The sequence below is a fragment of the Ciconia boyciana genome, chromosome 10, assembly GCF_034638445.1.
Source record: "Ciconia boyciana chromosome 10, ASM3463844v1, whole genome shotgun sequence".
NCBI lineage: Eukaryota > Metazoa > Chordata > Aves > Ciconiiformes > Ciconiidae > Ciconia > Ciconia boyciana.
This window is the reverse complement of record NC_132943.1, coordinates 24,840,564-24,984,742: the sequence shown is the minus strand read 5'-3', so window position 1 is coordinate 24,984,742 and position 144,179 is coordinate 24,840,564. Positions and strand designations below refer to the sequence as shown.

The 144,179-nt window shown below is 37.8% G+C and overlaps 1 protein-coding gene across 2 annotated transcripts; it reads left to right on the top strand.

Moving 5' to 3' along the window:
• Positions 1-29,689: 29,689 nt before the first annotated feature.
• OLA1 (Obg like ATPase 1) lies at positions 29,690-132,823 on the top strand. 2 transcript variants are annotated; one of them, XM_072874583.1, is made up of 11 exons: positions 29,690-29,762; positions 30,067-30,167; positions 32,047-32,190; positions 42,174-42,301; positions 79,992-80,167; positions 92,591-92,671; positions 92,937-93,034; positions 125,176-125,316; positions 125,998-126,094; positions 128,166-128,288; positions 132,326-132,820. In XM_072874583.1, exons 2-11 carry the CDS (start codon positions 30,067-30,069, stop codon positions 132,425-132,427), a joined length of 1,191 nt encoding a protein of 396 aa, XP_072730684.1. In that variant the 5' UTR covers positions 29,690-29,762; the 3' UTR covers positions 132,428-132,820. The 2 variants fall into 2 exon arrangements, with proteins under 2 accessions (XP_072730684.1, XP_072730685.1); XM_072874584.1 differs by lacking the exons at positions 29,690-29,762; positions 42,174-42,301 and having other exon boundaries at positions 132,326-132,823.
• The last annotated feature ends 11,356 nt before the right edge of the window (positions 132,824-144,179 follow it).

The window sequence follows — 144,179 nt, the reverse complement described above, 5'->3', positions numbered from 1 at the left end:
CTCCTTCCTTCCCTCCTTCCTTCCCTCCTTCCTTCCCTCCTTCCCTCCTTCCTTCCTCCGGGGGGAACCCGCTCCTTCCCAGGAGCCTGCCGAGGTGGTCGTCAAGTGGCAGCGAGGCGCCTCTGGCCAACCCCGGGGCGGCGCGGGGAGAGGGTCTTTCCCCTCTCCTCGGGGAAAGTCATAAATAAAATAAGGCTGGAAGGCAGATCGAGAGCGTGACGTTTAAAAATGTTGCCTCTACATCAGCGAGTAAAGGCATCCGCTGCCCGCTTGCGCTCCCACAGCAAAGTAGGGTTTCTGTTGTGCCTGCAGGCAGGCGGATGGCTCTGCCTGCCTTACATCTATCTCCTCGCCCCCTTTGTAATCGGAAAAGTAACTAAAATCCGCAGGAACGAGGCAGGCGGTGGAAAGGCTGAGCGAATGGCGGCGAAAGGGGGAACGCTGCTCAAATCTTTAGGGGGTCGAGCATTTTCTGGCAGATTTTTTCATACTCCAAAAATCGAGTTTTTAAACAAAGATCAATGTGTTATGCTAAAGTGTTGAGCTGACTGTTAAAACATTTGGGGGGATAGTGACAATGTAACAAAGGCCTGGGTTGGAGTGAAGCATCACCCTTTTAAAAGTTAAAGCAATTTTCAGGAGAATAGCTTTCAGCAAATGCTTTACATTATTCAAAACGGCCAAATAATGCTCTATTATAGCGCCTGAATGCTGCCAGTCAGCCCATAAGTGCAATTTGTGCAAAGGCTCGGTGCCTTATCTCCACTTCTTTATAAAGAGGTGAATATAAAACAATTTCTTCCAAACCCAGACAGAGAGCACGAAAATTGCTTCCCTTTCTGCAATCAGGGCAATTTAACTGGAGTGCAATTAGCACTATTAAATGTCGATTCTGCATAAACAAATCTGACTAAGAAGCGAAAGTGGGGTGAGAACCTCATATAAACTGAAACTGATTTTTTAAAATTATGTATCCGGGTCCTTTACAATTGATCCATGACGTTTTCATCTCGGAATATATTTACATCATAAATACATTACAGTTAAATCAACATAAATCTTTAAAAAAAAATCTCAATATGAATACTAATAAAGAAGAATAGCCTAATTAAATGCAACAGTTCACTTCCTTTGAACAATATTGTTTCCCATCTTCCCTTTACGCGTGTCTTTTGATCTGTGCAACTACGAAAGTTGCTGTCTTTGGGAGGTAAAGCTGGGAAACAATTCGTTCATTAAAGCTGATTGGGAGGCTCCTGGGTTCATATTCAAGAGCGTCAGATGGAATGGCTCTTCTGTTCAAACAGAGCTCTGGGAAAGAGCTGCCAAATATTTTCCAAATAAATCGATTTAACAGCAGTTAAATGTAAGGTTGCTGTACAATTTCCCCTGAATCCTAGGAGGGGCACGGAGTTTCACACATGGATGTTACGGGTGGGAAAGGGGCAAACCCTTCCAAGTTCAAGAGAAGCAGCCTCATTTTCTGCCAAACAGAAGGGACGTGGGCAGGAAACAGGCAAACTGCTCATCGCCGAGATAAATAATTGCGTCCTGCCAGATTTTTTTATTTTTTTTTTTTAGCAACAGGACTTCCGTGCGAACCCCCTCTCTCTCTCAATTACACTTTTCATTTACGTGATCTAGAAACCACCACTGATTATCAGAGCAACGCAGAGGGGGACCTGGTGATAAATTAATAACTTCAGTTAAGAAAAGGCTTCCCCACTATTCTGCCCAAGAGCAGATATTAAAAGGGGGAAGGATATATAGAGATGGTGTTAAAATACAGCCCTTGGCGCCTGTTGAGTCCACTGAATTCTTTCTGCTGTAGAGTTTTTCATTTGTGGGTAAAGATGAAGTGCGGCTTTTGATTAGAAGGAAATCTTTTACAGTTAATAAAAAGGGAATGAGGACTGGGATCAAATAGATCATGGAAATTAAATGAAAATTACGGCACTCTCCCACAATTTCTGCCTGAGCTTTCAGCCGGTGTTTGTTCCCCCACGCTCTCCCCTCTCCTCCTGCCCCCGCGCACACAGCCCCGAGGTGGAGCGTCAGACCGGGCTTTCATCCGGTCCTCCGTCTTTAAGGTGACACTGTTTAGGGGTAACAGGGCGACCCACGTTACCCTGCGCTTACAAAATCTGCACGACACTTTTAGAAATCCTCTCGCCTACTGAGCGCAGTCAAAAACGTGCCTGTGGAACTAATTCTCTTCCGCTACATTTATTTGGACCATGTATTTTAAACCTCCCTTGTTCTGTTTATCTCAGCCGAAGACACGTTAACAATTCAAGGGAAGACTGGTGTCAGAGGAAGGAAGGTGACTGCAGACTGTATGATGGTTTTAATTACTACAATTATTGGAAGATTATTCAACAGCATCACAGATTTGTTTTCTGCCTTGGTAGGAAAGTCTGAGGAACATTGTATGGGGAACGTTGTACGAGGATTTTATCTCTTGGTTCACATGCTTTCCAGTGCTGTTACGGTATATAGGTTAGACATGACAAGCTCAGACTGCAGTAGGTTTGAAATTCAGCCAGTGCTAGCATTCATGAGGCTCTCCTAAAATGAAGGTGTTTCTAAATAGAAGGAGTTTAATTAGTAAACGGTTGGACCCACGTTTATAGAGCGTAAAACCACCTTTTCACACAAGTCTATTAAAGAAGCTCTGATGACTCGGTAATTAGGTCTGTATGTTACGCGGAGGAGCAGTGGCCACGACCGTTAGCTTGGCAGCCTTCGGCAGCAGTCCCACCCCGGCGGGTCCCTGCCTGCCCGGCTCCCCGGGGGCCACGGCTTCTCCCAGCGGGATGGCCAGAGGCGAAGGCAGGCAGCAGCACCGTGGGGGGGACAGGAGAGCAGGCGTGTGCCTCACCAGGGCATCCTCGCAACGGAAGAGTCCTGTCCCCACATTTCTCCTAGTATCCCACTTCTGCTACCGTCCCAGCTTTTTGTATCTCATTTTTAGCCAGGCATGACTCAGAATGTTGGTTGTGATGAAGCAAGCTGTCTATCTGCAGATAGAGATATGTGGGAGCGTAATAGGCAGGGTGATTGACATTACAAAGTTCTCTTTGGTCCACAATGACCAATAAATCCTCCTGCAGGTTTCGCCCGTTAATGAATTGCTGGTTTGGAGGAGGAAAATACGCTGGACCCCCCATTCGTATATTCCCCGCTCCCCCCTCCCCCTGTCCTGGGATTAGGGTGAGGAAAGACCGGGAACCGTTCATTGTGCTCCTTCTGTGTTCTGTAATTACTGGAGCTCAGGCTTAAGGTGAATTTCAGCTCAGATCATGAACCATTTCACGTTCAAATGCAAGCTTGCAGTACTTTCCTAGTGGCAATTAGGAGCCTATTACAAGCCATTAGATTGATCAATGTACCTTAAACAATGTGAATGATTTATATGGCAAAGAAAAAAACCTTCTTACATCCATTGTACTGTTCCAGGGACCAACCTGGTCCTGTGTCTCCATTCATCACAGCTTTAAACGACAAAAGCGATTTATTTAGAAAACTTACATGCAAAGAAACAGGCTCACTTCCTCCGTCTGGAGGGGTATCCGAGCTTTATCTGTCTTTATTGTCAAGAGACGCAGGCTGGAAGAATTCAGGCATGTGGGGGAGGAGGGGAGGGGTGCATTTGCTGGTTTCCAAACGGATTAATTCACCTTGTACCTGAAAGAAGGAAACAAAGAGATTCCTGACTGCTTCCTAAACAAGCCCCTGATCTGCTGTGCATATGCAACGCAAGGAGGAAAGCAGTGGCTTACACGTGTGGTTAACAAAGTGTTTGGGTAGCTTTTTGTAGCCTTTTGATGACATCGGGGACACAGAACCACCAGCCCTGGAAGTTCCAAGGCAGCTATGAAGCGGAGAGTGGGCTGGGACGTGCTAGATGATGCAGGAAGGGGGTACGTGCAGCCTTCCTCACCATGGATAATTATTCTAACCATTCTACAACGAAGAAATTGCAAAATAGCAGCTGCTGTCAAAGCCAGAGCAGCTACCCTGTAGGCCTTGGGTCTGTCTGTATTTGTTTCCTTTCAGAAGACCCAGGGAACCTCTCATGCCTGGGAAATTCCTCCCAGCTCCTGGCAGCCCCAAAGTGAGGGGCTGGGAGAGGCTGGTGGCTTTGCGCTTGCCAACGATTTGTTAGGAGTACAGAGATTCAGGTCGGAAGGAATAGGACCATGCTTTGCCATTCATTCAATGTACGGCTTCTGTTTCTCGCATTTTCCTTACCTTTTTGCTAACCTTGTTCACCTTGCTACTTAGCACTGCAAAATTACTGTCTTCTCAATAGCTACAAAGTGACTGAATGACTCTTTGGCTTGGTGTTAAACAGTTCTGACATGTTCCGAATTAAAACTACTGAGAAAAAAGCCCACGCATGTGAACTAACTAAGCCATTCTTTAAAATGGGACTTTGATGGGACCAGTGTAACTGGTGACAGTGTTTGTTAGAAAAAAAACCCAAAACATTTGTAAGTCTTAGTTCAGCTGGAAATTTATTTTGAGATATTGCACGAGGGAGAATGTTATTAATTTAAGATCCCAATTATAATTTGTGTTTCAGTAACAATCTGGTCTACTATTTTCTACATTCTGGTCTGGAAATCACTGCAATGCTTGTCAAAAGTCACCATTTTATCACGTCATTTTCTGCGAGGAGGTAAGCACACAGCGCATCAATATTGGTACAAAGAAAAGAAACAAGGGATGGGTGTCAAGTCCTATCAAGAGATACGACCCTTTTGTTACAAAGCGTGGATACAGCCACTTCAGAATCTGATTTTCCAAGTTGTCCCTATGGGATTGAGACTATTCACTTACTTCTCTAGTTATCAGCTGCTTGCTTTCTTGATAAAAAGGGATTAGTAAAACTCAATGTCTACCATGTAAACTGAATGATAGATGCAATAGGAATAAGAGCTGTCCTCCCCCTTCCCTATAGGAGATCCCATAACGAGAGGAGGAGTGTTTCTATTGAGTCTGTCACATACTAAACCCAGTTCTTCCCTTTCTTATAGACCCTACACCATCAAAGGCTTAACCCATAGAATCATCAGTGTGTCCTGCTTACCTTAAAATTGTTCTTTCTCATAGAAGAGATGTGAAAGAAGAATAAAAGATGTGGAGGCCTCTTTCAAAGGTTTTGTAGAGATTGTCCATTTAGTCACATTGTGCTTTACAGTCTTTTTCCTTTTCCAGAGCTTTGTATTTGTCACTTTGCCCAGCCTTCTCAGGACAGGTTCTGGCCTTCCTCTCCTTCAAGTATCTCTACAAAAACTGTCTACTTGAAGGGCTTCCTGCAAGTCTTAACCTACACATGTATACCCTCTTGTACAAAAGCAGCCTATGCTTCCTAACATGCTGCTTCAGGCACTTACATTCCATCTGGGTTGCATTGCCCTTTAATTATCAGTCTTCTTATTCCGATCAACTGAACTTTTCCTAATCTCCACATTTATTGCTAAGGTAAATAGACGCTGCTTTTAATCAATATGGAGGGCCACACCAATGCAGTGCGAAGTAACTTAAGTCAACTGTAAAGAGTTCAGTGTGTGCATAATTACAGAGAACATCAACTATTTACTCCAGTCTAATTCAGTGTCTCTTTAGAGACAGAACTCTTCCTTTTCCCTGGGCCCGCTCTCACCTCCTTTGCTTCCTCCAGGCCTGCAAAGCAGGCAAGAGGAATACAGCAGAAGATAAGCAAGCAGCAGCTGTGCTGAACTTCAGGCTGCTTAGCAGATTGAAACTGCTAAGTGAATATAAGTATGCGAGTACCATATAACAACTTCTTCCAACAAAAAAGATTAATTGTATCTTGGCCTTGGTATTAAATGCACTATTATCAGAAGAAGCTGAAATAATGCATCCAGTCACTTTAAAAGAAAGCAGGTTTACTTTGCGAACATACCTATTATTTCAATAGTATTTAAGAACTATTTCAGTAGTTGTTGCTTACTAAAGTACATTTGAATTGAATACATATATATCAAGTTTTTTCTTAACTTTAGTTTGAATTATTCCTGAAGCTCTCATTAAATTTACCATTTGTAAAGGACAGATTAAATTAAAATGGCTTTTAGAAAAACAGAGCTGGAAATTCCTTTCTGCTGGAAATTAGAGCTGGAAAAATAGAGCTGGAAATTCCTGGAGGCCTTTCTGACCTGGAAGAGGTGATAATTTGCAGCAGCACTAGATACTGGACATGTCTGACATTTTAGATATTTCCTCACCGTTTCAGACCTTTGTACAGATGAACTCCGTCTGGGACAACGCAGCAGTCAACTTTTTGTTACTTTAATGTAAATGAGAAGACTACAGCTGTCTTAAGCAATCTAGGCAGACAACACCAATGGAAAATGAAACTCGGGGAAGGGCAATGCTAAGAAAAGAATGTCCATTATCCACAATAGTGCTCCTAATACATTCTAAACAGCTATTACCTGTGTCTGTCCATAATTGTCCTTGTTACAGCAACGGTGCAATCTTTCTTTCAGAACACTTACAGAAATCTCTCTCCACTGACTTTTCCAAATGTAAACAACCTATACAGCATTTTCTAATGTAAAACAAATGTGGTAAGTAGGTCCCACATTAAAGAATCACTTTGACTGGAATGTCTGAAATGCTCAAGGCATTTTTGGGTGGGTTAGAAAATACCACCATTTGCATTCAGTTTCCAAGCGCAGTCCCATATATAGGTCCTACTGACATTCATATATATATAGCACATTGTTGCTGAATTTGGATGGTCGCAGAGAACAGATAGCTCACTTTCTCTTTCGCAAAGTGATGCAAAATAAGCTGTTGTGGATTTTTGCTATCTAATATTTCTCGTGGCTTTTATTGCACACAAACATGACTAATTTTCAATGTTGACACTAACAAACATTTGTCTATTTAGAAAACAACATGACTACAAAACTCCCAGTTATAGCAAAACAACTAGAAGCCAACATCTATATCGCCCCACCCTCCCGTTTGTAATCCTGTTAGATAAACCATGTTAGTTACTCTCATTAAAATGGGACTCTCTGTAAACACAGACCATTGAAGACCTCAGAGGGATTGAAAGCAGTGAAACAAAATCCAAGTTTCACATTTCTAAAATCTCATCTCTGTTTTAACAAATAGGATGTTCACAATTTCTATGCAGTACTTACAGAGTATAACTTGAATCCTCCATCATGCAGTTTGGAGGAAATTTAGCAAAGCTCCTAGGTTTGTTCAGCCTGAAACAAGTACCACAAAAATGTGTGCTGTATGTCTGGTTTTTTGTAAACCTGATGGCGGAAAGCACAGGTCTAAGAGGAAGAGGTGGCAGTGTCCTTCTGCTCTTTCATATTATCACTGTACATACATCAGTATGTAAAATCAAGTAGCCATTCAGTCATTCAAGCCTTTCAGTCATTACCCAAGTCATTATGCACTAACTTCAACAGCAGCTTTATCTGAGTGAGGACTACATGCTCCTATTCAAAGTAAGATGTTGAAGTTAGTGCATGTAGAAACTTGTGCTCATTCAGAGAAAATTTTCTGAAAAATTGTAAAGTGCACAATACAATTGCAGGCTTTGGAAAGGTATGTTGCTGCATTCTGCTTTAACTCCCAAGACTGTTTTGGAACGCTATTTTCCCAGCAGTTGGGAAGGTGCTGATTCCCAGACTGCAGAGACACGATACCATGCTTTTCCAGGGAGTAGCTGTGGTACCCACAAAGAGACTAGCCATATCCCAGGAAGCACCAGGAGTGCAGGAACACCTCTTTGTGCCGAAAGTGCAGACCAGAAATGCTACAAAATGTGGTTTTATTGCCATGTGAGGGAGGGACTCAGCCCATATAACACTGGATGTTCTAGTGATGTATAAAATTCTATGGTTATCTGGAGTTTCACAGCTCCAACACTGAAATTCTACAAACACAAACTATTCGCAGATGGTATCTTACCTGAGCATGCACACTCACCCTTGCGACTGCATAAGGAAGAGGGAGGGGATCTCTGTAAATAAACTGCTTAAAAAGAAAACCAAATAGTCAAACTAGCAGCTTGGCAGTTTGATATTCGATTGCCTTTTGTTACAGTATTTTTCAAATAGCTGTTACCATAACAACATAACATATTTTTCTTTTAATTTTTTTTTTAGCTATTTGGGAAAAAAACCCCCAACTTCTTGCCAGAATTCTTCCACAATAGCTTCCATTAACCGCAGTGACTTCTACTGGGGAGGCCAGTGCTGATGTCTCCTGCTGTCACAAGTCACTCACCAATCTAGCAGATGTTTTGTTTGATGAGGCCAATTTGAGCTTTATAAAACATGTTGTGTTTTTTTTCCATCCCCAAAGAGCAGATATCAGTTAGGATGGGATTCAGAACTGATCATTTGCCAGGAGACAAGGTGCTTGATACCTGTCAGCAGAATGTGTCCCACACTTGAAAAACTAGATCAAACCAAACTGTAAAGATTCTCCTTTAACACAGTGATAGTGTACCGAATACCAGGAGATAGACCTTAGAGACATATATATAACAACAAACAAAAAAAAAAGGAGGAGGAGGAAGAAAGGAGGTATAAATCCTTTAGGAGGCTAGTATTTTTTTCCCTATTCTATAGTACGTATTTTGCTAAGGTAAATGCTGTAGAGGACAGTGGTTTATCACAATCAAACAAAAGTTACTATAAAAACAATTGGAAAAAGCGAAAGGAAAGGAATCCACTTTAAACATTGATGCTGCCTCAGAAACACTGGCAATTTTATTTTGGATTGAAGTAATTTGCATGACTAAGAAATAATCACTTTTCCAGGCCCTCCGCACACTTGGCAGTGGCAAACATGTCCAGATTATTATATTTAATAATTTGTCTGCTAATGCCATCTTGTTTCTGGAAACAGGGACAAAACTATTTATTTTTGCAATGCTTATTTTATAATCAGCTTTTTATAATTTTATAATCAGATAGAACCATGTTTTAGTGTAAGTTGTTTGATTTTTTAAGCAGTTAACACAGAATAAGAAAAGGTTCCATGAATTACTTCAATGTTGTTATCTAAAATTTCTCAGAGGAGAAGAAAATTGAACTATATGTTATTTCTGTGTTGATTAGCTGGATCACAATTACTAGGAGCTAGCCAACCAATACTGGCATGCTACTTTTCTAGGGGAGGTGTGCAAGTGTGTACATCCATATGGGTATGTGTGTGCCCATGTTTTCTTTGTACTAGCTAAAAAGACTATTTTTAAATCTTTAAAAGTAAAAAGTATTGCTAAACAATGTGCTTTAGTTTCCATACTCTTTTCTGTAAATCTGCATTCACAAGACTAGTTTAAATTAATACCAGAGAGGATATTCCAGATTTGCACAAGTGTAAATGACATTGTAAAATGAAGTGGTTATCTGGTCACAAGGCTTCAGTGAGACTATTGCATAAGATTGAATCTTCTGTTTAGTTTGTGAAGGTATCAAACTTTTCAGTGAACCTGAAAACAGCGGTGTTGAAAATAGCATCACAAATCCTGTCGCTCTATTTAAAATTCAGAATAGATCGCAATCTTTTCCTGTATAGTTCAGATTTTTTTTTAATGTGTAACTGCAAATATTTCTGTAAATTAATTTCCCCCACATTTCAGTGTATTTAAAAGCATACACGCATTGATGTATTTCACTTTTAAGAATGCTAATTCCACTTTTAAGAATGCAGCAGGTCCAGCATTAGACTGTCTGCTGGAGCATCTCTTTCTGGTTAAGCAACAGAGTTATGTCGGGGTTGATCTAACACTCCTTGATCACACATCACTTGATATAAAAAGGTGAAAGTGGTGCTACAGATGCCTGCAATTGTTAAGAATGTTCATCGACGCAACTGTCCACTAGATTTTATTTGCTGCAGTGAGGTTACTCAGTCTGAGATAATTTCATACAGGCAACATCCACAGTTTTGAAATCAAGTGACAAGTACTACATGCTCCTTTTTTATGCTCCATATTGGTTGTATGTGCATGTAAAAAATGTTAATGAGATGTATTAAATTTATTAACAACTAAAATCTCTTGCATTCACACCATTCTGCTGTAACTAGGATTGAGAAGACAAGCTTTAAACAAGAAGAGCTTTCATACCCTGCTCTGCTGTGACCAGTCATTGTAGGTTGCTCTAGGATTCATAACTACTGAGGGGACTTTTGAAATGGGCACTATTTGAACTTCTGAGCATGGTCTATAATCTTGCTTAATAATTACATCAACTGTGACAGTTTAATTCAGTGTAGGTATCCAAAACTATTTCTGAAACGAATAATAGGCATGCTTTATAGCTTATGCATGTCAAAAGTTATAAGACAAGTCTCATCATGGAACTTAACTATTTTAACATTACTTTTAAAATACTCCAACAATTTAAAACAATTACATAATATTCTTTCTAACTTGTAAACCAAAAAATGTTTCATTGCATTTATAGGGCTGAATACAGTTAAGTGACCTCTACAAAACACTTCCTCATTAAAGTGTTCTCTGAAGAGAGCTTCAAGGCAGCTGAGTGTCTCAGATTGTGATTTTATAAGGTTTTGATGCTAGAAAATTGTTTAACAAACAGCTTCAAAATATTTAGATTTTGATTAATAACACATAGTGCCATGGTATTTAAATAATATAAAGTATGAAATCTAACGTGGTAGAAGCGTATGTGTTCTACATGGTTAGGAGAATAGGAATGGGGGCTTACCAATATCTGAGCAGGAGAGAAATAGTTATACAAAGCCAATTAAACTATTCTTTCAGAATATATTAAACTGTTGTCTCTACTTGCACAAAAACTTTTCCTCTAACTTTGTGGTTGGAAAGGATGCTCCTTCAGCAGTGTAGGGAGTTCTGGTTACCATTGCTTTGTTCTTGAAATGTCCACATTTTGTATGAGTCTGCAGAACCCTGGATTTGGTTAACATTGACTTCCCCGCAGAGAACAGTTTGGGGATATTAGCCAAATTTCTTAATACAGTAATATATGAATATACTAAGTAAACTCAGGGAAGCTAGTTGTGTATAACCATCTTGAAGAGCAATGTTCACACTACAATCAGTCACAGGGTCTCAGAACCTTTGACGGTAGTTAAATTCCTACATAGTTTCACAATCTTCTCGAATGTTGAAACTTTACTGATAAAAGAAGCTTTACTCTGCCAAAAGAAGTTTTACTCTGTCTAAGGAAGTAAAATACTACTGTATTTGGAGTCTTTCCAATGAAAGGACTTGAAGTGACATTAAGAGATACTGAACTGGCCTACACTGAAGGGGTCATTTAAAAATCCCACGTAATTTATACCCTATTTACTACTAGATTAGGATCATCTCTAATCTCGTAATAATTATATATTAGCTGTATATATTAGCTCTAGGATGAGATCTGATGTTTGCATACAAGTTATTTATTTTATTAAATGAAAAGGAGAAAAAACCTACCCAACTCTAGCATCATATGTCTATACCTCATTTGCATATATACATTTTAAATTCCAAAACAGAAAAAACTTGTAACTTTAATTTCTATTTTGGGACAAGCCAAAGGGAAAAAAAAAGCCAAAAGCATTGATTTTTTAAAAATCAGTTTTTCTATGACAGAAGCAGAATGCAAACTAATTAGCTATTTGCTGTGACTATATTGACATTGTGAATATGCAAGTTGCCATTTAACATGCCAATGCAATGCTGCAACTGTCCAGACGTAACACTGTCAGAAGATGAGGTGTAACTGTAATTCTTAATGATTTCAACATTTTTTTTCATTTATAATGGCTGGAGGTAGTATGTACAACGGAAAAGACTCATAACCTGCATTTGTGAGTGTGAGCAGTTTCACATTTGATCTATCAGTTTGAAGAAGACCCTCCCTTCCAAACACAGTTCTCTATTAGTGATGGGTAGTGGTTACAATATGAATATGCTTTCAGCAGTGCACTACTATTTAAAATGGACATTGACACTAAAGTGATTCTGTCTTCAGATCAACATAGCCATGACTGTTAGAAATGTGAAGAAAAGAGCTCATTCAGCAAGCTGTACTAATTCTATCTAGCCCACATTTGCGAATTGTTTAATTGTAAGCATTCCTGGATTGGCGTTACTAAATCTCAAGGATTATTTTGCAGTTGTTGGTATCAAAATTAAAGATAGTCTCCATTTAATCTCTTTCAGAAGAGTTGAAGCTAGATGTTGTGAAAACAAAATGTAAATAATAAATAAAAGCCTTATAATCAAATGTCTTGATACCTCACAAAATTATTATCTAATGACTGGAATCTAACTTCAGAATCAATTACAGAACTTCTTTTTAAGCGTTCATTCACCCCATCACAGAGATAACATAGTAAAGATTTTAATAGAACGTTTTTATAAGCAGGAATGTGACAAATTTTTGTGATTCAGGGTTTTGAGACTTTAGATTACCATCTTTAATCTCAGCTAAACAAAAGAGAGTCTCTCAAGCTTCTTAAGCCCAAACACATTTTACTGAGTATCCACAAGAAACAGTATTTAGGGCCTTTTAAATCAGGAGACTTTTTTTTTAGCAGGTGCTTTCCCTGGCTGAATTCCTAGTCTGTAGATGCACATACCTACCGCACCTCACAATCTATCACAATTTCACATCTCAGAATTAAGTAGGCCAGTATTTCTCCAGTCAATAATGCTGAAAGGTACATACTGAAAAAGGGAGAAAGACCTTAAAGCCTTAAGATATCAAGTATTTTCAAAATTCTTAACTCTTGCAGTCTCCAGGAATTACAGGAATATAAAACTGCAGTACTGAAGTTGCTGACAAAATGGTTTTTACTAGTGGGCTCTTTGTCAGGTACGGGAAGACTAATCAAAGCCTGAGGTGGCCTCCTTGTTGTTATGAATTCTTCTTTCCAAGAAGGCTGGTCTCTCAGATACTGGAACATCAGTTTTTCACCTGACAGATTGTTGACTTAACAAGGCTTGACGAGGCTTCACAACCAAATCCTTCTTATGGTGTGTGATTTACAGAGCTGGCTCTAGGCAAGTTCAAGTTAAGCTATTTGTATCCATGTCACTTCGGACGTGTCTTGTTTTGTGAGCAATTAAAAAATAGGTCATGTTTTGTACTCTGGAGATATTGCTGTTTGTGGTTCTCCCAAAATTTAAACATTTTGCATGCCTCAGACCACTTCAGGAAGCTTGCAGGGTAAATAGAGTCCCCTGCTGAGCAGCTAACAGGGGAACTTACACTTTCAGGAAAACTGTATCTAATAGCAGGGGATTACTGTAAATCTCCTGGTTTGATGTACACCCTCGCTTAAGTGTTATGGGAGTGGCTTCAGTATCCTGCAGCTTCTGCATCCCACTTGTAGCTGCAGCCAGGCATATAAATTCACTGAAGGCTGAAATTTTTAAAGAGGAGTTATCAGCTCTCCTTGGAGACGCAAAAATAAAAAATTAAGTCATTGGTTTACCTTTCTTCCCTCCTTCAAAATTCTACATGTTCTTACTATTTTCAAGTCAAAGACACAATTTTGGGGGATTTTTGAATTCTGTGATGGTTGAACATTGAGTGCAGACATATTTATTTGACCTTAAGTAGATAAAATAAAAGAAGCAAAACTACTTTTGAACTATTTTATAAACAATCTCAGTGCATAGAGAATCTATCTCAGTGCATATTAACACGATATTGTGTACTAGATAATATTGATATGAAGCCGACATCTGAAGTAATAAAAAAACCCCCACCAAACCAGAAAATATTTATTTTGTAAATGTAATGATTACATTTGTTCACAGCACACTCTCGGACATAGCATCTCCCAGACAGTGCTTGTGATTCACAGACTGCTGGGACCTTTGGATTATTTCTAAAGGCATCTGTGAAAAATGGCTGAGAAACGAAGTTCATCCACAGAGCCTCACCTGTAATTGTGCAATTAATGGTTTTAACTCATCTTGCAGTTTCCTGAAACACTACAGAAGCTTTCTAGGCCCTGAGGGTGCCAAAAAGTCCTTAAGCTTTGGCTGTTTTCCAAAAGCCCTTGCTTGGGTGTTTCTAAAACAGCTTGAAGTTTCTCAGCTGGGCAGAAGGCATTCAAGCAAGTGCTAAGTGTAACAAGGCTAGATAAGAGGCCAATTCAGGTTTCTAATTGCCTTGTTCCTCTCCTGGCTTTGAGAAGCGGACACTGCATCATGACTGCTCTGTCAATCATACTTCCAGGTACAGACTGGGGAAGTGGCCGGGATTTGTATATGATCTATACAAACGGTGTGGTTTTTTTACCAAGTGCTTTACCAAATCTGGCTATTAAAGATATTTTTGTGGCTAGCACTGCTGATGATCTGACAGCAGACACAACTTCAGCTTCAATGCTGTGGAGGTCATCTAGCTCCTCGTGTTATCACAGCAGTGAGATGAATACTGGCACTAGTGACCATCATCTCTTTCCTGACTGAACGCTGTTCTTAGGCATTTTGTGCTTGACAGTACACCTCTCTAGAGAAGTGGGAGTCTTAAGCTCAAAAGAACCCTGAGGCAAATGGTATTTCAGTCTCATCTAATTCCAGTGATACACCAAGTGGTGAACAAAAAAACCCAGAAATGACAGAAGAAATAATGGGAGAAACTCGAGATCACTTTTGGCCTGAACCACGAGGAGTTCTTACTCTGCCTTGCAGATAGATGAGTTTGCAAATGTTGCTGCTACTGTTGCTAATTCCCTTGAATATATGACCCATGAAAGTGAGCTGATAGGAGATCTCCTGTGTTGCCACATGCTAACAGCTCAAAAATATGCAGAAGATATAGGCATAATATCATCACTGGTGTCCTACAAGAAAACGTTGTGAGTTGGTAAGTGCACTGAGATTTGCATTGGGGTGGACTTTCAATGACTCAAAATCTTTCTTGATTGTTGAATGCCTTTAAAAGTAGCCTGTGTTTCTGCTGGGATCATGCACAAAGCATTAGCCAACATGAAAAGTGTCACAGATAATTGCTGTGAAAATGGTTAACTTTTAATCTAAGATTCACCTGTACAGTCATCTGGATTTCCAGTTTTATCCAGTGAAATAAGCAATGAATATGTGAGCTCCTGTTTTTGTTCTAAAGTATAGTGGCTATTGAGGCAAAATTCTGAATCACTTATTTTCTTCATTTTTAACTGCTGTTTTTCATACTGTAAGCCTTTTTCTCTTCTGCGTGTTTTAATTATTGTTTTGCTTTGAAAAAAAGACATGGCTTTGCTTGGCTCTTTGCGTAACAAAATCAAGACCTTCATTATGAAGTTTCATCCCTGAGTCTGCTGAGGTAGAGAAAACAACTTAGGTACATTTGAAACCTTTTATAACTTTTTGGCTGAAATATGTATTGAGATTGATAGGGATGGTGGTCAAATACTAGTTTTGCCAGTACTTCTCTGAAACAAAGAATTATTAGGACTGAAACTTGCAGATTCAGACTGTGCAAGTATGTTTTCAATCTAAGGGTTAAGAAAAGAGGGGTTATTATTCAATGATGGACTGAAACTTGCATTTGAGAAGCGACTTCACAACTTATCCCAGCTAAAATGAAAAGAGAAATACTATTCCTTACCTGGAAGATAAAAAATGGTAATATTGCTCTCAACCATCTACTTAAGAAAATTTGGTACAAATTGACATAAATTGGGTATTGAAGCAGAGATACCACTAGAACTGTGACTGATTCTATTAAGTCTTCTCCCATTTTGTGCTGCACAACAATCTCTATCTTCTCGTTAGAATGGTCGGACACAGCCCTGTAAGTGACTGCACAGATTTATTTTCCAGAGGCTGTAAATGTTTCAGCTGTGTCTGTCAGGCCATACACCAGTTACGCTTTAGCATTAGCCAAAAATCATGACACTTCATCGTTACTGAAGTAACATAACACAGCTATTCAAACTTGGCCACCTACCTAGGCATTCCAACCTACAAAACACTGTGAGGGAAGAAAGTTGGAGTGGGATCATCATTTGGCAGATACATATCATAAATTAGCGATCTTCCTAAGGCTTTTCACTGAACCAGCAGCGCAGCTAAATAGCTGTCATTGTGGCACCAAGCTTGCATTGTAAGGGAATGTAGTAAGAAGAAATCATTAATACAAACATTATTAAACAGTTACTGATTCTTTGGAAGATAAACTGAATGGGATATATAAACATTCTCAGCTGTATGTTTCAGGCTAAATCAAGGCACCAAGGTAAGGAGCATCGATTACTGGAAGCTGCTCGAGTCCGGGCCCCGAGTGAAGCGTAAAGGCACTGCAATCTCTTCCCACCTGGCCAGGGGCTTGGCTGCCTGTGCTCGGGGCAGCCTGATGTTGAGGTGCAGGGGTGTGACCTGGGATCGGGGTGCTGTGAATAGAGCTGTGAGAGAGAGTCTCACTTGGGGGTTGTTGTCTGTGCTCGAGAGCTACGTTCACACTCAGGTGTGAGGTTGTAGGTGTGCCTGCCCCTAGTTCTGTGACCTTTTGTGAAGGTCTCGTCATCCAATCTCCAACCTATTTTTACTTGGCTTGACCACAGACCTGCTTTGTCACTATGGGCTTTTCTGGCAATTACTGGATTTTCGGCTGATGCTGGTTACTGCTACCAAGCCCGCTTTGCTCTTCTTGCGCAGGTATTGTGGGGATGCTGCTCCCGCTGTCCTTGCTGTCACGCTGAGTGCCTGGCTGGAGTTCTGCGGGTGGCTCGCCTGCTCCAGGCCACCAGCTGCCCTGGTGGGAAGGGGACAGCGTCTCCAGCCCCTGGGCGGTGAGCCGGAGCCACCAACTGGCGCATTCACTCCCTTAGATAACTTCAAGGAATTTGGACACTTGTCATTCAAACGGAAGAGAACACGGCACATATGAGCCAGGTTTTCTTTAACTAAAACCAAAAGACCCATTTATTTTGGTGGGAAAGACTGTAGCCAATTGTAAATACCATTACAAATGTTTTTGGAAACAATGGTTTACTTCTGCAAGCCACTCCATATCTTTGAGACCTTTGAGCTTTCCATCTGTCATCCAAAATGAAACACTAATGGATATCATTTAACAGAGGATGTTAAAAAAAAAAAAAAAAGTAATGCTAAATGCTACTGTCATTGACATACTTGGTTAGTGTTTTGTAATTAACTTTTTTCCCCCTTTACAATCACTAAAGGACTTTGTGGACTAAGTTACTGTGCCACTACTATCCAATAAGGTAGGAAATATTTTATCATATTTTGATCCCTATTTTTACCCCAATTTACATTATGGCATATTAAAGATTTCCATTGTTCAAATCAGTGAACTGACATTATTCATTGAGATTTTAACTCTAAATATTTTCACACTTTTGGCTTCCATCATGTATTTGACATAACTCAAATGTAACTAATTAGTACTGAAGTACAACTTTTCATTTATCACATTTTTGCAGATAGATTTTTAAAGTATTTATTCCGATTACTTGTTTATTATGACACACTGCTTCAGATTAGAACCTTGACTTATTTTAATAAGGATTCTGAAATCTATTAATACATCCTGCATGTAAAAGGCCTAACGAGAATCCTGTTATTTCCATAACATAGTGGTATTGCTGTAAACATCACAAAGTGATTATGTTTTCACCATTTTATTCAAAGATGCACAGTGCTAATACTTATTCCTCAACTTCAATATCATTTTGGAGCCACTATCCTGAGAAGTAGATAATGTTAGAAAGAAGACGAATTATTAATGCAGAGTGGCATAGTCATCAATAGGCTACAAAATACACTTTTAAAATCACGCTTTTACAAACATGGCACAGACTCTGCTGTAGCACTGTATGCTCTAAAAGCTGCAGATATATTTTAGAAAACACTGATGAAGCCATTACTGCTCCATCCATTTGTTCATAGTATATATCATTATTCAAGAAATTTAAGAACTGTAATGATGGAAAATCACACAGAAAGAAAAGAAAAGGAACATGGACTTTGTCAGAAACAAGGGCTACATTTTTATTCAAGAGGCCCATAATGACGGAAAATCACAGTGAAAGGCAGAGACGAAACAGGGATCCCATAAAGGACTGACACACCACAGTGGCACAAGTAGTAGAACGGTCATAGCAAGTGGATAAAAATAAAGAAAACAAAATTAACTAGAGAAGAGCTGGACTTGGGGATGAAGCACAAAACAGAAACAAATCACAGCAAATGCTGAAGATTAATTTCAAAGAATCTGCTGAGAATGAGTGGAGAGACAAGTTGCATCAATATTAATGAAGCTGAAATAGAACTCCCAACGACCACGAGTACAAAATGGCACACAAAGCATTTTCTTTTAAATAGGTTGGAGATTGGATCACGAGACCTTCACAAAAATGAACAGAATTCACAAAAGACATTATTATGGGAAATGCGATAAACAATCACAACATAAATCTTAAAAAAGAACTACAGAAATATTAATTACCAGCACATACATTTATTTTAAAACAATGGTTTATAGATGAGATATTCAGGGAAGTAAGAGGAGAAAAGTATTTTCTGATATCCAATGATCTGTAAATGTCTTAAAGGGATCTTGTATATCTTCAGGTACCAGTCTTTTATTTTTTTCAAGCAGTCTAAGAGAGCGAGGCACCTCAAATCCTTGGTAATACATTCTACTTTAAGTTCATATAGTGTGCAAGGAAATATTATTGCCCACCTTGAAATGAAAAAAGAATGAATATATATTATATATAGGTTGGCAGTCAGAGCTCTGTGCGGGCAGGAAATAAACTTTTCTTCCCAAATTACTTCAGCTACCCACTCATACTAGACAGCCATGACGACAAGCTTTGGAGCTTTCAGAGATGCTCAGATTCTTGACATTAAAAACTTCTGCCCCACCAGCTGACAACTGTATTCACTTCTCGTCAGATAGCCTATGGTTAGAAACAAGGGGTCACACTTTAAGAACCTGATTTCTAAAAAAGACCAACACAAATGTGTAATTTCTCAGATGATGTTGTCAGGAGTCCTGTAAATTGTAACTGGCATGTCAAACGTCGTAAGATCTCCCTTAGCGAGAAAGCAGAGCAAGTGAGTACCTTTCCTGATAAAGATCGCTCTTCCCTAGGAAAATTCCTCATGACAGGCAAAATTTCAGTGTCACAGAGATACAATCAATTGATCTGCTTCACTTATGTAACAAATTAAACTATTAAAGGTTTTGCATCTGACACAAGAGTGGCTGCATGTTCTTCCTTCCTCTCGTAGCAGGTCACTGATGTTATTTCAGTGCCTTCCCACAGCTTATCAGCAGTAGTATTCTCCACTTCAGGAGCTGGCTGTAAATGCACTAACCTTTCTTTTACATTGTAGTAAAGATGTAATGATCTAAGTAAAACTATAGAGAGGAACAAAAATACTTTTTAAGCTAAAGTTTTGGTTTAAAAGGGAGATTGGGATATAAAACATTGGCATAAATGTATATAAAGATGTAGATGAGATTTGGCAGAAGAATAGTTATTTGCGGTAGGCCACGCTCTCATGTTTCTTCAGGGGAGCAGGAATTACGTAGTGGCAGCCCATAGTTAAACTCTGGCTGAAAATCCCTGTGCAGAATTTATTTGGGTTCTGAAATCCGTATTAGCAAAACCTGTATCCAAGCATCCATGCTGTTAAGTCATACTTTGGTTGTACCCACAAAAATATGAGGAGTGTGAGGCAATAGGATTTCTGTGATCATGTTTTATTTCTTAACATGGTGATAGTAAACTTCACCATTTGAAAAGTAATTTCTCAGGGTTTGTTAATAGGATTTCATTGTCTTTCCCGAACTCCTCCACAGAGGTGTTCTCAGGCTGTCGGCTGATCAGCAAGCACTTCTGGCATGCCCCGTTCTGTCCTGCTGTGTGCATCCTCCATCCCAGCAACTAGCAGAGCAGGACAGTGATCTCTTCCTATTACTGACGTGAATGTAATTCTCATTTTGGGAAAACAGGGCATGGGATGCAATGGGAAGGTGACTGCTAAACATGGGTTTGTATTCAGCTGCATTGGCACCTTAATGGTTGTTGCTGGATGATGGTGCTTGCAAGGCAATTCTGATTGTTGCTGACCTGTAGACATGAGGACTGTTAGGATCTCTGCAATTGCTGCAGACTCTTGGTTTATGCTGGCACCACCAATATTGTGCACACACAAGTTGTTTCCTAAGTTACAACATGGCAAATCCCACGTTTACAGATCAGAGTACTGCACAGTTTGGAATAGAAGGTTAGGAACAACTTCGTAAGTAAATTATGGGGAAAACGGTGTTGAGTGAAGCTTTGCTGAGCTGCTAAGCTTTTCCAAGTAGAGAATTACGAAGTTACGAAGCAGCTAAGGGGTCCTCTCCTGAATGCTTCAATAAGGTGTAATTGTATTGTGACTTTTTCTTATAATAAGAACACTGCCACGAAATTAAAGAAAAATAATATATATATGATCCAAGGTTTAAATTGGGTTTTTATTGGATTTTTATAATACAGTAGCTGAATTACTAGGGAGTAATAACTGGATTCTTATCATAACCACACGAATACAATACCAGCAGTTTGCTGTTAGTATTTACATGTAAACTGAAGCATTCTACAAAATAAATCTCCATTGTATTTACAGAGGTCACTGTAATCCTTGTGTAGAACAAAACCTGTCATCCCACCTTCTCTAGGGGTGTGGTGCTACCACAGTATTTCTGAATCGGGCTGAGCTATACACCCATCTAATCATCCTAACAATGTACCTTCATGAGGCTAAACTTCTAGATGATTGCTGTTGTAAACTCTTGAAATTTTATACATTTTCATATGCAATCTCATCTTGAAGGTGTAGACTATATCCCTGTTATCATCTTTCTACGTGCATAGGTATGAGGCACTTTGGTGCTTTAATGAATAAGCCCAGAGGAACATGTCACAGCCCCTTTCAGTGCACTGCGCTGGGCTCAGCATCCAGCCACTTACTCGCCATCATTACTGTAGCAAGAGCTGCAGCTGTTGCAATTTTTGTGAGAACTCTGGCTGACCTGGTAAAGGTTGCAGATTTCCCAGAGCTTAAAGAATTATTTGCTATTTTGCAAATGGTGTCCTAACTATTGCCCATGAGTAATTCTTTTTCCCAGCCTCTAGAAATGTAGATGAATAGTATTAATCAGTTTTATCTGAACTCTTCAGGTTATAAAATATGAATAGTATTAATCGGTTTTATCTGAACTCTTCAGGTTACAAAAAACTTTATAACCTGACGTTATAAAGTAAAATAAATAAAATTTAAATAAAATTTAAAACACTCCAAGAATTGCTGCATGTTGTCCTTCAAAGTTTTGTTTGGTTTTCATTCTACAGTCATTTTGCAAATTATATGTAGTGTATAAAAAGTATAGTTTTCATTTTACTTTATGTAGTTTATTAGGTAACTCATCTTGTTCTTCCGTCAAAATAGACTGTATCTTATCAGGCTAGAAAATAACTAGCTTAATGTGCATTAGGCTAGGCCCAGAATGAGGTTTGTAGCTTTTTCTCTGAGAACACGTTTTTGAGTTCAATTATCCAGACCTCTCAATACATTTTTGTACTGTGTTCAATATATGAAACAAAACGAAGTCATTGAATCTATCATAAAAATATTACTTCACCAACATTTTTGCGTAGAAGAGAAACATGAAATGTCTTTGAAAGCTAGCAAGAGTCTACTATTCTTGCATGGACATTTAATGCACACAGTTAAACAATCTAGACTAAATGCCAAGTATTATATTATTTTAGCTTTTGGTGTTGTAACTTCAAACTCACACCTCACACAAAATCTAGAGGTAGAGACAAGTTATAGGAAAAAAAAAAAAATTCCTAAAGTTTCTTCCTTGCAGGTATCCCCCAGCCTGCTGAACATGACCAAAAATTTGTAGAAAACAAATTCCAGAATAAGTCCTTCTGTGGGCTTATTCCTAGTCAGCATTCTTGCAGTTGTTTTTTTTTTTAAAATAGGTATAGAGGTATAGCCCAAATTCAGAGACAGAAGTCCCCCTACTTGTCGGTTAGAGCATCTCCTTCCATGTTCAATAATACCCTTCAAGGCACAAGAAGTATTTTACACTCACGTTCCTTTCTCATACTTAGTTGTTCAACTATCAAGCATCTTGATTAATCCACTCTTCAGTGCTACCATCCCCAGCACTAAATAAAATGAAATCTAAACCTTTTTCTTAGACCACTACCATTTCTTTTCCTCTAACAGTCCTTTCATGTCTTAGGGTTTCATTTGTAGAAAAAAAATAATGTGGTCATGCTAGAATGGTCCTAGCATCTTTGAAGCCTAGAAAAAGCCTAGTATTGCCCACTCCATGATCCGTCCCAATTCAAGATATTTTTCTCTGTTTTTATTAGTAGTAATCATAGAAGTATTTTTATTTGAGATTGGTACTTGCTTTTACACTGTCATTTTGCTAGGCTACTTAAAAGTTCAAAGTAGACCTGTCATTTTTGAACTACAATTTCATTAATTCCCAGGTAATTTCTCCTACTATAGTACCTCTCTCTTCGTGGCTTTCTCTCTTTCTGTGAGCGAATCTGTCTTTCACTATTCTCAATATGAGAGAGAACACTTCCTGTTAGTGACATAATTCATGTTAAAGATATGAAATTCAGCTGACATTTCCAGACCCATGATCTAGAAATATTATTAATATGTGGCAGATGAGACTGTTCTGCATTATATGCTTCTAGACTGCCAAAGTCTGGGATACGGCAGAAAGGGGTGAGACATGCTTTATGCCACCACAGCAATCCTGCTCGACTTTGGAGCAGCACTAACATCATCAACAACCTGTTACCATTCTTAAGGATAGTTAGCACAATACGAAAACATTAAAATGAGTAAATATAAAACACAAAGTATAGTATCAACTTAAGCGTATAAAGAATGGTACAAGGTTAGATTCTCTATGAAACTGGATGAATCCATAGTTAGAAGAACAAACCCTATTGAACCCTACCAAACATAACGTTTAAAAAATATCGTATTAAAGCGCAGTTCAGCTGGGTGATGACTACCTTTAAACTTCACAGAACTCAATGAACACCATTTAGTTTAGACCGTGCCCTTGAGTAGTATTTCTTTTCAGCACTGAGTGTATTTATTACTGGGAGCCATCCGGTTCCCTCCAAGTGGCACAGACCCAGGCAATTTGGAGCGGTGGTGTGCAAAAGCAGCTGTGTTCTTCTCACCCCCTGGGTTGCACTGAACATTGCCTGGTCACAGCAAGGATCAGGGGCTCTGTCTTTATTCTTTCAGTTCTACAAAACCACTTATTTTTGCAGTTAACAGTGACTTTGCAGTAAATATATGTTCTGGGCAGCAAAGCAAAGAGTATGTTGGTGGCACAAACCACAAGGTGTTTGTTTTATTACTCTCCCTTTAACATTGTTTTTCATCAGGTAGAGTTGCTCCAGAGCTGTTTGACTTCTGCACGTGTTCCAGCTGTACAATAAGCTGTATTTGTGCAGTAGTTCTGTGTTGGAGAGTTGAGACTGAGATGACTGCTCTCTAGATTTTTTTTTCCATTAAACTTATAAAACACATTTTGAATGTAATACAGTTAAGATTATTATGGCCTAAACTATGTATGCCAGTTTAAAATGAGGTTTTCACCATTATGACAGATTTGGATAGAAACATTCAACCAAGTAAGGCAAACCATGACTCTAAAGGCAACTTGAAATCAAGAGCGCGTAAAACGAAATGTTACGTTGTCAAGAGACAATTTCTATCTGAAGGAATCAAATGCTTTAAAGTCCTTTATCTGTATTTAGTGAAGTGGCCATGCTAACAGTCAATTAAATATGGAGATTAATGCGGGGGAGGCATTATTACAGTATGTTGTACAAAAAGCATAAATTAAAAAATTATATTCAAACTTGCAAATTTTTGCACACACAGCACTGACTTTTGTACCATATGTAGACACACTGAAGTGCAGCAACAAAAGTAGTCAGGATCTTAACAATTTATTTTTCTCTTCCAGAGTTCAGCTATTTTCCCAGATAGCTAAAATCAGAATTATACCTATTGCAGGCTGTATTTATACACAGACACAGACACACACACTCCCTCCCTCCCTCCCTCACTCCTTTACTTCATGTAGCAAACTGCTTATGCCTGTATTGTGCTTATGAACTGGTGAGAATAAAAAAAGTTAAACTTAACTGGCTGCTAGATAAATACCAACTTTCTGGTCACAAACAAATATTCAGCAGAGTTAGATATTTTTATTTTAAGAAGACAGTAAAAAAGTTTATCTTCTGAGAGCTATCATGCCTGCACTAAAAAGATGGGCAACCAAATTGTCTGACAAAATGTTAGGATGGTGAGAAAATTTAATAAATGGAAAAGCTCCCCCAAAGTAGCCTTTCAGAAAGTTTGTGGTCTTATTAATAGAGCTAGGCAAATCCATCCCTTACTGTTGCTGTGAAATAGTCTTGCATAACCCTACTTTCAGGACAAGTATGGATATAACTGGGCTGCCTTGAACTTCAGAAGGGTGGAAAACTAAGAGGTGTTTATTCCATTCCTGAAAAGGAAACTAATTTTGGTTACTGAAGTTTGTAATTTAAGGATATGAAGGATGCAGGGGCTGCTCTGCAGTTACTTATAAATATTTTTGGTTAATTTCAACATTTCTGAATGTTTGTTGTAGTAATCCATTAGCTTCATTCAACAGCTAAGTAACATTCAACATGTAATTCAACAATTCAACAAGTAATCCATTAGCTTCATTCAACAGCTATATTTTGATCTGAATTAGTTGGTTGATATTCTTTTTTTTCCTCTTAAATGTATAGTGTTAGATTTTAAGACAGTAGAAAGACCATATAAGCATGTTACCAGCAAGAACTATTATCACTATACTAATAGAAAAGCTCTGAACTGATGCAGCATTCTTTTCCTCAACCATACTGATGCAAAAATCTCACATCACTGAAAAAGAAAAAGTTGTAACAGCCATTTTTTATGTGTAATTCCAAATTAGGCTTCGTAAAAGTGTCCTTTCTTAGAAAAAAGAAAGAAAAGGGGTTTTTTTAACATTCAAGATTATATTCCTTTTATTGTGACAGAGATGATATATAATCTGATTATACTCTCACCTTGACTCCTTCACTCTGGTGTTTTTCAAGTTTTGAGAATTTTATCTTATGGACTTAAAACAGAACATGCTATAAGAACACTTTTTACTGCCTTCTCTCCTTCAATTTTCTTAGCAGGCAAACACTTGATGGTGCCTGTCTTTAATGGTTCAGAGAAGCAGAGCCTCAGTTAAAGAAAATGTCTTTAATTGTTTTAAGAGTCCTGGTCTGACTTCTATAACATTCCACAATTAATTTTGCATAGATTCTAAATGTTTCATCTTTTCTTCTTGAAATCTCTATTTCATTCCCAGATCATCCTCTCAAGAGGATGATTACTTTATTATTTATTAAATTGCCATGTGAATTATTATAAATAAATGCCACTGTGTTTACAACAGGCTCCTCTTGACCATATGCCATCTTTATAAATATCTAGATAAGCATGAACAAAAATCTAGTAGTATGCCCAACCACCAGCGCTCCTTTGAATCCAAAAAGCATACCGATGCTCAGGGCGCTTCTCTGGGTGCTGGGTACTTCACCTTTCCAGTGCTTCCCGCTCTGGTGCAGGATTGTTGGGTCGGGAAACAGAAGACCAGGAAATTTGAGCCCACGTCTCTACTTGCGGTGAACAGCGGTACTCTTTGTGCCTTGATGTTTCCCTTTCATTTATGTTATTATTTCCACAAGGGTCTAGGTTCTTGTTCACAGTTTCCTTGCAATCCGTAATCATCTCAGAAAGCTTTTGGAGCTCACGTTCACTAAAAAGCCTATAGAGAAGGACAACCTAAATAATAGGATAACATATTTTGACAGGGCCAATTTAGGTTGAGAGAATTGTTGTTTTCTTGCTGAAGACTTATTTATTTATTTTTGGCAAATTCTTTTAACAGAACTTAGATGAAGTTAAATGAAAAAGGAATTATTTTTCAGTTAAAATATTTTAAAAGACTCACAAAAGGAAAATGCACATACAACTAAGGTAAGTATTTACATTCTTGGTAGTTTCTGAACATAACATTAGCACAGATTTGTGACAGAAGAAAAAATTGATCTAGACACAGAATGCAGACAAGGTGTAATCGTTATTGACTCATTAATTTAAAATCTTTTTTTTTCTGTACAAATTATGTAATCAGAATAATGCTATGCAGGGAATTGGTGATCTTAATGACTCTTACAGCTGGTTAACTATCTTCATTTTGTTTACAGATTAAAATTATATACTTGTTTGTTTGAAGGAGCAAATGGAAAAAAAATCTTTATTCTGAGAACTGTCAGTGTAGCCCTAAATTTACATGCTGTGTCACCTAATACCTCCTAGAAATACTGACTTCTGAAACTGGCCACTTCTTCCCAGAACTGACCCGAGGGTCAAATCGAGCCCTGCATCTGAAGACTGAATAAACAGGCCTTGCATTCTTGTGTTGTTCTTCTTAGGGACAGCAAAATTGATTTTGTAGAGCCATTGCTGAAGGAGCAAAAATGCAGGTTATTATAATAATGATCGCTCATTACGCTAAATTCCTATTTACGGGTTAAATGGAACCCCTTGTGTGGAGATAATTTTTCTAGCACAATTGTAAACTCTTGCAGGCCCTTTTTACTTCCTCCTGCCCATTTTGGCGGATTCTTCTAGACAGAAGAACCACAGCAGGGTTTAGTGCTCTTCTTCTGGAGGTGGGGATTGGACTCCTCATCTACAGCAACTGTCCCCCGCAGTTCTGCTCTTGCCTCCAGCTCTGAGTCATTGGGCTTGGGAAATTAAATTACTTTTCCTCACATTCCAGTTTTCTGCAGAAAAAGGATGCAAATATTCACTTTTGTAAAGTAGCTGGGAGTCCTGACAGGAGGTAACGAGGTAACTCTTACGAGCTGTTATGGGAAAAAACCCTGGTGGCTCATTGCGCCAGGCGCTCAGGGCTGCAGAGTACCTCTGCCTATCCTGTTTGTGCCTTATTCCCGCACTGTGTGCCTGCTGGGGAACTGCGAGGGAACCGTCCCTCAGAGAAAGGGTTACACACAATGGCTAGAAGAGTAAACCTAAGTGAGTTTTGTTACCTCTAGTCTGGAGATAACCCAGCCAGTGAAGACCGTGCCCTACTCCTAGGGCAGGAGAGAGTGAGGAACCCTGGGAGGATGCTTCTTTTCCATGTGGATTCCTCAGACTGGTTTTGCACCTCACGCAGCCCCAATTTGGTGGGGGTTTTTTGCCCCATCACCTTTCTTTGACCAATTGCACCACTTGGAACTTCCTCCCAGAGGCATGGCTCTGTGCCTCACTGATTTTTGGGATGGGGGATGGGGAGGGGGGACAACTGCTCCTTCCAGGAATGAAGCTCTTGGTGGCCGGTGTTCTCCTCAGGGCTCACTGCTGTGGCCACCAGCCCTCCCACCAGCCCCAGGCATTGGGAGCCCAACAGTCGCCACCACCAGCCTTGCCCTGAGCCCTGGAGCTGCATGGCACTGAACTGGAAGCCCAGGAAGGAACCGGCGTGGCTCAGGCTTTAAGTCTCTGCAATCATAGATCATAGATCATAGAATGCTTTGGGTTGGAAGGGACCTTTACAGGTCATCTAGTCCACCCCCCCCTGCAAGAGGAGGGACATCTTTAACTAGATCAGGTTGCTCAGAGCCCCATCCAACCTGACCTTGAATGTTTCCAGGGATGGGGTCTCCACTACCTCTCTGGGCAACCTGTTCCAGTGCCTCACCACCCTCATCATAAAAAAATTATTTCTTAAATCCAGTCTAAATCTGCCCTCCCTTAGTTTAAAACCATTGCTCCTTGTCCTGTCACAACAGGCCTTGCTAAAAAGTCTGTCCCTGTCTTTCCTATAGGCCCCCTTTAAGTACTGGAAGGCTGCTATAAGGTCTCCCCGCATCCTTCTCTTCTCCAGGCTGAATAACCCCAACTCTCTCAGCCTGTCCTCGTAGGAGAGGTGCTCCAGCCCTCAGATCATTTTCGTGGCCCTCCTCTGGACCCGCTCCAACAGCTCCATGTCCTTCTTGTGCTGAGGGCTCCAGAGCTGGACACAGTACTCCAGGTGGGGTCTCACCAGAGCAGAGCAGAGCAGAGGGGCAGAATCACCTCCCTCGACCTGCTGGCCACACTTCTTTTGATGCAGCCCAGGATATGGTTGGCCTTCTGGGCTGTGAGCGCACATTGTGGGCTCATGTCCAGCTTTTCATCCATCAGTACCCTCAAGTCCTTTTCCACAGGGCTTCTCTCGATCACATCATCCCCTAGCCTGTATTGGAACTGAGGATTGTCCCGATCCAGGTGTAGGACCCTGCACTTGGCCTTGTTGAACCTCATGAGGTTCACACAGGCCCACTTCTCCAGCTTGTCCAGGTCCCTCTGGATGACATCTTGTCATTCTGGCCTGTCAACTGCACCACTCAGTTTGGTGTCATCTGCAAACTCACTGAGGGTGCACTTGATCTCGCTGTCAATGTCATTGATGAAAATCTTGAACAGCACTAGTCCCAGTACGGACCCCTGAGGGATACCACTTGTCACTGATCTCCATCTGGACATCGAGCCGTTGACCGCTACTCTCTGGATGCAACCATCCAACCAATTCCTTATCCACTGAACAGTCCACCCATCAAATCCCTATCTCTCCAATTTAGAGAGAAGGATGTTGTGGGGGACCATGTCAAAGGCTTTACAGAAGTCCAGTTAGATGACATCCATTGCTTTTCCCTTGTCCACTGATGTGGTAACTCCATCGTAGAAAGCCACTAGGTTGGTCAGGCAGGACTAGCCCTTGGTGAAGCCATGCTGGCTGTCTCGAATCACCTCCCTGTCCTCCATGTGCTCTAGCATAGCTTCTAGGAGGATCTGTTCCATGATCTTCCCAGGCACAGAGGTGAGGCTGACAGGTTGGTAGTTCCCAGGGTCATCCTGTCTACCCTTTTTAAAGATGAGCACAATGTTCCCCTTCTTCCAGTCACCAGGCTGCCACAATCTGACTTCACCTGACTGCCACAATCTCAGCACACAAACATCAACATCAGTTCCTACCGCTCCTCTTTTGTATGTTCGTATTGAGGCTTTTGGTTTTCAGCCAAGAAGGTAAAATAATAATTTATTATTGATGAAGGAAACATTGAATTATATTAAATTATAGGGTTTGTGCGTAACTTGTGGCACACAGTCGTCTTTCCCCTATCTGCGTATGCTCTTTTTAAAACTAGTATAAGCACTTCCGCAGGTCGCTTTATAGCCAATGAGCTGCTGTTCCCTACGCATTGTTATGGATAAAGTGAATGCAGTTACATTCGATTGCAATGTACGTGAATAACGCTTATTCACTTTCTGTAACGACGACCTGCGAGGCCGCCAGCGCTAGACCTCGCGTTAGGAGTACGGATGGAGCAGGAACGGCTCTGGAGGAGCTGAGGGGAGGAGGGAGGGAAGGAGGAAGGGAGGGCGCCTGGCCAGCGCCGCCCTCCCGCGGCGCCCTTTCCCCTCGCGCCGCTCCCGACCAATGGGCGGCCTCGGCCCCGCCTGTTCCGCCGGCGTGTCCGCGTGCGCGGCCGCTCACGCTTCTTCCTCTCAGGCGGGGGCCGCGCAGCTCGGCTCCGCCAGCTGAGCTGAGCTGAGGTGAGCCGAGCCGAGCCGAGCCGAGCTGAGCCCAGCCCAGCCCGCCCGCTCTCTCCCCACCCCGGGCCTCACGTCGCTCCGCCGGGCCGGGCTGAGGGGGGAGTGCGGCGGGGGAGCCGCCGGGGCCGGACTGAGGGGCTGCCGGGGCCTGGGAGCTGCCGCGCCTCCGGCTGGCAGCGCGGGGCGGGGGCGGGTGTTTCTCCTCGGCCTTTTCGAGGCGGAGGCCTCGGCTCGGCCGCCGCGCTCTGCCCGGTGCGTCTCTCGCGGGGCCTTCAGCGTGCCGTGCTCTGTGCTTTCAGATGCCCCCGAAAAAGGGAGGCGACGGGGTTAAATCGCACCCGATCATCGGAAGGTTTGGGACGTCCCTGAAGATCGGGATCGTCGGGCTGCCAAACGTTGGGTAGGTGGTCAGGGGAGCGCGGGGCTGGGGGCCGGCGGCGGGGCGGAGGAGCAGGGTTAGACCGCCCGGTAGGCTGGGGCTCCCCGCTCTCCTGAGTTTGCTTCTGTTCCAGGTAGAGTCACCTGACACAGCTTCTGGGTGAAGATAGATGTCTATAGGTGCGTGTACGAGCCGAGGGGTACAATATAAGTCTTTTTGCTCAGTGATAGACTTACATCTTAAGCTTGAACTACTTACAGGTGGAGCGATGTAAAATGCTCAGGTAGCATGAGGCTGGTGTATACAAGTCTGGACAAGATAATAGTGAAGAATTAAAAGAAAAAAAAAGTCTTAGAAATTGCTGAGTTTTAAAAAATACTACGTCTTTTGCATTTTCTTACTTCCACTGTTGTGTATGTGTAACGCATGTTTTTATGCAAATGCACATGCATACAAATTCCTTTTATATTTTATTTTTTTGGAGAGGATGATGTGCACAGGCAGGGGTTAGTGATACCGTAAGTATCATTAGCAATGAAGAGGGCTTCCATTCTTGAAACTTCTTCAGAGTTTGTAATGAAAAAAGTTGTGTAAGTTACAGTTTGGGAGAGACGATGGAAGATGAATTGTTGTTCCCTGTCATGTTTCTCATCTGTAGTTGTTATGGCTCAAAGGAACTACAATTCCTCAAAGGAAGTACACTTAAGTCACTTACTTAACAAGGATGATGAATTACCTGGAGAATATCTGTATGAAACTATTGGTGTTAATTCGTGTATCTTATTTACTGAAAGAAGTTCTCAGCATTCTCAAATGTTAAATCTTTAAAAAATTAGAGGAAAAGTCTTTGAGTGTGTCTCAGAGCCATAAGTACTGCTTTCTTGTCTTTTGGTTATCATTTATTTTATTTTTCAGGCTGTAGGTAAGTTGCACACCAGAAAGGATATAATTAGCTGTAACATTGTATAACATGTCAGTGGGGAATAATAGCATTTGCAGTTATGTTATGATGTAACTTTAAAAGAAAATTGTGACTGACTTTTGGGCATCTTGGCTGTATGCAGGGCAGCTTTCAGATTTTTTTTTTTTCCAGTGGATGAGAAGTTATTTGAAAATAAAAAAAACCCAACCAACCAAACCCAGAATATTTATGGTAGAAGATTCAGGAGTTGATTAAGAATTTTATCTTGAGCAATTCTTGAGTTATTGCTTCTTTAATAAATGCCAAATAACAAAATAATCTGCTACTTGGTTTAAGCGAAAATGTTCTTTTTTTCCCTGATACCACTTGCAGGTTTTTTTCCATTAATATTTAACAAGGATGAAAAATGTTTGGTAAGGTAGAACTGTATCTTTGTATGCACAAAAGATTACTTGTAATTGATTAACAGATGTGGTTTGCTTTCTATGCCCCTTTTTTTCTCTTTTGATTGTTGACTTTTATTGCTTAGATACTGAAATTGTGTTAATACGTAAATAAATCTGAAGAAACAATACAGTTGTGGAAAGAGCTGGTGAGTCTTGGCACTAGTTCACTCAGAGTAAGTTTCAAGCATCCTCATTGGTTTCTCACTTTGTGCTTGAGGAAAATGTGTAGTGGCCAGTAGAGCTGTGCTTTGCTTTTCACTTAAAATTTCTTTGCTAACTCCTATGTGCAATACAGTCACCTAGGGGAATTTTCAAGGGCAGGGACGAGAGGTAAATATCATCGGGTTTCAATGGGACACTCCGTATGCATATTTGAAAGTGTCTTGTACTAGAATCAGGGCAATGGTCACTCTTGTTGAAATAAAGGGAAAGTTCAGTATTGCTTTTGGGTTGGACTAAGATGTGTTTCTCTCCAGCCCTTTTAAATGGTTCTAATTTGAATTTCTTAAGAACATGTGTATTTTGTTTGTAGGAAATCAACATTTTTCAATGTGTTAACAAAGAGTCAAGCAGCGGCAGAAAATTTTCCTTTCTGTACTATTGATCCAAATGAGAGTCGAGTACCTGTGCCAGATGACAGATTTGACTTCCTATGCCAGTATCACAAACCTCCAAGGTAACTCAAATTCTTAATATTGTTCTTCAGTTGAGCAACTGAAATAGTATTACTGAACCCAAAGTTTTCATAGAAGTTTAATGCAACTATAATGTCTTTAAGTTTTTACTGACATCTGTTTTAGAATGTGAAATTATATATGTACCTGGATTATACTCCTCCCCCGCCAGTATGACCTTTGTGGTATGAGAATATGAGAATGAGAAATCTAGGAGCTGCTAGTCATTGCTCAGCACCATTTGGTGCTTGGTGTTCCTGTCTTTGAAAGTAGTGACTCCCAGGTGACTTGGAGGATCTTCTGAAGAGATTTGGAAAATGAACAGTAGTGAACATACCTAATGTGTCATGAGGTTGCTCATTTGTAAAATTTCCACCCTGTATTTTGTATCATTCAGAATATTGTATATGGTGTAGGTAGCCAAACAAGTATCTATGAACATACCTGTGTCCTTAGTCTTTTGACAGTAAGCTTTATGGGCAGCCTTTTTTCCCCTGACTCTTCCTCTCCTTTTTATAGGCTCTGCTACTTGTTACCTGGTATATTCAGGGATATTTCTACAATATGTCTCTTCTAATTGCTTCCTTATTCTAGGAGTGTATTAATTTTGTCACATCAATGGTTTTTGCTATTGACTGTTTCCATAATCCGTTCTATATGTTCAGTGTGGGAACTAGATTTTTTGCTTGAACAGCAAAACTTAAGGTGCTTTCAGAAAACAGAAACTTAAGAAGACACTTGTGACTTGTTAATTTCAGTTTGCAATTACTGGCAGAGATATCTTGAATAAAGTGAGTGTACGTAAATCATAGAGCGAATTAGCATGCATGTCTGTTCTTTTGTTGAACACTTGGGCCTCAGTTTTAGAGCCAGATCACACCCACTATTAAAAAAGATTGATTAGTCACCGATCAAAGATCCATTTGTTAACTTAATTTTCAGGTCCAAACAAGTTGCTTCCGGCTGCAATTCCTGTACACTTTTTAAATACTGAAAAATGCATTAATATGGAGCTGTTTGTTTAGGCACATTGTTGTAATATGTTATCTTGTTTTTCCTGCTCAAGTGAGTATTAAGTGTACTTGTTACTGTATGGATCATAAAACAAAACTCTGCTGAATTTGAGACAAAACTTTCTGACTGTTGATTGTGCAGAGATAATGGTGTGGCTTGTAAGTTTTATTGACAAATTTGTTCTAAATTGTAGTGTTATTGCTACTTTGGCCACATCAATAATCTCTTTGTCTTCTGACTTAGCTATGACTGGCTACTTCTAAATTAATAGATGAAGTGACAAAGAGGTTATTATCTCTCCCCTCATGCTGCCTTTGGCAATCTAGCCTTACAAGGAGTGCTAAGATTGTAAATACCTGTATGCGTGTTCTCCAACTCGCAAACTCTCTCTCTGGAAAAAAACCACCCTTAAATATTAATGAAAATAGTATATTTACTGAATACAGATTCTGTATTCAGATTACTGAATCTGTATTCAGTAAATATACTGAATTGGATAATAAGCTGGATATAAATAGTAAGTCAGCTTTCATTTGAATGGTCTTTTGACTTTAAGAGAGTATCTGTTACTTAAAATCAATGGATGTGGGGATTAGTGGGTATTTATAGCTCCTGAGTTCACTTATGCTGCTTGTACAATTTTAATATTTCACTATAACGGTAATAAAGCAGTGATAATTAGTGATAATTCAGTAGCACAGTAGACCAAAGTAATTCTCTTTGAGCTGTTTGTGCTCGTCTGAGACTAAGTCAGGAAAAGGCTGCTATGGTCATGAAGATATACAACTGAATTGTAATTTAAATTCCTTAATTTCTCTTGTATAGTCTTGATTTTGTTCTTCATCTTTATGTAGTAAGTTCTTTGTTAATTTTCTACTTGTTTGGATTAGTAGGCGTAATCAATCTGTGCACGCAGAATGTTTTATAAACAGTGAGTTCTCTTTAAATTAGACTCTTGTCTAGCCTCAAGATTTTGTCTTTTAAAATCTAAAGCATTCAGGTTTTTATTTCCCTCATGCTACACTTAGTCATCACATAAGTGCAGTCATTGTTTGGAGGTGGGGAAAAAAAAAAAAGGACTTTGTCTTAACTAAAATAATGTATGACAGGCCAAAGTGATCTTGCCTTGATGCCTGCTCTGAGCAAGGGAAGGGAAGAACAGGACTGGGCTGGGCTGGCAGTTGCTGTCTGTCACACTGAGCTGAGATTGCTGCTGCTACAGAGAGATGGACTCTATTGCCAAGAATATTGCTAGTATGGGTTTATGGCTGTTCTGCCATTGGAGGAAGAGTTCAGCTCTTCAGGTACCGTTTGTTCCTTGAAGATCTGGTCCTGTCTCCAAAAGAAGAAAGCATCAGCCGGGATGGGACTGGTGTGCAGTTACTTGCTAGCCCATGCTGAAAGCTAACTGGTATCACTTAATTGGAAATGTAATGTTTGTAAATGTAGGCAACAATTTAGAGACTATTATGTGAAGGTAAATCTGTACTTAATAGATTAAGGTACACCTCCAGAACTTATAACCTGTGCTTTTTTTCTTTCTGCAGCGGTGGATGATGTATATGACTGTTTACAATAAATAAGTTCAGTGATATAGACTGTACACAGAAGGTGGGCTCCAAGAATTTCCAGTAAAAACTGCTGTGTCGCTACCGAATTAATTAGATGAGCAAATTTCCTTGAGCTTTAATGTTACCTATTACTTGCTTTCTGGTGTGAATGAAATTGTGGATATTGAAAAAAAGAGACCTTAATATATTAAAAATAATTCTGAATGCTTGTTACTTTAAGGTCTTAGTTTATATTGTTACTAACAATTTATGTATTTAAACTACTTATATGTTTGCTTCAAATTTTATACAGCATTCAGTGAAAACTCATATTTGTTACATTGTGCAGCATGTAGCTTTTTCAGAAAGGAAAGACTGTTGGCTTTTTATTTTGTTGTCCTCCTACCCCGTTCCCCCAGCACGGGTACTTTCAGGCAAGGTTTGACAGACTAATGATTGAATTAGTTCCAGTTTAGTAATTGGAAAGAGAATACTTTCTTTGGACTGATTCACTTCAGCAGGAACTAAAGAAGAAAGGTGTATTTTCCCCCCCAATCTATGAATCTGAAGCAGGTAGCAGAGGATGAGATCTGCTAATTCTAAAATGGAAAAAGAGATGTTCTTCATCTCAGCAGGTAGCTCCTGCCTTGAAAATTGAGACTTGGAAGCCAGAAACAGTTGATCTGTTAACTGTGGTTAATATTTTAATGGGACATTTTGTGTTTAGAAGTGATGGGTTTCCTACACAAAAGAACTGTGTGTGTAGCGCATCTAAAGAAATTTTAGTAACTTAATAAAAGCTTTAATAAAGCTATTCTTGTGCATTTTTTTGTTCTAAATTTTATTAAGGTGCTGCTTAATCACATTAAGCCTAAAAATATTTTTTAATGTATGTCAAACTGATGTCATTTGGACAGGTGATTTGTGTCATAACTCACAAATATCTTGAAAGTCTCTGAGTATATATACCCACCAGGCTTAGCCTGTACGGTCCTGCCTACTACCACAGCTGTAGTGTACTGTGCTTGACCAGGAGTTGTGTCTCAGTGGTGACATTTGATTCAAGCCTCAAAATGATTTTGAGTGAGGGGGTGGAAGAAACTGCTATTTGCTATTTCCTCTTTTTTTTTTATTTTGTGCCCCAAATAATCTCCTCACTGCAATTATTTGCATTCTTTCTTCTTTACTTTAAACTATATGATTAACTAAAAGAAATACTCAGGTAGAAGCAATGTAAGCCTAAGCTATGTTTTAAGTGTAGATAATTAAAACTGAAGGACTGTATTGGCTGATAGTAATCAACCTGTGTGAAAATATTAATTAAAAAAGTGATTTTTAAAGTCTATGTTTCTGCTTCCTCCTCTGGTTAAAATCAAATGAGATTATAAGCAGGAATGAGTAAAATGTAAGTAGTTCGGTTCATCCTTTCTCAAGTTACCGGTGTTCATTTAATTCCTTGTTTGTTTGTACCTGTAAGCAGGTGCATTGTCTTCCACATATGTGTTCACAAAACACACAGCTTATTGCAACCACAAACATTTCTATTTAACATAGACTGTTTTTAATCTATCTTGGATGTCCTTTTCAAACTTAAATTTTAAAGCAATCCTGGTTATCTCGCAGGAGGATGATATGTAAAGTGCAACTACCCCTCTTCAGCTCTAGCACTGTCCAATGTATTTCAGGATCTATGTCCTTTTTGTCAGCAAATTGCTTTGGTTTGTTCTGTTGCATGGTAGATTGTTAAAATTCATGCATTCAGATCTTTAGTGCTCAAGTGATGGTTACTGAACTAAATCTGAGTAACTTCCATTGTTGTCTAGGTTGTGAAAGTCCTGTGTAATATGAAATAAAAGTTCTCTTGAACTTATTATAGGGTAGCATACTCAGATACTTAATAAAGTTTTGAAGTCAAAATTTTGTAATCAGTTGGTGGAAGGTACTACTTAGAAACCAGATCAGCAGTGGGACTTTTTGAATGACATCATGTGGGACTTACTCTAGGTTTAAAAAGAGCATTTATATAAATGAAAACCACCTGTAATTCCAGAGTGAAACATGAATAACTTATCTGGATGTAACTCTGGCATATCAGCATCTATAAGAGAATCCCATTTTTTACAGAAAACAACTGAAAGTTGGCAAGTATATCCTGTTGTTAATGTGCTTCTTCCTTTGGTGTTACTGAGTTTGCCTGCTCTTCAGTTAGTTCTGAGCCTGTGTAAATCAACTTGGCTGTGATGTTTGTTCTAGCATTGCAAATGAACAAATTGCATTTGCCAGCAGTGAATGAAAGACCTTAAGTAGTGGTGACTTGAGCCATCTTTTCTGCCTGGTGGGAGAAGGCAAAGTTTAATTAGTTGTATTTTGTTGGTGTAATAACTCACTGAACAGTTTGAGCATGCAGGCATTTGATATACACAGGACACTGAGTATGTGTCTTAATCCACACTGAATCTTTTACCTTTTTATAATTCATGTAAATGAAATTTAATTACCAGATTTTTCACTTCTGGTTCATGTGCTATTAGGTTCAAGTCTTGTTTGTCAGTACCATGGATAAAAAGCTATTAATGAAATTGTTCTTGCATAGAAATGACCAGAGTTCATCTGCAGTACCTAGTTCTTCAGAAGCAGATTCCTTTAATTACCCTGTGAGGTATTTTGCTTACATTGGTCAAAACTGCTTGCAAGGTTGACTGCAGAAACTGTAATAGGGAGTACAGTCTCCTGGAAGAGGGGGGGACTGAACTGTTATTTTCTGTTTGGAAATGAGCCAAAAATACGAGTGAGGACAGACTGAGAGTTGAATGGGTTTCTAAGAAGTTGTCAAAATATACATGTTCTTCTATGTTGCTACTTCTACTTCAGGTCATTTGTGAACTCTTAACGGATGACTCCTACTTAAGTTATATGAATTTTTGGGAAGGGAGAAGAGTTTCCCTTTTCTAACAGACATCAAATAACAGCTTTTAAAGGCAGAAGAGCCTGTGCTGGAACCAGGAGATGAGTAGCACATTTGGCTTTACCAAAGAGAAAAGGGGAGCTGGACATTTTACCCTAATACTGAAGAATCTGGCCTTTTTGGTATGTGGGACCTAGGATTAGGTAGAGTTTGAGTTTAGAGAAATTTCTTGAACTATTCAAGAAATGAATAAAAAGTGAGTGTTATGAGAATTATCAGTGAGGCTTACTGGAAAATTGCTGCATTTTGAACTTAGTTGAAGCTGTCATGTGGCTTTCTGGGGTCCCCTGGTGGATGTGAGGTTTCAGTAAACAGTAGTAAATGCTGCAGAGAAATTATTGGGGTATTGTTTTCATTGGAGAAGAGAGATTGTGGAAACCTAGAAGAATGAAAACCCAGGGAGAGAAACAGTATTTTGGTTATGATGTTTCAATCTAAGTCAAAGCTTCAGGTATATGCCACCGGTAAGGTTTCTCAACTAAACAATTACTTGTGGAAACTCGAGAAATAAATGTATGCCTCTTCCTGTCAAATTTTGGAATAAAAATATATGCACAACAAATTGCAGATACCGTATGTATGTGCATTTTAAAAGAAAAAAGGTAACTGGTTACATTGTACTGTTCAGTACTACTGTAGTGAACAAACAGGTCAGGTAAAGAAACTCCTCTTGCCTGTTTAAATAACTGTTTTGCACAGAAGTTTGAAACAAAGTTGGTGAGAAATAGGCCTCCTCCCCTGCAAAATGCATAACCCTATGGATGCGTAAGTCTCTTATTCCTGAATAAATATCCTAACCACTGGACCACAAAACTGTACGTACTTTGGCCCAGCGAGTCTTGTGCTTTGTTGCACAGTACCTCATACAGTGTAGTATGCTAACACAAAACCCCTGTTGCTGTATCTCTAAGTGAGGTAAAAGATCCTTGCTCAAGGATTATACCTGTGCTTAAAATATAAAGGTACTTCTGGATTTAGTAATCTGTTTCATATTATAAATTCCTGTGACATGCTTTATGGTAGATTGGTGTTGCACTGATTTGTACAAATGATCAGTTGATGCCACCTGTTCCTGATGATCATTTGAGACTCAGTGACATTATGCTAATGTTGACTAACGAATCTTAAGAAATGGAAATTAATCTGTTTAGGGGAGGGGGAAAAAAAGAGAACAATCCAGTTAAGTCTTCTACATTTAAAAGAACTAAAACACACTTGAGATATATGGTACTTTTCCCCCATTCTTTGCAGTGTTTTCTGTTTATTTAGTTTCATAATGTTTACTCTTTGTCCTTCAGAGCATAGGCAAGTGTGACTAGTTTGTGCCTTTTTCTGCTTTTCTCTGTATTCATCTTTCTATGGTGAAACAGAGATTTAGGCTTAGGAAAAGGGCTGCCAAGAATGGGGATGGTTTTATTTTGCTTGGAATGTTCGCTTTGTGGTACCCAAGGTGAAGGTGAGAAAACATCCTGGAAACCCGGATACTGGTCTTCAAAGGTCTCTTGCTTGTATTAGTCAACTGTGAAATGTGCTGGGGTTTTCTTTCCATTGTCTAGCAAATGAGGTTGATTCTGGTGATAGAGTGGTCCATCTGCATATGAAGGTATCTGTCTTGCTCTAATGTGGCATCTTTGTAGTGAAAGTGTGAATTCTTCTGATGGCTGGCCAGGAAGTTAATCCTACCAGAATGATAGGGGGAGCATAGAAGGAGAACATTTCTAACACCACCTTTGTTTTTCTTAAAACACAGTTCAAAATGACAATGGAGAAGTGCTTTAAAGAGTGGCATTTTTCTACCTTGCTGTTGACTTAAGTTACGTGTCAAAAAGCAAGGAATTATAATTGCTGTTTCTTCTGAAGTATGTATTAGCTCTGTGGTTCTGTCAGGCAAAAGGAGTTATTGGGTTAATGCATTAATAGTTACTGGTTTCTGTCTTCAGAATGTGCATTACTCTTGGTAGTGTGTTAAACTTAAGGATTTGCTGTTTCTGTTTGAGTTTGTGTACTGGTAGTTAAAAAAAAAAAGCTAGTTTGCTAAGAAAACCACAGTGAGACAAAAATGTGACATTTTTAAAGTTTGTTTATTTCAGAATGTACTTATTTATGTTCGTTCTACTGCATTCAACAGCATTAACTTGCAGTACACGACATCTGTCTTCCCAAGGATGGGCCCTTCTTTTCATGGGCCTAGTGAAGTTTAAAGCTAAAAGTCAACACATTGTGTACCTGAATTTAAGTAACTCATGCTATGTTGTAAGTATTTTCTAGTGGTTTTTTTTTAAGTTTACCCTTCTGGGTATTGTGTTCTATTCATGCTTGTTTCTAAGCACATCACAAAGGTATAATGACATGAAATGTCATTAAGTTCCTAATTTATTACACCTGACAGGTTTTGTGATACTTTGAACTTCACCTTGGTAAAGAAAAAGATTTTGTCCAGATCTTGTATTATGAAATTGGTTTACTTGAAATAAGTCTTTTTTCTTGGGAAGTGTTAGAGGAAGATCGAAACCAAAACCAGGATAAGATCTTTTGCTTTTAGGTCACCACATTTCCAGAAATATTGATGTTGCATGCTAGGGTGGACTCTGATGGATCATCTCTTCCCAAATTAGGAAGTTCATTTCAAGTGAGGCAGCGCATCTGCTAATATTAAACTATGTGTTGTGTTATTTGCAGTCAAATGGAAGTGGATAGCACTAAAAAAAAAAAACCAGTTGGAAACTTGAGGTGTTCTACCTAAGCTTGTTGCTCTGAGCAGAGACAACGATTTCCATAACTACAGCTTTTTCTGTATGGGCCACAGCTGCCATACCAGGCATCAGGATAAGAAGAGAAGGGTGGTTTTCTGATGCTAATGGAGTTTTCTGCTGTTACAGATTTGACAGCAGTCATGCTGTCAAATATTTCAATATTTGAAAAACCAAATATATTTATCAGCAAGCTGTCACAGTAATTAAAGCCCAGTTTGAGCTGTGGACAATAAAGACTTCAAAAGTATAACACTGTTCAGAGAAGGTTTCTGTATAGGGTTGACTAGGAGGTCACTGGCTAGGTCATCCCTAGCACTTATTCACACCTACGTGGTTGCTTCTGTCTGTGAGCAGCATGGCAATGGTCAGTCTTTGGACTTCTTAAGCTAGACCACAGAATTTATATCTTTAGATTTGAATCTGTATTGAAGAACTCTCACCATAAAAGTTTTTCACTGCTTTACAAATTGGCACTGTACGCTCATGCAGACTTCATAGCATAAGTCACACCCTTCTCATAGTTGTTATTAAAGCTATGGATACGGGTGTTTTCCATTATACTCACTGTCAGTAAAATAGTGAACTGTTGTATTAATCTTAGCATAGTGCTAATGAAATATAATGGTGATAATTTAAAGTGTTTAATGGAAATTAAGTAGTGTTCCACTTATTTATTTTGAAGCCATCAAGTTTGAGATCTTGATGACTATGGTGTGCGGTTTCTTGTCTTTTGCAAGTGAGGAATTTGCAGAATTTCAGTGTGGTCCTGTCTCTGCCGCTGTTTATGATGGTGTTGTCATTTGCATAGACCATATGAAGGTGCTTTTAGTCAACACCTTATCACAAAGTTTTAGGGTTTTTTCCTGATTCAGCTGGATTTTGAGAAGTAATTTGGTTTAGAATATACCTCAAAAAGATTAATGCCCATTAAGTTATTTGCTCATTTTAAAACAACTTGAGAATCTGCACAGGATAAAAGGCTTGCAGTTTATAAATTGCCATATGAATTTCCCATAGCTCTAAAGCTTTTTTTTCCATTTTTTGTAAACTAATTTGAACTTCATGACCACTTTGTTGTTGCTCTATAAAATCTCATGTAGACAAGTCTGCTAACCCATTGCTGTTAACTATGGTGGAAAACATCACAGCTGTTTACATTATAATGCCAGCTTCGTCTTAACTTGTTTTCTGCTTTCTTTCAAATTGTTTGCATAACTCTGATCACTGCTAGTTTTAATCACCACTGTATTAAAAAAATGCCCTTGTCTTCTGAGAAAGTTGCTTAACTTACTGAACTAAATGGTAATCTTAGAGTTGTGTGATAGCAGAGTGCAATGGCCATTTATGTGTCTTATCCCTTTGGTACTATCAAAACTGCTCATTACAGATGACTGACTTCATGCCTCAGTGTTCCAGGCCTGGTTGATTATTCGTACAGTTGTCAGTATGATTCCACACTTAGAAACTAGTTTACTTCATTTTACATGAATAATGACAGAGAAATTAAAGAATGGTTGATGTTTCACGTGGAAGGGGGGAATCTTGTCTTTTATATATTGCACATTAAATAAGGAAGAAAGCTACTTCATGTATAACTTGTTCTAGAAAAAAGAAATGTCAGATTTTCATGTTCTGAATTTATTTCTGTGCTGAAAGTTTTGGCTAATATGCTTCAGTAATGAAACTTAACTTTTATATTTCAGCAAAATTCCAGCCTTTCTGAATGTGGTGGATATTGCTGGCCTTGTGAAAGGAGCCCACACTGGCCAAGGCTTAGGAAATTCCTTCTTGTCTCATATTAACGCCTGTGATGGGATCTTTCATCTGATGCGTATGTAAACTTATTTAAATGTTCTCTCTGTAGCTTAAGGACAGCATTGTTGTACTCTAAGAACTGTGGAGCAAATATCCATTACAATTTTAACTTTTGCCATTCAATTCGAAGTCATCGGGTTTTGGGTTTTTCCAACCAAGAAAATCCCCATCCTCTGCTATATAAAGGGTATGTCTTTCTTCATTAGCATCGTGTTGAAGACTTAAAAAGGAAGTGGGTTTTTGGAAGTCTGCAGTAATGGCTTGTTGTTTTCTTTTGCCAGCAGTGCATGGCAGTTGATTTGTTCAGTTTTCTAAAGGAGGAGGAATGGAATGTGATGATAAAAGGCTGAAATGGAAGTAGAAAATGAAAATATGGAGTTAGTAGCAGACTCTGGGATTCTGTTCCTCACAGGGCAAGCCTCACTTCTTTCCTTTTCCTGATTTCTGTGCGACTTATATTGAGTCTTGACATCCCCCACTCACCCCCCCCAATCTCTGTGAATTCTGAACATTTATCAGTTAGACCAAGGTCTTTAATTCTCTTTCATCACCTATTGCCACAATACAGAACTGGCCTATTAACAGCACTTACTAACTGGATACTTAAAAGCTTGTTGAAGGTGTATGTTGGTTTGCAATACACTTTGAGTGTTGAAAAAGGCTTCTGGTCTGAAAAGATTGAGCTTAATAATGCTTGTGCAGATTTGAGGAAACTGGACGCCTTTGTTGCTGTCTTTTGGCCATTATTATACAGTGATTGATGAAACAATAGAACAAAATAAAATAAAAATACTTTTTATTTGGTGATTGGAGCAAAAATTTTTTAGTGGGCAGGGTGTTTCTAAAACAAAGCCCAAAGGCATGGAATGTTACTATCATATAGTACTCATTTACAGGCTTAGAACCCCTGTTCCCATGAGCATGTTTTTTGAAGCATATTTATAAAGAGCATTGAACTGATGTGCCTCTACAGTCTGCATGCTTGGTGAATAGGTAAGTATGCTACCTCAGTCAAATGCAATTTATTATGCATCGAGAATACCTAGACACTGATTTGGTGCAGAGTGCTGGTATTATGTTTTCAATCAAGTGAGACAAACTTTGTGGGGAAAGGTATTACGTTCTTAGGCTTATACTGTTGAAAAACAGGACATGCTTTTGGCAACGTTGGCCTTTTCTAAGGTCTTTTAGTGCGTAGAAACCATCTATAACTGTGCATGTGTGGAGCATTACTTGTCCTTTGAAAACTTGGCCCCGTTTATATTTTATATCTAGTACTACTATTTTCTGTTAAAGTTGATTGACGCATACTTTCAGTAGAATAGAAAACTATGGGCTATTGATTGTAGCTAAGCAGTTGATAAGTATTTAAAACTAAGACATTTTGAAAAGGTGATGCCAGATCCTTACTGGGTAGAGTGAAGTAAGTCTTTTGAACTTGTGCATCATTTTAGGAACTAGTTTGATATATGAGGGTTGTACTAATACATCGTATATTAAATATTTGTAACTCTGCAAGAACCATTGCTACGGTATCCCTAGAGAAAAGTGGGGATCAGTTTCCCCAAATCCATTGCTATCTTGGGATTATAATTACTGTTTTGCCTGGTGTCAACTGAGAACAAGTGATAAACTCTTTATACTTGCTCTGTTTTGATACTTGTATCATAAATGCTTGTTAAGGAACAGGTTGATATAATAGCCAGTGGAAGAAGATGCTTTTTAATCTATATGTTGAATAATCCTAAGCATTTGTTTCAGGTAGCTATTATAAGCGTTAACATCATTTGTATTTTTCTTTGGGGATTGAAAGAGGAATGAAACTATTGTTGTGGGTTTTTAAACCATTTGGATACTTACTTTGTATTAACATCTATTTCTTCTAATCTAGTCTTGCATTTACTTGTTATATGTTTCAGTTTCTTTCAAGGATTCTGAAATGTTTGTGAAGTGATTGTTGCTGTTTTTCTTCTTTGGGAGCAAAAAAGATAATGGAATTACTTTTTAAATAGCACTTTTTCCTTTTTCTTTTTAAAATCTTAACCCTGCCTCTTATGCTACTCTTGCTAGATGTTTTAGCTAGAATGCAAGCTAGCGATGAACTGAAGTAGAAATTCTGTGTGTTGATTGCCCAATAAATACAAAGATCTTTCAAAGTATTACTTGGGGATAATAGTAATAATAAAAAGCTAATGCAAAATTTTGTACTTGAGAGATGTAAAACTACTTTTTTTTCCCCCTGCAAATTGCATACTAGTTCTACTTTCCTTTCCCCACACTACTATAAAAATGAAGATTTGGCACTAAAAGCTAGTAATAGCCCTCTAAAACTTAAAAATCTATTGGTTACACAGCACAAACTCTAGTTAAAACCTGTAACCCACTGAAGTTTTCAACATACCATGCCAACTTATAATATAAGAATGTATAAACCTTTTTTATATGCTGTAATGTTTTTATACCCACCCACCTGTCAAAATTATTTCCAATCTAAAAATCCCTTTTTATGAGTCTGTGGCATACCTGGAGTTTGCATGGTTTCTATCAGATTATAGAAGCTACCTAAACTGTTTTTGTAAATCCTTAAACTTTCCAGATCCTGAGAGGATGAAGCTTCTTTGTTGCCCTTTACCAGGGTTTGGTCCACGTTCTTAATGGACTGTGTCTCTTTAAGAACCAGTGCCCTGAGACTGGCCATCAGTTTTCAGCCTGGCAGGTAGGCACTGAATCTCTGCAGTCCCGTAGAAGCTGACTTAAAAGGAACTCAGACAGGTTGCTCCTATTAAAGGGGAATAGGCAGTGAACTGGAAGGTGAGGCTTTGCATGCCAGTAAGCTGGAAAGGAGGTGTTGCTGAAGATGAAAAGAAGATGAGAATGATAAAATCTTCTTAAGAAGAGATGCGCTAGGAAGTGATCTGGGGACCATGCTTTTTCAAACATGAAAAATTTAGTGTTTGCTTTTACTAAGTTTTGAGTTGTTCTGGAACAAATTTTCACCTTTCAGCACTGAAACAGTTGCTCCCTGTCTTTATGCTGTTGTAGTATGTACTACTGCTGCCCTTGTTAATGGCTAGCATGTGAAGCAGAGCCCTTTGGAGAATTGGTCTTTTCTTATTTCTGGATGCCAGGCAGAAAATCAGAAGCAGGTCATTGTGGGGTTTGTGCTGTAGACTTAAAGGTCTGTGTGCCTGAGTATATTGAAGAAAGGCTTGTTAGGCTTTGACTTAGCTTGGTTCAGTTGATATTTTTGCAAAAAGCAGTTTGAGAATTAACTCACTCAAGTTCTATTACTTAAGGTAATGATAGGCAAGGAAGTGGCTAGCTAGGAATGTAGAGCTCTTATTGAGTACAATGAGCCAAACTTTGGGAATCTCACTGAAGGTATTTTATCCTAGGCTAAAGGTTTTGATCCTGTTTTCTTTCTTCATTGAGAATCTGTTGAACTGTTTTCTTTAGGACAAAAGGTTTGTCTTTTTTTTAGCTGCCATGATAGAATTCACTGTTGTTACCTCTTTGTGTTATGAGATGGTTCTTTTAAGAAGGTTGTTGCCTGTCAGTTTATCCACCACAGGGCGCATAGGTGAGCTGCAGCTGTAGTACTCTCAAAGTAATTATGATTACATTTCTGTTGGAACTGTGGAAGTTCTGTGTGGTGTTTACCTAGATTGTTTCTTGCATGGCATAAAGCTGAGGAGAGATGAGATTTATTTCTGTCTAGCTAATTCTCTACTTTCCTTACTTCCTTTAAAAAAGGAAAGTACCCTCACCTTGAAATGGTTATGGATTTTCAGCCTTCAAGTTTCCATATCCTAGATAGACTATTACTTTCCCTGGGAGACACAGTGTTCATTAAGTCAATGAAAACATTGTTTTTATGTCTACGGTATATTTTAATATATCTAAAGAAACAGCAACCTGTGTGAGAACAGCGCGTGGTAGGGTAATAGGTCAAGTAAAAGGAGAGGTAAGTTTGTGTTGAGCACCACTGTAGTTTTGTACATGATTAGTAACAGTATGAAGCAGATTCTCTTAGCTCAGCAAACAAAGTTTTCCTATACAGAATAGAGCAATACATTCTTGGGTTTTGATACTTCCTATAGATTTTTTCTGTTAAAGTGCACAAATTGAAAATTAATTACTGATATTTAAAATAAACCATTTGATCTCAATACACTTTAAAAAATATTTCAGAGGTTATCCCAGTTTCTTAGGGGTAGGAGCATATTTTATTTTTGGCTGAATCCAATTATGAAAGCCTCAAACAGATATACTTGCTTACTTATTGGCTGAGTGAATGGGGAATTTAATTTTAAAACTGTTTTCTGTCCTGGATAGTGGCGTCTACAGCATTGGTACCATAGTAACCTGACACATGCTTTAAAGTAGTTACAGTTTTGTTAATCTTCCAAGTTTCACTGTTTAATTTGAAATATTTCTGACAGTTCTATTTTCCATGTTTCAGGTATATTACGGTTTTAACTGAGGCAGCAATGTTTTTGTGGTGGCAGAAGGCAGGCTGTTTGAAGATTGCAATAGTGTTTCTTCCCAAGTTGCATGGCTTTAACCACCTTTCAACTTTTATGGCAGATCAATCACAAGTACTTGTAGAAAATTACTTTCTTTGTATGGTGGACTAAAAATGGCAACCTTGTTACAAGTGTAAATTTACACATTACTCTTAAATAATGCTTCGGTGAAGAAAATGGTAGATGTCAGTATTTAGTCCCTGCTACAGCTCTGAGTTTTTGAATGTGCTGGATGTTAAACATCCAGAGCTCGTGTTTTTGAGTTTCTCTTCCCAGTGATATCCTGCAGTCCTAGTTTTCTAGAAAATATGTTCCACATTTTTCTCTTATTTTTAGTTTCTTTAATGAAATCCAGTCTTTCTCTTCAAAGTTACAGAAATTGGAAGGAAATTTGTCTGTAAAAGTACTTTGCTGTCAAATGCACCTTTTTAATAAATAAAAAAACTTAGGGTTCGATGCCCAATCTTTGAAGTAGGGCAGGCAACATTGGCTTTTGTGGAAGAACTTGAGAGCTCGCCTGCATGCCATCGCCTGGTCTTCCAGTCCTGCAGAGGAACGTGCGAGCCGCCTGTGGTGACACGATGCTGAGGGATTGCAGACAGGTAGGGGTGGGGAGCTCCTGTTTTGCTCCTCTGTCTGGAAGTGCTCTGACTACACAGCAGAGGACCTGTAGCTGCCTTTTAGGGGCAGGAGGGGAGAATTTGGTAACTGATAATCTGTGAAATGTTGTTCTTTGTGACAAGAGTGAAAGAACCATGAAGGTAGACATCTCCCGCAGTCTTACAGAAATGACTGGTGTGACCAATGTGAATTGGTTCCTAAAAAGCTTTAATTGCTTTTAGTCCAGTTTTATGTCTGCTATAACTTGAAATGTTTAGTACACCCCCTGGTTCTGCCTCCTTCAGGGTTTTAGGTAACTTCTAAACCAATTTGCCATTATTTAAAACTTGGATAGATATGAATCACATGAGCTGAGTGATGTTTGAGATCAACACTAATCAAAACTGAGTTTGACAGTATTTGTACTGATTTTTGCTCAGCATTTAAAATCAAGTTGACTTGGCTTTATTTTTTATCATCATGAGGGTTATTGTGAACTCAGTAATACTGCCAGTGCTTTGATTTGCCTGTAAAAATCAAAGTGGTGATAACAAAGTTATTGAACTGAATAAGATGCATCCTCTGTTCTGACTTCATTTTTTGACTTTCTATAAAAATGTGTGTATTTTCTGTATAAAGATGCTAATCATTCTATAGCTTTTATATACTTGAGGTGCGATGCATTTTTTTTTTTTCCCCATGTTCTCTAAGAAGAAATCATACCTGCTGATTGCTGCTCCTGGAAGCTGACTGCTAGAGAGAGGAGGCATCTGATGATATCACTTAGCCACACTCCACTGCACTAGCATTTCAGTGAACAAAGTACGAGTCGCATCTCATCCCTTCAGCATGTGTATTCTGTGCATTGGGAATCGTAGTGGCTCTGTTTATGCAGCTGTAGCTCTTCTGTGTCACTTCTAATATCTGAAGCTGTTTTTTCATCTTTATAATGTGTCAAAATTCACCTTGAAATGATGTAAATGTAGCTGTCTTACAAAACTTTGTCTTCAACGTATTTTGGTTCAATTTTTTGTAGATGCTTTGCTTTTGTTTTATATTACTAAACATAATTGCCACCTGTTAAGAAAGAAAAAAGTTAGGGTTCCTCGTTTACAAATACAAACCTTTCATTGCTAAGCTACCAAAGTTTAAAAGTAGTTTGCACATATTAAACTTGTTAGTGTTACACAATCAAGATGTAGTTCTGTATGCCATTGAGTAGATAATAGTTCTTATTGAGATTTTATCTTCCTTCTTGTTTGTTGTTAGAGTAACTAAATTAATGATTAATAAAATATTTGGAGTAGCTCACAGTTCAGCTAAACTTTGAATTAGCTTTCAGTGACTTCTCCATATTAAAACTAAAAATTGTGGAAGCTTTCAAATTAAAGTGGCTGTTGCAGCTGTGTGAAACATTTTATTGTATTAACTAATACTTGGTGGGGGGGGTGTTGTTTGTTTTTTTTCTCTAGAATATTGTGAAGTGTTTTGATTCTGGGTAGGGCTTTGCATAGGAGATTTTTTTGATCACAAAGTTGTGAAAATGGCATTTCTCTACCCCTTTCAGCAAAATCGTCACCAAAACTGAAATATTTTTTATTAGCAAGACTATTTTGCATTGTATGTTGCAATTTCAGAGTATCAGGTCACAAAAAAACCCCACCACCCCAGGAGTGGGCCATGTGTTACCTGTCTTTGAATTTTACCTCTCAGCATTCAGATACTAAGCCCACCACCTTGAAAGGGAAGGGAGGCTAATAAAGGTATCCCCAGAGATGTATACAAGTTTACTTTTTATTAGTTTTTCCTCATATAAAAATAAAATGCTTTCGTTGCAGGAGGGGAGGATTTTTCAGAGGTTGCTTAGCTTTATTTCAGACCTTTTGTTCATGTAGATGGTACAAGCAGAAGAGATTTCTCCTCTCCTCCTTACAGCAGTTTTGTACCTGCAAGCAGAAACAGAATGCACGTGTAATGACCACTAGCTGAATCTAATCAGGCCTTTGCAACCCTGTTGATATTACGACACAGAATGTGGTACACTGAACAAGGCTGAGGAATGTGTTCTGAAAACAGATGAATTCTATATGTATAGAAGTCTTCATTCTTGTTTTAAATAATGTGAAGCCGCCAAAAGGACGCACATTTGAGTAAAGCATTTTGTTTCTTCTGGGCACAGAAGTCAGTTTGAGGCAGAAAAATCTCTCACAAAATGCCCAGCAAAAAACAATTGGAAGAGGCAAGACCATTTTTTAAGAAGTACTGCCTTGACAAAAGATTTGTTGCAGGGAAACACATGCAGTCATCATCAGTGTCACGTACTAGCCTTAAGTCATCTTGGAGAGCTAGTGTTGTCTAGTGCTGTTGGATTTTTCCCTCTGGATCCAAGGGTGGAAGCACAGCAGTATTTTTGCTCAGAAAAATGTGTTGGTAGAGAGAAGAAATGTTCATACAGACGTTTGCTCAAAGAAGCTTCCTGAGAAATAACCACATAGGATTAGAGTAAGCGTTCGTGCAGCATCCAGCAGCAGAGACAGTGGATGTGAGTGAAATTGGGAGTAGATTAGGGGTGAGTCCAGGCATCCCATTGTGTGGTACAATGGCTGTTATCTTTCTCATGTGCCTACTCTTCAATACAGTGATATGGGAAGAGGCCCTAGGATGAAGGCAGCTGCTGCAAAGCAGTTGTCTGTTGATGTAGTCTGCTTTGTAGAAGCATCTGAAGAGCAGAAAAGAACCTCATGTGTGTTTTGAATAGTAGTATGTTATTGACCAAAATGTTGGTAGTGGAATTAAAGGACCAGGATGGGATTCTTATTAATCTTCTGACATGCAGCTTCAACTAGTGTTACCACTAAACCTAAACCTGCAAGAGGGAGACATTTTGTATACCCACATCCTGTTCAATAGATCAGTGCCAGTGCAGGATCAACTTGCTTAATTTTGAGAACTTCTAACTGATCAGATTTTTCACTTAGGCAAATAAGATTAATACAGGAAGGGCAATAACCTCCTAAGCCAAACTACTGCAGAAGAATTTTGCAACACCTGTCGTTCTTACTTGAGCATGATGTTAGTGTCTCTGAGATCTACGAAGTCACATTGTAAAATCACCCTCATCTCCTGTTTTATTGCTGGTGTTTCTTTCCTTTTGGTGTGCATATATGAACAAAACTTACGGGTTTGTACCTCAAAACTCTTTGCAGTATGCTGTTTGCAGCTTTGTCTCCCACAGAGGAGTGAATTTGTTTTCGTGGGCATAGATTGTGGAAAGGTGCTGGAAAATTGTCAGCACTCTCGTGAGTTAGCCTTTGTCTTTATTGAACAGTAAATTACATGGCCAGGCTGAGTGAAAGTGATACCTGAGCTTTAATCCATATTCCTCCAAGGCCAGGTAACTACAGTTTAAAGCACAAATAAACTCAGATAAGGGTTTAAATAGGCTTTATTCTTAAATTTGTCACAAGTAATTGATTTTCTGAGTGCTGAATAAGGCTCCCCAAATATATGGGTATGAGGAGCAAAAATTTATACATTGCAGAGTGGTATCATTTTAATCCTTGGTAATTAAATAAGTGTCTCTCAAGGATATACTTTACTTCTTCAGAAAGAATAAGATGAGAGCTGTGAATGTTCAAATGTTTTTGTTACTAATCAAAAACTCCGAAGTTTGTTTTACATTGAGGTTGCCTCTTGATGTCACAAGTCAACTTTTGATTGTACAGTACCTAGGAGATTTCTTTTCAGTCTCAAATATTGTAAAGTCTGTAATTTTAGTTAACTACTTATGCTCATTGAGAAGGAAAATTATTGTTCTTGCATTCTTCTTTAGCCTTTATTGTAGTTTGATAATGGTGGAATTGTAAGTCTCATGCTAATTGAAGTTACAATGGATTTTGGAGCCCACTTTGCCATTCATCTTTAGCTTAATATCCTGTGCCTCTCTCTGTCCAATTTCTTCTTCTTATCAGAACAGATGAAAACATAAAAATTTCTTGTCTAAAGGCCACCACCCTGGCTAGAGAGGCAGCATCTAATACCATTCTATTTATAGACGGGACTTGTTAAGTTTCCTCAGCAGGGACTTAAAGCTATGACCTCGTAGGCCTGAAACAGGAGAGCTGCCTACTGAGCTACGAGGGCAATCTCTCGATTCTAAAGAATACATAGAAAATTTCTAATATACTGTAGTGTGAGTCATAAAGTACTTGACCAGTAAACCCCCCCTCCCCTGAGAATAAAGACTAGGCAGGTTATCTTTACTAAGTCATTGCTATTATTTGACCTACAACTATTTTTATTATAGTTCTGTGTGTCATGTGGCAGTATATAATTGCTGTTAAGGCAACACAGATGAGACTTAAATTTTTCTCTGTAATACTTTAAAGAAATTATCATTATGTGATAGAGGATGTTCAGGTGACTATTTCTGAAACATGTTTACCTGTTTGAGTGGGTGTCTTTACTGATGGTGTAGGGTATCCTGGCTTTAAGACAGTGATAGTTTAATACTTTATAAGTAATTTATTCTTTGCTGTGCCATGGACTTTCTTGAAAGCTTGAAGGGAAAAATTCTGCAGGGTTTTTTTTTTTTCTGGTTGTAATATGAAATGTGACAGCCTGTTTTCCTTTGGTTGGAGGAAGGCCACCTCAGAAAAGGTAAAATCAACAATTCCTTGCAAGAATTTGGGAGCAGAAAAAGATAAGTGGTTGACTGTTTGTCAGCATCAGTTTTATTAGCTGCAGTGACTGCATCAGAAAGGTGAATGTTCTGTAGACTGAGAATACTATAGCTTCCCTTTCAGAAAGTTGCTTTCTCAAAAGTGCATACCTCAAAAAAGACAGGGAGTTAGTTGTTTTTTTTTGTTGTTGGGTTTTTGTTGTTTCTTTTTTTTAATGCAGAGTTTTGATGAAAACTTAGAAATAAGCTCTTAGAAGCACTTCTCTGTTTCCTAATTTATACATAGATGGCCAGGCTTCCTAACACAGCTGAGGGCATAGACCTGTGTTGGGTTTGGAAACAGCAGTAGGAGTTAACTGTTGGCGCTCAGGGGTCTTCATCATTGTCCCTCATTGCTGTCCCTCATTGCGTTGAGTATGGCAAGTGTGTATGCGAGAGTGTCAATATCAAATGAGCTGATTTAATTATTGCTGCTGATGTGACGCTGATGTGAAATTAGGTGACTTCATATTAAAATAAACAAGGAGCACTCGCAAAAGTGATTGTGGTGCATCATGTGTGGGAGTGGTGGCCTCCAGGTGAGGGGAACCAACGCTTTGGCTCCTGCTAGAGGTATAAGTAGTATAGCTTTTAGTGCCTTGAGGCAAGAGACCAAATTACTCTGAAGGTTTTTCTCTTCCTCTCTTTAAATAGGAACTAACGTCTAAGAATTTTAAGTAAAAAATCTGGACAGTAATCTAGTTGAAGAAGGGATAAAATATACTTGAAGCCCTTGTGAAGAGCAGTGGTGAGCACTGTGAGTGCTCTTTTGTGCTGGCTTATTTTATTTTATTAAAAAGAACTTTGCCATGTCATGGGCTTGTGCTCAATTCATATTCCTAAAACAAATGTGCACACATCATTGCACGTATGTTCATTGTACTTACATTTATAGTAAGCTTTATGCTTGCAAGTTATTTTGAATACACTTTAGGCTCTGCTAGGTCTTATGTCCCTCAAAATGTATGAATTAAATTCTCCCTAATCATCTGGGTTTCTTGTATTGGTATTTCCGTGATGTATGTATGTGATACTGCTGTCTGCTGAACAGTGGAGCAAATACTGCAAATGAATACCAGGAGGAAGCTGGCTCTGGGTTTCTTATTCTGGCTATAAGTTACTTATCCTAGACAAACTAAACAAGGCTCCTAGCTTAGTTAATATATGTAATTCTGAGACTTAATTAAAATGTAATTCCTTTTTTGTGTGCTTCAAGCAAATCTGTCTGAGATCCTTGGGGTGTTAGTTTACAGTGCATCCTTTTTCTTTGCCCATAGTCCCACAACTGCTTAAAAGTCGCTGGCGGCAGTTACTGCATGTTAGAAAGCCAAAGAGTGTATCTGCCTGTACCAAAGGAACTGCTTTAGGAGTCACACCCAAGCAAAAGCTCTGTTCAGTAATCCAATTCAGATGCAACCTTTTTCAGTCTACAAGACTGTTTAATAAACTGACAGAAAAACCTTTGGTTCAGTTTTCTTTCACAATTGCTATTTATTGGAGCAGTCTTGGTTTCCACAATGACCAAAATGCCAGTTCTAGAAAAACAGGTGTCTGCCCCTTCCCAAGTCATACTTTGTGCCTAACTTGTACGCTGGATGTCTTCTCATAGCTGAAGCAGCTCCGTACTCCCAACACCTTTTCTCATCTATATGCTGCCACTTTCTCCTGTGCTGTTGGAACTGATTGTAGAACCATGTAGTAAAAGGGCTTTTGGTTTTTAGAAATAAGTATATTCTTCTTGCTGAGTTATTTTAAAAATAGGTCATTTCTCTAATCAGATTTAACATGTAATCCAGCAAACAGTTGTGCTCTTCTAGCTGAGGGAGCATTAAGCTGATACGGTAAGTTAAAAAATGTTTGTAAAAAGGCAGCCATAGGAAATATGTGATGCAAATTGCATCCTTTTTTTAATTTGATTTTTTTTTTCTTCCAAGTCTGCAAGGCTTAGAGATGTTTTCTTTCAAACCTTGCATGTTGTCCACTGGAGTCTGAGGAAAACTGACTTTTTGATGACTGTTACGTATGCTGGAGATGTTAGTGAGATGCAGGGTTTGGTTGCAGATGTGCCTTTGTACTGCTGTTGTAATGATAAAGTATTGATGTGGAAATCTGCTGAGTTCTTTTGGTGATCCTTCAACAAAGATAGTTGGTATTTTTCTAGTATGCTTTCCAAAACTTCTCTTCCATCCTGATGAAGCCCAGCTTCACATTGGCCAAGGATGAAGTTTTACTTTTCTGCTTGGGTTTACAGGAGATCATTTATTAATTGGTTATCAATGGCATCTCAGTAGAAATTCTGATGGTCTGCGTTTTTTTTCTGTTTGGAAGTTGTCACTTGCATTTGCTACTCTCAGGTTTCTCCCAGCTGTTTTGTAGTTTATTTCAGGATGTATTTTTATCCTGAAATCTTACCTGGAAGAACAAAATTAGCATTGGGCTGGATTTAAATGCTGTATGTTTATGTCCACAGTAGTTGCTAGAGATGCTTTGAAAGCTGTTGTTTTAATTCTGATGCCAAGGGGTCTCTAGCCTCAAATGACATCTTGAAGCCTCAGTGCTTGGAGTCAATTAACAAAATGCATTAGTTATCAACCCAGCCGTTTGTTCTTGTGGACTACATCAGAAATGCTACTTTCAGTTCTTATTTTGAGTTTTGCAGTTAAAGTGGGGCTTCATCTGTTGTTGGATACAACAGCAATGAGATTCTTCAGAACCTCAGTGTTTATCCTTAGATATGGAATTAATTTTTTGAGTATTCAAGCATTACATGATTAATTTCTTTTCTGGTAAAGTTAGTTTAAAAGGCTTTCTTTATAAAATCAAACAACACCCCTTCTTCCTTCCTCCTCTCTACCTTCTTCCTGTTCTCCCTCCCCTCTGCCCCTTCGTACAGGTTTTTCTCCCAATAATGATGATGGCAGATAAGCTTCCGTACCTCAAGCTCACTTTACTAGTTAAACTTTTAAAATATGTTTGAGCATAGGTTTGCATTTCAGTACTTACTGAGATAGCTGTTACTGAGATAACAGTTCCTTGAGGCTTATTGAATATTTTTATGCACCAAGCTTTGGTAATTTGATGTGAAAATTGATGTCTCAAAACTAAATAGCAGTAGGAATGGGAAGTCAAGTGTGTGAGAGTTGCAAAAAGGGGAAAATGTATGGCTACAAGAATGTAGGCTACCTGAGAGGGATTGCATGCTTTCAGAGAAAATATGGAAAGAAGCAGAGGGAATCTGAAAGATAGGCAGTCTAAGACTCAGGTTGAGCTGCTCTGCACTGCTCTGAAGTGTCATAAAGCAGAAAGATTAATCCAGTGAACATCACCATAGAAATTGTGTGTGTGTATATATATACGTAGTGTACAAGATAAAAATATTGATGTGTCATATTTTTTAATTGTTAGGGATGGTATGGTAAAATTGCCATGCAGAGGAAAAAGTCTTATTAGACTTGGTATGTGCATTTAATCTATCCAAAATAGTAAACACTAAAATGTTCTAATCATAAGCAGATGGTTATTTCATAGTTTAATTACAAGGCAGAATATAAAGATTGTTTTGGTATGCTTATTGCATTTTTGCCTTCTCAACTTATCTTCCAATTTTTTAAAATGTAACTAAATCAGTCAATACCATTCTAAGTTCCTTTTTTTTTTTAAAAAAAAAAAAAAATCTGAATTATCTGTGTCTTTTATTTTGCCTGGAAGCCTTTTGCACTTAAATGCAAGTGTGAAGTATTATCCTGCATTCTATGTAGTGTAGACGTTTTAATTATTTTTTTATGAATCTGTGTGCTTAAAGAAAACAAAACTGTTCATTGGACTGTGCAGTATTTAGAAAAAAAAAAAAAGTGTTTCTGTAATGCCGCTCTTGGCTCAAAACTACATCAAGCAACAACTGAAACACATCACTCGGTTTAAAGACCTGGAAGTAAAAATTTCTTTCCAGCTGTGCTACAATATTCAGCTATTGTTTGAGATGGACATAGAAAAGACAGTCAGCAAGAAAACATAAAACTTCTTGTCTTAAATTGATTTAATTTATATATCACAAGGTACTGTTTAAATACTGAGTGCTTTGTGCAATTACAAAACATTGTGAGTGTAGGCAGAGCTCAAGTCAATGGGATCCAGAACCTTACCTCAGTTTCTGCTTTTATAAAAATAATGGATAATTTTCCCTGAGCCATAGTTCATCTTTGTAGTTAGTGTGTTGAGCTTTTATTTGTAGAGATTGTTTAGTCATTATGATAAAACCTATTATAAAAATTTTGATAAGGAAGAGTTAAAAAGCTCTCAGTGTTTTCTTTTTATAAGCCACCTGTTGCCTTAGATGCATAAGTATATAAATTTGAACAAAGTGCTCATCACTTGTCAGCCATCAGTGGCAGCATAAAAATTACTTGTGGTGCTTGCTTTGCAAGAAGTTCTTTTGTGTTTGTGACATCAGCTTTGTTTTATACAATTAAAGTATTACACGCTAGAATAATCTAAATTGCAACCACTAAATGGTGATGTAGTTCTTTTTTCATAGAGCTGAATTTGTTTACTGGTTGTATACAGCTATTGACTACTGTTTAACATGACATGTCCCTTTTGCCTTGAACAATCTTTAGAAAAGGTGTTTTTTTGTGTTCTGTTCTTGTCTCCCACCCCCTCCATTCCTCCTCCCTTCTCCATTATGGAAGGCTTTTCTCGTACTTTTTTTAACAAGTAGATATAAATACATGTTAGGCTTCAGTTTTGGGTTTTTTTTTTTTTTTTTTTTCAGCTAGCAAATTAATGGCACACGATGATATTGCAACAGAGAAAAAAAGCCTTGCATTGAAGTGGTCTGGACTGCAGGAGATGTTTTGTTCCATATGAACGCATTTTGACATGATTGGAATAGTTTTAGTTTGTACAGTTTAAAATAAAACCCAAAAGCAAACCCTGGTTTTGATAACACACACAGGGTTTTCTGATTCTGACCCTACTGTACTAATGACTGTACAGATACCTACTGAATGGCTTTCTCTGTTGGAAATACCTAATCTGTGATGTTCTGTTCCTCTGTTATTGCTGTATTTTTCTTTTATTTACATGCCTTTTCACTTCAAAGTGAATGGGAAGAATTTGCATGTGACTGGGTTATGATTTCTTAATAAGTTGTTTTCCTTGTGTTAAAACAGATATTCAATGCTGTAGAAATTTGTGGAAAATACTGCTATGTCCTCCTCAAATTCTGTAGTTTTGAGTAAAGGATGATTTTTGTGGAAAGTTCAATAATGCAGGTAGAATTAGTATAGTTTTTTGTATTTTGGTTGTGTTAAGTATGCAATAGGCCTGTCTTGTTCCACATAACCTTAGTAAAGCAATAACATCTCTTCAAAATTTCCATATACTTAAAATTACCTAAGGCATAGTTCCCATTTCAAGAAATCAGGCTATAACAAAGCTACATCATTACTGATTTTTATATTAAATTGCTTTATTTTTGTAGGGAATACATGACAACTGATTAATTCTATAGTAATTTGCATGCAGGAGTTACTGGCTCTACTGAATCTGTGATAAAATCTCTGTGGCTACATATTAGTTCTGGAGCATTAAAGGCTGCCTTTAGCAGTCACCCCTCCTCCTTGGCCCAGAAGAACTGAGACAGGAGCGTATAAGCTCGACTTTCCTATTCTTTCACACAACGTTGATCTAGTAACTTACCCTTCTAAGGAATACTGCAAATTAGGGACCACTTGCTCTAGCAACTCCATTTTTTCTCAAACCTCCTCCCCCCTGTGCTGATGGTGAAGTGAAATAAATCCAACTCTGTTTGCTCATGTGTTCCAGCCACTTTGTATGGCCCTGGTAGAGCAAGGAGTCTGTTCATACTGGTTACAACTGGGACAAAAATTACTGAAGGTTGATACTGAATTTCTTAAAACCAGATATCACGATGTTGGCAGGTTTCTTGTTTCAGTAGTTAAAGCTTTTACAAGGGAAGGGGGAAAATATGCAATGGTATTTCAAGGTAATCCCCCAATCCACAAATAAAAACAAAGTTAAAAGTAGCTTACAGTCAAATAATGATTACAGCACTGTTTTAACAATAATCCTGTAGTGATGGGATACAAAAAAGATATAAACGCAAGCTGAAGACCATGCAGAACAGTATTAAAAAATGCATCTGTACTCACATAGTCTCTTTTCCCATGCAGTGTCTTTGATAAGAATATGATTATTTTAATGCTCACATTTCACAGTTATGTTTAAACTGATAAACCATTAACAACAATCACTTTACCAAGATGATATTTTTTATTTTATTATTCCAACATCATTCTAAGCTGCTAACTGGTAAATTACAGATTCTCGCTCTCATCCTTTCACGTGTTTTCTTGTTGTTTTTCTTGGCATGTGTATGTAAGCAAGTAGGAAGAGAGAACAAAAGTGACTTTTTAAAGTACTTCTATATCCTTTCCAAGGGCACAGTTCTTTTATTTAGTCATACTGTTTTTGTGATTTAAATTCCATGAATTGCAGTTAAGTTCTGCTCAGTGTAAATAAAGATGGTTTGGTCTGAACCTAAACTAATCAGTATGTATTTATAAAAAACAAAAATAAACACTCTCCCCTCTCCTGTATTGATTACATTTGCAGACTGACATTAATGTGTCTGTGCCGCATAGAATGAACAATTTAGTATATGAGTTAATTGATCATTTACAAATACACATTCTTCTTGTGTGGAAAGAGAGAGAATGTTTCCTTGTAGTTGATTTGTCCCATACTGAAATAAAATAACAACATTGGTATGCTTATTTAAATTACAATTTTTTTCCCTCTCTGTATGTTTTCACTGTGAGTGGGTTTAAGTATTAATGGATACAGTTGCACTCTTTGAGTAAATAATTGGGGAGTTTTGTTACGTGCATATATTTTCTTTTATGCAGTGTTACTGCTGGACTTGCCTTAGCCATTGTTAGAACTGGAGAGTGCAGCATGAGTATGCCTAGCAGAGCAAAGGTACCTGCCAGCCGAATCGGCTACTGAGCTTTTCAGGTGTCTTGCTCACTAAACCTCAGCAGGGTTTCAGTTATTAACAGAAGAAAAAAAAATTCAGAATTATTTAATAATTTGTTTTTAATGAAGACCTATACTTTTTTGAAAAGTGTTAGATATTATTTAGTTTTCATTTTCCTCCCATGCTGTCAGTGTAATGTTGTCATGCTAAGGTATTTTGACTACCTTATTTGAGCATTGTTGTTGAATAATATGATGGACTAGACACTTTAAAAGATAAATACATCATAATTCTGATCTTCCTAATCAGCCGCTGTTTCAGACAAATATTTCACAGCTTTTCCTAATCTTGCTGTAGATGGGAATGTACAGCTTGCTGTTTAATGAACTACGGGAACTAATTAAGTCCAGGAGCACAGTGTATACTGGTGGGGTCTGGATATGTAAACTGTGGTTCTCATACTCGTGCCGTGCAGATGTCTTTGTATCCCCTATAGTAAGGGTGATTAGCTTATGGCGTACAAGCCTGTTCTTGTCTGCCCTGTGCTTAGTCCTCGCTATTGCAGGCTTGACGGCTTACTCTATTTCTGCTCTGTTGTCGTGTGTCAGGAGCATGTCAGGCCATATTTGGGAGCAGGGAGCGTGGGATACCCAGGAAGGGTGATGCCAGGAGCCCGCGGGGTTGGCAGGCGCTACCTGCCTGGAAAGTGCCTTCAGGCTGCCCTAGTGGCCTGCATACTGACAGGTTATTGCAGACCGCCATCGTTTCCAGCCTGTGTGTCGCAGTCACACAAGGAGTCCTTACTTCTTCGTGTCCTTTCATCTGGTTCTCATAAGCACCATGCAAATTCCCTCCCTGCTGGAGAGAAACATTGCCTTTGTCAGCTAAAAACTTCAAGTTAACGCTTTTCTCTCATTTCTTTCTCTTTATGGAATGTTTTTTTCAGAATTCCTCTGCACGTGGTAGTAGTTGCTGGTTTGGGGTTTTTTGCCTTCCTACTTTTTGTTTTCTTGCTATGTAACAGCAGGGTGACGTTGGTTAACAGGATTTTGTACGTCAGCAGTGCTATTTACTAGAATGTTGTTAATTTATTGTACTAGAGCAGGGAAAATACAGGAGACAATAATTTGTTTGCAGTCTCAGAGAGCTAAAAGCTTCTTGACTAGAAAGATATCTTTGGGACCACTGCAGCTATAGGAAAATGGTTTTAAATTGAAATGTTAAATTTGGTGGAATTTGATAGGTTAAGCCCCAGTTTAACACAAAGAAACTTCAAATCTCACCCATAAAACCAGTGTGAAGTTACATTTTTTTCCTGTGTTTTAAACTTTGCCTTGGAGAACAAATAGCTGTTCTTTGTTTCAGAACAAGCATGATTATGTGGAAGTGCGTTATTTTTGTATTATACAAGCACTGCATAGACATATTTCCACATAACTAGAATAAAATATTCAGCATGTTTAAGAAGAAATAGCCTTTTGGAAATCTTTGGTAAGGGAAAAGATTACTTGTATGATGCAGTTTGAATGCATAAATCAGTCTCATATGTATGGTATGCCACCAGTTTTAATATCTTGATGGAGTGACTAGACGGGTAAGCTGGGCTTGTGGATGGCAGTGTGGGGGAGGAAGGCAGATGGAGCCGCATCTGAGAGCAAGGCAGCGTCTTCCCATGGAATGCAAACAGGCTCTAAAGGCCTCTCTTAGGAGGAGGGGATATTGTAATATTATCAGCAATGTTGTGTTGAAAATTGAAAACCAGTAACTGAAAGCACATTGTAAAGAAACAGATGATTTTAATGACTTGGGGAACATTTTTAAGGTTAGTAATCAGCAAACCACAAAGAAAATTATCTTATGATCAGAGTTCTGATTTTTCACCAAGATCGAGAGCCTAGTCAAAGGTAATCCATCTTCTGTTCACTTAACATATTTTTTCTTAGCTACACTGCTTACCAATTTATTGAAAGGAAAAGCTTTTATATATGTATGTACTATTAAGTAAATGACAGAACAGAAACTTAACAACTTTATAGCTTTTTGGAAGTTCCTCTTTTCTGCAATAACATCTCATAAAACTTCAGAAAATTATTTCATAGAAACAAATTGTTTGAAAAATGAGCATTAAGTAAACACTGGTTTGCTGATAGTAAAATGTGGCTTGTTTTCATACCACTGCAGCAGCTATGCTTTCTTCAAAAATTTTTTTTTGTAGCAGAAAAGTCTCTTGTTGATTTGCGGTGTGTTTCTAACCTTTTTGAAGTTTCTGCATGATATTTTCATGAGCTCTGAACATCAGGGTTTTCTTGCCAAATGAAAGGGAAAGAATCTTAGATGGGTAACATTTTCTTTCTGTGTTACGTGATATGGAAATTTTTATCCCTGATCCAATTTAGGTTAGAACATTTCATTATGTAAAAAGGTATGTATGGTATTCTTTGTGTGGGTTGTTACAAAAAGGGAAAAATTGAACAGTAAACTGTGTCTTCATAACAAAGGTAAATTAGGGGTTTGAAATCCCAAGGTTACTGAAAAATAGGATGTCACTCTTAAGAGATCTTTTCTGTTGGATTCTCCTCTTTCAACTAGCAGGTGATGTGAAGTCTGCTAGGACAGTTCTTCTGGCCTCTGGCTTGCTCCTGTCAGCCCTCTTTCCCGTGGACAAATGGTGAGCAGGCTGCAAGTTGAGTGAAACTTCATGAAGTGATGGTGGTGCTTGACTAGCTGTTCTGGGGAGCCATCTATAGCAGTAGTGTTAGAGGTGTCTATGTAAATGCTTAAATACTGTATATGCCTTTTTCATGTCCTTTGAAATTTGGGGTTTTTTTTGTCATCTATCTTTCATCTAATGTGAAAAAGTATAAGTATTGTGGTTCAGCATCTACTGAGAGTCTGCTAGTTTTAGAAACCCTAAAATAATTCCATATATTTTTATAAAATTGATAGCCTCTTCAGGATAGACAAGGTCCAAGACAAATGCTACATGATAGCTTTTGGGGAAAAAATTGCAAGGAACCTTGCTACAGTAATTGGATGAAGATTTTTTTTTTTTTAATAGATTTAAGTGCTGATGAACAGGGACTTTCTTCAGGGACTTCAAAAATTGCCAGAAGCATGATGGCCAGCATGGTCCTTTTCTGCTGGAGAGCTGCTTTGGATCAGAGTGTTTTGAGATGGCGAGGATCTTCATTCTGTCTAAGAATGATTTTTAGGCTTATTTTATCAGGAAAATAAGACCAATGTCAAACCAGACTTTGAACAAAAGATGTTGCATGCTGGAATTAGCAACTGAGATAGTCTTTTTCAGAGTGCTTTGTGACTGCCCGTGAGTTTGACAGTTTGTATCCCAACCTGTTAAAAAATTTGTGGTAGTGGTGATGTTTAAAAAGTGTTTAAAAAGGCAGTGGTCGAGTGAAGGGTGACAACATTAGTATTGATTATTTTTCATTCTGCAATGTTTGGATTTCAAATACTTTTTTTTTTTTTTTTAATTGGAGAGGGAATGTTTTAAAATACATGTTTCCTTCTGCAAAAAGGCAATTTCTGGTGGCCTGCTTGACTTTTTTGCTGCATGATACAAATGTTCATACTGACATTCATATGTAGAGAACTGTGTACATTTACTTTGAGAATATGAGCATACCTTTATATAAGCACTTCTTTTGGATTTCAAAATAAAAAAATCTCTGCAAAGTTGTAAATACTATTGCCAGCTTATAGTGACTAGGAAACTAAGGCAATACCACTGAGACAGGCAGTCTGCTGTCTATTCGGTGGTGGCCACATGTTTTTGCTTGTGCGCTGTCCTGTGCCTATATGTGAGCACAAAATTAATCGTGGTTGTGTGCCAAACTTTATGGAAGGCCTTATCTTGTTTGTTACTAACCGACAACTGATTTGCAGCTGTAATACTTGTGTTTGCCCATCCAGTAATTGTGAAACTGTGGGGAAAGCTAATACAGCTGATACATAGAAGCTGGTGAATAATGGTAGGATACAAATAGTAGGGAAAAAAACATCAGAAGATATTTTCATATGAAAGTGTTGGTCTCCAAAGAGACTACTTACTAGGGCTGTATGTATGCACGCAGTTTTACCTAGCAAGCATTTTTAGGTGTTACTGTTAATACAGATAAATATGAAATATAAAATACGATGTAATAAATAGAAGGTAGGATTTAAAATAGCATGTAAAGGTAAAATATTGCCACTGTTTTAAAGTGGTAATTTAATTGCAAACCATAAAACAATTATCTAACGAAGAACGCTGTTGAACTGATGTTGCAAACCAGTGCATTTAAAGAACACAGTGGCTGTCTTGGCAGCCGTCCCCTGACTCCAGCCCAGGGTGCCATCATCAGAGCTCGAGTTGTTCTTCACTGCTTGTCCCTAGCTGCAGTTCAGGTGCTGTGGTGATGGCAAAATACATCTTACTGCCATGAAAATAGTGAAACTGTATTAGTTCTTTAACTCTGCATGAATAAGGATAATATAGAGGTTGGGTATGTTTGCAAATGCTGAGCCATCCTGAGGGATGCAACAATTTCTATTAACAGTGCTTGCCCTACGTGAACCACATGGTGAAAGGGTAGTCCCTAAACCACTTACCTAACCGTGCATAACTTGTATTGACATTTTTAATTCATAAAGTACTGTAATTTCACATTCCTAAGTTGAAGTTTTTAATGTTTTAAACAAAAAGGTTTATTACAAACTGTTCCTTATGCTACGGCACTTTATAACAACTTTGTCTTTTTCTATCATTAAGAAAAGTGTTTCTGTAATGTTAATTAGCTAGTAACTGCTGTTTTCAGTGTGCTTTAATTACCGTATGTTGCTTGATTATATGTTATGAAATAAACTTAAGGTTATTCTAGATTGTTAAACGGTGAGCTAATATATAACTACTGTGCTTAAGATGTGGTTTTTCAGATATGGTGGTGGGGATATTGGGAGGAGGAAAAGATAAAAATGCAGTCTTATCCTTAGTATATGAAGACAATTTTAAGAATTGCCTCCTAGATTTTAAAATTACTATTTACGAGAACTATCTGGTAAAATACCATGAAAATACTTTGCATAATCATAGAATAATAATAATCATAGAATCATAGAATAATCATAACTGTGCATAATCATAGAATAGATTGTAAAGATATAACTCTCAGATGATTTGCGTATGTATTACTAATAGGCATCCTTTGCTGACAGTCTAATTGTACAATGCAAGACACTTATCATTTACTATCACTTAAGAATTTTTTAAAAATGCCCCTGTTGAAATAACATTTAGTAATATCTACGTTACTAGTAGATAAATTACATGTATGTAGTTCTGTCTCCGTATGTAAGTATTGCTGCAGTGACAGCTGTACTTTTTAATTAGCAAAATGTTTAAATAACTTGGTGCTTATGGGCAGTTTTATATTCAATTTCAGATAGAACAATGCTAAATAAAAGGTTATACTTAATGGTTATATTTGGTCAACAGACAAAAAATAAGATAAGCTTTATAGATGAGTTAAAACTTCTGATAACAAATACAGTTGATTACCTTCCATATTAAAATTAGAAAGTTGAAAAAATTTTTGAGCAAAATTTTTGAGTATTGTAAAATGTATCCTGTAACTTCTTTGTCTCCTTTAGGAAGATACTTGCAGTAGTTTTTATATTAGCTATTGACATAACTGATCTAACACTGGAAACCACTAAGAATTTTAATATTGTTCACGTATAATTGCCTTAATCTCTGGTCTTTGCAGGAGATGGTGCTTTAAATACTCAAGAGGTTTTTTCCATGGTGTTTCTTTCTCAGATGGCTAGAATAAAATCTATATTTGTTTCAGTCGATTGTACATAGAAGTAAACAGTTTACATTTTCAGTTGATGCGTAACTTTTTCATCTGCTTTACGGTATCTTAAATTTTATCTTCATCCCTAGTTAAATTTTGTGGTTATGTTCACATACCTCTCCTCAGATCTTCAAGAAGTTCAGTGTAAGCAGCTGTATAGCTCTGATCATGAGCTAACTTTGCAAATAGTGCGAAATATATGAACATAAATCCTGTATTGTGCCAGTTTATTCCCCCAAAGATTTTCGTCATAATTTCTTTTACAGAAATGTTTTCAAAATGACTTTGCCAAAAATACTAACTCTCAGTAAACCACCAGCCAATAAATCATTGTATTCAAGATCTTTTAGTTTTGTGGGTTTTTTTAATAAGTTTCTCTTTTTAAAGAGTTTTTCTTTGAAGCATAGTAAGAGTATGGCTCAACAATGTCAATACCTAGGAGGATATGGTCAGCTGGGGAGTTGGTTGGTGGGTTTTTCCCTCTAGCCTAATAAAATGTGGCATTTTAAGTGCTGTAGAGAGGGTCTCAATTGTGGCCACTCTCGTAGTTAAGTAACTGCTTAGGGACACTAAAGACACATTTTTTCATTCAAAGAAAATAAAACAATTAAGTGTTCCTGTCTCTACAAACATTATAAAATGTAACAAACCTGTTAATTTCCCTTATTTCACTATTCATAGTGGACACTGGGGCTTTGGTAGAGGTAGGTCCTTCTGTTGTTTCTTTTAAGTTTGTTATATTTTACAGCAGTTATTGTTGTTTTAAGTCTCAAAGTCTCACTGTCAAGTCACCAAATAATAATTTTTTTTTATTATTTATTTTTTTACTAAACTTACTGCTGATCCTGCTAAATACTATTGGTGGCATTTCTGTATGGAAAGTTGCAAGTCTTCTGGATTCTTTAGTCACCAGATAACTTGTGTTTATGTAGTTAGTATTTTTTCATTACTGCATTTTGATGCTTTGTACTTTGATGAAAATGTAGTAACAAGAATAAAGTATTTGTAGAGTTAACCTTACAGAGTTGTTTGAGGTGGGGTGGGGAAGAGTATTGTTTCTTTTTTTTTTTTTTTTTTTGAGGGGTGGGAATTTGATGAACCACCATTATTAATATAGTAGATAGTGTATAACTGAAATGTTAAAACATTTCAATTTAACTTGTATTTAAGGTTGATAAAAAATATGAATGAATCAACCTGGGCTTTAGGTGAAAACGTTTTCAAATATAAAGCTTTTGTGCCCCTGATGGGATTAGTTCAGTGGTTGACTGAACACTTAAGAGAAGGAAAATGTTTCTTTAACTCTAAACAGAGGGAATTGAGTTGGCAATTGGGAACAGAGGGGAAAAAAAACTTGAAACCCCTCTCTGATTATGATTGTCGTGAAACTGAGGTTTGCTTCCAGATTTTGACCAATGCTATGTTTTCATAATTTAATTGGGATTTATTTTCTCAGACATAACTGATTTGGATTTCTTAGAAGATGCCTATAACAAACTGGATCCATCAATAAGTAACTAATTTACAGCATTATTGTACTCAATCGTGAGAAGTTTAATTGCAGTTTGCTTCCATCTTTTTTCTTGACAGCTGTTGAAAATAATGTGGTAGAATTGGATTTATACAGACTTTTAGGAAGCAGATATTTGTTCAAAAGCAGTCGGGGAGTGCAAAGATCCATGCCAATATTCAGAATTCATATTTCCCTTGAATGGAAGGTTGTGATAAAATGGTACATGGTGTGTTTTCATTGCCTGTTGAAAGACTTTCATGCAGTTAAAATAAGCATTTTGATGGTGGTTGAATTAAGAGTTTTTGTCAGTCTCTTCTCATCATGGATGATTAGACTAAAACGTCTGCTTGTCTTGACTTGAGATCACCACAGCTTCAGATAACATGCTTTGTGATTGAAGGTCGAAATATTTTGAATTCTAATAGGCTGCCAGATGAATTGCTTGAAATAGACTGTAAAATTTCAAGGCTTCCTTTTCCATCTGCTGTGAAAAGAACCATTGGGAATGGTTGAGCTTGATGATCATAGAATTACGGGATGGTGATTCTAAAACCCTCAAAGGGAAGTTGCTATGGAGATCTAGTTCCAAACTGTGAAATGATTCACCTCTGAAAGGCTTCAGGGTCTGAGAAGCTGAACACATCATTGTTCAGGTGGTCATTGGTTAGGAAATTGCTGGTGCCTGTGTAATCAGCACTCCTGTGGTAGTTAACGATCTAAAAAGGTTTGTTCTGAATGATGTGGGACAACAGCAATGTGCATAAGATGGCTTCTCTCAATCATAGTTTGCTCAGCCTGGTGCTTGTAAAAATACAGTGAGCTAAATGGCAGAGAAATGAACTGCTTCATTGAGGAAGTATTTTAAAAACAAAATTCTTTTCTGTGATGGATTTGACATCTAAAGTAAAAGGAGAACTGTTTCAGCTTAAAAAGCTGTGGTTAGATGTTGCAAAAGTATCACATTTATATATTTATTTTGCGAGAAGCAGAATGGTGGGGCTGTGTATTTCTGTTTGCTCTCAGGCTAAAGGAGTAGAACTGTTGGAAATGAAGATTTCTACCCAGTCACACCTCGGTAACGTAATGAAGTAGCTTTGATATGCTCATATTGCTGCCGCCCACCCCCCTCCCAATTTTAGGGCCTGCCAGACACTGTGCGTTGACAATCATGGAAAAAAACCCACGCTGTATATCCAGGAGTCAAGTTAATCAAAGCATATGTTTCCTTTCTTAGATTCTAACTTACTTGTGTGTTTTCAGGATAGTGAAAGGGAATAAATGGAAACTGTTTGTGTACATGCATAAAGCAATGCATTTTGTCAACTATTGCTAAAATTTGCCAGCAGATTCTTAAATTACTTGGAAACTTGAACACACACAGAAGTATTTAAAGTGCTTTTTCAAGGAAGGCAGAAGATACTTGCTTGGTGTACTAGTAGCTACTGACTATAGGTGTCCATACCTAATTCAAGGTAAAACATTTATTTCATCATATGAGATTTGGATAAAGAAATTCGTGTTGTTATTTCTGGCATATGTGTTCAGTATCAGCCTTGACACAGGTTCTGTTAAAGGGATTTAGTAAAGAAGATGCCACTGGCTACTAGATGGTGCCAAATAGTTACAGAACACACCTGACATGTTCCACGATGTAGTTGTCATTGAAGTAAAATGTTACTAGAAAGAAAAGCAAATCCCTGAGTGTTAGGGAATTCTTCACTGAAATAATGTACAAAATAGTGAGTTCTTTACTTCCCGTGTAACTGTTCAGCCAATCTATAGCAAGTAATAAGCTTAGTTTTCTGTTGGGATGCTGTTTTGAGTTTTATAAGGGAGAGGAAGGGACTAACATCCAAAGTAAAATATTAGTATTGAGTTTTGTCTGGTTAACTGTTACATTAAGATTTGAACATTGAACAGGAAATACTGCAAACTCTCTTTATCACGTCTAGCATCTCAAACGATGCAAATTATATATTACCTTTTGTTTTCAGTATTTAAGGTGCTGTTCTAAAAAGATAATTTGATATTTCTTGTGATTCCAAGCCTGTACCATTATGTGAGGTCCTAAGAACTGTGACATCATCTTTAATTTGTTGAAAAGTAATCATGGCATGTGAAAAATCATGTATGAAGAACAAACTGTCTCTTAACCAACTAATGATTCAATTTTTATTATTATTAACAGGATTTCTATTAATAGAAACCAGATAGGCAGCACTCTTATAAAATTTGAATTGATTTGCAAAGGATAAACTTTGTACAGGATGAACTTTATTGCTACTTTTGTATTAAGTTTATATGTTATGTTATGAATGTGGGCCAGAATGTCCAGAGGGAAGGTTGTATGATGAGGCACGGTTTTTATAGGGTAAATTTACTGAGAGGCTTTTTGCTTTTGTTTTTAAAGATATTCACTTAGCAACACAGCACTTAATTGCAAACTTATGCAGGCCATATACATACATAACGGCACTTATCAAACAATTTTTGCTTGTTTAAGTCTTCATCAACTCTCATTTTTGCTATATGTTGGCTGGTCTTTCCTCAAGCATGTTTACTCCTCCTCACCGCCATTGTGCAACGAAATAGATCCTCAAAAGAGAAATATTCAGATGTGGAGAATAAGGTTCTTTGTTAACATGTGATGAGCTGAGTTTACAACTCCTTATAAATACCCTTCTTGTAAAAAACTTGGTTAATCTTTTTGTAAACAATGACTGATCTGTAAACATAACTTTTTTTTTTTCCACTCTGCCAAATTCCATGATTCACTTTTATAGCATTTTTGTAAGGCACTGCAAGAAGTTTGACAGTTTTGTAGTGCTCTTGTTTTATCATAACAATGATATAATTTTAAGTTTCAGAATGTTTGGGAACTGCTTAGATAACTAACCTCTTGAAGCTGAAAACGTGTCATTACTGAGTTTTGTCTAGGTATATAGCTTAAGACATTGCTTTAAATGTTTTTGAAGAGAAGTTGCCTCACTGAAACAATTTTACACCCTTTGTAGGTTCCAGGAGGGCTGTAATTTTGCATTCTGTGCTGAACTGAATTCTTCATTCCATTCTCTGTTCATTATTTTACAAAGACTAATAACCCTCGAAGGTGTTGAAGAATGCGGAACAGAGTTGAGCTGGCTCTGCACAGGAGCCAAGGTAGGCTCAGCAGGGTTTAGTGGCTTGGATTTTGTTGCAGCATTAAGTATCCAAAGTGGTTCAGTAGGAATACAGTCATGGTAACTGCTATGCAGTGCTATGCCAGACCCAATAAAAACTTCAGGGCTCAAGTGGGTTTTTTGATATTTCGGCATCTTTGGTGTAGTCAATCTGTGACCCAGATAAATTGTCCATGAATAATTAAAATGTTTCCTGTATATCTGGTCATTCAAGGCCAGATAGAACTGCCCTGTGGGTTTCTGCTGATGGCTGCTAGTTGCTATTCATGATCTGTGTAAATACATTGTCTTAAAAACACAGTTATTGTTAGTAATTATAGTTTGTTATGGTGACTCTCAGAGATTCCAGTTAAGACTGACACTGTAGAGCTTGGCACTGAGTATTCCTAAAGAGAAGACCTTGATGACTAACCTTCAGAAAGAAGGGGTAAAATGCACCACGAAGATGGTGATGGTGGAAGTAATATGAATACACAGTTATACATATAGGCATATTTCTACTTTCCAAACAGTTTCTGCTTAGGAACCATGTTTTTGTACAGAGTAGACACCATCAGATTGCAAATACATGAGTTCCAGTCTACTTTTGAGTAGGAACATTGTCTTCCATGAACAGTCTGAATATCTGATACACGGAGGCATGTTAAAAGTTATCCACTGATGTTTGTGGCCAGACCTTCCTGCATGCCAGCAGTGCTGCCATGGGAGCACTCACCAGGGAGGGTGATACTGTGGAGAATCTCCCTTGTTCTTGTTTGCTTCTCTTTTCACAACTTAAACTCACAAAGGAAGGTTTTCAGTCATTAGAACAGAAGGTAACATAAAATGGAACATGGCGGAGCTCAGGTTGACAAGAGCACTTGTCTCTGAAGCAAACGTTCGCATTCTTCAGCCCTTTTGACTTTTGGACATTTTGCAGTGGTCCAGGCTAGGTTCTAAATGCCCCTTCTTCTTCCAGTTAACACAGTCGTATTTTGGAAAAATATGAACAGAGAGGCTAGTTTTTCCTAGGGAATTCTTATTTTAAACAATTTATGTAGTATGTCAGCCATCTCAAAGTTTTACATTGGGTGCTGCCCTTCCTTGTGTCTTCTGATAGTGAGTCCATGTGAATTACCATGTACTGTGGTCCTGGGTAAAGCGTGTTGTAAGAAGAGTAACCAAGGAGTTTGTCCCAAGCGCTATTTGGTGGGCAGTGCAGTGATAGTATTTCAAATATGATCAAGGGCAGTCAGAGTGAGCCCTCTGCAAACGGAGGCATGAAGGGCTCAAAGATTTATTCCTTCAGCTGTCAAATAATGTCCTTTACCCATTGTGACCAACTTGATAGCAAATCTCAGCAGGTAGAAGGTTTTGCCTGCAGTGTGTTGACTACATCCCAGTGGTACTAGGATGAAAGAGCAATTGCAAGTAAACACATTTTACATCTGAAATAAATCACTAATATTTGTCAGACAGTCTCAAGGGTTAAGGGCTCTGGAACAGGATTTAACAGATAAGGTAATTGGAGTGACTGTCTTGGTAACAACTTTTTGCTGTTAAAACTGCTTCCACCAGGAACAGAATCGTGGTTTCTTCTGCCGACTTACGTGTCCTGAAGTGAATTGCTTTGCCTCAGTGTTTCCCGGGGAGGTTATAATTCTCATCTCTGACCTTGTGCAGTACTTGCTTGACAAGTACTTTTATGCAAATGTAAATTCTTTGTATGCTCAGGAAGTTGATACTACAGTCATTTAAAATCCTGTATTGCTGCTACATGCTCTCATTGTATGTCTGCTGGTGCAGAAATAGACTTGCCCTTTTTTTTGTCAAATAGTCTCAATGGATTTGATATTGAAAAGACTGCCATTCAGCTGCTATTTCAGACTTTTGGGGAGGGGTGCTTGATTTGCACTCTCTTGACTGGTGCGGTATTAGGGCTCAGCAGGGTAAATGTAGCTGCTTATCTTTTGTATAGGTAAGTAATGAATTTGAGTCCTAATACCGCACCAGTCAAGAGAGCCCAAAGCAGCTGCTTTTACCATCCTGTGTCTGTATAGCCATATGGTATGCATCAACTGTAACGTTGTGTTCAAAGTAATTAATGCTGCAACTAATATTCTGAACTGTTTTTCTGTTGCTAAATATCAGCTAAACTTGAGAATGAAAACAAGTGTTTTTGATGGGGATTAAAACCTTTTCTTATATTTCTACGATGCAGGTAAAACAAAATAATTATTGCCACAGTGACTGCTTGCATTTTAAATAAATGTATACATATTATTTAAAAAAAATCTAGTTAACTTTAAAATATGTAAGTTTTCTTGTCATTTAGGGTTCTGTGAAGCTGATCATCAAGAGGGTTGCAAATCATTGGCAGTTTCTATTTTCAGAGTTCCACATCCCAGAGTAATTTGCTTTAATTTCACCCAATTTAACCTATACTTCACACCATCACCATTCAGCTTTAATAGCTATGTTCTATGCATAAGAAAAGCAGATAAATGTCCACAATTAGACTGCGAGTGATTACAACTAGTTAGGGCTTTATGAGGACAAAACTTAAAGGGCTGTAGCACAAAACAAAGCCACAAAAGATGTCTGAAAAAATTCTTTCTTCAGAAGTCAAGGTTTACTACAGCGTTTTATTTAATGTTTTTTGTACTTGATTTTGCTTATGTTGAAGATGTAGGCAGGTGCACCTTCTTCAACTGAAAATTACTGTGCTTAAAGAATATTAGGTTTGTGTTACAGGTGATTAATTTCACTTGAAATTAGCTTGCAAGGGAAAACATGCTAAACCTACTTTATTTGTTGGTTCTTTGTTAACACATACTATGTTTAAGAAGCTGTAAAATGTTGACTCTGACAGTATTCTTTTGCCCTTCTAATCATGAGTATGCATAGTAAAATGTACCATCATCGAAGTTTAATACTTTCTATAATGTTAAATGTACTTGTACTTCAGTCAGAAATAGCAGTATCTTTTACCGTTTAAATCTTTATAATACTGATGATAGCATGTCAAGCCAGTCTAAGTACAGATATTATTTATAATTTAATGTTTTTTGACACTTGTAGTCTTGTTTCTTTTGATAGCTCAAAGAAATACCCTGCTTCTAACCCCCCACCCAAGTTACCCTATTTTATTTCTTTTTGTTCTCTCGCCCATTCCCACCCCGGTAAGTGGCCAGATAGATATTAATGCTCATTTATTTCAGGGCTTATAACAGGGTATATATGTGTATTGTAATGTGCCATGTCAGTCTGTGACGAGCTGCTCTTTTTGATAATAGTCATTGAATGTATGCTGGAGAGGAAGTGCAAGTATCAATTATTCTCTAGGTCTGGTTTTTGGTGGTGTTATTAAACATTCTCTTATAGCTTATTGACAAAAAAGGCTGGTCATTACCCTAAATACCGATGGGAGTTTCAGCTTGTGATGCAGTTCAGATTCTGATCAAATTGTAAATATCCCTCTTAATTACAACATAACATATACCTATGCAGCTGCTTACCTTTTGTAAATGAATACAAGACGCCAAAATGCTGTTATGTGGAGCTTAATATTAGCCAAATATTTTGTTCCGTTTTACTTTAAGGATAAGGATCATTAAAGAAATGAAGCGACTGATATATCAAATATAAATTAATCTTGAAGATATTCATTAATTTCCATAATTGCAATTAGGAGCAGAATAAGATGTTTAGTAGTAGTATTTTGATTTGGTTTTTAGCATCTCGGTGGCAGCTTGGAGCAGCTAGAAACAATAAAGTTTAGGCTATAGGCAGCTTCATTTTTGTGTCAAACTAGTTTTATATGCTATACCATAAAACTTGCAGTCCAATCAGCAACTACATTTAAATACTGCAAACTGTGGCAGCAAAACAATAATTCTGCTGATTAGCCCCTTTCCATTTCTTGTAAGTGAACTGTTTATGCTGTTGAGTACCTTTTGAAAAAAGAAAAAGCCAAAACAGCCTTGATTAGTCAAGGAGTAATTGGATGACTTGATTTTAGCAAGAGAATGAATTGGTTGATGATAGCCTGTAACTAAGTGTAGTGGTTCTGTTCAGATGAATACATAACATACAGTCATCAGATCTTGACAGGTATAACATAAGCAATGCAAAAATCTCTGGAGGCTGAGAGGTAAATTTTGTCAAAGAATTTTGAAGCTGATTCTTGAAAGAAATGGAAAGAAACGTGCATACCATTAGATGATACCATTTAAAATGTGGCATTTGTTACTGCTGTGCTGTATACCTATTTATCTCCTGTTACTTTTCACATGTGAAGAAAATATGTAGTCTGTGTGTCCTGGCTGCCATCAAGACTGGACAGATAGACAGTTCCTGCTCTTCCTCAGGGAAAAAACAGAGTTGGGTTTCACATCTTCTCCAGCCAGTCATTCTGTTTTCTGGATCTTTTTTATCTAGTATCACTTGAAAGCAAAGTGCATAACCAGCTATCACCATGTTACTTCTTTAATGCCGCTTTTAAAATAGTTTTGGGCCTACCATACTTGGACCCAAACAGCCCAGATAAAGTGCTCAGCCGAAGATAAATCCTTCCCTGAAACTGAAGAATCCTTTAGGTTTGGGCCCACTGGCAACAGAAGAGGGATCTGGATGTGGAAGTGATCATTTCCAAGCTCCTCATTTCTAGTAACCTCAGGTGAAGTCATTACTTTTGGTGCTGTTAGATGGCAAAATGAATTCTGCTGCTGTGTTATGCTTAACTATTTTCCTATCTAAATACTTGCCTTGTTTTAGTAGCAGTATCTGCATGCCACTAAAACATTGTGGGAATTTACCGCAGCAGATTCATTTACTTACAGCAAGCTTGATGTTTCTAGCTCTGTAGTCTTTGTTCTTTTACACTAAAGGAAATGGCAGGGGTGTATCTTTCAAGCTAGAGTGCAAATCCATCAGCATTTTCTGGGAGATTATTTGAAAAAAGGCTTATAGCTAGGATACTTAAAATATAAAAGAAAGAGGTGGATTCCATTCAACTTCCTTTTGACTGACTTCTGATAAAAATATACTTTACCTCTGGTGGGATATGTGAGACACCAGAGAAGTCATAATCAATTTTTTAAATAATGAAATTACTGATTAGGATTTCCCAGGTCACCTTCCTGTATTGCTGTATGCTTAGCTTACTCGTTGACAAACAGATGCTGCTTTGGGGAGATTCTTAAGTCTATTTTATGTATATGTTTTTTCCTCCCCCTATGGTAAACTGATTCCTTTTTTCTCTTACAGTAGTATGCTATAGTTTCCTGTAGTAGAAGGAGGGCAGTTTTGGAGCACAGACAGTATAACTTTAGAAAGTAAGCAAAAGGAAGGTGCCGTGGTTTGGGGTAATGTTTGAGAAATGCCAAGTCCTTCTGTTCTAAAAGCAAATGCAGTTGATGAAGACATGGGAAGAACAATAGATTTTCATTATATTCATTGGTGAAGTTCATTGTCCATAGGTCATACTGTCTTGAGAATGCAGTGATATGGCTAGTTTTGGAGAAGCTCATATTAAATACCTTTTTTAATTAGTTTTTTTTTTCTGGAAATAATAAGTAAATAAATAAAGTGCCATAGTTAGATCAGTTTATTGTTTGATGAAATTCCAGAATATCACACAATCTTCTTTTTAAGACAAATTTTTTAGCACAAGTTTGAAAAAATTGATTTTTTAATGAAAACTTTGGAAGCTAGGCTACAGAGCTAAGCAGCCAGTAGCCTGGCAGGTGTGAGTATGCTGCAGAGGATAGTGTGTAGATAAGTTTCTAAGCTTGGAAAGGTCCCTCATATTTACAGAAGTTGAACCCTCATTATGTCGATAAGACAGACACATTATGCTTGAGGTTCACCGTATTTAAACACAGCTCATAATCAGCATGGGTTTTACCTCTGACACGTGACCGTGTTTGTGCTCTCTGTTCTTCTGCAACTGTCTCATTCTAGTCCTTTTCTTTCTCACCTGGATGCCCTGTTAGTATGATTTCAGGGAACATTTCTTCCCTCATTTTTCTACCAAGCTCTCTCAAGCTAGTAATCATCTTGAGATCAAAATAAGACTACCAAATCTCCTTTTCGCCCTCTCCCCATTATTTTTACTTACTGATTCTGTTGTAATCAGTGATCAGTATCAACCAATATTGGCATTTCTTTGTCAATTTTTATTTTTCATTTGCCTTCTTCAGAGAGCTACATGTCCATAAACTAACTGGTATTCTTTTTCTGCATGATACCCAACATAGTCTTACTTGTTCCTTCAGAAGACTGAAATTCTCATCTGTTTGCTGTCATCTTGCATCTCAAGACCTACCTTCCGTCCTTCCTGCTTCTTGCAATTCAGCATATTTTAGTGGGTCCTTTTTATTTTCAACAGGCTGCTTTTCTACATAGTGCTTGATATCAACTACTTATACTACTGCTTACCCAAGGTTCATGGCCTGTGTCCACCTTGTGCATCTTGTTCATCATACAGGTGTTGCACTATCTTTAATTGGACAGTGATGTCATTCTTAGTCCCCTATTCGTTATATTTTAAAATAGAGCCTTTGAGCTTTCTGTTTTGCTGCTGTGTATGCTGGAGGGAAGGAGGGGTTATCATATCATCTTCCCTAACAAAAGAGAGTTAAAGGCCTTGCTTGACAGAGGAATTGCACTCACTAATAAAGCAAAGGCAGAGAGACATATTAATACTATTAACAATGTATATCAGGTAAGATTTGTAGATTAATATTATAGTTCTTATTTTCATCTTTGTAAGTTGCAAATAATATACACATTTTCTGGTATGTCCTATTTCTTGAATCAGTTTTACAACTCCATTTTTTCCTACTACTTTACAGTTTTATGTAGACTGTTTTTTAAACCAGGGACTGGGTAAAACGTTATTCTAATAGTTTAACATTGTTAATTTCTCACAGTTGTACTTTTTCCAAGAGATCTCATCTTTCTCACAGAGCCTAATTCCTAAGGTTATCACCAGTTCTTGCTTGCTAAGTCTGCATTCCGCTCTGCAGACCAGAATTGAATTCCCTACAATGCTCAATGTGATTGTGCTAGACCATCATTACACAGCAGGCTTGAGGCTGGCATAACGGATTGCCCAAGATACATCCAACATGGATATTGAGACGAAGTTATAACTAAGGCTATTCCATCATAGCAGTGTCTCTCTCCCTTTTCCTTTCCTTCTTCCTTGAGTATCCCATCGTCTCGCTTCTGGCTAGGCTGTCAGTTAGGTTGATGACTGAAGTCAGCATTGACAACCCCTGAACAAGAGATTCACAAATAAAGCTGTTGCTTATCAAGAAGAGTCTCTCAGTTTATGCCAAGATCTGGACATTAATGCCAGTTTGGCCTTTTGTGTATACAAAATCTTATACCTACCACTTCCTTATGGACTGTGGCTGTCTCAGTGGGAAGAGGGTTAAATTTCTCTCCTCTAAGTGTTCGTGATAACTTAAGAAAAAATCTACCATGATTAATTTAATGGATTTCCTACTTGATTAGAAGGGAATTGTATGACCTTTGTCAGCACACCTGTTGATAGGTTTTCTCCTTTCCAAGTTAGGAAAATGCACTTTTCCTCTAAATGTAGAATTGAAAATTTAAGCTCAAAATCCAGCGTTTTAATGGAATATGCAACTAGTGTTCATTTCTTCCATGAGAAGAGTCGAGCAACCCAGTGAGGAGGAGAGAAGGCTAAATTGTTGCCTTGAATAGGAAATCATCAGCTCAGTAGAGGGGCTCCTTACATGACGAAGCAACTACCTGTTGCCAGACATGGGTCTCTTGTCATCAGTGTTGCCTAAATGAGCTGCAGGATAGCTGCTGACACAGGCATGAGGACAGCTGATGGGAGGAGGAGACTTGAAGAAAACTCTGGCAGAACGTTTAAGTGTCCATGGGTTAAAGCATTTAGTGGACTGAGAAGAGACCGAAGGTGAAATGTATAGATTCAATTTTGTAGGGGTGGAATTACACTGAATTAGTTGGTTTTGGATGAATAAAGAACTGGATTTTTTTGTGAAAAGGAATGGGAAGATGTGAAGAAATGAAGATAATTGCTGGAGAATTATTTTACTGTTGCTGAAGAAAATGGAAAAATATAACTAATATATAAGCTGTGTTTTGTTATTACTGACTAATTCACCTTACACTTGCTTTTTCAGAAAAACTTCATTCTTCCTTAAGACCAGAACAAGCTGTTTACTTTACTTTTTGTTTTTATGTTCTAAATGTGAGATCTTCATAGTCATGGAACTTTTCTCCTGGCTTTAACAGCATGGGGGGTTTTTTGTTGTTTTTTAAACCCATGGACACCAAATGCAGAAGGAAGATGTAAACAATTTGAGAATGTATTATTGAGATGGTAATGGACACTTTTTTCTTGATACAAGGAAGAAAGATAAACTTCTTACTTTTTTAGCTGCATAAATACTACTCATCTGCTGAGAAGGCTGGACAGGTAGACTTTTCTTTGATCTGTATGGTGACATCTTCCTACTTTTTTTCCCACCTTTTTATTAGTATTTTCCTTGTAAATCAGAACAGAGCTGTTAAATTGTGTTTTCTAGTATTTGTTCATCCAAACAGTTCATGTCCCATTGAGTCAGGCATGCAGATAGGGATTTGTAGAAGGCAAAGGCTACAGTATCTCTTCCTTAATTGCCTGGCATGGGTATGGGTTAGTGTAGTGAGTTTCCATTTGACAGAGGAGCCTGTTCTCCCGCCACGGCCAGCATCAGAGTTGGATCTATTGCTGAGGTGATTTTCTTTGTACCAAGGGAGCTCATTGATGATCTTTGGAGACAGACAGCTGAGGGGAGAGGAGGGAACTTCTGGTAACCACTGTTTAAAGACTTTTCATAAGTTTATGTGAAAATCATTTTGACATTTGACTGTCAACAACATTTTAAACCTGTGTACTATGTGTTTTGATGTAAAATCTTTATTGCTAAAACCACTATTTTCAGTAAGTTAAAAGAAACGATGAAGTTTAAGATGTGCATGACAACAAAGAACCCAAACTTTCTGTATATCAGTTAAGGAAGTATTTGTAGTTTACCCTGTTTCCTATCTTATATTTAGTACACAAGATGCCTTGGGGTTTTTTGCTCATGTAAAAAATAAGTTGATTTTCATTTTGGTAATATTAAAATAAAATTATTTTTGTGGTTGATTTCTCAGGCATATCTTTAATGTTACAGGATAGGCATGCAAATACTCTGAAAATTGGCCCAGGAATAAGTAATAAACTTTTTAATTGTTAATATTTTTATATCTAAAATATGTATTGATTTTTTTGGGGGGTAGGGGTTTTTTTGGTGATGCTGCTTATCTGATAATTTAAATCCTAGTTGAATTATGTTGCCAGATTGTCTTCAGAAGGGCATGAAGTCAGCACACATGCTTCAGTAATATCTGGTTGTTTTACCCTTATGTTTCCAGTTGGCAATTTGAAATTATGGCTTCAACTGCACTTTAAATATGTGATAATAGCATGTGTTTCTAATAAGGGCCAGCACCATTTTGTTCAGATAGTGTGAATGGTTGTCACTCATATATGACAAATGCACCTTCATCTGCTTCTTTGATGGCCCCCTAAAAACCATACCCTCAAATCAGGCCGATGAAATTAGCTGCTGTGTAAATTGTGTGTCTGAGTGGTTCATTATCTAATCACCGTCAGAACCACAGTGATAAAGTAGATTGAAACAGGGACGAGGTCTGCCAGATGATTTCAGGCCTTTTTTTTCTAAGCCCTGTTTCCCTTGGAAACACTAAGAGTCGTTCAGAACTTCAGAATTCTTTGTCTAGAACTTCTTTTTTTCTTAATGCATAAAATTGGTCAGCCAGTGAGGGCTGCCAGGGTGATTTGTAAGGTTTTCTTTCCACGAGTCTTTTAGTCATTACTGCGTGTATTAAAATGTTCTGCAATGTTCAATTTAGCTACTATGTTTGCTACTGCTAGGTTGGATACTGTTAAATACAGTGGTACCTATTTTCAGGAAAGTGCTCTAGCCTGTTCCTATTTAAAAGAAACTCTTAAGGATGTGTTAAGTGCTCTCCTGAAATGGCAAAGTGCTGTGCTTTGTGTGCATCTGTATAAAGCTTTGGATTCTGGAGTTGATAATGTAAATCAACATACTAAACCAGTATGATATAAAATATTGCAGGTGACACTTGTATGCGGGCAGTGTGACAGACCTACTGACTTTACTTTTTCATCTCAAAATCTTGTGACTCTTAATAGTATGTTGTAAATACATATTTCTTGTCTTTTTAGCTTAATACATAATTTAAGTGTTCTTTTGTTTTAGGAGCATTTGAAGATGATGATATCACTCATGTTGAAGGAAGTGTAGATCCTGTTCGTGACATTGAAATAATACATGAGGAACTTAGACTTAAAGATGAGGAGCTGATCATGCAGAGTATAGACAAGCTTGAAAAAGTAGCTGTAAGAGGAGGAGACAAGAAATTAAAACCTGAATATGTAAGTATAAGTATATGACCTATAAAAGTAGGTCATTACGTACTCTCTGTATTGAATTGAAATTTTTCTATTGTTGTGTTTCATTATTGGTCTCCCACATGTGTAATACGAAACACTACTACTATTTTTATGTGTATTTTGAAGTAATTACTATTATGAGTTGAAAAATTATTAGAATTAATTATTTGCTGTGTTGACAGTGTAAGATTTCACTGATAAAGCTAATTGTAATTTTTTAAATTTAACTTATTTTCTTGCTGACACAGCTTTATATGAGAATTGCCAATGCTTTGTCAAACTTACATCAGTGTTTAGTTGTAATTCAAAGTGCAGCAGTCACTTCTGAATTATTCTTGCTGTTAAGTTCTAGTCTGACATTGATACTAGTATTCCTGTAGCCACCAAGTGAAGATATTTTTTTGGTGTCGTTGCACTTCGTGCCTTTTAGCGCATGTTAAATAAAGACTGCTAGTTGAAATTAATTTTAGAATGTTATTGTGGAAAGCTGCTTAAATGAGCTCAATTATCACAGGGTAGTAGTGGTGATTCTTTGTAAATTAGAGATGTATGGTAATTGTCAACTTTGAAGTATATTTTTGTAAATAATTATTTTACTGCCACTTGGCTTTTGAGTCTGCTACACTTTGCCAGTAGTCTAGTTATTAATTTTTCTTTATTTCATTAATCTTCTATAAATAGTTCAGGTGGTATATAAAGCGCATTCTCTAATTATTACAGCAGTGTATCAGTGTGGAAATAGACTATTTATGCTTAACAATTAAGTAGTAAAAAATACTGTTTTCTCCCATGGCTTTTTAGATAGCAAGTAGTAAGAAAAACATTGTCATATCAGTGCTGGTGTTCTAGTTTATCAGCATTGAAGTGCAATGAAATTTGTTGGCCCTACCTAGTGTTTGGAAGTGAACAGGAACTGAAACTGAACATCCGTCTCCAAAATGTTCATCTTCATGATGCAGTGTTAAAAAGCACTACTTTGGTAGCTTCTGTGGGTGAAGAACTGGTCTTCATCTAGCTTGAAAAGTATTTTATTCCCTGATTGATCTAAGCCAGAAAAAATAGCTATTGTTGGATGATTTGAAGGCTTTCATGTAAGCCCAGAGAGAGAGAAGCAGGTATGCTTCATTTAAGGTCTTATCTGACATGTGTCAACCCAGTCTTGGGTACATGTGGCCAGTGATTTTTATCTTTTACAAAAGGTTGCACCTGCCTAGAGGAACAGTGCAGCTTATGCCTACAGTTTCAAATAGCATCCACACAGTCTTTCACCTTTTAATTAATCTTAAAAGAAAGGAGCAAGCGAAAATCCTGTCCGTAGCGAATGCAAAGTTCAGCCTGAAGCTAAATTTTACCTTGGTATGAGATGATGAAAATGAGGAGTGTTGTGATACTGTTCTGCCCCAGTCTTGAGCTCTTCTCGCTTACTTTCTTGTGTAGCTGTCTTTGGAAACAGCTTTGCTCAGCTCCTCATGATGGAGATGTTCTTGTCCAGTTTTTGAGTGTACCTCTCTGGATGCTTTGAGGGTTTCATATCATACTCTGTGTTCTTCCTGTGCTAAGGAAGAAGTCAGCACTTCAGTGATTGCAAAGAGACATACCTGAAGTGTGTTTTAAATAAAATTCTTAACAGTCATCATGTAACTGTAGTGGGTGGTAGGTACAGTTACTGTTGTACAACAGAGCTGCTCTTACTCATTTTTTAACTACAGGAAGTTGGTATGTGTTTGAAAAAAAGAAAATATCAGATTATTCTCAAATCAATGGAGACAGTAAATAAAAAACTCAAATCTAGAAATGCAATTTAAATTAATTAAATAAAACTTTAAAATTTGCATTATTAATCTGTCTTTACCCAGCTTCAGTTTCTCATCCTTCTCTTTGCCTTTTCCTTCAGTCTCCTAACTATGACTTCATCTGTAGTTCACCCGTCAAAATGACTTTGTCATCTTGTGTTTGTAACTTACACTTCCTGTCATTCCTTGGGGTTTTTTTTTTATGCTTTCTTTATGAACACACGCACAGAAAACACCAGGTTCTTGAAGTCGTGTTGCTCTGCCAGTTCTGTTCTCAGTTAACAGCTGTTACACTTGACCAGTCTCAGCTGAGTTTGTCAACAACAATAGAGATTTCAAAGGCATTAAATTCCTTTGTTTCTTGGAAAGGGGTGGCTGAATAGAGTGGAGGGGCACAAATTAATGCTTCTCTTGAGACAAAGGCTGCACGTAGGAACTAAAGTCGCTAGGGAATCCCTTCAGGGAAGTGCTGTGGGGCATCATGTCTGAGAGCCCTGCTGATCTCAGACCTTCTTGCTTGTCTTCCTTTGTGACTTCTATGCTTGAATTGTAAGGTAGGCAGTACACCTTAGTAAAATGGACTTTTTTTAATGGTAAAGGCCTGTGAAAGCTCTGCCTGGTTACTTTTATTTTCCTAGTAAATCAATCCTTAGGCCTAGTTACACAGCTTCTACAAATAGATTTGTGTAGTTGTAAGATTGTAACAGCAATTCTTGGGATTTTCCAGCCACTAGATGGGTTTATTTAGATGTTCAGCCACTGGGTTGTAAGGCACTCCTGTACAGTTTGCTTTACCTCTTTTCCTTGAATGTTTTGTGTTGCAGGGAAGGGCTATGGTTGCATTTATGTAGTATACTACGTGATTAACTGTGTGGTAAATGACTTGTGGGTCTAGGAGAGAAACCATATGGGATTGGTGAAAAAAACAGTTAAAGGCTATGCCTCCCCAAAGCAGTAGCCAAATGTTAGGAGTGTATTTTGGCTGTTTGATCATTCTGCATTTCCCAAATCTGTTGCATTTTGCAGTTAGCTTGCTGGGCACAGAGAGAGTTCCCTGTCCAGCACAATTTATAATGTTGTTTCCATGTGGCTTGTGGCTACTGTTCAAGGCTTCATCTTTCCAGGGCAGAAGAGTCATTAAGAGACAGTATAGACTGGAATTAATACTTTTTTTCAAACAGGTTGTCTTAAAAAAAAAAAGGGGGGGGGGAAGGGAGGGGCTGGGAGATAACTTAAAAAGGCAAATCCTGAGAAGTTATTTACCAGTATAATACATAGCCATTGCTAATGCGCTGTTCTTTCCATAGCAGAGGTGCACAACAAACAGCTCTTGTCTGTGCTCTGAGTGTTCCCAGTCATTTTCCCTTTCAGGAAAACTAGGAGGTTACAAGTGAAAAAATTTGGTATTTGTAGGTTGTTTTGGTTTTGTTTTGTTTTTAAGGCACGTTAACATTTTAGTCTCTCTTTTTTCATTGCTTTCCTTTTCCCATCCTTTTGAGTGTAATTTAAGGTAAAGACACTTGAGAATTTCTGAAGAATTTTAACTGGTTGAGAGTTGTGAAAGTTCTGTGGTTCATTCAGATAAAGATATTGCAAGCTTTCTTGCCTGTATTGCTTTCAGACCCTTCACTGGCCTGCTTTCCCCTGCTGAACAAATACATCTAGCACTTGAATTGCATTCTTCATTTCTTTCCACTTTTTTTGAGATCTATTGAGGAAGAACACTATATAAGGTTAGGGAAAGAAGAAGGAGGTGAGGAAAGAAAAGAAATAATATTGATCTTAGTCAAGTATGTTTTTCCTTTGGTAGTTTGCTGAATATAACAAATAACCTTAATATTGAAAGCTAAGGAAAAGTTACTAATTTCAGAGAGGCTATAATCTCTGTGTGACCTGTGTAAACTTATTGTTGGCATCAAAGGGGATTTTGCTGTGTGTTTCACAGAACCTAGTTGAAAGTAGAAGTCATTCTTCTTATTTCATAAATATGAATTGTCTGCTTTAGAGGATTCTCTTTATCAGTAAGCCTCCACAACTGTAACTTGATAGTCTGAAATCTCCAAAAGGTTTATAAGGAGAAAAAAAGAAAATTGTCTGTCTGTATCAGTCAACAGTTCTTAAATCTGAGATTTGTATTTGATTGCCCTCCTTCTCACACCTGTGTTCTAACTTGTTAATTATAATTTTTCCTTTGCGGAAGCCCACATTCCATACAGTTGGTAATCTTACCTTTGTGCAGTGACCTGGCTTTGCAGTTGAATACAGTGTTAACCGTTCGCTCTGTCTCTCAGAGAATTGATTTCTCAATCCCCTGTCAGCAGAAATAAAATAGCCAACTGCTGTCTAGGAGCCATCAATGAAATACTTTTGAAGTTCTACTTAAAAATCAGTGACACGATATGGTCCAAGATCAGCAACATGTAATGTTGACATAGGCTTGGAATAGCTTCCTTTACATGTATATTTTTGTCTGTTTTGCAAGTGTTCTCACTGCTTTCTTAGAAATGACTGTCTGCTTTTACTAAGGGTACTATGCTCTCAGACTCAGTATACCTTTAAATATTATTTTGGCTATAACCTTCTAAAGATATATTATAGAATAAAAATACCCCTGTTATTTGCATGTATTAAACCAGCGTGAATATAATTTCAGAAGGCAATCAGAGTAATTTTGATTTTATATTTTAAATCTGTCTGGTCCTGGTATCTGCAGAGACATGAGAAAGATATTGAGTTAAACTTTATTATTAGCTTATTATTCATCTGTCATTTTGGGTAGCAGGAGATTTCAAAGTAAAATTCAAATATGTATGAATTTATAGATGAGAATGTACAAATTTTAAAACTTGTTTTAAAAATATATATTTTTTAATTTATGGGATTTTCAGTCCTGGAGACAGAAGTCTTCAAGTTAATACAATGTAATATAGTTAAGTGAACATTATTGCAGGATTCTCTTCCATTACCATTCCTGTGTGATTCAGTTCTAGTCCTTAAAGATTTACCCTCTGCAGTAGATAGCTATTCCTTCAGCCCTTTGTTAGTGCACCGAATCTTGAATTCCACCACAGAATAATTCTTAGTGGTAATGGTATTGTGATTTATATATCTGACCACAAGAATATTATTTATAGTTGAGTTCATGCAGATTATTAACGTTAGTGATATGAAGACAATATCTTTAGGTCAATATCAATGTCCGCAGTGTCTGAGCTTCCACTTTTCAGTTGAAAGGCGGCTTTTACAGTAGGCCAGGATCAATGTTCACTGCATTTGAACTTCCAGTTTTCAGTTGAAAGGGGTGCTTTTACAAGTCCTGCGAGATATCTAAATTCCATTGTTAAAGTCTGTCAATTTTAAAATAAGATTAGTTTTTCAAATCAAACACATTTTGTAAGAGCAAAAGTAATTGCAGTTATGAACAGAACAGTTAGAGACTCCTTTTTAAGGTAATGGTACCAGAACCATCTAGTGCATATTTAACTTAGAAGAAAGGCATCAAGCTTTGTTTTGTTACTGCGATGGATGATGAACTAATAATTGAATCAATGGCCATAGGCATGGAGGATAAGTATCTGTCGGCATATATGTACTATGCGGAGTAAAGCAAAATCTTCCTAATGATGCTTTAAGTAGCTTTAATCCCTTCCTTCCTCTTCCCTTCCATTTAATGTCTTGCTCCTGTCCTGATAATACTGTAACTGTTTGAAAGATGTTTTTTTGTTCATTTAAAATTACCGATATGGTGTGGGAGATAGTTCACAAACAGCAGAGAGCTGGTAAATTTAGTTTCTTCTCATTACCAATATATGGTAGGTGAAAACAGGGTGAAAATCTTTCCTTCCTGCAATATTCTGATGAATGGAATGGTGCGGAGCAGAATTCGCTGACCTCGTGTCGTGCTGCAAGCATTTGCCAGAGTTCTCACGGATGGATGAACTCTTATTTCCTCTAACTGATGATGTCAGCTGGGAATTTTCACCTTTCTTTCATTCCATGTTGAAGATAAATACAGCGATGAATTGGTTTGGTTTTTCTTTTTTTTTTGCCAGTTTCTTTGGTCTCCTTTTGTGAGGAGAGTTTGAGAGGCCAGTTTGTTCCACTGAAGATGGAAGGAAAGGAGCAGCATACGCGTACACTGTTGACATACTTTCTGCTGATGGCTGTTACAATTAGTAACTTCAATGTTAAATCATAGGGAATTGAGGAAATATTTATATTCTTAATGCATATAATTATGCCTAAAATCTTTAGTGGACCATTTACTGTGCTTAATGTGGTATTTAGAGGAAATTAAAGTTCATTCTGGAGAACATTTTGAATGTAACAGGAAAATATTCATGGCAGATGTTTGTGAATTAATTGGTAGTAAAGCCTGACTTAAAAGTACATAATGTGTAAATACACGTTTGGATTTCTTTTGGTATTATCAGTACACAAAGAGAAGTCAATGCTTAAATACTTTCTGTCAAGGCTGATCTTTCCTGTGTAGATTTGAACAGTGGCTTAAAGTAATTACTTTTGTAAATAATGTCTGTCTGAGTATGTCTAGATCCAAGCCATGGTGTAATTTTTAAATAGTATATACATATGCCAAAATAACTCCATATATGAATAGTTGTGTTCTGAAAAAGACACCTTTTTCAATTGGCTTAATTCACATCTAGAACAAATGCATTCGCACATGGATTTATTTGGAAATAAGTGTGTGTGGACTAATGCAGTAGGAAAAGTTTAGTGGAACTCTACGGAAGATGTTGCATTTTACTTTTCAGTGTAATTTCGCTATTCTGCATTTCTGAACTGCTAGAAATAATCACTTGTAGATAGACTGCTTTCTGTATTCTTGCCTATGTTTTTCTTTGGGAAGCTACAAATGACTATATCATTTTATGTATAACACCTTAGAACCCACACAGATGACCCACACAGGAGAATTTGGGGACTACTGACATGAATTACATTGCCTGGAATGCTTGTAGGATGTTTTGGGTGAAAGTACTTGCTGTGGTTCATAAACATTACTGGCATCTAGCTCTCAGTAAATCTTATATCATGTACAGCTTGTACTGGCTCTGTTAGAAGGTATTGAATAGAAGAAAGGATAATACACTTGTCCTAAATCCATTACTTCTCCCATTGTATTTTTATTAAAGTCAGTGAGCAAGGGAATTGTAAGAGATTAGACATTGTTTTGTACCACAGAGGAGCTCATTGTCTCTCCAGTTGATGCTGTACCTGACTTGTTCTCTTTCTTGCACCCAGATGCTACAGCTTATTTAAGCACTTAACACAATTGTAAAACATGATCTAACCTTTTTTTTTAAACTGCAAAATTTGTCTTAATTGTCCTTTAAAAATACCACTGTTTCTAAACATTGTTTTTACAATAAATTCTTAGTGACTTTAGCCTCACTCTTTTAAATTGCCAGAAAACCTCCAGGAAAAGGAGAGAACTGAGGCTGTGCTAAATAGAACTGAAAAAGATTTCCAAGGAAAGCCATGAATGGAAGGACTGTGGGCACGGTGCACGCCTTACACCTTGCCTTAACAAGGAAATTGGTGTGCACACAGTAAATTATTTTTGGCGGAGCACAGTTTAACTAGTTGTGACTACTCTTTACCTCAAATAGCATAGTTCTCTATCTGTATCTGAAAAACCATCATAGCTATTTTGCAGGCCAGATGGAATACTAATTATTATCTAGTTTGATCTCTTGCATATCCCAGTTTCATTCTCACAATTGTGGTTAAAATAGAATATATGTCTTAGGGGAAAAAAATTAACCTTTATTTAAGGCTAGAGATAAATTACTGTAACTTGCATAAGCTGTGCCAGTGATTAATTATCTTTACTGTTTAGAAATAACACAGCTTTAGTCTGTATTTGTCAAGCTTCAACTTTCAGCCATTTGATTTCTGTATGCTAGTGTGAAAAACCCTGTACTGTGTGAGTTTTTTGTTAATATATATATATATGAAATGCAAAAAGAATAAAAGCATAAGATTTAAGCACACTGAGTCTTCATGTACAAGGACTTTTTCAAAACCTTTTATTTTTCTCCAGTTTTTCAGTATTTCAACAGAGATGAGTGTAGAGTTATTCACATTGGGCATTAGCCTGTTTATATAGTCAAAGATTGTATTAGTCTTTTGGTTACAGTACAGCTTGCTTGCGACCCTCAAGTCTTCTCACTCACTTGCAAGAGGGAGGTCCTCTACCTGCTAAATACTGTATCCACCCTCCCTTGTCTCCTACCCAGCAAGTGTATGAACTTGAATTTATTGTACTGAAAAACGTTGTTTGCTTTCACTAAATCTGTCTAGCAGTTCTGGTCACTACACACATGATTCACGTTGTTAGTAATTTACTATGCTCTTATAGGCTACTTACCTTCATTATTGATATGCTATGCTGTTGGACTTCTCTGTGAAATGAGAGGAGCTAACTAAGAGCTACAGGTAATGTTTTAGGTACTCCTTGTAGCTTTTCTGAGGAGCAGAGCAGTGAAAATGATAGAATTTTGGACAACTGAAACATTTTAATAAAAAGTGTTTAACTGCTTTTTAAGTGTTTACAGGGAGCTGGTCAGTTATTACATCTTGGAAGTTTTGAAGGGAATGAATAAGGTGCTGAGAAACACTTCATACTTCCTAGAAACATCTCCCTTGGTGGGGGGAGAAAAGCCTACTGTACCCACATTTACTCTCTGTGGTAGCGGAGACTTTTGCACTGCCTGCAGGATCACGGAGAATTCACTTGCACTTTGAAGTGTGAAGTGATAATCCTCACAACTGCTTACTTCTTTATTAAATTTGCGGAAGTTAATTACATGCCCTGCTAATTTACAACAAAAAACGCACAATTCTCTGATGCCAAGTAGGCAAGTGAGTTTTCCAAGCTTCAGTTTAGTCCCTCATGCTGTAAGAAGAATTTGGCATTGGCACACATTATTACTATCATCCATCCAGAGAGTTTATTAATGTATGCACATTTTTCTACACAGTAGTGTCTCATGAGCATGTCTTGATAAATCTCCTAAATACAATTTAAATGTATTTCTTTATAGTATTTTATACTGTTGGGACTTATTGTTAAAGTCCTGCTTAGCATTTGTGGGTTGACTACTTGCCGCCTTTGGAAAATGAGAGCAGGTTGTAAATTAAAATCACTGTATTGCATATGGCTAAATATACTAAGTATTCACATGTGCTAAGTATATTGCCAAGGATATAGTCAGAAATTAACTGATGTTTAAAACAGTAGTATTTGATATTCATGAAGTTTGCTGTATTTCATATGCCTTGACAACTGTAAGTAAATTGGATTTTGGGGGGGGTTTTGGTGGCTTTTAAAATGGGGCTTGCTATAATATTGCTAGCTGAAAAACAGAACAAGAATAACCCTCTCATCAAACAAGGAGAAGTGGATCATTCTGCTGGTGACAGATTGACCTCAAAGTGTGCAACTGGGGAGGCCAGATCTAATGAAACAAAGTGGATCATTGCTCAGTATTCTGTTATTAAGCATCTCAGAGTTAACTAGAGTAGTGATTAAATGTGTTTAAATGACTATTACAGTGATAGTGAAGATGATAAGGTCAGTTCATACTCTTTCACCAGGCCTAAACAGAAGCAATTAATAAAACAAAAAATGGTGCTACCTGAGAAATAACTTGAAAATGTGCTTTTTGTGTGTTTGTTTGTATTAGTATTGGGGCAGCCGAGTGAAAAAGAAATATGTGGAAATAGTTGCCTTTCTTCATATTGTCATTAGTATTTAATGATTTCTTTTTAAGGGATCATATGAAATCTCATTTAAATGGGATACCACCATTGATGCAGGGGACTCTGAGTTCATTTGTCCCTTTTTTTCCATTTCTGGACTCTCTGCCTTACATTCTGCATGGTGCAACTGCCCGGATAGTCCATCAGAGAAAATTTGACTTTGAATAATTATTTCCAATTTTTTTCTGTGTGTCTTACTGCCTCACCAGCTTCAGACATAAATGCTGTATTTGCTTATAAGTTTCCATCCTTTTATCTAAAGTTTTCCAATACTTTGCCACGTTCTCTGTAAAACCAAAATTGCAAGTATACAGCTGTCGGTTCTTCCCAGCCTAATCAGTTGTTGGTCAGCCTTCCCTGCAGAAGTTAGCCATGTAGTTACTCCTTTAGAACAACAGTTGCAAACAGCACCAAGTCAGGTACCTAAATGAGAACTCTGAAAAATTAGGTCTGTGCCAAAATGGGTTTAGATGTGTCACTGTAGGTAGCAGGTGAATCTGGAAGAGAAGTTCTGATTGACAACTATGTGCTTACATAGGCGTTAGGAAGACCAAACTTTATTTGCAGTGTTGATGGTTGAAATTTTCTGGAGGTTCTGCGTTATGTAGCTACCCTTAACTTAAAGTGTGATTAAAAACCATTTCATTGCTGCTTAAGCCTAAAAGATTGGTTTTGATAACTTGTGCTATAATGTTTTTTTCTGCCATTTTTTTATTGACTCCAATTTATAGGCAATAATGCATTGCTACTGGGGGGGAACTGTAATGCCGAAAGCCACATGGTAGGTGCCTACAGAATTAGTTAAAAACCCGAAATAGTGTGTAATCGGAATTCCTTCACTGCTGAACAGGAATCTTGGAGAACGTGTTGATTTTTATATATCTATTTAAACAAAAGCTGAGGATAAAGATCTTAAATGAAAAGTACCTATTGGTAGAATTGCTTCCCTTATCTTGTTTATACTGATTAATTAAAACATAAAAAGCACATAGGGTTAAAGACAAGATGGTACCACTGTTTTCTTCTTTATGTGTAATCTTGTTGCATGTCTCTACATAAGCTGTTCTGGCCACTCATCATAGTAACCAGCTGGGCCATTTCACCTGCTGGAGCCATTAAAGAGGACTCTCTCCCCCTAGATTAATCCCCTCCGACATTAGTTTTTTGCTCTGACAACTGGAGCAGGCATTCAGAATTTGCAGGTGGCCAGTGTGACGCACATAATTGCCTACAATTTTAGGCAATGAATAAAAATGGTCTACATTACTTGTCAAAGGTTGTATATGCAGTGCCAAGTGAGATCTATGGGAAGCCTTTTAGGGTTTAAAGAACAGTTAATAGCAAAGCTGCACAGTGCTTTTTTAATCATAATGCATTTGTAATATAGCACTTTGATCTTCTCCTTGTAGGAATTGGTGTTATATTAGCCACTTTTAAACATTTATGAGTGAAATTCAGTTATAGGAGAGTAAAAGTGATTATTCGTAGGCAGAACATGTTAGATTTCATTAAAAGTTTTAGCTTGCCCCTTCCTTGTTAAAATCTGTTGGGAGTCCTGTTCCTGGAGGGTTTCAAATCAGGATCTGAAGATTTAGAAGAGCTTTTTCTTTGTTTTTCACTAAAGCAACTGCAAGACTAGAAAAGACTGTAGTAATTACTTATGTTATTTGTGGTTGTTTATAAATGTACTTCAACCACATAGCATTAAGTGCAAAAAATGTTGTGTGCTCAACAGTTTAGGGAATGTTTCCTTGTATTTTAAAGATCTTAATTCTCAGTTGCGTCAGTTATAACCTAAAAAATGCATTATTTAAAGCATGATCATAAATTATCTACAACAAAAAATAGGCGACTCTAAAATGTACTACTCCTAGAAGAGCCAAGTTTGACCTTTCAGACCCAAGAGCCTTTTATTAACACCTGCCTGTAAGGAGAACCATGCCACACGCAGCTTTCAGATTCACGACCACAAAACTGATGAGGAAAGGCTTGAAGGGTTCAGTTTGTGTCACTTGCTGTTTGCCGTTTCCATTTCACAGATGATTAATCTTTCTGTGAAGAAAGGCCAGAGAAACAAAGCACATTGGGCTCTTCCTGCAGTTACTCCTTCTGAATGCACACTAGCTTGCTAACTAAAAGGCCTTTAGATTTCCTGCCGAGAGAGATGTTCTGAAAGTGAATGCAGCTGGTTGGAGGTCACCAGTGCAAGGCTCTTGCCATTGTGTAATGGAGGCTTTGGCAGGTTTCATTTTGGGGGGGAGGGAGAAGGTGTTGGCGAAAAATTAATGCGGAATAAAAAGGGCTTTGGCCATTTGAATTAATTTCTTGAAGGGTGGATCATCAATAATAGGCTCAATTTCTTTTGCTCACAATTTAAAAAAAAAAGATATTTGCTGTGTTTTTTCCCCACCCATTCGCTTTTCTTAATGGCATGTTTATATTGTACGTGGTCTCTCCTGCTGGATGCTGAAATGTCGCGTCTTACTGAGTTTGAAAAGCAATCTAGAATGTACTGATTTTTACATATGTTTTATGAGCTCTGCTAATTTTCGTGGTGGCGAGAGATGATACTTGAGTATTGTGTATTTAACTTCCTAATTATGGGATATGTATCGCTTTACTAATTGATATTGCTCTTTAGTGACTTTTAAAGAAGCAATTTCTATTTTTCTGGAAGAGTTAAAATTTGTTTTTAAAAGGTGTTATCTAATTTTTAATTTGTGTGTATGTTTTGAATCTTAATATATACATGCCTTGTTTATGGAAGAGAATGGTCTGATATCCAGCTGAGTTTTTGACTTTGTTTTTTCTTGATCTTGTATAGGACGTAATGTGCAAAATCAAGACATGGGTAATAGATGAAAAGAAAGCTGTCCGCTTCTATCATGATTGGAATGACAAAGAGGTAGGCTATAAATATTATTCCATGAATCGACTTCTAATTTTGCTGCCTGTTACTGTCTTTTTTTTAAAGGTTATTTTTTTAGAATTCATATTTATAGTGTATTGAATGTTAAATTTATGAGCCAATTCTGTGTTTATCAGTGATCTATATATTACACTTTAATTCTGTTGCCTTCTCAGACATGCCATGAGGAAAATGGTCATAAAATTAACTCAAGCTGGTATAACTTGTTTTTAAAATTCTCTCCCTATATTTTCACTTCTAGATTGACGTTTTGAACAAACATTTGTTTTTTACTTCAAAACCGATGATCTACTTGGTTAACCTTTCTGAAAAAGACTACATTAGAAAGAAAAACAAGTGGTGAGTGTGTTCAGGTTCAATATCTAAATTTATGTTTCTATTTCACATTTTTCAATGGTGAATAATTCCTTGAGCATTAAGATCACCAAGGATATTAATTAAAATAAGAATAAAAACCAATATTGCACTTTTGTTACTTGTTATGCTCCCATTGACATGCGGCTTGAGTACAATGCATATGGCGAAACCCTGAGTGAAAGTGCAGAATAGAAAAGAATATACTTTCCTTCCTTAGGATTTACATGAATCCATTAACTGTGAAGAAAATAATTTGATTTCGAAGTACTGATTTAAGTAAACATATGCTTTTATCATGTTATATAATGCTGTTTGTCTGAACAACATCTTTTTCATTCCAAAGGAATTAATTGAATACCAGAGGACTAAAGCTATGTGAGTTGCACAGAAATCTTTCAAACTGTGGCAAAATTGCACATTTTAATAGTACTCTTCCGTTTGCAGTTGGGGGCCTGGCTTCCTTGCCACTGCTTGCACTCTGCTTGCGATTTACAGGCCTGTTTTGATGGGCTTTAATGCCATGAACAGTGCAGGTTTTAGTCGAGTGTTCCTGACATCAATATTATGACTTAAGTACGTGATGGTTACAAAATCAACCTATCAGACATTCAGTGAACTGGATGAAGATCCAGTCCTAACGTGGTAGACATATGGTGGGAATCTGCTGTTGAGAAGTGCAGCATTTAGCATGTCATTGGAAGCTCTAGATGGGATAAATATTTGGTTTGTGGAGGAGGGAACAGATTAAGTAGTATACAATGAAGAAAAATCTGTAGCAATATATTTAGTTTTAAAAAAACAACCAAACAACAAACCTTTTCTTAGTATTCAGATCTTTAAACACTGTACTTGTGAGATACTTTCAAGATGTATAAACGTATGTTTGTGAACAGATATATGCCTGTAACTCATCCAAACAAATCAAAAGTATCTAAAGCTGAATATCTGAATTCTCCTAAAGTACACCCTCTGTTTCTCCCTGTACTTCATTAAGTACTTAGATGCACATGGTTTCAATTTTCCATTAAAAATTCTCATTTCCATATGATATCAAAGAGTGAGAAGGCTTTAAACTGAAAAATAAACATTCATAGACTGGAAGCCAAAACAATAATTAATGTCAGATGGTTAACTCCAATAAATCATTAGAATAAATTCTGTGAAATTACTGCAACTAAAACTGTCCTTTTGATACTCCAAGACATTTTGTGTTAGGTTAAATTCTGTTCTTTAATACTATTTAATAGCAAACCCTCTCAGCCCAACACACAGTCTTCGGAATAAACTTGATAACCAATGTATAAATGTAAGCTTTTCATATTTGGCCAAATTTTGTAATTTTAAATTAATTTGTTCCTTCTTTGAATGTTTTTTGGGTATGATGATTTAAACATTAAAAGTGGTTCTACCCAAGGAAGTCTTTAAAAATCAGGATAGTAGTATTTGCTCTGTTATTGTCAGGTGATATTTTTTTTGAAGTACAAATGTTGAGGTTTCCTAAGGTTCGCTATAACAGTACAGATGTGGAAGTTTATGTGAAAATGGATGAGTCGGTTTCCCTGTCCAAAAAAGGATCCTCGCACCTGTATTTGGATGATTACAGGTAGAGCTCACTGGCTCTAATTGTACAGTAAATACCATTTCCCAGACCCTAATGGTAGACAGACTACTTAGGAGACGCCAGTCTGTGATTTAGCTGTCGCCAGTCACCCCATGTTTTTTGTGAGACTAGTTGTGATGATGACATAGTTAAACCCAATTGAAAGCAAATCTTTGTATAAATTGCAATTTTTAATTTGTAAAAAAATCAGATGTTTGAGTTGAGGAGTCATATAATGAAATGTTTTAACTGTTTCTGTTACAATTAATGATTTACTTTTTAAAAAGTATACCCAGATCTCATGGATGTGAGTGTAATTGTAGCTGAAAGATCAAAGCCTGGGTAGCTGAGTGATGTTCCAGAAGAGAATTTACCACATAGCCATTTTCAGTACAGTTTCTGCCTCCTGCTGTTCCTATTTTCCCTCAAGCTAGCCATTGACTACCCCCTGTGCATCCCTGCTCGTAAAAAATGATTGAGGAAGTATTTGTCATGTATTTATGAGTGGGAAACATTGTGTGATAGGGAAAGGCATCTAGTAGAACCAGAAAGATTGCCATTTTCTTTCATTCGGCCACTCTGCTACAGCTTTAAATCCTCTGTTTATGCAATGTAGCTTTTATATTTAAGAGCAGAATAAATGTTTTCTATGAAGGATGCTAACGGTAGGCTTTTGTCGTTTGTGTGATGCAAGCAGATGTAAATGATTAGAATATATTTTACTGTTAGATGCCACTTAATTTGTGATTTTTGTTATTATTTTGAGGGGTAGAGGTTCATATGTGAAATGCAAGCCACATTTAGACTAGTCGTTCAACTTGAAAAAGTTTATTTCTGAGCTTAATTCATAATATGACTACAACAAAAGTAAGGTTAATGCAGGAAATGCTCAGCAGTAAAATGTTTTCATAAGACTTTTACAACTATAGAAGCATTTAAAACAGCAAAGGAGAGGAGAGGCTTTTTGATTGTGGGTAGAGAGGAAAACTAAAATTGTCTTTGTTTTACTGGGTCACTCTTTCAGAATTAATGAACGTTTTAATTGTTACTTAAAACACACTTAAATATAAGTGCCAACATGTTATTTTTCAATCCAAGAAAAGAAGAAAACACTGTGAAAGATAGGACTATTGTGTGTTTGAGTAGGTGTATTGACCTTTTGAAAGATGTAAAAACTGGAATGGCTCCAAGCAGTTACTTGCTGGTTTTAACAATGTTGAATTAGTCATTCAGTTGATTTATGATTAAGACCTAGCCCCTGAAGAGAAGCTGACATGGCAGCTGTGTTAGTCGCACTTGTGTTATGATCAGATGACAGTAATCATGATGTTGTATGGGGGAATCCACTGAAACCATTCTTACTACATATTGCTGTGCTCTAAATGAATACTTAAGCCCTTCTTTTAATAATTCCTCATGGTTTTTATATGGATCTAGTACCTTAACATGGTATACATGTATTTGAGTTTTACCATGAAAGTATTCTAAATAAGCCTATTAATTTTCAGTTAAACCTGCTTTCTGAGTCACAGGATGTCACATAAATCCAGGACATGAGATTTATCCGCCCTTCACCTAATTAAAGGTTTACATTTTAGTCTCGCTAAAGAGGGTGCTTTTAGCAGGTCATAATACGGACTCCAATTCTGAAATATATTGAGCTAATCAATGAGCAGATGTAGTGGACCATGCTTAGCACGCTGTTCAGTTGAGTATTTTGGACTTATTCTTTGCAGTGAGCACCAGGAATACTGTATGTGTCAAAGCTGCATAGACTGATCTTTTGACTCAACTTCTAAACTCAACTTCTAACTTGACTCAGGTCTAAACAAGTGAATTTTTTCATCCTATGCATAGACTGTAATTTAAAGAGCTGATTATGCTGCTAAAGACTTTCTAATATCTATAGCATCGTAACTAAGTTGTCTGAGACTTGATACGGATTTTTGAACATTGTTTTCTCTAATATAATTCAGACTTGTTGAGTATCCAAATGTGTGCTAACGTTATTTTCAAGGGGTTGTTTCTCAAAATGTTATGGTAGACATTCTGTTAACAAAAATAAGTTGGGTGTTGATGGGATAGGGTACCTCTCTTGAACTATCTTACTCCTGTGTATTTAGAAAGGTGGCATATATGTCATAATAAATAACCTTTTCCTCATTAATTTTTATAGCATTTTTAATGTTCTTAAGCTAGAAGAGGCATAATTAGGTCATATGAAAGGTCTATCTTTTCTGGTATCATGTTTCTGACAGGCCACTAGCAGATGTCCAGGGAAGATTACAGGAACAGATTAAGCAAACAGTGTATGTGTCCAGCTTCTTGCAATCTGTTATTGTAGAGCTGACTAAGCCAGATATGTTATACTTGTGGTTAATAATTTTTGACTGATTTTTATTCTATGAATTTAGCCATTCACCTTTTGAACCCAAGTATACTTTTGGCATCCCAATATCCTGGAGCAGGGACTTCCACAGTTTAACTATGTGCTATATGGAGAAGTACTTCCTTATGCTTGTTTTGGATCTGCCACATCATAATTTCATTTGATGCTTCTTAGATCTTGTAGTATGAGAGTGAATAATCCTTTTCTATTCATCTTTTCCATATTGCTTCAGATGTTCCAAATATTAAAAAAAAAGGGGAGGGAGGGGGCATCTGACATGAAGAAAGAAATATCAAGGGTAGAGTACAAGGAAGACTCAATAGGCTTGAGTGTGAATTCATCTGCTTCGCTCAGTCTTTCGCTTTTAAACTAGTTAGGAAAGAAAGTTATTATCTGGTGGTAAATGGAGACTTGGTGTTCTTGGTTGTATTTCTGTGGGTACGTGCCCAGTGGTAGAATAGATCTAATAGTTGTGTGTTCACTGTCTTAGCAAAAGAGTAAGGCAATGTCATGTGCTGGTAGAGCAAGAGGATGGTGACAGGAGAAGTGCTATCCAGGTTTTCATGGCTTCAGTACGCCTGTTAAAAACAAGAAAACTTAAAAGAAACTCAACAACAAAAAAACCCTATGCTCCCAAACCTCCCCTTCCACCCTTAAATGTCTGATTTTAGAGAAGTCCTGGAGGTACTATTTTTGTACAGACTCTTCTTAAATGGGTTAGCAATAAATATTTGATCTCTGTGTAAAAAGAATTACAGTGAAAGTTCTTCTTTAGCATTTTATCAGCATTTTGGTTTGAGACCTTTCAAAAAGACATTTTAAAAACCAAAAGAAACAAAGATTAATGGAAATGGTAATATTAACATGACATACCTTGAAGCAAAACATGATTTAACCAGCAGTATAAAGATATGTATATTTAAGAATCTTAGTAAATAAATTAACAGGAAATAAAGTTAAGGGAAAGAACAGCTGCAGGCCAGCTCCATCTCTTTCACAACTAGAAATACGGTGACTCAATAAGTGAAACGTCTCCATCCTAGTCCCACAGAAACACTATCTCCTTTCACTGTCCAAGTTTCAGCCCTTTTCAAATGCTGTCTGAAATAGATGAACTTTGCAAATTTTGCTAAAAACAAAAAAGTTCCCATTTGGACCAAATACCTAAAAGTCATTCCTCTTCTAAAAGGAGGGATGCTGCTGTTAATGAATCTCTGCAGTGCAGAGACAAACAGAATTACATGACTTAGAGCAAACAGTTATTTGCAAATACCAGCATATGAGTCATGTAGCAATATACCCGAGTGAGGGCAGAATGCAGTTTTCACTACCTTCAGCTTCTGAATGACATTTATATTCAGAATTACATTAAGTATATATTTAAATATACTATAGGCCATACAGTCATGGATGTTTAGGCAGATTAATTGTATTCTTATAAATATATTTGAGAATGTATTTGATGTAGAAGTCTTTAAATCATAATTATAAGTTGTAATGCCATTGTGCTATTGAGATGTTTTCTTGACCATAGCTGCTTAATGATTTTAAGGCTGTCTTCTATGCTGACAGATTTGGAAAACTATAATTTTTTAAATATGTTGCACTTCTTGTCCCTGCCTTCCACCTGAAATGATTTTTTAAAATATTAAAATATGATTTATATTATCTGTGTATAAACAGAGTTTTGCACACACAAGTTGTGAAGTCAGATACTCAAAGTTAACAAGATCCAGAATTTAGGCTTCCTGTTGCACCTTTACTGCCTGATTGAGAGAGACTACCTTACAGCTCAGGTTGTTTTAACTAGAGGATGGCATATGTTTTCCATAGAGTACTTACCTACTGTAGCAGGGGATAGTGCATGCTGTTTGCTTAATAAACAGTTATTCTTTATTATGCCTTATACAAATTAATTAATGAACACAAATTAATTTATCATCCATCAACCTGATGGCAGTCTCTTTTCTTTCCAGCACCTTTACCTGACATTGCCAGTTGACTTCTTACAGTTTTCTGTCTTACCAATTCCAGTGACTTTTCATTCAGTTGTTCTGCCTCTCCCAAACTTTTTTTCCCCCACGCTTTTCCTAGCTGACATGTTGTCCGTCAGTCTTTGCCAGATTGTCTTTTCCTCTTCTCTGATTTCATCCCATTCATGCTGGCTTAGTTCCAGTCCAGTCCTTTGGTCTGGATGATTTCTTTCACCAGACTTCCTGCTTTGCTTTGCTTTCCTTTGCCTCCTCCTCTGGAGTCCCCTGTCTGTTTGAATGTGAATGCATATTGTTTGGGTAACAGCAGGTGTTGGGGACATGTCTCTAAGCATGGGGAAGATGGGTCCCTGCTCTCAGCTCTGGTATGTAACCTCGCCCCAGGCACAAGAACACCTTCCAGGAAAAGTCTAGCTTCACTCCAGTGCTCCGCTTGCACACAGATGCTGTGGATTATAGAAAGAGATCGAATTGCTGATACTCTTCAGTGTTAAATTCGAGCAGTTTTGCTACTGAGGACATGAATTTCTGATTTGGATGGACTTTTGCACAAGTGCAATGGTTTATCTCTGATACCAAGTTTGCTCTGTGCCAAATGTAAAGCCTTGGCTCGTAAGCATTAGAACAGTAATATTTTTCAAATAAAATGTTTCTGGGATGTTTTAAAAATAGGCAATGCTGTACGGTGAAGCTGTTTTCAAAAATTTCAGTCCACCTGGTTACAACGTGGCACTTATAAATAGGTAAAGTGTAGGTTGCAAAGTCAGGAAATAAAGCCTCAGTAATTTACTTGCTATATATTGAGTCTTAAAACTGGTAAAAAGGGGGGTGGTGGAGGAGGGGAACCTCCTGGTTTTTGGGAAGGCCTGTCCTCGGCAGATAAAGGTAGCTTCAAGCTATTCTTACAACTCATCAAAGGCTGACCAGACTAATGAAGAAGAGTTTCTGCAATGTTGTGAGTGATACATGGCAGCCCAGCATATCACAACACCAAACACCAGCCCAACACAGCCATACCCCAGCGAGCCTCTTGGATTCTCTGCGAGCATCCGTGTGCATCAAGCGGATTATACTATCAGAGTAATGCAAAAGAACTATGTATTAACACTTCATATCAGTAAGGCTGTGCTGAGTGAAAGCAGCTATAAGTAACTTTTCAACTTCATTGCTGTATGTATGATCCCTGTCTTACCAGCTGCATGTCGTAACAAACCTCCTTTTGAACAATTCAGCTTTGCTTCCCATCTTCTGTTCCTTTTCTTCTCTCTCCAGATGCTCTTCTCAGTGTTTTTCTTTTGGCTGTCATCACCGTAGTTTCTGAGCTGTTTATCTGCAATTCTGTGGGTGCAGTTCTAACATTGAACAACCACAGCTTTGAATTTGGATGCTCCACCAGTTTTATGGTCCGCTTGTGTAGTCTTATGAATTGCTACCTGCTAATGATACTATTTTAGTCTGCCATGGCAGTTCAGAGAACCAAGTAATTTGTGTGATATTTTATTTAAACGCTTGGATTTTCATAGGCAAAAATCTAAAGCAATAGGTGCTAGCTTTCAACAAGCAAAAACTTAACTACTTATAAAGTTATCCAAACCTGTGCAGGGTACGAAGGGGCATCTTTATTTGTATATACTGTCTGAAAACTTTAGAAACTTCGTTTCTTCCTGATCTTCATTGGAATTGGGACTTTTAAATAAATATTTTTGTCACCTTTATAAACACATGCTGCTTAAAATATATAGTACTAGGGGAGAGAATAATGTGGCACTAGATTTCAAATCAATTAATTACACAACTTTACTTCATTCAGTGTATAGATAACATAAACAGTGAAGAGAGGGACTTCCACAGAAAAATGGTATGTGGTGACATTGTCAAAGACAATTATGTAAACTTTGTTGCAAAATCATTGCAATACGACGGGTTCCTGACTCCGGATGCATCATGAGGTACAACATCCATTTCAAACTTCAGTCTGTTTAAAACTGAAGAGTGCTTAAACTGCTCAGAAACAAACCTGAGATACAGAGATATGTCTGAGTATAGATTTCGTTAGTGTATAGTGGATATGGAGAAAGCAGAGACTAATAAATAACTGCTCTTCTTTCTTCCCTGTATGGTGTGTGAAGGGCTGACTTCAATTTTCTACTACTTACTTTCCACTATTTGGGAAGCCTGTGCTTTATGCCTCAGTTTTCCTTACTATTTCCCTAAAAGTGTTGGTGCTGTTGAAATCATGGACAAAATGTTTTTAGGAAATGTTCTCTAGTTTAAAATCAAGTTACCCAATAAAAATATTGATATTGTCTAGTAATTGCATTTTTTTTTTCTGGAATTGTATCAGTGATTTATCTCATGAGTGACGTCTGCAAAGAAACTATGTGTTCTGTCAGTCCTCTTTTTCAAAGGCCTTCCAAATGTGCTTGGAGCGATTTAAGTGTATGTTGTATGTAGTTGTGGTTCTTCACTGAACGCCGCTGTCACAGACTTAGCTGGCTAAGCAATGTCCTGCTTGCTTGCCTGAATGCAGATTTCTAGTTCTTTGAATCAATTCTTCTTTAGAATGCTTCCCTCTTATTTATTGTAGGTTAGAGCATAGCTTTTGACAATGTATAGTCAAGCAACCTATATTAGTTTTACTGGCAACTAAATGAGTTTGGGAATTTTCAGTAGCTTGATATCTTTTTTGGTACTCTAAAGTGAGATTTTTAGCTTCAGAGTGTCTCGTCTTGCTTTTTATGGCTTATGTTTTTAGATTCAGACTAGTGTCTATTTCAGAGAATGGGCATCTCTCTTTCATAGTACTCTGAGACAGTGAAGTCTTAAACACTGAAATGGAAAAAGTGATGGAGAAACAATGTTTTTCTCACTTGTCTCTGTTATGGAATGGAAGAAAGGGAAGGGTAAGCAACTTAACAACACAGCTTTTATATTGAGGACCAGATTCTGTAATTTACAATATGTTCCAGTCCAGAGTTGTTAGTCCTGAGCATCATCAATGCAACCCCATCAACAGGTCCTCAGGGATTTTGGAGGAGACTAGGGTACTAACCACCATATCAGTGCTGTCATATCTCTGTAATATCATTACCTCAGATGTAGATTTCCAATCCTACTTCCAGTGGTAAATAGTTCAGCAGTGATTTCACTCTTACTCATTCTAGAGTAAAGCAGTTTGACTGTGTATGTAAGCCTGTAGATGTTTGTGTCAAAATCCCTTTCACATTTCAAGTTCCTGATGAGAAACATCGTTACTAATGAAGAAGTAGAACACATTTTGTTTCCTTACTCTTTCGTGTTGTGCGTATTACAAGCACAGCCACCTTCACTGCAGTGACTTTCGGATGTAATAATATTGATGAGAGAAAGAGAAGGAAGTAAGGTGAAATAGTCTACTCAATTAAATTTCCCAGGGATAAAGATTATTCTTTGATTGAAAATGAGTGTCTAAATCTACCTGGAGAAGATGAGCTCTGTTCTGCTGCATTTTTCTGTTTATTGTTGAGTTACAAAATTATTTTATATCTCCTTTGTGATGCAGGTTACAAAGGTCCAGTTACAATTCTCTTGTTGCAGTTAAAATGCTATCTGCTACTATGCTGTAGCTGAATCAAGTTATCTTTTTCTGCATATTTGAACCTCAGGAGAATTTTGACAGGGAAAGAGGGGTAGGGGCTGATCTACATCTGCCATGGTTTGGTTTATGAGCTCAAAGAATAACTTGAATTTGTCCCATTAATAAGCAGGTCTTATCCTAGACAGTAGGATTTTTTTTTTTTTTAGGGGGGGTGTGTCCCTTTTTTGCTTTACAAATCAGCTAATAGAGAATTGTGCAAGAGATTATTATTCTTGATAGTAGTTGTTTAGTCTTAAGTTATTGTATATGAAGTTATTTATTATTACTTATTAGTATTAATTTATTGAGCCCTGCGCCTTTCAGAATGAATGAGCATTGTTAGCCTTTGTCAGCTAGACAACATAGAAACAGAAGTTGTGCATAGTCCATAAAGCAAATAAATTACTATTTCAAATCAAGGGGAAAATAGACACCGTGGGTATGTGTCCCCAGCTTTTAACATCTGTTGGGTGGTTATTATTATATCTGACATGGCATTTAAAAACCACCAGTTATTTTTGTGTGGGTCTTGTTGAGAATGTGGAAGATGGAGAGGAAGGCTGTTGAATGTAGAGATGTGAGTGGCTGTGGTCTCGTTTTGTGTGGTGGGAGCAATGTGAGTAGCTCCTCCTCTGTGTTAGGATCGGATACCTCCTTGCTGCTTGTAACCAGTGGGTTTTGAGAGGAAAGACAGTCTTTCATTCTCATGGTAGACACATCAACAGTTGTAATAACTGGCAGATAAGCTTTCATTTTAGATTATTTTTTAAGCAAAAAACCCTCTGATAATATCCTCTTTATTCTGAAATAACAAGATAATTACTTGTATTGCTTTTGCAAAAACATCTGTGTGGGGAAATTTGGATTGGGCAATGCAATCACTATCACTATAATAGTATCTCTTAAACAATGTCCAAATTAGTAAGTAACTTTCCTTTCATCAGCTGTTACTCAGTATTGGTGTATCTGATTTGCAAACAAGTACATGTATGTACCTCTAAAATTCTGCTTATTGAATTTGTCTGTCTGGATCATGTCTTGAAACATTTCTTGCTATCACATGCTACAGGGTTCTGTTAATTTCTTTAAGTTCTCATAGTTGAAGTTAATTTTATTTCACCTACCATTCTGTATCTCACTGCAGTTGATATTTGAGATATTTATGGGGTCTGGGAACAATACTCATCTTGAAATTGTTCCTCGTGAATGGTCTGCAGCATCTCCATTCTCTGGGGGAATATTTTATAGATTATTGTTCTGTTTTCTACAAATAGGAGCTAAATGGAAACATCAGCCAATCAAAAATCATTTATTATAAACAGAAAAATAATGTTTAAGAAGGAAAATTATTATATACAATTGGAAATATAGGCTGCTGTGGCTTGGCACCCATTTTTCAAGTTTACTTTTGCTCTGGAGTAAATTATTTGTTTCACAATTGGCAGACATATTTTTCATTTATGATTGTTTTGAAAATCTGGTGCATTTTATTTTTTTTTAAATAGTTTTCCTTTTAATTTTATGGTTATTTACAGCTCAATTTTATGTATTAAGTATATGGAAATATGTTTTCATTTAACTGATTGTTTTTCTCAAGAAAGATTACTTACCTTCTACAGTTTTGGCAGAGTATTTTATTTTCACAACTTGAGTTTCTTCTACTGACTGATACTAATGGCTAATGTTCAAATGTTGATAGTCACTAGTTTTACAATGAATAGAGCTATGTATCCTTGTTTTGAAACCAGGAATAGATGCTTCTTCATGTTTAAATTGAGAGGAAAGTTCGTAGGTTATATATGTTTAATGGAAGAACTGTCAAATGAGACATTTGGTATGGGTATTTTATTATCCTTTTTTACCAATGCTTGACCTTAATTATTCTTAATTTGGAGAGAAGTTAAATAAAATAATGTTTGGGATCTACTGTGCTCTGGCAATAGTTTCTAAAGCCTGAAGAGATGTTTAGAAGATAAATATTTGAAAGAGAGTAAGTGCATGTGCTGGTTTTGTACTTCATTGAGTTGAACAATGAAAATGCATTAATCAGATTAACTGTATATCAAGTCTCACTCTTGTTCTCATGCACTGGCACAGTGTTACACTTCTGAAGTGAAAATGTATTTAAATCCAAACAAATGGCTTTTATTAAAAAAAAAAAAAGAAAATCTTACACCTAATACATTGAAAACCTGCACAATGTTGTCGATCTAAAACATGTGATGTTTCTTCCAGCTTATGTTTTATTTCAGAGGCTCATTAAATCCATACCTGTTTTTATTTAATAAAATCTTTATGTCCCAGGATACTCAGATTAATGAAGTGTGTGTGCATGTGCATGCATGTTCAGTTTCCCATCGGATTTTTAAAATTATTATTATTTAAAAATAACTTTATAGTGGGTAAATGTTTGTCTTTGGCTCCCTCTATCTGCCTCTCTCTACTTGTCTTTGTGAATTAATGCTTTTTCATAACTCGGTCCACCAGATAGATTGGAATCAGCAGATAAGATGTCTGCAAGTATTCCATACAGGCATTTGGTAAAATAAATAAATAAACATACAGTAGGGAGACATGGAGGACTAGTAAGGAATTTAGTTATTCCAGCTTAAAAAACAAGGTTAATGTCTTTGTGCTTAGACAGTATATTTCTGAAATATTTTTCCATTCCAGATGAAGTCTAATTTCTATATTAGGTTTTCCACAAAGATACAGCTATATGCTCCAAGTATATTAAACAGAAACATGGGTTTAGCTGCCTGTCTTGCAGTAGTGTGTGGTTGTGTGACAGCCTTTTGTTTCTGATTTCTAGTTATGTTAGTACCCTATTGACATAGAAGGTAACTAGATTGTTCTATTAGTGATTTCTGACAAACAGAAATGATTTGATATGCTAAAGCTATTTCTGACAGAAGATACAAAGTTTTGACAAACGTGCATGGCACAGCAAGTGTCCAATTCTAAAGAGCAAAATAAATGCAAACCACCATTATGGGGAACACAAACAGCCTGAAAGCAAGTTATCAGTAAGCAAATAATTGTTGAACTGTTATGAATGGAATAGGATGTTGAAATAGGGCATGATTGGCTGATGTTACATATGTCCTTGATTACCTTCCTTGTGCTTTTATCCTAATAAGTGACATTCTTTGTATTCCCTTGGATGGCTAGACAGTCTGACACTGAAGAAGAATAAATATTGCATGTGGTACACATTAAGCTGTCATCTAGGACAGCATTTATAAAAAGTAACTAGAAAAATTCATAAGAAATTCTGCAGTGCTACAGTTTCCTGGCTCCAGTCATAATTGTCAAAGTTCTTGACACATTCAGGTCTTCTGAAATGATTTGGGTTTACAGTTACTTGGTGTATGAATAATTATTAAGGATTCATTTTCTCTGATGATGCAGACTGTTAATGTTAGTTCTCAAAATGTTGCATTTTCATTAAAGGCCATGTAGTAACAAAAAAAAGCAAGTGTGGTATATGTAGCTAGTCCTCTTGCAGAAGTCAGAACCAGGAGATGTATATGTATAAAATAAAATTAACGTATAAAATTAGAAAGCTCTCTTTCAAATGCTGTCTTTGAATCTTGGTGGAAAATCCATTATGAGCATGCATTGTTACTATTATTCTACTTTGGAAATAGACCTAATTTTTTGTGTAAAATATCAGTCTTCTGTTTGTCTTCGCTGACTTGAAATTAAGACTCAAAAGCAACATAGCAGGGTATCATCATCTCTGCAAGGGCAATAGAGAAAAATGCTTTTGAACTATGTAAGCTGATGAGTTAGTGTTTGAATGGTAATTATTTTAATCTTTAATTTTGAGAAGAGGGAAGTGTAGTAGTTACATTCTTCATACTCTTAAGTCTCTTAATTTCTTGTGACAACTTGTATGTTGACCAAGAAATATTCAATGGCTCCTTTTGTCTTTCCATGTATTTGTCTATTGCCTAATGTAACACCATGATACTCTCTGGAATTTCACACAAAACTTCACTATAAATATTTTAAAGGATTCTTACAGCTCTATCACTGACCACATCAGTGGAGCATTCTCACTGTATACTGTATTCATGGTATAATCTGGTGTTGCTGCATATGAAAATGCAGCCTTCTTCCATTTGTGGGTATATGTCTCTCCATTTGTCACAGTAGTGTCTAACTCATGTGATTGGTTTTTTATTATTTTACTGAATTAAGAATATCCCATAAGGAAAAATAGCCTGTTACCACCTTTTCAAGTTACTTGAGGGCTAACATAATTTTATAGGTGACATTGTACTTATTCTCATCCCTCTTCCAAGTGGCCTATAATTTACAAGACCTCATTGTGAGTAGCTTGGAATGGGAAAATAGAGCCATTGGCTCTTTCATAAATTTTCATTTAATGTTCATTGAAAAGCCTTAAAATAGTTCTTAGAACAGGGTTGGAAAAAATGTGTGTTCATGGGAACAGATAAAGCTGAAACACCTGTTTGGGTTGAAGAAAGTTTTCTCCAAGTATAACACTGCTCAAATGTTACAGGTAACTGTTAACTCTGTAGACCACTACAGAGCACAAAATATTTGCCCAACTGGTAAATTGAACTGTAAGTCCCACTGTGGGAAATTGCTTTGCTGTGCTCCAAACAGCAGTTATCTTAGTAATTGTACCTGAATTCTTTTGTGGCTAATAGACAGTTGATGTCCTTCTTACCATGACAGAATTATTTCATTGCAGTATTATTAATTGTAAAAATTTCAGGTAAGATGTGTTCATGTAGCTTAAGATGGGCTGAGTATGATTTTTAATTGGTGCTCTGGAGAGCACTGGTTTTTGAGTTGAGACTGTGCATAACCCTGCATTTCACATTCTAAACCGGCGCTCACAACAAGGAGCTTATCAGAGCAAATTGTCTAGTCCATCCCCTTCCTCACTCAAAACCTAATGACCCTTTATCATCATGGTTTAGATTGCTGGACACAGATGTGAGAAAATACAAGTAATCTACAGGTAACTACAGTAGCTGCACTGATGTTCTCAGAGAACTGACTGCTGGGAAGATAAAAAGCTTCCCACAGAGCCTGTGACTTTCCAGCAGCAAAGCACATCATGAGCTCATACATGAAGTTTTATTTGCTGAAGATTCACAATAAGATGCATTAGGACATTCAGCAGGGTCCCTTCTTAGATGAGCGCAAGAATTCAGTGAGGTTGTTAGTTGATGCACTAGTGCATGGCTTCACACTAAAACTAGAAAGTCCAACAATACCAATAATGTTTCTTTTTGAGAACATCACAAACTACAGCCATAATATGATACTGATGTTAACATAGTTTGTTCCTTGATAGTAAATGATCTAATGTTGTTGGACTTTTTTTTTCTTGTTATGGAAAGTATTCAGGTGGGAAGCAAATGTTCTTTAGGAAAAAAAGCTGCTGGCTGTTGAAATACAGAGTTAGCAATACATGTAGATATCAAGGTAGAAGTAAAGTCTTATATGAAAAGGCTTGTGTATGATTAATTACTGTCTCTTTTCTCAGCATTTTTTGTTGTAATCATGAAGTAGATCTAAAAATATCTGTGTATGTGATTGGATACTTTGCCAAGGAATGGGAAGGAAATAAAATACTTTTCAGATAAATTTCATGTACCTTAAGGTTAAGAAGGTAACAATCTCATTTACTGTTTTTGAAATGGTTTTTGTAATTGAAGAAGCTGCTGTAATACAGTTTTTATTTTTAATGATTCAGTAAGGTTGAAATGTATCTATTAAACCAGATGGGAATGATCAATGTGAATCAGTCTGTCTGCACTTCCATTCTTTTCTAAACTAATTGAAGTATAAACACAGTTACTTATGTAGAAAAGTGAATTTGGATGCTGAAATGCTTTTTTTCCCCATTTTTTTAATCATCTGTAAGTTTTGGGTTTGTGAGGAGAGACATGACATGGTATGAGAGGTACCGGTCCTCCAAAATTGAGGATCCACAGAGGGTGGTATTAATTATTAAGCAGGCAATAAGCATTACAGTGGTGGTCTTCACAGAAAATGCTAATCCTGCAAAAAGCCTAAAACCCAAGCCAAAGAAAACTCTGAACAGCCCCCTCGCATCCAGAAAGAAACAAAAAATAAATCCCACAAACAACCACCCCCCTCCTCTAGTGGTACTAATGAGACAGACTTATGGCTGTTTTTTAATTTAAGTCCTTCCACCCTCTTCCATCACCCTCAAGGCTTCTGTGTTCTGTTATTGATCTTGGGGAGTTGCTCCATCGGGATTCGGTGCTGCTGCCAGTGGTGGGCCTTTGAGCAAGAGCAGGCGGGGCTGGCTGTAAGACTGTGTAAGGCTGAGCCAGTGACCGTAGCAGCAGTCTCCTTAATTTTGTGTTCTATCATTGATCCTCCATGAGAGGAAACTACAAGACACTGTGAAAACTATATACTGTTTGCTCTTCATCATCGCCACTTGCCTCTGTTCCACTTTTTTATGCCCATTTTCCAGCTTATGCTGACCTAAATGGTAACAAGCAGAGTTCCATATTGCAGAGCACAACAGATGCCTTCTAAGAAATTATTTTCAATGATTACATATACCTTTTGGTTCACAGTAAAGACATGCAGAAATATTTTATTGTTTTCACTAGCAAATGGGAGCTACAGGAAAAGATATATATATTCTCTTGTTCTGTTTTGTCTTTTGATTGAGGAAGACAAAAGAAGTAAAGGTGTATACACATTGTAAGATTGATTCCCCCCTTCCCCTTTTTTTAAATCTTGATATTAATTATAATGAAATCCATGTACAAATTGCAGAAAACACTTGATATGCCCTTTTTATGATATATACTGTATTTCATATTCTGTAGTGGCTTTAATTCTCAACTACAGTAGGCATATGGAAAAATAGAAAAAACATTGGCTGTTACAAAGTTTTGTTTGAGCTTTTTAAACTGAGTGATTAGCAGAAATAATGACCCTGTCAGCCTTAATCACATTAAAATGTGGTTAACATCATTTAATTTTTTCCACTTAATATGCGAAAATTTCCAGTAGATTTGCAGTGAAGGCCATTGAAATTCCATTAGAACAAGAATAAAAATTTCAGGCATCATTTATTCAGAGAGGGAATAAAGGTCTCGACTAAAAACTGCTGAATCTTTCTATTAGGGAAACTATGAATCATTGCATTGAGCAGCACCTTCAGCTTCTATAGCACTGAATTTGGGTTGCTTCTGAATGAGTGGAATGCATTTGTAGTGTGGTGCTTTTCTGAAAATTGCAGCATATAGGTTTTGCACAAATTCAGTAAGTGCTTCCTCCGTAAAGGATTATTACATAGTATTTTATAACTGCTGTAGAGCTGGGGAAATACTTCTGGTTTAGGCATCTCATCACTGCAAAGTTCCATACTTCGCATTATTTTCATTAAAACATTTAAAAATGCAGTATCCTTTTTCTGATTGATGTGTAATGGATAGTTGGGGTTTTTATGTGGCAAATAGCAAAATGAGGACACGTGCAGCTACGACTAGAATATTAAGTCGTATCAAGTCTCCTGCACTCTTGGCATTTCTTGTCGGGTGCTCCACAAGTATGTACCAAAGTACAGCATACAATAACTAGATGAATGCACTAGAGAAACTATCAACTGCATCTTTTTCTGAGATAAATTTCTCTTTCTAGGAAAGATGCAATGTTTGTTAGCTTTACCGTGTTCCAGTCTGCTCTATTCGGGTTCCCATTTTTTGTCCTTTGCCTGTGTAAAGAGAAGATTTCATCTGATACGCGGAAGCAGTAGAAGTACAACTGTATGTTCTGTACTTTTCTAGACTCTACCAAAGGACTTGTATTGAATATTTCTTTAAAAGAAATATTACTGTATGTATCTGATAAGATATAATACCTTTATTGAATTGTTTTTCTGTCTCTGGTACTTAAGTAACTATACAGTGGATTGGGGTTTTTTTGTTTTCTAATTTGTATTTTGTTCCTGAGCCTAGTTAATTTCAGCCTATTACATAATTACTTTGTCCACTTTCTAGTGGGAAAAATCATTAAAATGCATTGAATTTGTGCAGAACACAAATTTAGAATGTCAATATTTATATGATTTATTTTTTAAACAAAATGTAAGAAAGTGCAGTGGTAAATATTTAATGTAGTGCTAAATACTGTGAGATACACAGCAGCTAAGGAATTTTTCTCTGAAATAGCTGTTACTAAATTTAGGAATTGAGCAGACCTAACAGGAATTTGGAAGTGTCTCTGATCCAAATGTACCTCTGTATGTTGAGGAACGAAAGAAACTGAGTAGGAGGTGGGTCCCTGGCCGGGACCAGAACTGTTAACCCTGCAAATGAGATAAAAGAAAGTAGGAGTGTGGGAGTGACCGAAAGCCAGGGTAGGAGGGAGGTGCAAATTGAATGAAGGGGTGTAAGTTTTGGGGGTGGCTTTTGGTAGCATCTTGCTAAAGAGCTGTTGTATCAGGATGGAAAGCTTTGAAGACTGGAGAATGACACTGGGAAAAGAAACCAGAGTGAGCAACAGAATGAAAGAACTGCTGGATGGGACGGGAAAATAGCTGTATTTTAGGAAGAAGGGTCAGAAGAGACTGTACTCACTAGATTTTTCTCCTTACAAAGCTCGGCATGAAATTCAGAGGTAGTGTCTTTTTGTTTCTCTGCTCTTAGCAAGTGTCTGTGACATCCTATAGTAGAACGCCTTACCTCTTCCCAGCTTCTAGTCCATTGAGGGGTGAATACTCACTGTTTGTAGCTCCATTAGCTCAAAGATAGGTGTGTGTAATGGGTATGTAATGAGTACATTCAGTTTAGAATTTAACATGTTTATTGGTTGCTTTTTTAGAAATTGGAAATTACATACAGCTATGTTAAGGGTCTTAATGTTGTAATGGGAAACACTTCAAAGTCAGAAAATGTAGGAATGAAAGTTGCCAGTGCATTTCAGAATCCATGTCCTGCCCCAAAGGGTTGTCTGCTCGGGGGTGTACCAAACGGCTCCCTTTCCTTTACATCCAACCTTGTCTTGGTCCATGCAAAGGACAAGCTTGCTCTTGAGGATGCAGTAGGGTTGGGTAGGCTAGGAGACTTCTCTTCATGGGATTCCCTTCCTGTGGAGCAAAACTCGATACTGATGTGGAACTGGAGGAGGACAAGGGATGGCTTTATGTTAAAGGCATTTTACATGCCTGGAGATTTGGTGGTAGAGAACTGGATTATACTTCTGTCTCTTTTAGATTTCTGTGTGTGATGCTAAGTAAGAAACTTCCATTAAAATTTTCACACATTTTTAAATAATCGTGTTCTTAATTTTCTTCATTTGACCAATTAGGATAATGAAGTCCAGTGTTCTCAGTGCTATTTTAAAAATGTGTACCTTGCCCAAATTTTGAAATTACTTAGTGCCAAGCTGTGATACAAGTACTGCAGCCACCTCTTCTGCCTTGCCCATGCTCTCCTCATGAGTGGTACTAGTACCTATACATGGTATTATGGGCTACTTTTGACTTTTATTATGTCTTCTTTTGGAAGAGCAGAACTCATGAAGTAGTTTACTAAGAGTTTGAGTTCTGAAGTCTAGTTTTCCAAGAGTTTGAGTCTTGTTTCCTTACAACAGTGATTCCTAATTTATACTCATTCTTTAAAAAGCAGTGACATGGTGCACTGAACAGCAGGCAGCATCATATTCTGTGGCTCAGGGGGACTTTTTGCATGATGATCAGTCTGCCAGCCTACTGCTGCTGGTCAGCTGCCTAGCTCCAGCCAAGTCAAATATGTGGTGGTTGAGTTCTTCATGCCTTTTCCCCAGTGGGGGCATTGGGTTTTACAAAACATGTAGGAACTTGATTTGTATGAGATTGAGGCCTCTTTGTGTCCCCCTTTTGCATTTCTGCATAGCCTTTATGTACTTCTGAATTCACAAAGTGTACTGCTTCCTTGTAACTATATGATAATCCCTAAATTACTGTCATCCCTCCTCTGCATTCAGTACAGAACCAGTTATTGTTGCTAGCTACACAGTATAATGACTTTCATAAACTAATTAAGGTTTTTTTTAACAGTAGCTGATTGTTTTGCACTTAGTATTGGGAGGCTGTTCACAGAACGTTGCTGCTGCCTTGGGTTGAAAATGTTCTGCTAATTTCCAGCCTATGTTTTTCCATGTCTGGCTTATTTCATTGGTGGATCTGGCAGCTTTGTCCTGTAGATTAAATAGTATCTTATCTAATTGGTGTTTACCTCCAGTACTTATTTAAAGCAGGCATTATCAATTTTCTCTCTGTCTCTGTCATTTACATGAGGTTCCCATTCCTCTGATAATCTTAGACCTGTTCTGAATTTAGCTGACCACAGCTGCACATAGTACTCCGCATGCTTTCATTAATTCCTTACAGGCAGACGTAATGTATCCTGTTGAATGAAGGGAAGCATTTCCAGTAGGATCTGTAGATTACATTTGCCTTTGTTGCATTGTCTTGGTGGCTTAGAGTTGCTCTGAAGAAGACTAACGCATCGTGGTCCCCCTTCTATGTCACTTCCAATTGATGATGATGATGATGACGACTTTCCTTGAGGAAAATGTCTTCTGCTCATGTATCGAATGTAACCTTTGCATGCAACTAATGTTTGTGTCAAGGTCATTAATGTATTTAAACAAGATCGGTCCTAAGTTTGATCCTTGTGAAACCTCATTAATGATATTCTTAAACACCTATTTGTTCTCCTGTTAACAGATCCAGTGCATTACTCAGTACACAAGTCTGTACAAATCCACTTCCACCTCTTCTCTGGCTGAATGAGTAGTTTCACACACAGCACACTATCAAATACTTTATAGATTTATTTCTTCTGCATAGAAAATCATATATCAATGAGAGAACAAATTTATCAGGGCATGCTTTATTTCTTCCTTTAAACCAAATTACTTGTGTTTACCAAGGTTATTTTCTGTGATCGTTTATTCTTTGATGGTGTCATTGCTCAACCAAACTAAGTCTAAAATAGCATTATATCTGTTGATTAAGTGACTCTGGTGGAGAAATGGATAGACTATCATGTCCCAAAATAACTGCCCACTTGATGTTTTAGTATTTTTCCTTTGGCTAGGTCTGCTTTTAACCACATATTACTTAGTAGGGCTCTTGCCTGTTGAGCAGGCCTTTTCCAAACTTAAATTCTGTGTCACTTCTAAAATAGAAGAATCCATTTGAGCATTAAAATAGGAATGGTGCTTTTCATTGGTTACTGAAACTTTTCTTAAAACTCATGTGCTAAAAGAGTGTAAGTGATTGCTTTAAGCAAATAAACAGTGTTTCTAATGGTAAGAAAACATCTGGATGCAAGTAGAATAATTCACAACTTCACTATTGCTTTGGGTGTTTGTATTATTTTAGTCTTCAATTGCATGATTGTGTGAAGTGTTTTCAACTGCTGTTTTGGACAGAAAGAAAGTAAAAATCATTTTATAGAGGCTGTTAGAAGTCTAGAGTTTTTTTATCTTGGGAGCTGATTAATGTTTTAAATAAATTTTTAATGACAATGCACATTTATGTCATACGTTTTTCTTTTTCAGTGTAACTGTAGATCAGACCACATTCCTTATAGTATATCCCGTGCATATTTGAAGTACTTTGAAAAAGTGAAATGATGTGATGTTTAGCTACCGAGAAATGTCAAAAACAATGCATTTATATGATATGAAAGATTTGCAAGCGCAAGCTAGCAATTGATAGTAATATTATAATTAGCTCTTTATACAGCCTGTTTTTTATTCATGAACATTTTCATTTATGTTGACAACTATCATGTATGCCACCACACATGGAGCCTTTTCTTTAATCGGAAGAGACTGAACATGGATTACTATGTTTTTGGGCTTATGTTCTGACTTGCTATTGAAAAATGATTTCTGGGCCAAGTCATAAAAATTAAAGTAGCTTGCATTTTAGGTTTGGCTTTTCGATCCTGTTGTTGTTAGTGCTAGTGTTTGTATGTTTTACCCTTACCACAGAGTGTTGTAACTTCAAGGTGGAACTTCTTTTCAGTCAAATAATTTTTTGTTGTTAAAATTGCTGGGGGCATTGAATGCATCCTATTTCCATAATCAATAAGAAAATGAAGACAGGTAAACTAGCAGTTTTATAATAAATCAAATTTTAGTTTTGTGTTTGCAAATAAAAATGTTTTGTACACACCCACCCACAGAATAAGAGTATTTATTTCTGACAGAAATTTACTTTGTCATTCCATTTTCAGCCATAAAAATCTTCACGTCTAACGGATCGTCAGATAAATGGAGCGTAATTTCAGACACCGATCCAGATACTTATTCCTGCGTCTGAAAAAAATCAAAGTTAGTGTTCCCCTAGGAAAAGTATGTTTTAGTAGATGATTCAGATATTGTTAATTTTTTTCATTTCACCATAGTTTAGACAGGTAAACAGACTGTGTCTGTAGAATTGAACATTTTCGTGACAGGTTTTCAAATTAGTGAAGTGCATTTCATAAAAGGCATCTCTGCACACTGTGAAAATCCCGAACTCATTTGGTGTTTTACTTGGACATGGACATGTTCATATGACAGTACAGTATATGCTGTTGTATTTATTAGACAGTATTTTGGGGAAACGTATCAGCAGGAGGTAAGACTGGGACACACCACATAATTGTACGTAAGCAACTTAGGCGCTTAAGGTCAGGGTTGGTTTCTAAAGCAGCCTATGAAAAGGGGTGAGAGGAGATGCTTTAAGAAGAAAGTGAGAACAGGAGCCCTAATTTAAGTGCTCTCAATTGCCCTTGGAAGAGTCTCCTGCTTCATTAACTATATAGGGAGCAGAGCAAGATTAGGTATCTAAATCAGGTGTCTGAAATTAAGCCCTGTATTCTTTGAGTTGCTGTAGTTTGAATATTAACCATTCAACTAAACTCTTTCATTGCTTTAATGAGATCTTAGATGATGTTCTTTCTCTGGAAAAATATCAAAGTTAATTTCTGATTTATTGAGTAGGATATTCCAGCCTAATAACAAGTTTGATCTTTTCTTCATCAAAAAAGCCCCCACAACTTATTCCAGTATCGCCAGCTTCTGTGATTCTCATTACTAGTCTCGTTAAAATTGTTTCTTAAAATGTCACTCGTAGTATCATGTGATCACAAAATGTTAGTACTTGGTAATGGTCCGAGGGAGTGGGGGGAATAAGCAGGGTTTATTATTTTAAATCTAATGGTCTTATTGTGGTAATATTCGACTCCTGCAATTTTAATACTTACATAGTTTTTACAACTGATGGAGGGAGAAAGAGAGCATTCATGTGAGTTCCGTGGTCTCCAGAGGCTCCGCAGTTAAGATTACACAGACTAATTTTGGAGAAGCGAGGAAAGTGTCTCCATCTATTGTGTGAGCAGGAGAGGATATTTCATTAAGAGAACTGGGGGAGAATATTCTGATGCAGTTTGTTTAGGTTTCATTAAATTGTTCTGTGACATTAGTGAAAGCCACAACTGACACATGTAGTCTGCATTCATTCGTGTTACTCATTGCAGATTTTTAATTAGCACTAGTGGAATATATTCCCAATTACTCTTTATGGTGTCTTATTTCAAATGTTGTTACTATATATGTATTTCATTACACAGGAGCTTTGTGTAGATCATAATTTTTGTTTGGGAGTATGGCCTTGTATTTGCTTGTGTGCACACAGTACATAAAAGAATTGAAGAATATACATTTAAAATAGTATTGTCCATCATGCATTTCATGTAAAGTTTCTCTTGTTAAGGCATCACATGTTCTTTTGATCAAATACTTCACGCATGGCTTAGAATTCTTTTTATGGGATTACATATTTGAGACTTTGTTATAATAGCATTGATATGAATTGTCCTACTTTTTTTGTACAAGACCCTTAAGAATACAGTGACATTCCATGTGACATAAGAAGTCCTGTCAAGAGACAAAAGTTAAAATTATCATGCCATAATGTAAACCTGACTATGGAATAGGGATTCTTTCTACTGATCTGTAATAGTAGCTCAATCATTACCATTTTGCACGTAAGTCTTGTGACTGAGATTTGCTCCTTCTGCTATAATTTATGAACAAGCATTTGTTAAATTATTTTGTTATAATTTTCAAGGTAATCTTTCAAAACTCTGCATTTTATAAATTATAGCAGAAAGAACGACAAGATGTGACTTTCCAAAGGTGTCTTTTCTGTCCAAAGTATATGTGCTGCAAGTGGAGCCTGTTATGCCTATAACTATGAAACATAGTGTGCACGATTCGTTGCAGTCTGCATTGTTACACAGTAACATCAGTAGCTCAGTCCTGACTGTACTTGATCCTTGCTGACAGCAACAGTCTTTTTTTTTTTTTTTTTTTAGTTAAGACAGAATCAATTTTCGGAACTGGCAGACCAAGGAGAACTAGAGAATGTGTAAACCTTTCATGTACCAGCAGGTGCTACAGCAGCAGTGTAGTACCGTTTTCATTATTGTTTAAGTCATAATTGGTTTTGATCACTTTAATGGGGACCATAATTTGGATAAAGAGATATTACTGAAGTCTTGAAAATTAGATCAGAAACAAATGTTTAAAAAATGGATTTCAAGATCTTTATTCTTCGTGAATGATGCTTCTTACAAATATTTAAAATAGGGTTACCTTGACTGACCTTTTGTTAGATGGAATTTGCTGTATAAGGTACTGAAAAATCTTTTCTTACTGGGAGCTCTATATAGATTAGCAGAAAAACTAATTCTGGATTATTTTACCTCTTTCTCGCTGTCTTGCTACCATCTTGATATTTTTTAATTCAAACTTGGTTGTAGGTCATCAACTTGATTTTTCTATTAGACATGCTTTATTTCTCCTAGTTTTAAAAGTACTTTGTCCATTAACTGCTGTCTGTACTCCATTTACAGGTAATATCATGTTCTCTGGTATTATTTGTTTCACAGTTCCAACATCTTGCAAACCCAAAACAGCTAAACAAGTTTCATGTCAGTTAAGACAAATCTTCACATGAAATACATTCAAAAAGTGGTCAGTAGTATAAAGGTGTAAGAGAAGTGTTACATCCTTATGTGTTTTTAACATACCATTACAGTGAATATCTCCAGGTAGTTTTCTAGACCAGATAAACCGAGAACTTATAGTTATATAAGAACTTATACTATTACTATACTATTACTTATACTTTTACTTATTACTTATTACTTATACTTTTTACTTATTATTACTTATACTATTACTATACTATTACTTATACTATTACTTATAGAACTTATACTATTACTATATTATGTTAGACAATTTGTTAACAGAATTATATCTTGAGGGCATGAAGTGCTTTCATATGAATTTCCAGAATATTGCCTTCATTTTCTTCCCCTGTCAACTAATATTGTTTTCTGCCTTGAAGAATCTATTTTTAAGTGATCTCATATGGGATAATTTTTACTGAGCAGTTATGCCATAAACAAGCATTCTCCAATAATAAACACCAAAATTCCTGATTGAACTTGGTGAGGTGGCATTGGTCTTTTTTGGGTGGTAGGCTAACTTAAGGCACTCCTGACCTTAATAGTCTTCAGCTGTTCCTGTACCACCCTTCAGTTATATTGGCACAACCAGTTGTAAGGATACATGGGAAAGTGAACTGGTCCAGCTTAAAAGAAAAGGGGTGGGGAGGGGGGCATATGAAAGAAATAAATTCTCCCTCCCAAAACTGCTTTTTGCCAGATTATTTTTGTTGGTGAACAGCTTGAGTATGCCTGCAGGGCGTGCTGGTAGGGTCCATGCTCCATGTGCAGCTGGTAGCAGAAAAGCAAGTGCAACATGTGGATGGATAAGGAATGGGATGAGAAGCTCATGTCCAGATTATGAAAATGTTTCTTTAGAATCTGGGATGCAACATAACTAAAATAGTAGGTGCAATATTGGTCACCCCATCTAACAAATGATTTTGCAGAATTATAGGGGATTTAAGATAATGGCCATGATAGAGATCAGATGTCACTGATGGTTTGAAACGGGATTGCCTAAGTCAGTAACAGGTACTCCCAAACCTTCTGTAGATTTGTCTTCTTCATGAAAAGCAAGCTATGACGGTGGGGAAGAAGGTACTTTTTTATTCTTTAATGTTTTCTTGTTTAGTCTTCCTTTCTCTTTATGTAGTGCAAGTGCAAGAAGAAAGGGATACCCTAAAAAAGGCAGGTAGCAAGAAGAGTTACAGCATGTTAATCTGTTACAGCAGAGTATTACCTGTGCATTCTGCTTCCCATTCTTAACTTCTGCCACTGACCTATTTTGTGGTACGAAATTATTATATACATTGGTTTCATCATTTTCACCATTGCATTCTTTGTTGATTATATAAATTTGGAATGAAAGCTTAATGAGGCTGTGAATGTTTCTTATTTATATAAGAATGCATATGCATACTCATCTATATATATGTACAGCACTGAGAACAGTGGGACCTGATCTTTGTGGAGTCTGTGCATGCTAACAGAACAGAAGGGAAGGACATAACTTATGAGCTGTGTCATGTGATACTGGTGCTTAGGTAAATTAGATCTTCCTCTCCCATCCCACCAAATCAACTAAACCTAGTGGTACTCATAGTAGAACGTTTTGGGACTTGACAAAAAAAAATAAATTGTTGCCTAATTTATCATCATTTTAGATAACTTGTGGATAATGAGTGAGGCTTCAAAAGGCAAAAGAAAGCCACGAAGAGGAAAGAAGAAACAAGACATTTTTAAGTCAAGGAATTTTCCTTTAATTTCAAGAAATATGTTGGAACAATTAAACTTTTTTTAATCACCTAGAAGCAACCCAGTTGTCTTCAAAAATTCATGTTGGCTATTTATTACTTGTTTAAATTGTCAGCTGACTCTAATATTTTGTTTGTGATAAATTTAATGGTCTTACATATAGTGAAAAAATATACTTTACTACCTATTGGGATTTTTATTAAGCCTTTAAAGGTTTCAATGCCTTACAACATTCTCATAAACAAGATACGAAATATTGGCTAGATGGAAACTACTGGAAGTTGAGTGTGCAAGACTGGTTGGAAGATAATACACACAGCATAGTTATCAGTGGCTCACTTTCCAAATGGAAGAATATCTCATTATGAGGTCTGCAGAAGCGGCTGCTGGTTGAATGCTGTTACGTATTTCCATTAATGAGCGGGATGATGAGCATTCTTGTTAAATCTGTAGATGACCCCAAACCAGGAGATGTCCAGGTATGCATAGAACAAAATTAGAATTTAGGAGAATCTCAAGAAATAGAAGAAATCATTAGGAGAAAAAGAGCTAGGGTGCAACTTCTGAGAAGGATTTTATGCAGGAATAATCAACTATGCAAATATAGTATTAAGAATAGCTAGTCAAGCAGGGTCATACAATAAGTTATAAACTGAGCATGAGATAATGTTGCAGTGCTGTCACAAAAAAGCAAATGCTATGCTGGGTTTTATAAACAAGAGAATCACCTGAAAAATGTGTGAATTAGTCCTCTAGCTATTTTAATGCTTATAAGACATTATTATTGAGAGCTCTGAGGAGTGCATTAGGTATTGTGTGCTTCTAGGAAACTTTAGACCAATTGGAGAGAGTCCAGAAAAAGTTTCAAAGTTGGAGGTAATACATGGCTTACAAGGAAAGCTCAAAATAAAAGAGAAAGACCCCAGTTTTTAAGTATGTAAAACGCTGCTGTAAAGAAATAGGGAGTGTGTATTCCCAGTCCATAGTGTATAGGCTCCGTTAAACTAATGCATTTAAATTGAAATAAAGGTGGCTTAGGCTACACATATGGAAAACTTTTCAACAGTGGTGAACAAAGCACTGAGCAGATGGACTTTGGAAGGTTTTAAAAATCCGGGGTTGCTCAGACTGCCAACGAGAAGGGCCTGTTGGAATTGCTAGGTCCTCTTGTTCTCACTCCTATCTGTAGATCTTTTTTTCAGTCTTTCTTATGTTTTGATCACTTAGTTCGATCTTATCTAATTATCTACATTTGTTTCTTTCCTTCTTGTGGTGCTGCCTGGTATTTTTTTCTTCCTTGCCATGCTGTTTTGTTTCTGCCAATTTCCACTCCTAGTTCAGGTGTAGAACAGAAGAACAATTGTTTCTCTTCTATGAGTTAGATGGGGTTTTTTTTTTGGTCTCGCTTGTACAAAAGCATACTTTAACAAATCACCTTTCTTCTCAGGGGTCAGTTTTTCAGATCATCTTGTCTTGCAGGTGTCCACTGAGCTTAAGTTCTCTCTGCAGCTTCTCTCTTCCATCACTACTTCTGATTTCTATCTGAACTCTGTCTCTTCCCAGCTGGATCTCTCATGTGAAACTCTTAAATATCGATTTGTAGTTAATGTACATTCTGCAACTTTTGTATCTCTTTATTTTGGTTGTCTACAGGTTTTGGTTTCTTCTCCCTCAGGAACCATCACCATTTTAAAGCGAAGGCACTGCCTTCTGCACAACTCCCCATTCTGGTGCTCTTTGCTTATTGGCCTTCTCAGTGAGTGCCCTCATTTTTAAACCTTTTTACAAGGTCTGTTCTGCATCCTGATTTAGTATCAGGAGTTGACTCTGGTGGTTGTCCTGATCCTTCTTCACTTGCGGTCACTGGCTTCTTTCATTTACTTTTTCCTTGTCGGGCTGATGCAGAGTTAAAAACTGGAATGCCCTTAAATGATGCCTTTGCCAAATTTTGGAATCTAGTAGTGGCAAGAAAACATCTTGGTCTTCACAGTTTTTCTGAGTTAGTAGTAGATATGCTGACATTCTTTTGTCCTTCCTTATCTTCTTATGAGCCAACAGTAACAGTGTTAGGTGGAAGTGAGCATCTTAATTCCTCTTGGCTGTTTTCCCTGGTCAAAATTTTGAGTGCTGCCTTCACTTGCAAGTTGTTCAGATCTGTTTTTGTTCTTGTCTTGGTTTTGTTCTTGTGTCAAGTTTTTACACAGTTGTCTGTTTAATTGAGTTTTCAATTCAACTTTTATTTAAGGTTTTCTTTTTGCCATCAAAGAATGAATGGTTGTCTTACTGTCTCTTGGGTCTATATTTTTTTCCAGAAAGGATATTTTGTCCATTTGTGGTGAATAGAATCAAATCTCAATTCAGGAACGCTCTGTTAGCACACTCCTCCTCTCCACAAAGCCACCTGGAGGGAAGAACCAAGCTACCTCAATAGGGGAAGGCTGCTGGATGTCCAGAAATGCTCCGAGACATCCCTCGCTATTATTACTGAGTAGCACTAGAAGAAGCCTTTCTTCTTTCTGCTCTACGTTTTATAATCAGAATTTAGTTTTAAGTCTACTAATAACGGCATTTTTAGAAACCTAATTACGAAAGAGGATATTTTTAATTGCTTTTAGTGTGTATACTCTTTTCACATAGTTTTCAGTTTACTTTGTCAAGAAGGGTTTTCATCTTGAGCACTTTCTTGTTTCTTAAAGTAGTTTCAGCTGTTAATCATGGTCATAGGTTCTGCCAGTTTTACTGGTTTGTTGTTTTGGTGTTTGGTTTTTTTTTTTTTCTTTTCTTTTAATTTTGTTGCATTTTAGTATTTTGGGGGTTTTTGGAGATTTTCTTAAGTGTTAATAGTCTTTTCTCTCAGCCTAAAATCCAATACCCTTCATCATTCACTATCAAGTATAGCATGAAATAATGGAGACATACTCCAGGATTTGCTCATCTTAACACAGGCCCAAATGAGTGTACTAATGCTGTGCTTTTACAGATGTACAGCATTTCCATGGAAAAGTTATGTGATCAGATAAAACATATTTGACATTAATTGTTACCATTTCTTAAGAGAATTTTGTTCTGTTTAGCATGCTTGGTTATCCCTAGCAGGAAAGCAAACTTGCGCTATTACTTTATTGATTATTAGTCAAGCATTTTTGCTTTGGGGAAAATTCCATTTAGAAATATATCAGTATTTATATTTGAGTATTTACTTTTTTTTGTTTTCTTTGTTTTGATCACCATTAGGGGAATTCCTTGGTACTTTTTAGTAATTCCTGTGACATTGAAAGTCACAAAAGTGAAAGACTCAGGCAGAGAACCTGACTGTCTGTACAGAGTAGGATGCAGTACCTTATTCTTTTAGTGAGGCTGTAGCAGGTCTGATGTCAGTCACTTCAGAGACCTTTAGACCTCAGTGCTCATTTATTGCTAAAATGTACCAGCTCTGCTCCTGCATTATGAAGATCATCTGTCAACACTTTGAGATATTCTCCTTTGTTATTAAGCTTGTGATGCTCTACACTGTCAGGTTTTTTGCCAATTATAGTTAAGGTACAATGGTGTATTCACTGGATCAAAGTCTCACACTGGCGGTAGAGGAATGATTTGTAAGTCTTTATTCATCTGAATTGTACAATATAATACCTGAGGAATGCAAATAATCCCTCTAAGGACTCAATAGAAAAGCTGTTAAAATGACAGTCTAAGACTATTATTATTCTGAATTGGTGTTTTAGCTAAAGTAATTATTTCTTATCTTGTTGTTCCACAATAGTTCTTAGTTTATTAGTTACGATGACCATATTTACCAAACAGAATTTGAATCCAATTTTTGATATTACTTTCATGCTCATTTCACTTTTTCAAGTTTGCATGTTTCATTCTGTCTTTCACTTGGTACACTATTTAATTAGTCTAGAGACCAGTGTTAGAGACTTTCTTAAAAAAAAAATAAAAAGGATGTATGCACAGATGTTGAAGTACACTTAAGAATAGCAGAGCCATTTCTAGATACATTTTCTGTAAAAGGTTGGCATTTATAAGCTCTGAACTTTGATATCCAGTTTGTTAGCCAAAATAAAGTAGTTAACTACAATTGTCAGTTTTAGAAGTGCTGTTAAATGTCATATGTCACACGTCACATTCAGAAATGCACCTTAATTGTGATTTTCGGTTCAGGTGTTTCTGCAGGCAATAGTGTTTCAGTATCAGTCCTTGATACCAGACTATATTTGCATTGGCTAACTGGAGGAAAAAAAGATTAGTATAATGAGGATTGAAAACCACTGATGGGGTATTTACATAAGTAAGTGGTAGAAGACCAGCCTTATATAACAAACGTGTGAAAACTGTTGAGTGAACTTTTATATTCTTTGTCCCATCTAAAACCCTACTCGGTGGGCCATGCACTTAATCTCATAATAGCTCTGATCCCCTGCTATTTTCTTTGATAAATGTGTGTTGATGAACTTTGGTTCAGTTCATGTTTTTCTGAAGTGACATTTGCATTGATTGTTTAAAGGTTTATAGGCCACAGTTTCAAAGCACTTTAGTATAATAGCAGTTAAAACCTTAGTCTAAATCTTAGAGATTAGCAGGACTAAGAAAAAGAACTCAGCAAGCATAAAACCCTGTGCTGTATGGTGGGTGCTTCAGGTCTGAAACATCTACGGCACCCAAAAGTACTGTATTTTGTGCTTTGTGTCTTAGTGTACAGGAAGCATTCCCATGCCTCTTGTGTTTTCTTGCTGAGCATACAGAGTTGTCATTCTTATCATGCACACCTGTTCAGAAATAGTGCCCTACAAATAACATTGAACTCCTTACAGGTAATTTATGAATGTCTCCCTTAAATTTGAAATAAATGGTATTTGCAGTCATTAATGTGATGCCTGTGTTTAAAGATTGTTCAAACATCAGCTATTGCTGCAAAGATTTTCTTGATTTTTAATAGGATATTGAGCATTCAAAAACTAGCACCATAAATCTGTAGCTCTAAATTTGTAGTTTCGTTCAACTAAAAAAAAAAATTAGATGTACAGCAAACTATTACTGATGCTGCCAGTTATTGAAGATGAAGAGAAATAGGAAATTTAATTCTTTATTTAAAAATAATAGTAGTATAATATCTAGAAGCTTTGTCCTGGGGAGACAGTAGAAAGGCGGGAGAAACTAGTAGAAACACGGCCCTGTGTTCATGAGTTATGGCATACTCCAAGATCAATAGCCAGAAAAAGCAGGGTGCTGCTTGCTATCTAGAAGTTTATGGAGTGTAGCATTCTTTTCTGTCTGTTAATATCAGCTGCTCTAGCCACTGAGATGCTTTTTTAAAAAAAAAAAAAAAAAAAAAGTCAGGAAAAACTGAAGACCTGTAGTTTTACTGCATTTGAAATATCACTCTTGGAAGTCTCAGAAAAATGTATGTCCACAGATTTACAAAGTTTTATTCAGTTAGCATTTTAGATGGCAAGTATTTAACCTTACCAAAAACCTAGTTATTTTCTCAAATTATGCCTATTTCTGATAGATTAAATGCCAAACAGAAACCAAGAAACAGCGAAATGTTAATGGAGTACACCTGAAGCAATTGCTGCCTGTTAATGCCTTGACCTTGGAAAGCAATACACAAAAAGATGGCATCATAAAACCGTGCAATTCTTATGAATATGTATGTGCTACTTGATAATAATGAATGTGGTACAGCCATGCATGCACTACAAGATAATGTTGTGCCCTTTGTTGTGTACAGGTTGATAAAAATTAAAGAGTGGGTGGACAAGCACGACCCGGGTGCTTTGGTCATTCCTTTTAGTGGGGCCTTGGAACTCAAGTTGCAAGATATGAGTGCTGAGGAGAAACAGAAGTATCTGGAAGAGAACATGACACAAAGGTTAATTAGCATTCATTTTCCCTACACTTTATTATCAACTATTTCCTTGCAGTAATTTAATTGCTTGCGCTGATAGAATAATAAATGACAGAGTAATTACCATTATAAAGAGAGAATCTTCTCCTTTCTTTACCATGAGACAGAGTGAAAAGATTTATTTTAAATTAAGTTTTTAACTGTCATCTGTCATCTCTGTACAGTGTTTTAATTATAACATAGGTATTAGTTATGTATATTTTTGAGAAGGAATGATCACCAAAACTGTTTCGTCATCCACGGGGAATAGGGACGGTGGAAAAAATTTTGCCATAATTTTTCTGAAGAACTATAATAAATTGTTTCAATATTGAATTTCAGTCAAACAGTTATGCTTTCATGACCTGGAGTCCTGAAAATTGCATGAGACCAAAAGTGCTGCCTGATAGGGTGATTTAAATTTATCCCATATTTCTGTATCCTGCCGAATAAACAAATCAAAATACTGTCTTTATGATGCTGCAGTAAAAAAGTAGTTCTTCTGAAGAGAGTTCAAAGAAAAAGGCTACTGCGATTATTGCTGTGTTTAAAAGTAGACCCGGTGTCTTCAAAATATGTGATGTCTTTCCATGTAAATTGATTACTTGGGGCATTTAGCTATTTTATGTGTGTATGTTGAATGAATTGGATTCATTTTTTTTTCAGTGCTTTAGCAAAGATCATTAAGGCTGGATATGCAGCACTCCAACTAGAATACTTTTTCACTGCAGGCCCAGATGAAGTGCGTGCATGGACCATCAGGGTAAGATTCATACTTATTCATCAGCTATATCCAGTTCCACACTATTGAATTCAGATTGATATCACTGACTTTGAAGTTTGTCATGGTGGCGGTTAGCTAGTCATTACAGATGAGTTTTTTGTCCAGGATAACTTTAATTATTTGTGAGCTGCTGAACAGTGAAAGTGGAGCTGCATTGATTGAGGCAGGTAACAATTGATTCTGCCTATTACATAGTCTGAATTTCTTCATCCTGTAGAATCTGTCTACCCTCCTCCTGTGGTCAGAGATAAGACGTACCAGTATTGTGCTTGCTTAATCTGTGTGACTGGGTTTGTCTGCAGTGAAATTGATGTTGCTTTTCATTTTGTATTCACTAAGTTTGTTTGGGTTGCGGGTGGTTCATTCCTCCTTTGCTTTGCTCGGATTACATTTTCAGCAATAAAAGCAATATAACATCATTATATTCCTCATGGATACACAGTTGGGCTTAAAAACCTAAAATCAGTGTGCAGTAATTCAGGTCTTTTACTGACTTTAATATTTAGACCTAGTTTATTTTGGTAGTTTGTATGTTTATCCAGGAACTTATGTAATGCCTAAAATTATATTATGTATTTTAAATATTGATGTAGAATGATTATAGCCATAGAGATAATTTATTCCCAGAGGACAGTAAGAGCTGAGCAGTAGTGGTTTGCCTCTGAATGCAAATATGTTATAATATAAAGATTAGTATGGAAAAATATTTTGAAATGCATGTAGTTACAAACTCTATCTTAAAAATTACAAAAATGTCAACTTTTGGAGGTGCAGATCTGTCATTGAGCTTTTATTTTTTGCATCAGTGTACTTAGTGCTGTGCAGTGAATTTCAGTGCTGTATTTAATTTCATTCAATGGAATTAATTTGTTTTCATTAATTAACATAATTTCCAGCAAATTTATATTTTTATTAATACTGCTACAGATGTTTGTGTATATGTTTTAGCACATTAAACTTACTTTCCTAAAAGCCTGTTTATTTTTTTAGCCTTTTCATCTCATCTCCTTTTACATGATAACTGCTAGCTAAAGTTCCTGAAATAGCTACCAAAATAATATAAAAGCAGAAGTTTTGTTGTTCTTATTTTTGCCATAGTTTTTAAAAGCACATGCTGAAACTCCACTGTTTTCAGTAGGAGAAATGCTTGCTCTTTATTAGAAAATTTGAAAGCTGGTTTATCTTAAGACTGATTGTAAGTATCTTTGATTTAATGTGCAAAGATATTTAGTCAGGTAAGCATCAGTGAGTAGCCATATTAACCCAATACATCTTTTATTGTAAAAACTGTGCTCTACACTGTCAGACTCCTTAGCACTTTAACATGCTTTATTAAGCAGCCTTTAGGTCATCATTATTTCTCAAATTTCTCTCCATGGTTGTATGTGCACAGAATGTATGTCCTTGTAATTTAAGGCATGCAGTTATAATGCATTCTCCTCTATTGCATAAACTTAAATTATCTTATAATAGTTGCCTGTGATTTTTAATTTTTTACTGATTCAGTTGTTGACATTTTTGTAAGAATACTCATTTTGTTCTATATTAGACTTACTAAAATTATTCTGAAATAAAAATAAGCTGGTATGTAGGGCTTGAGATCCATAAATCATTTTTGATTACAAATGTGGTTCGCCAATGAATGTTATCATTTAATTGAAATTATTTGGACGTAAGTAAAAGTCGTGAGTAATTCAGATTTTAAAGTTATTTAACAATCTTTATTTTCCTCACTTTCTGTGTGGAGAGCTAGGGATCGAAGTGAATCCCACAACAAAACACAATCATAGCTTCTAAAATCAATACTGCTGTTGATACCTATTAGGAAAAACAAAGCTGCTCTTCTTTAATATCAATTGGTTTATCTGTGGCAAAGGCATCTATCTGTATGTCCCAATATTGAGAATTACCCAGCTGTATCCGTGACATTTTAACTGATATGAAACAAAGTTTCAGCAGATCTTGAAAGCATATCAAAAAGGAGAAACCTCTTCCCTGCAATCAATCTTCTTAAATGCAATTAATTTTCTTCCGGTCTTTCCTTTGACAGAAAGGGACGAAGGCTCCTCAGGCAGCAGGGAAGATTCACACAGATTTTGAAAAGGGATTCATTATGGCTGAAGTAATGAAATATGAAGATTTTAAAGAAGGAGGTTCAGAAGCTGCTGTCAAGGTGAGCTCCCCATCTTTTTCTTCTCCCTTCCTCCATATATGCCATTTTTCCATTTCAAGTCTATTTTTCACTGGGAAGAAGTTCTTGATGCTAAGCGAATCCTAACAGTCACCTCTAGCAATAGACCAAAATCTATTTTCATCTTTTACTTAGGAAAGAATTCACATGCACCAACTTACTGAACAGGAATGCAGTTATTTCAGTATCTAAGATATGACAGTTTATGGACTAAATGTCAACACGAAGACCAAATGCTATGCTAATTTTTTTTTCTCTGTTTACATGTTAGTGTCAGAATGTAATAAGCTTTAAAATGAACTTGTTTGTGAAAAATCAGATTTTTAAGATGAGATAGCAGATTTTTTAATCACCTCTAAAAGGAAATGAAAGAAACACAGAAAATCCATTTCTTCTAATGATGTGTCATCTTGTTTTGAGTTTGCAGTGAAGGTATTACAAATGTCAGATGCAAATGGTTAAGAAAATATTGTATTCTAAAAATGTACCAATTTTTTCAGGATTAGTGAATTCCACTCCTAGACTCTGATAGGCATAATTAGAATCTTAAATTTTACCATTTCAGTATTTAATTCAATCTCCCTTTGATGTCTTTTTCAAAAATGCCATGCCTTACTTTGATTGTTCAGGGTGCCAGTAATAGTTGTATGTAGTCCACGAAAATATATTACAATAGGTGAAGTTTCCTAGCTATCTACTGCAGAGACAGTGAAGATATTTAATGAAAAACTTTTTTCTTGAGCTCACACTTCCTTGTAGTGATGCTTCTATTAAGAAGAGTTTTATCTGCTTTCTCAACACTAGAGGGCAGAGACTGATTGGGTGCCCAAAGTTGTGCCCTTCTTATAGCTGACAAATTATATCTGATTTGAAGTTATTAAATATGAAATGAACTTGTACATGGCAAATAAATGTCATAAGAAAAGCTGCTGTTCTCTGCATTGCTATTGCATTATTTCCACCTTCTTTAAGCAGAGAAACCCCCCTTTATTTCCTGTGCATTTGATTTCTCGTTTGGCATTTTTGATGTTTTATTAAGATTTGTATTTTATAAAATTGCAGTTACAAAGCACATTAGTTTGATTTAATCAGTCTCAGTATTTGAAGGTTCCTACACACTATAATGTGTTAAAGAATTTAAAAGGTTCAGCTTTATTGTTTGCTATTTGATAGCTTGAAAGGTATGCAAAACTATGATTTCAGATTCAGCTTATTCTCAGTGGTATCGCTAAGGAAGATCATACTGAGCAGCGGGACTTTAATAGGTTTGTTTGAACCCCAGGAAGTGAGGGGAAAAAAATCCCAGTATAATTGGTTCATTGCGGCATGTGAACTGCCTTATGAAAAGGGAAGTAGAGTTGTAGTTGTAAAGTGAAACCACAGCTATAAATAAATCTAATATTCTGCAGTCAGAAATCACTTTATGTAACCAAGATTCAAATTTTGCCAGCAACGGTTCTTGAAGCTCAAATCTGAGTGTTTTCCTTGAGAAGCTGCATCAGTTAATACATATTAAATTAATCTATAAGTATTTTGCTGATATATTTTTATTTGCTTTTCACAGTGTAAGATTCTAGACATCAAGCTTCCATGTTCAAATTATATTTAATGATTAAATTTTTATTGTTTTGAAGTATCTGTAAAGCAAGCATATTTGCATTTGTTACTCAGTTTTAAAATGAAGATTAGAAAAAAACCCTTGCTTTTAGAAAAACGCGTTATATTACTCTAGTCTTTTCTAATTTGCATTTAATACAATGTTTCATGCCATACACAATACTAATTACTTTTATATTGCTGGTAAATTTCAAAATTAAATTTGGGAGCTTTTAGGAGTCAACTGAAATAACAGTGGTAATGGGAGTTGCTTGCTTTGTATGTTATCAAGTTGATCGATTTTTAAGTTTGATTTTGTGTGTGTCTAACACCAGTACAGCATAACTAATTTAATGCCGGTGCTGTGAACTATACACTGAATAGCTCTGTGTGGGCTTTGTAGTCTACAGGGATATCACATTATTAGCAATCATATCTGCTTAGGCAAAGCTGGCTTCTACAGATGGCTGCTTTCAAGTGCAAATGAACTGGTTAGACGTGTCTTGTTTAATACATACTCAAGATTCACAAATGGGTATTGATTTTTTCAACCAGTGTTTCTGATAGCAATGGAAATGGATTAAATGGTCTCTAGAGAATTTAAAGGAACACTGTCACTTTTAATTAACTGTAAACTGGTAACAAAAATACATAAACTTGCATTAGTGTATCAAAATTAAAGAAGTCTATGCCACTTTGACAGCGTGCAAGTGTGCTAAAAAAAATCCGCATTGTTACTTTGTGGAGGTCAGTTTTTTCTACAAATATTTGTGAGTAATAAATGTATTCAACTGTAAAATGTCTCTGTACCTGTGCCTGCAGCTTACGCTTGCTGATGATTTTTACAGCACTGTTTTATTAGTGTTTATGCCATCAATTAGTCTAATTACTCTTGACTTTGAGCATTAGTAGGATCTTCAAAGGAAAGAACTACTAAGTCTACTTGAAAGTAAACCTTTTATAGTCTAAACAAATTTCTGGGGTGGGGGAAATATAAAAACATTTGCAAAGTCCTATTTATTATTTATCGATAGTGTCATATGGGATAAGGTCAATTCCTATTGCACTATATATTTATTGTTGAGGCTATTTTATCTGTAATTTTCTGTAGGCTAGCATCACTGGTGACAACATTTAAATAAGGAACGACAGCAACAAGGTTATCAAGCCTCTAAATTCCTAGACAGCAATATGGGGAAATACGTTGCTTTATAGAGCAGGTTTTGTGAAAGAAAGGTGTCTTAAGTTAACTATGTACCATTAATCTGATCTGTTCTACTGCAACTAAGGTCATTAGTTAACAGCTTTCCTGTAATGGGATCTTAGCGTGCCACCACTGTGATAGTGTCATTGAGAATAATGGCACAGTGAGGTCTTCCATGGAAGCACTTTCTCCTGCGAGAGAAAACTTCAAACCAGGAATGGTTATTGAACTAAAGCAGAAGCTCTCAACTTTTCCATATTGTAGATCACTTTTCAAGATAAATGCTTCTGCGGACCACCTCCCGCCCAGTCTGTCAGTCTTAATGCCACAGCTTCTCAGTAGCCTTTATAATACTAGGTTTAATTATGATGAGATAAAGATAGAAAAATATAATAATAAATTCTAATGCGGAGGGTACTGATATTTAATATATTCCTTGCCTATTTTCTGCTCTCCTCAAGTACAGCATTTTCATAACGAATTTCCTTTTCATGTCCTTGGTCTATATGCCTTCTCCTGTATGCTGGTTTCACAGCCTATCTGCTCTTATATCTGTCCTTCTGAAGCAAATTTCTTCTAAAGGAAATTTCTGACAGAAAAACTGAGCCTGTATTTTGTGCTCCTCAGTCCTTCATTATCTGGGCACAAGCAGACAAGAGAGCCCCGCTCGAAGCACAAGGCATGTACAGCTGTGACTTTTGCATAGTGTTCCCATCTTTAGTTTTGACAGTACTCGCTTGCCCTTTGCTGGAGCCACTCAGAAGTAGTTCATATACCAGTTTAATAGCCATGCAGCCATGATGCCGACTGTTGCCGATTGCCCTTTCCAGAAACACTGTTTTAGATTCCTGCTGCCGGTGTTTGCCATCTGCAGGTTTTTTGGATGGAAAAAAAAGAAAGCCTGAAAGCTGAAAAAAAAAAAAAGAGTTGTTTTAGTGTCCTTTATCTTAAGACTTGCCAGGGTTTACAGATTTACCACTATATAATGCCGATGGCATTTAAGCACCACCGATTCAGTGGAGGTTAAATTATTTTTGTGTATATTTCATATGTATGTAAAACCAAATTATGTCAAACTGAGGAGTACTGTGGCTGTCAAACTCTGAAGCTGTAGTAGTACCATTTCTTTACCAAAATGTATTTAAATAATTACAATTTGAAAAGACTATAAAATGTCTAATGAAATAACCCATTTTCCTTTTATCTGTTCTATTTACAGGCTGCTGGAAAATACAGACAACAAGGCAGAAATTACATAGTGGAGGATGGAGATATTATCTTCTTTAAATTTAATACACCTCAACAACCCAAGAAGAAATGAATATCAGATGTTGTTCATTGCTCAGAAATAAACTGTGCTGCTTCAAAAAGCATTTGAATTTTTATTTAGGATGGAATATCTGGAAACAAAAAGCATACAGTTTCTACCTAGGGAACTTACCCTCCCCCCAGTGAAATTATTCTTGTTTGTTTTGAATTAAAATATGGCACCTCTAGTGAACATGCAAGTTCACTAAATGTGAACAGCTTTGCATTTCAAACGATTAAGACCCTACTCCAAATTGTAGAAGCTTTTCAGGAACCATATTACTCTCATGATACTTCATTAATCTCCATCATGTATGCCAAGCCTGACACGTTTGACAGTGAGGACAATGTGGCTTGCTCCTTTTTGAATCTACAGATAATGCATGTTTTACAGTACTCCAGATGTCTACACTCAATAAAACATTTGACAAAACCAGCCTTGGTGTGTTTGGGGATGTCTGTATTGACTGACTGTGGTGTGCTGAATGCGATACGGCACCTGGTGGATGCTGATTACAGAATTTTAAGACGTGTATGATACAGTAACTGGCAGTGTGGGGCAGCTGCAATTGTATCTCGAAAGTGAGTCTTTCATGGGAATCAGAAGATTAGGATGCCAGTGATTTGTCTCAAAAAAGTTAATGAATTTGTAGATGGACATTCACTGAAAGATGATAGGAAGGATAATAAGAACGATGCAGCATAAATGATTTTTACTGGAGAGAGGAAATGTATGTAGAAAAATCATGTTATCTTTGAGACTGAAGCTTTTTTGTTCAAATCATGTTGAAAAAGTATTTCATTCTTGCCTTGAAATTATTAAATTGTGGAGGCTGGAGCAGCGGTGCCTGTTGTTGTGTGTTGTCCTCTCAGGTCTGGTTTTCAGGCCAGCGGAGGGTGACACAGATAGCGTTGTGAAGGAAGAGGTCACGCTGTGCTGGATAGGTAAGATGTTCTGCTGAAATAAGGCTGCAGCTGTGAGTACTTTTTTACCCCTTTAACCATGAGGGAGAGCTAGTCTCTTTGGGAATAAGTTGTTGGCAAAAATAAAGCCAATTTTGTACTTTTTATGGAAGCTGTAGAATTGCCCTTACTTGCAGTATGTTTAATGTATTTCAAACAGCCTGACTTCTTCTGAAGTGCCTGTGTGCCTGTGGTTTCAGCTACAGATTCAGTGGGGTCAGGGCTGGGAGAGATGCTGATGTTACCTGTGGCTCGTTGGTGTGCCAGACCTCTCACGTTGCTGTGATAAATTTGCTTGCTATCAGCTTTGAAAAGGCAACTTACCACTGACTAACCTCCCCTCTGCGTTTAAGATACTGGGAGCACTGGTCATGTCCTGCTCCGAGGCTTCCCTTGAGATGCTGCCTTTGAGCTTCATTGCTCATTTCTGAAAGAGTAAGACATGGGTCAGCCAGAGCCACGAGGCTCATTGTTGAAAAGTTGGCATCATGCCTTTAATTGCACTGGGGAGAAAGAGGGAGAGCAGATGACTTCAATACGTAGTTGTTGATTTTGTTTTAAAGAGCGTCTCCTTTTTTCATGGTGGCAGGAGGGGGGAGAGTATTGTAAAGCAGGGAAATTAGGACTTCAGATGTTTTGGAACCCTTGAAATTCTCTTTTGCACCATCTCCCTGGTGCAGCTAGCGTTTGTTCTTGGCGTTATTTTGATGTTACATAATTGAGAAAAGATTAGGACCACCAAATCTTGTGTTAAAAGTCGAATCCAAAGGAAAACGGAGCCTACCTATTTCTCTTGGAAGTCAGCAAGGTGCTAGAAACAGAGAAGGGCTCATGCTGGGTTTTAGACACAATGAAAGGTGAGTGAGAAGTGGAGTATATGTGTTGGTGAAAGCGAAGTAACCTCTTTACTGCACTAATACCCTCTTGAAACATGTTCTCTTGTCCTGTCTGAAATTCATTCTGGTTTCCAAAATGTCCCCATGCTCCCTAATTATTACATGTCAGTGAAGAAGTTGTTAGAAAGGACAGCACAATTAATGGATTGCTTTTTATTTTTGCATCTCTTAGTTACATTTCATAAGCCATATTTGTTTAGATTTGAATGTGTGTACTTCACAATACCTCCCTGTCCTAGAAATAAAAATAAAAATTGAATGAAGTTGTTCTTGACAGACAGGGGCTTTTAAAGTTATTACAGTATTCTGAAAATACAAAATGAACTTAAAATATTTGCCACATAGTCTTTAAAAATATATATTCTATAACATTTTATGTTTCAGCTTATTAACTTGCCTGAATAGTTTATTTTCTCAGCTGTTTTAACTAATGTTCTTTCAACTACTAAGCTAATCAATTATTCCAGAATAAAACCAAGTTTTATTAAAAGAAAGAATAATCTGATAAGCTCTGTTACTCCTATCACTGGTGACTAGTGGCAACTGCCACATTAAATGTGTGCAGCCTGTGTTTCTCCTCAGTGGGTCTATGCATTTAAGATGTACAACTCCTAAAAACTTGTAGATATATGTAGCAAGTTTCAGGCACTCTGTTTTAAATAGAATTGTGATTTAACGTAAGTCAAGCACACATTATTTATGCATTTCAACCTGCACAGGTGACTCCAGATGCAATGTATCCATCCTACTCACATTTGCTATTTAAGGAAAAAAAAGTGAAATCTGCCTGTGTGCTCTTCACTAAGTCTCAGTGACCTGTACTCACTGGGGATGGTGACGGTGAGTAGAAGGAGACATTTTGTTTCTCCAGCTGGAGAAGGGTGAGAAAACATTGTAGGCACTGCTCTTCCAAAATGTGGAAAGTAGGGAATTTTGCAAAGGAGGAGGAGTACTAACCCTTCCTCTTAACTTGCATTCCTCAATGCCTAATAGCCATGGCGTTGATGGCATGTTTTGGGGATTAAACAAATGCTAGTGGAACAGGGAAATCACTGCTACCTGCCTCCAAACTGACCAAAAGAGAGTGCCTGAAAGTGATGTGGAGATGTCAGTGAAAGCAGCTGTGCCTGCACCAGCATGTTGGGTGACTCTGTAAGAGTAGATCTGGAGAGCGAAGTGGTTGGCACAAAGACCTGATGGCATCTGTTTGAGGGGCTACCTCGGACTAGTTGCGGGCTGGTCCCATGAGGAGTTAGAGTGCAGTTTTCAGTCTCAAGAGAGAACCAGTTTGCCGTAAAATACCCAAGGGATAACCAGTTTGCCTTCTGTGAGATTCCTGGGCGATGCAGAGCAAAGCGGAGGAGGAGTGGCAGACAGAGAAGAGGCATGATCAGGAGATTAACTTAAAAGTACAGTCCTGGCCAAATAAAAACATTGCTGTAGACATCTAGGTGATGTGCTTGGGCACCCCAGTACAGGACATTTCAGACCATTAAGCACAAAGAAGAATGGAAATTTAACTTTCGAAGACTATTTGTACCCATGAATACCTCTCGTGTAGGATACGGTCTTCTGTCCTAATCAGCGTTTCCCAGAACAGCACAAGGGGAGCAGGCTTGGGCTTTCTGTGTGGATTAATATATTGTATAAAACATAATATTGTTTCCAGAGTATGTTATCTAAAGTAAAACAGATAGTGGGTGTGCTCAGTGGTCAGTGATGAACTAGAAATAGCCACCTAACTGCCTGAAAATGAGGTGTGTTTGTCTGGCTATTTGAAAATTGAAGTAAACAGTAGTATAAGAGCCACCAAGATGCAGCTAGCCATCTCTTGGCTGCTGTTTGAGCATCTTTGGGGTCAGAATATTCCACAGAGGAACTGAAGGATTTCCATGTCTTCACAGATTCAGTGCTCAGGCTAGTGTGGGTGACAGGCTAAAACAAATATTTATTTTACATGGTTTCAGCTGTGCACTTCTTGCCACAAGATGATGTGGATGCTGAAGGTTAGCAAGGGTTCAAAAATGCTTGGACAAAGCCATGGGGGAAGAAGAAGGGGGTTGATTGGGGGGGGGGAACTGTTAAAAGCTAAGGTATCACCTCTGCACTTGGAGTGTCCTTAAGTCACAAATTGCTGGGTGCTGGGAGAAAAACTGGTGTCTGTATACCTTGTCTCTGTCAGGTATCTGTTGGCCACTGTCAAAAACCAGGATGCTGGACTGGATGGGCGTCTGATCTGGCCCAATACCACCATTCTTGCCCCCTCTCCAAGGCAACTTTTCTTCAAAGGCTATCCCCAAACACCAGTAAAGAGCATGATCTCTTCAACATCCTTTCCTGTTCTGCAGTTTGATTAAAATCTTTATTAAAAAAAAAAAAAAGTATTAATTTCATGATTATTTGCTCTTTCATTGACTGTGTCTAGCCCTGTAGAGGTGGTAGCATTACCGTAATTGTTTTAAATTATTTACCTTTCCTGAAGGATCCTTTCTTACCTGCTGCAGGTTTCCATCTACCTTCTCCCCTTCATCACCCAAGTTCACCCTGATCTCTTCCCAGACCACAAGGCCTGGTTGGTCAAGGAGTCTGTATGCCAGAGCGCCTGCTTCGAAAACACCATGTTGTAAGTCGTATTTTTCTTCCTCTTCTCCCACAGAACAAGTTTCCAGCGGGAGTGGCTGCACTGTAGCTGGGGTAGCTTACCTGAACACCTCCCGGTGCGTTATTGATGCTGCCTGGGATTGCCCGGCGGTGCCTGCCACGGGCAGGGGCAGCCCTGCCCAGCACGGCGGGGCTCCGGGCAGCAGCAGCAGCCCCCAGGCACTCAGCCTGGCAGCAGTGTGCTCTGCTCCTCCTGCCTCTGCACCAGCAAGCTGGCAAATAACCCCTGTAGCTTCAAAAGTATCAGCCACATGCTTTCTTGGTGCGGCGCTTTACGTTCAAACCATCCTTGCAGAGCTCTGTCGGTCCTTACCGTGGCGGTCAGCAGTGATGCTGCATGCCCCGTTCAGTCACGTGGTTTAAACACTGAGCGTTTCTTCTACCAGGTGCAGGGTAGGACCATAAAATTGCATTTTGAAAGAGCAACGTGTGTGGCAAGGTTTTCAGTTTAAAAAATGTTAGCTAAATTTTAACATTTCTCTCCACTCATGAAGTGAACTCAAAGAGGATGGAGGGAGGGAAATCATTAGAAGTTAGTAATTGTTTAAAACTAATACTCACTTAGTTTAATTTTTACTCCCCCCATACTAATTCCATATGTTTGATTATGCTAATCCACCACTTCCATTAAACCAGGAAAACCACCACAGGCTTTGAAAAAATAATACTAATAATCAAAGTAGTGGTATTCATCACAGTATCCCAATGGATTGAAATAGCGGTGTGCTGGTTGGGCTTTGAAAGTTTTAAAGTAAAGCCTGCATTTCAAGGCTGTCTTTGAAGCACTTATTTCTTGGCTTCTACCTACAGGTAGTGCCATTCCTGATCCATGGGAATAGACACATATGGCAGCGTGTTGCATATTGTGAAATAAGTTACATGTGTGTGCTTGCCATCATAAACCGATGATTTGGTAGGTGCCTGCTCATCAGAGCTCATTACGGCTCTGTGCAGTTACAGAATGCCTGTAGCATTTTATTTTCTACATGCAAAATGTATGTGCTCAGCACAGAAAAACTTTATAAACCGTATAGAAAATAAAATCTGTGGCTGTTGCAAGAGCACATGCGATGTGTAAGTTAACAAAATACATTCACCCGAGCCTCGGAAAGTACGTGGACTGGCAGATCCGGGCTGGCTGAACGGGAACACGGGGGTTTCCCTGCCCTTCATGGCTCCGCCGCTGCTGCAGGAGGGGAAGGTCTTTGGCTTCGGTACGGCTGGGCCCCGTGGGGCAGGAACTCTGCACAACAGGGGGAATTGAAAAGGCTAAGATTATATATGGGGGTATGTCCAAACACAGATAAATAACACGCCAAAGGCTATTTTGGTGCAGGTAGGGATGGAAGAAGTACCACTCTGTGTTGACAATGTTTTTATCCCCAGCGACCCAGACCCTTCAGCTCAAGCAGAGCCGGGTGCAGGGTGCACTGGCTGTGCTGCCTGCAGACCCCCTGCCACCACAGCTGCTGGCAGCGATCCCCCACCTTGCCCACGGCAGCACCTCCAAGTCTGACATTATGGCTAATTTAAGCCTGGACTTGAAAGTGCAGAGTTAAATCCCTGCACTGCTTGTACCTCTTATACTGAGTTCACTTGCTATATTTTGGTGAGCCTAATGATCACGGCAGCATGCAAGGAGGAGGACAGGTTTGTGAGGGGGATTTGGGAAACCCGTTTGTGAGGACCTTCACCACCTCACGGCCACGAACGCACAGAGAAGCTGCCTGCACCCAAAGTACAGCCCGAGGTAAGCACGTGTGGCCCCAAGTTTGGTACCTACTCTGACAACAAAGAAAGAGAGTTACATTGCACAAAGGGGACCATAAGGTTTGATTTATGGTAAACATGTAATAATTTAAAGGTTAATAAAGTCCTCGTTCAGTAATGAGGAAGGCTGTTCCCCACATAAAAATTTCCCAGGAACGAGCCAGAGCAGCAGGACGGGCTCTGAGGGAGGAGGACACCATGGCTCGGCGTGTGAACGCCGCTGCGAGGGTTTAACCGCACTCAGCTGCTGCAGCCTGCCCGAAGCACGGACGGGAAGGAGGTGATGCGGATGCCCTGGCCCAGGGTAGGGACCCACTCCCCTCTCTCCTTCTCTGCTAGGAAAACTCACCCATGCTGTGCAAGGACAGAACTAGCTCTTACCAGGGGCTCTGATGCTGCTGAAGGGTGACCTCACCAAATTTGTCAGCAAAAGATGCAACATTTGCTCTCCTTTGAAATTTGCACACAAAACCTTTTAGCTGCCAAAGAGTTAAACTTCTCTGAAATCTGAATTGTGTGCGAAGTATCCAAATTTGGTTATAAATCCTGTTTAAGTTTCAAAGCACGGCATTATTGGAGGTAGCAATAGTAACATCAAACAGCCTTGATAAGATCAACAAATTACTAAGTATAATTGTTTGTGCTGGAGTGTGTGCAAGGAGATAAATAGCTCATAAATTAAACACCAGTGCCTGAGGGTGAGTCATTCATGGATTCAGAGCTGTCCTGACACTTGCAAGCAAAAAGTAATTTTCTCTGAGTTTGGTAATTATGCAATTCAAGATCTAAGATCAGCAATCAATGCTAGGTGTGCTTGCAAAGGTGGAAGTGTACTTCAGCTATTGGAGTTTCCCATACATTGATTAACAAGAAAAGTCTGTTGCTTTTCCCTCTAGTGGGAAATATTCTGACTGAGGTACAATTCTGCAATAAGATAATGAAGACTTGCATAAAAAAGGGATTAAAAATAGACTAAGGGTCAGTTTTTGCTGATATAAATTGGCAGCACTCTCTTGGCTTCAATAGGGCAGTACTAGTTTATACTAGCAGAAAATCTGGCCTAAATTATTAAAGAAAATCAACAACCCCCCTGTGGCAACTGCTGTTAGTCATCCAGGCTAGTGCCTGTTTCTGAGAGGCACCTGGCACCTCGCTGGCTGCACTGCAGCTCGTACGCTCTCACGCGGGGTCATTACAGCCCCTTCCTGACTTATTCATAAGACCCCATGAGGATCTTGGTCTAATCAGGGTTTTCCTAAGGACAGAGAATAGTAATGTAATCTGTTATTGTAACAACATCATCTTGATCTGCTTTTATTTACTAATGTTTTGCCAGCCATTAAATATTTTTCTGCCAAAATCAGATAGAGATCACACTGAGAAATCATATTTTTTTGGAAATGTGGCGTAAATCTCACAGCTGCTCAACAATAGTTGCTGCTGGTATCAACTCCCAGACTTCAGGAGACAACCTGGTGTGTAACCTACAACCCTCCTGACCACTTGGATCTCAAAGAGCCTTCCCCCATCTGTCTGCGGAGGGTTGCGGAGGGGAAGAGCGCAGGAATCCTTCTGGAGAAGGACGGGAAGTCCGTGACAGTCTTTAGACTTTCCCACGCAGACAGCTTGCGTCCCTTGACTCTGGGCTCCACCCTGATGAACCAAATGGTTGCAACCGTCTGGCTACGCAAACAGGTACACCATGAAGTAAGCAAGGATAAAGACTAATCAAAACAAAATTATTTTTTAAGTCCCTCTTCACTTGCCATGTTAGGGTGAAAAAGTTTATACAAAGAGGTGTTTACTTCCCGACTGGCCGCCAAACCCTGACATCTCCTTTGCTCATCGGGCTTCAGTCAAATTCCCCAGAGCGGCAGTGCCCAACTCGTGGTCCCCCAGCAGGGTACAGGGCTGGGGCGTGCAGGGCTGCCTGTAGTTCAGGCTCATGCCCGGGCAGCATGGTGGTGTGACCTCGCTGCACAGAGATGTCCCGCGCACAGACCGCAGGAAGGACTTTTCCCTGGAGGAGGAGTGTCTGTATCTCCATTCCTGCCAACCACAGATCCCATCCGTCCTCCCGCGGACTGGGAGCACGAAGGGGGCGAGACGGAGCTGTGAGGACACTTCTTACATGGAAAGGTGCTGGAACTCTGTGCAAGGCATAAACAGGGTTTTCAAGTTCCTACCAAGGGATGGCTGCTATTTAAGTCCAACTGTTGACATATTTATATTTTTCATAAAGAACAGTGGGATCCTGCCCTTAATGTTTGTGGAGCCTTTCACAGAGCAAAGACTTCGACTGTCAGCTCTTCCCTGGGATGGGTTCCCTCACGTGTCAAGAGGGCTAATGGTGCATCAGTTTTTATCCAAAGATATACAGGAGAGGTGGAAACATAACTGGTGTAAAATTACATGTAGGGTGTGTGAAGTACATCTTCTCCACTGAGCGATGTCTTCTTCCTTGTGACATCTCCATCCCTTCAAACGCAGGCTGGCTTTTGAAGGCTTGCCCGAGTTTTCTGCAATTCCTGTCAACCCAGTGGTATGGTCACCTGCCACTCAGGAACTTGTCACCAGGTAAGGATGCTTCTTTTATTGCAGGCTGCCTTTGACATACTCTGTTGCAGGCAAACTTTTCGCCTCGGGGAGGTTCGTGTCTAAACCCAGCACGCTGGTTTGAGACGCACTTGTGGAAAGAGTTTGAGGTCAGCCCTGGCTTCACTGGCAGATGCCATTCTGGGAACAGAAGAGAAATGTTTAATTTATATTTACTATTTAGGAAAAAAGCTATAAGTGTGCTCTTTTATTCCAAAATAAAAATGCGTTAATGACTGGAGTGTTTAGCGCATTGGGGATGTCATTGTTTTCAATTACGTGCCATTCTGACGGGAGAGCACAGATTCTGAGGCTGAATGGAGATTTGTGCTGCAGCTATTTGTGCCTTTTAAAACATTTTCTTTACTACTTTAAGAGAAAACTGTAAAATGGCAATAATGACATATTATTACAAGTAAATTACACTGTAAAAGAGCATTAATATTGCAGTTGAAACCTAGAATTTGAAATAAGATGGAAATATTCATTTGCACACAGCTTTTGTTCTTATCAAAAGCGATTTGGATTAGGAATGAGATTTACTTAGCGCCCGCACTTGCAGGCGAGCTACTGCTCAGTCACCTGGTTGCGGCGCAGGCTGTCAGGCTCATCTGTCATGAGCTGCCACGGGAGCCTCGGGCAAAGCCCGGCACACCCCGGGGTGGCACGAAGCACCACGCGGCCCAGAGGGAGTGGAGATGCTGAGCACACAGCTCAGAAAGACCTCGTGTGTGCAGCAACGCCCCGGGCTCAGTCCCTGGGCTCCCGCAGGAGCGGGGATGGCCTCCGTTCTGTCTCCGTGGCAGAGGTGGATCTGTACAGCAGCACGTGAAACCCACTCTTCTCCCATCTAACGAAGGAAGACTAATAGGAGTTAGAAATCAATAAAGCCAAAGTGGGTGCAGGATAGTAACTGGGGACCTTGTGCTTAGGAAGAGCGCCGAGCGATTTAATACTCCATTTCATGAAAATCGTCCCTTGAATTTTGCAGGCCTGTTCTTTAAAGGTCAAGGTTTTTTGGTCTTATTTTTCCCCTCCTCCACTCATACATGGAAAATTGTCAAACCTTTGAAGGGTCACTTCTGTACAGAGAAATTTTGCACTGGTAACGTCTGCAAGAGAGCTCCTTCAGAGGGGTATGTAGAAGGTATAGGGTATCAAACTGCATTTAAGGCACATTCTTTTCTGGGCTGTGTTGGCATTAAAGAGTAAGGAAGAAGAGAAACCATTTTCTTTTGATTTCAGTGTAACCCCTTTAAGCAGATTGCTCTGATAGTAGATCTGCATTTCCAAAGGCCTGCCTTTGCCTCTTACGTATCCTGCAGCAATGTTTGCTCACATCCATCACCTACAGTTCCAGTAGGACTTGCTATTGTACATTTAATCAGGATCACCAGCGAGGCCCCATGAACTTTCCATGGCAATGGGCCTTAAACCTCCCTCTCTCCACGCTTTGTCCCCAGATAGAACGGACCTCCCCTTGCTCGGACCTCAGGCAAGGGGAGCCAGCTCACCAGGTGATCCGCCTGCCAAGGCACGGCAGCAGCCATTTGATGGCCACGGGATAAAAGGGAAAATCCCAGGAATCCAATCACCTTTTTGTCACAACTTTTATTAATTTGTATTCCCATCAGCACAAAAAAGAGAGTAATAAATGTAGAATTGATCCCTCAGGCAACTTCCGTTCGATGTTACGCTTCTAGCACATCTTAACTCTGCCAAATTGAATAACACAAGGGAGGCAGGAAATGGTATGTGGAGTCACCAGTATCTCTATAATGCTTCTCTGCAGCAATAAGATATCTCTGTTCTCTGTCTTTGCAGTAATTTTGCTGTGGCACAGGGAAAATGAACTGCCAGTCGCTGAACCCTGTCTTGTGCGTCTCGTGACCCCACACGCAGGGGGTTTGGGCCACATCCTCGGTGGTGTCCGTGGGAAGCAGAGGATGGCAGGGCAGGCCACAAAGCGCTGCTGTGACGCTGCTGCTGTCCTAGCCCTGACAGGTAAGCCCCAAGCAAACCTCCCGCTCCGCAGGGTAAATGGGGCTGCGGGAGGTCCATGCTGCCGCTGCCAAGACTGCTCCTGGTCCTGCACACAGCCTGTTTACTCCTGCCCTACTGAGACACAGGGTGCACTGGGAACAAACAGCTACCCTAGTTGGAAACACTCGTATTCAGTAATTGCCGGACTGTGAGAAAGCGCATTTGGAAAGGACAGAGAAGCACCTCGCCCAGCAGCCCCCCAGCTGGGTCCCAGTCCCCAGCCCCGTGTCTGGGAGAGGAGCTGCCAGCACGGCAGGTCTGCGCTCCTTCCCGCCTCCCCCCTGTATCTCCGCAGCGAGGAGGAGGTGCTCCCGTGACAAATCAGGCAGCGTTAACATCTCACGTGAGTTTTAGCAGACAGGAGCACCTTGAAATGATGTCTGAGCCCTTAAAAAAAATTAAAAATAAAAGGCATTAGGACAGGGATGGGAGTCAGAGGAAGCGACCTGGAGGGCTGCCTACAGCTCTGGGGGCAGCCCCTGCCAGGGCTCAGGGAGCTTGCAGGGGGCTCCTGCTGCCGTGGCTCTGCCTCCCCGCCCTGCTTCTGGCATCAGCTCTTTTAAACCTGGCGTAAATATCCCGCGTGCTCCTGACGGCGTGGTCCTAGTGGCAACGAATTCACAAAGCTAAGTGACACTCAGCCTTGCGTGTACTCCGCTGCTGCCGTCGCTCCTGCACGATCAGGTGTGTTTCTGATGGGTGAATGACTTATTTAGGCAAACTCTGCAGTCCTGAAACATTTTTCAGTTCTTCCATGAGGAAAAAAGTGAGACGTCGTATAAGGCAGCCTCATAAAATGTGTGTTTATTTCCTAAGTGAGCTCCTGGAGTGGTGTGG

Coding starts and splice junctions, on each gene's coding strand:
- OLA1 (XM_072874583.1), top strand. CDS start 30,067: ATGCCCCCGAAAAAGGGAGGCGACGGGGTTAAATCGCACCCGATCATC. Junction 80,168..92,590: donor AGAAATTAAAACCTGAATAT/GTAAGTATAAGT, acceptor GATCTTGTATAG/GACGTAATGTGCAAAATCAA. Junction 125,317..125,997: donor GAAGAGAACATGACACAAAG/GTTAATTAGCAT, acceptor TTTTTTTTTCAG/TGCTTTAGCAAAGATCATTA.